The 118,234-nt window shown below is 31.0% G+C and overlaps 16 protein-coding genes across 23 annotated transcripts; 10 read left to right on the forward strand and 6 right to left on the reverse strand.

Annotated features, from left to right (window-relative positions):
* Positions 1 to 1,534: 1,534 nt before the first annotated feature.
* Positions 1,535 to 4,824, forward strand: LOC101218380 (RNA exonuclease 4). The gene is made up of 7 exons (XM_011657969.2): positions 1,535 to 1,602; positions 1,699 to 1,850; positions 2,307 to 2,437; positions 2,886 to 3,091; positions 3,411 to 3,620; positions 3,792 to 3,872; positions 4,556 to 4,824. Exons 1-7 carry the CDS (start codon positions 1,577 to 1,579, stop codon positions 4,797 to 4,799), a joined length of 1,050 nt encoding a protein of 349 aa, XP_011656271.2. The 5' UTR covers positions 1,535 to 1,576; the 3' UTR covers positions 4,800 to 4,824.
* A 732-nt stretch (positions 4,825 to 5,556) lies between these two features.
* On the reverse strand, positions 5,557 to 7,321 carry LOC101210358 (quinone oxidoreductase-like protein At1g23740, chloroplastic-like). The gene is made up of 4 exons (NM_001288598.1): positions 7,065 to 7,321; positions 6,390 to 6,713; positions 5,972 to 6,131; positions 5,557 to 5,881 (listed from the first exon to the last, which is right to left on the reverse strand). The coding sequence occupies exons 1-4, from the start codon at positions 7,272 to 7,274 to the stop codon at positions 5,613 to 5,615; spliced, it is 963 nt and encodes a 320-aa protein (NP_001275527.1). The 5' UTR covers positions 7,275 to 7,321; the 3' UTR covers positions 5,557 to 5,612.
* A 2,105-nt stretch (positions 7,322 to 9,426) lies between these two features.
* Positions 9,427 to 12,772, reverse strand: LOC101210604 (CASP-like protein 4A3). Its single transcript, XM_004142310.3, has 3 exons — positions 11,965 to 12,772; positions 11,738 to 11,873; positions 9,427 to 9,989 (listed from the first exon to the last, which is right to left on the reverse strand). The coding sequence occupies exons 1-3, from the start codon at positions 12,651 to 12,653 to the stop codon at positions 9,801 to 9,803; spliced, it is 1,014 nt and encodes a 337-aa protein (XP_004142358.1). The 5' UTR covers positions 12,654 to 12,772; the 3' UTR covers positions 9,427 to 9,800.
* Positions 12,773 to 24,815: 12,043 nt separating this feature from the next.
* LOC101210106 (homeobox-leucine zipper protein HAT5) lies at positions 24,816 to 27,560 on the forward strand. The gene is made up of 5 exons (XM_004142308.3): positions 24,816 to 24,937; positions 25,031 to 25,413; positions 25,504 to 25,637; positions 26,146 to 26,385; positions 26,890 to 27,560. Exons 2-5 carry the CDS (start codon positions 25,329 to 25,331, stop codon positions 27,265 to 27,267), a joined length of 837 nt encoding a protein of 278 aa, XP_004142356.2. The 5' UTR covers positions 24,816 to 24,937; positions 25,031 to 25,328; the 3' UTR covers positions 27,268 to 27,560.
* A 10,691-nt stretch (positions 27,561 to 38,251) lies between these two features.
* Positions 38,252 to 42,135, forward strand: LOC101218141 (potassium transporter 6). Its single transcript, XM_011657664.2, has 8 exons — positions 38,252 to 38,558; positions 38,626 to 39,121; positions 39,266 to 39,319; positions 39,889 to 40,149; positions 40,233 to 40,285; positions 40,399 to 40,522; positions 40,609 to 40,863; positions 40,943 to 42,135. The coding sequence occupies exons 1-8, from the start codon at positions 38,523 to 38,525 to the stop codon at positions 41,986 to 41,988; spliced, it is 2,325 nt and encodes a 774-aa protein (XP_011655966.1). The 5' UTR covers positions 38,252 to 38,522; the 3' UTR covers positions 41,989 to 42,135.
* A 2,750-nt stretch (positions 42,136 to 44,885) lies between these two features.
* LOC101209861 (hypothetical protein) lies at positions 44,886 to 48,861 on the forward strand. 2 transcript variants are annotated; one of them, XM_011657665.2, is made up of 7 exons: positions 44,886 to 45,286; positions 45,417 to 45,497; positions 45,602 to 45,778; positions 46,437 to 46,607; positions 46,875 to 47,087; positions 47,205 to 47,293; positions 47,661 to 48,861. In XM_011657665.2, the coding sequence occupies exons 1-7, from the start codon at positions 45,202 to 45,204 to the stop codon at positions 48,393 to 48,395; spliced, it is 1,551 nt and encodes a 516-aa protein (XP_011655967.1). In that variant the 5' UTR covers positions 44,886 to 45,201; the 3' UTR covers positions 48,396 to 48,861. The 2 variants fall into 2 exon arrangements, with proteins under 2 accessions (XP_011655967.1, XP_031741851.1); XM_031885991.1 differs by having other exon boundaries at positions 47,667 to 48,861.
* A 3,469-nt stretch (positions 48,862 to 52,330) lies between these two features.
* Positions 52,331 to 61,202, forward strand: LOC101209617 (folylpolyglutamate synthase). The gene is made up of 19 exons (XM_004142306.3): positions 52,331 to 52,681; positions 52,786 to 52,846; positions 52,930 to 52,978; positions 54,820 to 54,978; positions 55,085 to 55,215; positions 55,292 to 55,357; positions 55,755 to 55,864; positions 56,193 to 56,253; positions 56,416 to 56,499; positions 56,602 to 56,658; positions 56,781 to 56,841; positions 57,671 to 57,717; positions 57,804 to 57,881; positions 58,099 to 58,263; positions 58,356 to 58,649; positions 59,237 to 59,315; positions 59,738 to 59,890; positions 60,039 to 60,202; positions 60,849 to 61,202. Exons 4-19 carry the CDS (start codon positions 54,924 to 54,926, stop codon positions 60,903 to 60,905), a joined length of 1,662 nt encoding a protein of 553 aa, XP_004142354.1. The 5' UTR covers positions 52,331 to 52,681; positions 52,786 to 52,846; positions 52,930 to 52,978; positions 54,820 to 54,923; the 3' UTR covers positions 60,906 to 61,202.
* A 1,902-nt stretch (positions 61,203 to 63,104) lies between these two features.
* LOC116403956 lies at positions 63,105 to 63,563 on the forward strand. The gene has a single exon (XM_031885905.1). The coding sequence runs from the start codon at positions 63,105 to 63,107 to the stop codon at positions 63,561 to 63,563; it is 459 nt and encodes a 152-aa protein (XP_031741765.1).
* A 2,460-nt stretch (positions 63,564 to 66,023) lies between these two features.
* Positions 66,024 to 68,273, reverse strand: LOC101209370 (RING-H2 finger protein ATL46). The gene has a single exon (XM_004142305.3). The coding sequence runs from the start codon at positions 67,565 to 67,567 to the stop codon at positions 66,440 to 66,442; it is 1,128 nt and encodes a 375-aa protein (XP_004142353.1). The 5' UTR covers positions 67,568 to 68,273; the 3' UTR covers positions 66,024 to 66,439.
* Positions 68,274 to 71,387: 3,114 nt separating this feature from the next.
* On the reverse strand, positions 71,388 to 73,803 carry LOC105435710 (probable inactive receptor kinase At2g26730). Its single transcript, XM_011657971.2, has 2 exons — positions 73,000 to 73,803; positions 71,388 to 72,038 (listed from the first exon to the last, which is right to left on the reverse strand). The coding sequence occupies exons 1-2, from the start codon at positions 73,706 to 73,708 to the stop codon at positions 71,503 to 71,505; spliced, it is 1,245 nt and encodes a 414-aa protein (XP_011656273.2). The 5' UTR covers positions 73,709 to 73,803; the 3' UTR covers positions 71,388 to 71,502.
* A 5,621-nt stretch (positions 73,804 to 79,424) lies between these two features.
* LOC101209120 (WAT1-related protein At3g28050) lies at positions 79,425 to 84,329 on the forward strand. 3 transcript variants are annotated; one of them, XM_011657670.2, is made up of 7 exons: positions 79,425 to 79,589; positions 81,057 to 81,122; positions 81,706 to 81,819; positions 81,920 to 82,175; positions 82,577 to 82,738; positions 83,089 to 83,240; positions 83,973 to 84,329. In XM_011657670.2, the coding sequence occupies exons 1-7, from the start codon at positions 79,567 to 79,569 to the stop codon at positions 84,091 to 84,093; spliced, it is 894 nt and encodes a 297-aa protein (XP_011655972.1). In that variant the 5' UTR covers positions 79,425 to 79,566; the 3' UTR covers positions 84,094 to 84,329. The 3 variants fall into 3 exon arrangements, with proteins under 3 accessions (XP_011655972.1, XP_011655971.1, XP_011655969.1); XM_011657669.2 differs by lacking the exon at positions 79,425 to 79,589 and adding an exon at positions 80,380 to 80,613 and having other exon boundaries at positions 82,577 to 82,720; XM_011657667.2 differs by lacking the exon at positions 79,425 to 79,589 and adding an exon at positions 80,381 to 80,613.
* Positions 84,330 to 85,014: 685 nt separating this feature from the next.
* On the forward strand, positions 85,015 to 90,084 carry LOC101217661 (WAT1-related protein At5g40210). 2 transcript variants are annotated; one of them, XM_004142422.3, is made up of 8 exons: positions 85,015 to 85,327; positions 85,958 to 86,187; positions 86,752 to 86,817; positions 87,115 to 87,228; positions 87,340 to 87,601; positions 88,508 to 88,669; positions 89,350 to 89,498; positions 89,616 to 90,084. In XM_004142422.3, the coding sequence occupies exons 2-8, from the start codon at positions 86,012 to 86,014 to the stop codon at positions 89,770 to 89,772; spliced, it is 1,086 nt and encodes a 361-aa protein (XP_004142470.3). In that variant the 5' UTR covers positions 85,015 to 85,327; positions 85,958 to 86,011; the 3' UTR covers positions 89,773 to 90,084. The 2 variants fall into 2 exon arrangements, with proteins under 2 accessions (XP_004142470.3, XP_031741104.1); XM_031885244.1 differs by lacking the exon at positions 85,015 to 85,327 and having other exon boundaries at positions 85,899 to 86,187; positions 87,340 to 87,565.
* Positions 90,085 to 94,177: 4,093 nt separating this feature from the next.
* Positions 94,178 to 100,488, forward strand: LOC101208880 (WAT1-related protein At3g28050). Of its 2 annotated transcripts, XM_004142303.3 has the most exons (6): positions 94,179 to 94,591; positions 94,758 to 94,871; positions 98,071 to 98,320; positions 99,349 to 99,507; positions 99,602 to 99,753; positions 99,887 to 100,488. In XM_004142303.3, exons 1-6 carry the CDS (start codon positions 94,329 to 94,331, stop codon positions 100,080 to 100,082), a joined length of 1,134 nt encoding a protein of 377 aa, XP_004142351.1. In that variant the 5' UTR covers positions 94,179 to 94,328; the 3' UTR covers positions 100,083 to 100,488. The 2 variants fall into 2 exon arrangements, with proteins under 2 accessions (XP_031741939.1, XP_004142351.1); XM_031886079.1 differs by lacking the exon at positions 99,349 to 99,507 and having other exon boundaries at positions 94,178 to 94,591.
* A 1,249-nt stretch (positions 100,489 to 101,737) lies between these two features.
* LOC101208638 lies at positions 101,738 to 103,242 on the forward strand. The gene has a single exon (XM_004142302.3). The coding sequence runs from the start codon at positions 102,304 to 102,306 to the stop codon at positions 102,853 to 102,855; it is 552 nt and encodes a 183-aa protein (XP_004142350.1). The 5' UTR covers positions 101,738 to 102,303; the 3' UTR covers positions 102,856 to 103,242.
* A 1,546-nt stretch (positions 103,243 to 104,788) lies between these two features.
* Positions 104,789 to 110,174, reverse strand: LOC101208395 (ankyrin repeat domain-containing protein EMB506, chloroplastic). Of its 3 annotated transcripts, none has more exons than XR_004216833.1 (10): positions 109,816 to 110,174; positions 109,081 to 109,485; positions 108,295 to 108,374; positions 107,798 to 107,896; positions 107,568 to 107,666; positions 107,375 to 107,473; positions 106,876 to 106,974; positions 106,658 to 106,735; positions 105,781 to 105,921; positions 104,789 to 105,116 (listed from the first exon to the last, which is right to left on the reverse strand). XR_004216833.1 is itself a non-coding variant. In XM_004142301.3 (9 exons), exons 2-9 carry the CDS (start codon positions 109,457 to 109,459, stop codon positions 105,856 to 105,858), a joined length of 999 nt encoding a protein of 332 aa, XP_004142349.2. In that variant the 5' UTR covers positions 109,460 to 109,485; positions 109,816 to 110,174; the 3' UTR covers positions 104,789 to 105,855. The 3 variants fall into 3 exon arrangements, 1 of the variants encoding a protein (XP_004142349.2); XR_004216832.1 differs by having other exon boundaries at positions 104,789 to 105,423; XM_004142301.3 differs by having other exon boundaries at positions 104,789 to 105,921.
* Positions 110,175 to 111,495: 1,321 nt separating this feature from the next.
* LOC101208151 (xyloglucan glycosyltransferase 4) lies at positions 111,496 to 114,393 on the reverse strand. Its single transcript, XM_004142300.3, has 4 exons — positions 113,450 to 114,393; positions 113,044 to 113,352; positions 112,553 to 112,957; positions 111,496 to 112,454 (listed from the first exon to the last, which is right to left on the reverse strand). The coding sequence occupies exons 1-4, from the start codon at positions 114,092 to 114,094 to the stop codon at positions 111,807 to 111,809; spliced, it is 2,007 nt and encodes a 668-aa protein (XP_004142348.1). The 5' UTR covers positions 114,095 to 114,393; the 3' UTR covers positions 111,496 to 111,806.
* Positions 114,394 to 118,234: the final 3,841 nt, after the last annotated feature.

Here is a 118,234-nt window from a genome sequence, read left to right on the forward strand (position 1 = left end):
ATAGTAATAAAACACAATGACGAGGGTGTTAAGAGGTGTCTATTAAAAATATTTTAGTATACTTACTCATACTCATCAAATCTTTTTTTTTTTTACAAAAGTACAATAGTAATAATAATAAGAATACTAACAATAGTAATAGTAAGAATAATACTAACAATAAGAATAAGAAGAATAAGAATACTATTACTATTAATAGTAATAATAATACAAAAAATAAGAATAATAATAATACTAACAAGAAGAAGAAGAAGACTACTAACAATAAGAATAATAATAATGCTAACAATAAGAACAAGAAGAAGAAGAATACTAGCTTTCCAAAAGAAAATAAAGTTATCAAATAGACTAAATAACTAAAATTAGGATTTAGTATATCCATATGAGATATTTGAATAACTTTTGTGAATAACTTTTAGACCAAAGCATGTGTTCTCATTCCGGACCAAAATTTACATATACTCCTTTGAATAAAACTTTTGACGAGCGACAAAATCGTTCGATTTCCATCAGGTAGTAGCACATTTTTGCATCATTAAATCTACGAGAGATCAAAAACTATTATAAGTACTTCAATATAATTAGTTATTATATTACGAGTCAAGTAGATTTAGCAATTATTATAAAGTATAAACCATACTGGCATGTCTCTGTGACAACTCTTGTGGAACAATTTTTTTCTCACGTGTAAAGTAATAACTTAGGAGTTAATTCACACAACCCCACATTTCATTTTATTTCATTTTTGCTCAAAAAAATTCTAAAGAAAAAAAATAACCCTGACAAAGAGTTAAGAGAACCAAACATACTTGTAACCCTAGCTATGGTTGCAATCATACCGTGAGTTTTCTGGTGGGTTTCTAAACAGTTTCAATTCTATACCATACAATATCTTTTGGTGAAAAGAGAATACGAATGATGATGTTAAAGTGATTTTTTTATACATCTTGTGTGAGTGTTAGAGGTCACTTATAAACTACTATTTGACTTAATCTCACACATTAGAATATCTCTGGAGTATTCTACAATATTTGGGTATTTAACCAACTCATAGGATATATTTAATGCATGTTTCGACGGTAGTTTTAATCCACTCCATTCTAATCCTTCATTAACTTACGACTAAACTAATGGTGATTCAAAAGTTGGTCAAAATGAAGAAAAGCAGCTCCCATTCATATCTTTGGCTATTATTTTTCTTATAGTGGAAGCCATATATGATATATATCCTCACCGTGTGTATTCATATATAGCTGATGAGATTTTCACATACACATACACACACACATATATATTCTTGTTTCCTTTATTATGGGGCCCAAATCCTTTCTAGATCAGTCCAAAGAATGTTCCCTCTTTACAACTTAGAACAAAAAAAAAAAAAAAAAAATTAAGGTTTTAACATTCACCTCTCAAACTCCATTTTCTCCCTCTTCAAAATCAAGTGGCATTTGCGGCTCGAGAACGTAACCCCGAGCTACCATTATAAATATCCTTCTCTTTTACCACTATTGAACAGTATAGTAGGAATGTAAGTAATTCGGTTTGACTTGATTTAAAGTGTGTAGCATATAATATGGATCATCCATGTGAAACTTTAAGGTGTGGTCTCTCTCTATTTGTGAGATATGTTTTTTGAAATATTAGTAATGAGTAACAAAGTTTTGTTGACATTATGAACTCATTGGAATTGGGCAGGCACAAATGTGAAGGTTGCTTCAAGCAATTCAACAAAATAGAGCACTTAGTAGAGCATATGAGAATCTCATTTCACTCAATTCATGAACCAATTTGCTCCTTTTGCCACAAACACTTCAGATACTTTGAATCTCTTAGAGAACATCTTATTGGTAATACCTCAAACTTTCATGTTTCAAATTCATGAATTTTCAAGTTTTTCTTATTAATTTTATTTTTGTTTTAAATGAAAAAATAGAAAGGTGTGTGGTAAGCAATTGATCTTTGTTTCTTATTCTCTATAATTTTTTTAAATCAATGTGAAAAAAAAATGTATAGATTATATATATATATATATATATATATATATTTGATATCCATTGATTTATATTATATTTGTTACATCCTTTTTAACAGGGAGAATGTTTCCATTTTGGTTATGGTTTTATGTAATATACAAACTTAATTATATTATTTAATATGACAACATTTAATTTATATAGTCTTTTTTGCTAAATTGAGCACATAAGTCGATTAACATATAAATGTGTTTATAACTATGTGTTATTGAAAAAAAATATTCTATTTCCTAATGTTTTCGGTTCTGCGTATAAATTTCATATTTTCAGGGCCATTGCCAAAGCAAGAATGCAAAAACATATTCAATGCAAGAGGATGCAAAATCTGCTTAGCCATGTTTGAGAGTCCACTCCAGCTCAACCTTCACCAAGAAAGTTGCCAACTTAGGCCTATAAATTTTGTAAGGGTTCGTCGTGTTTTACGCATTTTTTATATCTCCATGTCTTTTACTCGATTTATGTATTTGAAAGTATATGAACTAAATGTGTTTCCAATTAAAGTTTAATGATCAAATTATAACTTTTATGAAAGTTTAAGAATTGTCGGTATTTTTTTAACATGAAAAACTAACTTTTTAGAAAAATCTAAAAATAGGTTGCAACAAGTAACAAATTATTATCAAATAATTGATTGAGATGCATGAAAAATTTATATTAATCAAAGTAAGCATTATATCTGATACTTGTTATATCAATTTTAAATTTAGACGTTCACAATTTTCTAAACTATATGTATGAAAAGGAGAAATAAAACTTCACATTAATGTTAAAAGAATTTTACCCCTATTAAAAGAAAAAGAGTTTATTATACTCTCATGGTGCTAGAAATCTTATTTCGACTGATTGCAGAGTCATGAAAATAGGGCACGTTTGGGGAAGACAGAAAGTGGTGGAACAAAAGGCAATAACGAAGCAGTGGCATTGAGTTGCACCATGGTGGGCGCTGGCATCGACGGCTCCCTAAATATTTGCGTTAGGGTTTGTGTTGTTGACCAAAACGAGTCCCTCATCTTTTCTACTTATGTCAACCCAACCCTTCCCATCACAAACTATAGGTATATATTCAATTTCTCCTTCTTCTTTTTTACAGTAATAACTATTGTTGTAATTTCTTCTGCTTTTTTGTTTTTGTTTTTTTTCCATTTTAATAAAGAAACACAGTAATAAGATTATATTTAGACCCCGTCTGATAAATTTTTAGTTTTTGAAAATCCAAAGTCCTTCAAGAATTGTTTTTGCATCTTGAAGACTACTATCTATTTATCACGAATAGTTAGAGAGTGTGATATTTTATTATATTTGTAAATAATTTGAAAAGATTTGTGATTTAAAACAAAATTAGGTTTTGATATTAATTAGATTGTGTGGGTGTAGGTATGAATTCACAGGTGTTCGTCCAGAACACTTGAGAGATGCAATGCCATTGAAGCAAGTCCAGAAGAAAATTCAAGAGTTTCTATGCAATGGAGAACAAATGTGGAAGATTCGTCCTGGATCTACTGGAAGAGCAAGAATTCTTGTGGGTCATGGCCTTCAAGAATACCTTACATCTTTGCAAATTGACTACCCTCCCATTATGATCAGGTAAAATGTTTTATCCTTATTAAATATTTGACTGCATCTCAAGCTACATGCATATCCATTTTTAGGCCGTTTCTTAACAAGGAAAATATTTTTTAACATATTTTCTCTACATTCTTAACAAGGAAAATAAAAGTCGAATTTCTAATGAATAGTAATTTATTTAAACTGCAGGGATACTGCTAAATATCCACCATTGATGAAGACAAGCAAGCTAAGCAATTCTCTCCACTGTTTGACACAAACATATCTTGGGTAAAGTTTTCCACATGCATAACCCCTGCCTCCCCCAATAATATTGTTATTTTTTTCTTCCTTCACTAGCTAGATACCTCAAAAGTAGTAGTAAAAATATATATATTTGGTAACAATTTTGTTTTAGATATGAAAAATAGATATCAATCCATAAAAAAAATATATGTTAAGATGAAAGTAGGGTTTACAAGAGTAAGTTTTTAAAATGAAAAAATAAATAGGACAGCTTAGATGATTTATTGTTAAATCAATTTAATTAAAGCTTAAGCTGGTGGTCAACTGGGATAAGCACTTTAACAGTCCTCTCACTTTTTCTTTTTTTTTTTATTTCATGGTCATGATACAGAGCAGAAAATCAAATTGCTAATCTTCCACGATGGTAGATTTAGATAGAAAATTATATTAAATAAAAATTTAATTTTTAATATATCATGTCAAATCATCAATCAACTCGAATAATTAAATTAGTTAATGGATTTTGAGTAATTTAATTATATATACAATACTCTAACATTTATAAACAAATTAAAGGTAACTAAACAAAATATTTTAGAATGTTAATCAATAAATGTATTAGAATAGATTTGTTGGAATGAATTAAAAAATTTAATAAGTTTATAAACTTTAAACATTTTACGTCTAATTATATGGTATTGTATATTTTTTGGAATTTTGTTATTCAGATACAGTATGGAAAATGGGAAGAGATTAGAAGGTTATGAGGAGTGTGTTGCAACAATGAGATTGTACATGAGAATGAAATCTCAAGTTCACAAAAGAGAGGAATATCCATTGGCTTCTGATCCACAAAATAAGTTTAATTTTGCAAATTGGAAGCAACTTGAGCTTGAGAAGATGACACCCCAACAGTTGTTGCAAATTTCAAGATCTGATTACTATTGTTGGTGTTTGGATTCCACCCTTTAATAATTCCATTCATTACAAACCTTAATCAAACATTAATTTCCTAAATGTCATAATGACAAATATATATATATATATATATATAATATATATATATATATATATCAATATTGGTATTACAACACAATTTTAAATATTTTGAAGTATTGCACGTTTTTTATTTTCATGTATGAGAAAATCTAAAATGCTTGTTATATATGGTTGCTTTTACATGTTATGAATAAATTAAACTCAATTTTTTGTTAGTGTTCATCTTTTCTTAATGAATTCTTTGTTCAATTAATGTTTTCTGTTTGCTTAGTCTCCGTCTCTAACTCATTTAGTCCCTTTTCATTAACTATCATTGATGATGTTTAGGTTGAAAATATGAAAGAATTTAACTTAGCAACAATTCACATACAACTCCTAGAATTCCTTTAATTTAGCTTATAATAATTCACATACATTCTCTTAATTTTGAGATTGAGTTAATTAAAAAAATAATAAAGAAGTTTGTTAATAAGAAAATAATCAAATTGAAAAAATTGAAAAGGTGATGTTAATTTAATAAGAAAAGATATCATTGGAATTCGAAAGTTGAGATATTTAATATATGTATTAAATACTTAAAAATCATCCTAAAATTTATATTTAACCATTTTTGCAACCTTGAACTTTGTTTCACATATTTTAAAGCAATACCACAATAACGTTACATTATGTAAAACAGAGGCAGTGCTAAAAGGAACAACCATTGTGTGCATATTTTGCACAACTTATTCTCAAACACAAGGGACTTTCCAGTACACATCACATAAAACTACTATCAACTTCCCTCTATGGGATGGGATAAATCACAATTTTTCCAGTAGCTCTGGAGGTTTCGAGATACGCGAATGCGTCGAGGGTATCAGAGAATGGGAATGGAGATTTGGGGTCGATAAGCGGTTTCACCTTCCCACTTTCCAGATAAGGATTTAGTTTCTCCAACATGACAGCATCTGAAGTGAGGAGGAAGAAAGCATCCGGGAACCCTGGAACTGGTGCAGCGATGCTCACAAGACTTCCGCCTTCTTTCAACGCCTTAACCGCTTTATCAGGCTGACCTGCAGTTTTTAATCAAGACTTCACTTGTAAACATTTTCACATTCACACTTCAGATGCAGAAATCTGAAGAAAATGACTGATTTTCTTACCAACTGCGTCGTAGACTACATCGAATTTTTCATCAAGGTCCTCAAAGTTTTCCTTTGTGTAATCAATAGGTTGATCAGCTCCTAAGCTTCTCAAGAGATCCTGTTTTGTTGTGCTTGCAGTAGCAACTACTTTTGATGCACCAAACACATGCTTTGCAAGCTGCCTCATACAGAAAAACAAATACCAAGATCACATTAGCCAATAATGAAAAGAAAAAAAAAATATCTCAGAAGACAACATTCTCAGTGCAACGGTAAGGATGGGAGATCGAACCTCTGATCTCAAGGGAGGAAGGTTATACAATTATAGTTGAGCTAAGACACTCAAAAGACAACTTTTGTACATCAATATGGGAGTCAACAAAAACAACAGATCCAACTTCCAAATAATGAATGTAATAGCATAGCCATTGTTTACCTGTATAATAAAAGCTCCGACTCCCCCTGCACCTCCCAAAACAATAATCGATTTTCCAGGGGAAAGCCCGGCCCGTTCAAGACCTTCATAGGCAGTTTCCATGGCAAGGGGAAGGCTAGCAGCCTCTAAGAAACTCAGATTCTTAGGCTTCAGTGCCAAAACGTTCTCTTCTGTGACAGTGTACTCAGCCAAAGTGCCTACATTTTTTGGCTTATCCAATGCTTTATGGTTTATATCTCCATAAACTTCATCTCCTACCTTGAATTTTTTCACCTCACTTCCCACCTTCGCCACCACACCAGCAACATCATAGCCAGGTATTGACTGTAAGAACAAATCAAGTAAAGAAAGAAACAGAAAAATCAGTATCAGGAAGCCAATCTTCCCCCAACCACATGAGATTATTTGCAATTACACAAACAAAATCATCTCAAAAAGCCACCCTGATTTTGCATCTGTGAAATAGTTAATCACCCACCATGAACTCCTGTAACTAACATTCCTGTTTTAGATTTGTCCAAATTCTTGAAAATGTTGTTAAGAAATTGACAAATAGTAATAAACAGATGATTTCATTTCATATATGCAAAATAAAAAAACAGACCCAGAAAAGTTCAGATCAAAAGAATGATACCCAAGTAAAAATGAAATGAAAAAAAGAGAGAGAGAGCTGACCGGAGGGAAGTAGTTAAAAGCTTTCAAAGCTCCATGGATTCTCTTGTAATCAATGGGATTCAAAGATGCAGCAACAACCTTGATGAGCAACTGGTTTTCATTGATTTGAGGAACTGGGTAATTGGAATCCAGTTTAAGAACATCTGGGGTGTTGCCAAAGTCATGGTAAACCCAGGCCTTCATGTGGGTGGGAATAGGAACGGCAGCCATGGATGGAAAGGGAGAGAAGATCCAAAATTGTTGAAGCCGAGAGCGAGGTTTTGGGGGTTTGATTAGAAAACTTCACTGCTTAATCGAATCAATCAAATTGAATTGAATATGCATATCATAGATTTATTTAATAATTGGATATTTAGAAATCTCGGGGAGGTGAATATGAAATGGGTCCATTTGAGGAATCATTTTCAACGTTAACCACAACTTTATTTTGTTAATAAATCAGACCATCGGCTGTTTAAAGTTTGTGTAAATCGAGTTACACGTGGGGGACTAATGCACCCAAAAATATCTTCTCATTATCTTTCTCTCTATTACTAAATTATGTAATCATACCTTTTCTTATATCACAAATTTTGCTTTCTTATAAATGTGAGAAAGGAGGTACGGACGTGAATAATATTTGGAATGTATCTCACTATTACTATATATTTTGTATCAACTTCCTTACCTAAGTTGCGAGTGTTAATTATATTGGTTGATTTCAAGGACCACAATTATTAATTTCAATCAATTTTATAAACTTACAAAAATAGCTATCCATATCAATATACTTTTCAATACATATGTCAAATTTAACTCTTGATTTTGACATCAACATCAATATTTTAATTCTTGTATGAAGTCAAAAGGAGCATTTTGGTCCAAAAGCAATTTTTTTTATCTGATCTAGTAACGATGAACAAAAGCAAAAACAAACTAAAATCTTATATCTTGAAGAGGGCATGATAAGAATCTCATATTGAAAAAATAAATGTTCATAAAATACATGAGTTCTTCGTCTCATTGTCAACTAGTTTTGAAATATGAAACTTTGGATTATGTTTGAATGGTATTAAAGTCAAATGGTTTTGAGATGAGTCTCGTATTATGAACTAGGATCGATCCATGTGAACTAATAGATAGAGTATTAAATTAAATTAGAAGAGAATGTGGCATCATCACCGCCATTACTTGTACTTTTAGCGTAGAGAAACAAACCCTAAAGAGGTGAAGCAAAAAGTCTGTGGGAAAACTTTTATCTGATATCTCCAAGTTGATCTAACATCATTACAAACATATATCAATCAGGATATCAACACAAAAGACAATAACAACCCATCATGAAAAAGAAGAAACATTCTCCCAATTTATACTTTTGTTTTCATGTCTGGACTTCTTTGAAAATTTTGTAAAGGATTGTAGACTCTTCTAATGTGGACTTGACACTTTATTTTGGGCCTTTTTCTTGTAAAAACTTGACCTCACCAATGTTTTGAGTTGTCTTCTTTAGTTACAAGCAGTAAGGAATAAGGGTGTTTGGTGATGGGTAATGAGATGTGTTTGTATTCTAATCTAATTTGTAATCTATACTTCCATTGATTGATTGTTTTAGGTTTGATTGGTAGTATAAAACTAAACTTCATTTTTCAATCTAACCTTCATTTTTTTTTACTGCTTTCATTTTTTTTTACTGTTTTCATGTTTTACAATCTCATTTTCATTTCATATTTAATTACTCACTTTTTTCAACACGTCTCTAATTTTCACTAACTTTGATTACATTCAAACTTTTCAAACAATCCTAAATGAAACAATCCTAAATGGTTCAAGGCAGTTTTGAAACAAAATCTGAAAGTAAAAATTTAAAAATAATGGAATTCAATAAAATTGGAGAAAATCTATATTTTTATATGTACTTGGTAGCATATTCATAAATTAAATTATAATTTGATTCGCACTATATTTATAAATTGTAAACCAGTACCCACTAAATATTAATTGACAATAAAATTATATTATTATAATTTTTTCAAATACAAATAGGTGTAGAAGGATTTAAACCACAAATCTTTTGGTTTTCAACGCATACGTATGTTAATTAAACGAAGCTCTCGTTCACTTGTAATAATTTTTGTTTAAAAAACATTTTGTAATATCATTTAATTTATTAGACATTACATTATATATATTTTAATTTTTTAAAAAATGAACTTAATTTATAACATGTTTTTATGTTTATTTAATGTAATTCCACACTTTAAAAGTTGAAATTCAAAATCTTTGACGCAAGGAAAAAATATAATTACCATTCTCATAATTTGCAATTCTTTAGATAATAGAATCTTGAACTCGGTAAATTTTAGAACCTAAACTAAAATTTGGATTGTCAACCAAAAACGTCTTTATTATTATTAACTTACCCTTGTTTTGGATACTTGTAAATCATGTAACTGAGTCATGGCTTTCTCCATTTTAGCAATTTATGAAAACATTGAATAACTTTCTCTAACTTTTCCCTATTCACTCTTTCCTTTTCACCTTGTAATGATTCAAAGTGCACAACAAGTGTTCTTCATCTTATTTACAAAGAATTAAGTAAACTCACAAATATATTTTTCAAGTGAAAGCATACCTGATTCACAGCACAATGTTGAAACTAATCTTCTTGTATATCCTCATCACCATTGTGTTTGTTTGTTTGTTGGTATCATCATCATTGAATAAAGTTCGCCAATAAGCAAGTCCAGCAAAAGTTACCTAAGCAGATTTACATAGAGTATAACCAGAGATTATACAACTCAAGGCAAAAGCTACAAACGCAACAATGGAAAATCCCAACGACCCGGTAGCCATATCTGGAAACTTGTCCTTTCCCCAATTGGATTGCCAATCATCGATTCGGGTGGCAGCCGAAGACGAAGCTGATAGAAGAAGATATGCTATTATCTGTAGCAGAACAACGCTGTCATCAATTTCTTTATGATTATCGCACCAAGTGTAGTGAACCTCGAACACTAACGAAATGTTTATTAGTAAGTTCATGTGAAATTGAATGTTTGAATCATGACTCAGTTCTATCCATAAAGTTAATGGTTAGTCTATGAAAAAAAATGCAAAAACTACCTTTGACTACAAGAGTTATTACAATTGTATCTTAGCTTTTTCACTTTAAACAATCATTCAACTTACTCATCCTAACTCCATATAGTTGCAACTTGAAAAATGTGCAGCCCTGCCTCTAACCACAAGGTTTAAGGTCGTTACACTTCAATTCCAAACCTTAAATCATTCTTAAATTACAAGGACTGTTTTGCACTAACACCATTGAACTTTTTAACTCAGATGACTATTAAAACTCAAGCACTTATAGCACAAGTGTAATAAGAATTAATTGCAACGATTTTACAACTTCATAGGAAATTTTCTTTTTTTTTCAAGTGCATAACAAGGGTAGATGACTCGAACTCAAAACCTCTTGGTGGCTAAGACATATGTCTACGAGTTAGCATGATAGACCAAATTCGAAAAACAAAGGTGGTTGATCGGAGATAAGGAGGGGCTCGATTAGCATCGGTTTGGGGAAGTCCACAACGACATTTTTTAAAAAGAAAACTAAAGGATAATACCGACCGACAACTGATTTGCACTCCCCAATGATCAAGGTCAATTTGAACATTTGCTAAATCGATAATAGTCAGTTTGGTGGCAGTTAGATCTGAAAATTGATGCACACCCCTACATATCTCACTTGAGATATGCTCACTTTTATCGGTTTAGAATACAAGGTTTGGCCGGAAGTTAATTTTTCTTTAATTTTTTACAGCCAAGTGATTATTAATGTCCATACTAGATTCTTTGCTGCAAATTAAAGCTAGTTTCCTTACGAACTTTAAGAATAAAAAGGAAAAATAAGAAAATGCGAGGGAAAGGCGGCAGTAGCAGAGAAAAGGTAATAAAAAGGATGCCCAAAAGCTAAGGCAAATAAAATGGAAAGAATATAAGGAAAGTTACTCAACCAAACCAAATCAATCCAAGTTTTTCCAACCACTACTCTGTTATTAATATAAAAATTGAGTGACTTTATGGTAAAAGTATTAGTAAGCTCTTCATGGAGAGCGCTTGCAGATTATATCTATTTTTCTTTCTCGGATAACCCATCTAACACTATGACATTTGGGTGTTAAAGACGTCAGTAAGATGTTAAATATTGGGTGTTAAAGACGTCAGTAAGATGTTAAATATTGGGTGTTAAAGACGTCAGTAAGATGTTAAATATTGGGTGTTAAAGACGTCAGTAAGATGTTAAATATTGGGTGTTAAAGACGTCAGTAAGATGTTAAATATTGGGTGTTAAAGACGGCAGGAAGATGTTAAATATTGAAGAACTTGCAGATTCTTCTGTATGAAAAAGGTAAGAAAAAGCTTCATGATGAATGGAAAAATTTTCAGTAAAGGAATACAGAAAGAGAACCATCTATCTAATGACTGTTGGGAATTATGCATAACTTTTCTATCTTCAGTGGGTCCTATAAGCTATCATAATCGATACACAATAATGTCATCTAAATTAAGGACTAAACTATTGGCTTAATCTTAGCCATCCATTTTTGGGTTAGGTAATGAGATTATAGCAGAGTTAATAATGAACAGATTGAAATTCAGAAACCCAATTTCAAGCCAAAACAGAAACTTGCCTGATCAATGAAGAAATCAAAGTATTGCTTGAAGTGATTACGGATCACGTGTTTTCCAGTAGAGAGAAAATAGACAAGATCATAGGATTGAAGTGCAGAGTAAACAAATCCAATAACATTGACTGCCATACAGTACCTACAAATTTAATGAAATTTCCAAATTGAATAACTCCATAAAATTTGATATTTTACTAGTAAGAAACGATTTCATTGAACAAACTAATTACCTGAATTCCTTATAGCGATAGAATGAATCCAAAGCCCAGCCCTGATCCTTATCAGAAGCCATAACCGAAACCGATACCAAACAGAAGGCAAATCCACAAATTCTAAACCCTAACAAGATCTTCTTCCTCAATTCCTCCCTCTTAATTTTCTTAATCGACAAAGTCTCCATCAATTTCCGTCCTCGCCCAACCTTACCACCATCTCCATCATCTCCATCGCCACTCTCAACATCGCCATCACTATCAATAACCTCTTCCACTTTCCGTATTCCCTGTATTTCAGTATCTACCTTGGTCACAACAATCGGCTCAGACGGCTGCGCGCGGTTGGCTGCTACAGGTCTTGGAGATGGAGAATTAGCAGAGGGAGGTAAGTGTAAGTCCTGAAGGGGTGTAATGGAGAGGGCGTGGTCGATGGAGGAGTTTCCAGGAGAGTGACAAGTGTGATCGGAGAAATCGGAGGAGATGGAGGGAGAGTGGAGAGGCGGCGAGGGATCTTTGTTGGTGGAGAGGGAATGAGGAGGTGAAGAGCAGGCAGAGAGATGGAGATGGGATTCGTTGTCGTCTTCGCCTTCATCTGATTGGTTATGGTGGGGATGTTCTTGTTCTGGTGGTTCTTCCATGGATTTTGGTAGTTCTTCCTTTTTCATTTCTGCTTCAGAGTTCGATGCTGATGCTGATGCTGCCATGGAAGCTGCACTTTGGTGAGTGGACTCTCTAACTAGAAGAAAAAGAACGAACAACAATATTTTTACACCAATCTCTTCCAATTTTCTCCTTGGAACCTATATGCTTCTTTTTGTATATTTTTCTAAAGAAAAAAAAAAGTATTTACATATTCCCTTAATTTTAGGAAAAATATTTACATAACACCAAAATTAAAAATGTCCATATTTAGGGATATAACAAGGTATTAGTGTGGAAATATTCATAAAACCTCCGTTTGGATGGATATTTAAGAAACCAACTCCGAAAAAACAAAAATAGATTTAAATATATAAATAAATATTTTACAACTTTTAAACGGGTTAAGATATCAATAATTATCTATCAAATTGAAAATATAATAAAGTTCATTAATACTATACTCTATCGTTCGTCAATGAACTTTACTCTATACTAAATTTTATCATATTATCAATAAACTTAAGTAATGTTATCAATGAAAATATAAACTTTTTAAGTTTGGTTGTGATGTTTAGAGTTTAAGATTATTGTTAATACATGAATTGACTAAGATATTATACTTCCAATCACAAGTCTAGAAATTTGCATTATTAATTTCCTCGTGTTTAACCTAAAAATCACCTTGCAAAAGTCCACTACCACATCCTAGAGTCTGTCATATGGATGGATTCCAACCTATGCATACTAAAAAGAAAACATACATTAATTAAGCACATCCACTCTTCTACATCCTATACTATAAAAGACTTAGAATTCAGCCCAATTTTTTTAAAAGAATTAATACGTGACATATATTATATTGCACACATATATTTGTTGTTATGAGAAAATTATTTATCTAAATTTTCTCATAAAAGATACTTATTTAAAAAATAAAAAACCAATAAGAAAGTGCCACGTTTTCATATTGGACGGTGAATGGTTGGAAGGCTAAATTCAATTTTGGCTCTTTCCCTTTTGTCGTCATCCTGTGGGTCCAGTTAGGATGCCACTCCCTAAAGCACAAGTGGCCGCCCGTTATTGGTTGTAAAGACTTTGCAAATTTGCTCTTTGGTTTTTTTTAGAAATTATAAATTTAGCCCACACTTACTATTTTTACAAAAGTAACTCACTATTTCTCGCGGTCTTCATTTCGGATGGAAAATTATCAATTTAAACTTTTAAACTTAAATTGTGTCCGTCTAAAGTCTAGAGTTTAAGCAGAATATTATATCAATTTACACGTTGTACTATGTTTTTAGAGTAATTATGATTGGTGGTAAATTATGAAGAATAATTAAGTTTATAACAATATTTTAAAAAATTACAAATATAGCAAACGATAATAAGGTGAAAAAAGGAAAATTATATTTATTGTCCCTAAGTTTTAAGTTAGTTTTCATTTTCTTCTTAAAGAAAAAACATTACATTAAGTCCTTTTATAGACATGTCTACACATTTTCTTGATGATGGCTCAATTGCTTTTTGCAAACAGGTTTGGGTCTCAATGTGGGCTGTCACGATTTAGAATGACTTTTTCTTTATACGATCAAATGCCGATGTGTTTCAATCAACCTATATAAACTCTATACGAAATTTGAAAGGTAAAATCTTAAGATTGAGTGTAATATTATGTTTTCATTTTAAATAATTAATAATATTTGACCCTATTTTACAAAGCAAAGAAAGAAATAGAAATTTGAATCGTCTATATGTTGTTTTAAATAGTTGTTACTTGAAAAATTTATGAATCAATAGAATTTTCATTTTAACAAGAAGAGAAGAATAAGTTTAGAGAGTACTATCCATATTGATGAATGAATGGAAAAGTAAATGGATCCAAAGAATTTCTCTCTCAAACAATGGAGGAAACAACTGATTGAGTATTGCTACAAATCTCTTATATAACAAATTGTTAAAATCTCAACTTCAGTTTCAGTTCTTCTAATTGTTTATCTGTTTCACTAATTTTCACTGTTCTTTACGTTTTTTTGTTCCTCGTCGCCTCCTCTTGCACAACTCATCTTTTCTACTCCAATGGGTAGATCACTTTCATATCTAGGGAGGCCAACCTCTCGAAATTACAGAAAAGCAATTCATAATGCATAAACAAAAATTAAAGGAAAAAAATTGAGTACCACTTCAATCCATCCAAACGAATGATTAAATGTTCAAGCAGTTCGTTCTGTCATGGTTTAAATAGACATCTTTAAAATGATTGTTTTTACGTGTGTTGATCAATTTTTTTTTTATAATATACAAATCTCAACATGTAGGGATAACTATATCATCTCAAAAAGTTGTCTATTGACACAATTAGAGACAAATAAGTAGCGGTGTTAAAAAAACGGTAATCCAATCAATCCGATTACCCAACTAATTAAGAGTTCATTAAATTTTGTCAAACCATGGGGTTTGGTTGACCCGATCTAGTTATAATATATATATATATTATTATATCATTATATCTATAAACCTAAAAGCTAAAAGTAACCCTCCATGGTAGACTTGTGTGTTGAAAAAACACCTTGTGTGTTGAAAAAACCATATGAAAATAATTTGTCTAAATTATGGAGAGATGAAAAAAAAAACCAATTCTCCAACTCAAATCAACCCAACCTGAATTTTTTGGATTGGGTTGATCCTTGCCTATTGAACCGATATCATTTTTTTGTCAACTCGAATTGGATTGGTCCATAATTTCTTCTCCAACTCGACTTATGCATTGTGAGACCCGTTTTTAATTTGAGTATAAGAAGTAAAATCTAGCTAAGTGTTTTGGAATTGGCGTTTTGGATAAGAAGATGTGTTTTAAAATAAGACTTTGCGATAAGAAATTTGCGTTTCAATCAATCTGCGGAAAGGATTAAGTGATAAAATTTTATATGGTTAAGTATAAGTTTTGTTATTTGGAAGTTAGTTCGCGAGAAAGTTTTGAGAAAAGAAGGATTTGTGATAGGACCTATAAGGCTAAACGCTCACAAGAGAAAGAGTCTTTGCAAAAAAAGGTTGGGTAGTCCGTATGAGTTATTGCGTTAAGATTTTCAAAAGTTATGTTAAGCTAGCGCAGTTAAAGCTATTCGCAGAATGAAATTAGGCAAGAAGAAAGGTTTGGCGAGAAAATGTCAAATCTGATTTGACAAAGTTAACGTGTAAGATTAAGGATTTAAACATAATCAAGATAAATATTAATTTTACACGGGTGAGGTTTTAAGTAGGAGATGACAATCAGACAAAGAACTAATTAAGGATGACTAATCCGGGTTAAAGAGTAGTATAAATAAAAGATTTGGGTCACTAAGTAAGAGAGATTTCTAGAAATTTTGAAGTGTTGAAATGGTGTCATTTTATTTCCGTGAGAATGCTACACGAGAAAGAAAGAAAAAAAAAGAGATTTTCAATTGTAGGATTAAGTATTTGTGAGTGCTTTTCTTACCAAAGTGTTTATGCATGTATTTCTTAAATACGTTTATGGTAAATGAGATCAAGTCATAAAAAGTTTTGTTTTTTTTTAGTTTTAAAATTTTTACTTGATCCAAGAGTAAATAAAAAGATAAATATATAAATGGTTAACAAATAATAACATAACCTAAATGATTTTCAAATGAATGACGAAAACTACTTACAACTATTTGAATTCATGGTCATAGCAAGTTTATATACGTACCAAAATTCTTCTTGTCCCACGTTATATTTAAAATTTAAAGTTGAAAAGTGTAAAACTCCCTAAGAAGCTTGCAAAAGTGGATAGAGTGGTTATTGAATCTTTCCCCTTCCTACATACTATTGTTTATTTGGATGTGTAGATGTGCGTTTTTAGATATTAGACAAAGTTTAGGTGCTATGTTAATGTTCACAAAGAATCAATATGAACCGATACCATTTCGGTTTTTATATTACTTCTAGGACCATCACACATTCAGGTTCAGTCAAGAAGCTATGGTTATAATTGATTCAAAGCAACAACAAATGAATCAAATTAAACACACTAATTTTGCATGCATGAAAAAGACAAAGTTTATGAAAAACTTACCCTTGAAGCTTCAAATTAAAGTTTGATTCTTCAACGATCTGCTATTCTATATCATTAGCGTTAGAATGGATTGGTGAAACTCTTTGATAGAATGACTTTTGTTTAGAGAAAATAGAGAGATGTTTTACTAAACTTCTCATAACTTCGTTAATTAACCTCAAATCTCAAACTCAATTGAAGAAGAGATTGACACTTAATCTCTACCAAAATTAGTGAGAATTGTGGAATTATTTGAAGATCAAGACACTAAGATGAAGCTAGCACCTTTATTCATTCTTCCACTGAAAGTAGGAAAAACCTAGATTTGCGATGATAATATAGGGGAAAGAAGGAGACATAGTACCGTTAATTGAAATTTCAGGATTTTTTAAAGACTTTTGGTAAATATAATAACAATTACATCATCACGTTGCAAGTCAATGTTGCACGTCAAAAACATTTGATGTAAGCCTAATAACTTACTTGTGAAGTGTTCGAATTAGATCAAGTGAGAAACTAGTTCTCTTTATCTCTTGATTATTGGTCAAAAGATAATCGTCTAATTCTTTTCTTAGATTGATGTCAATTGATTTAGATATCTCAAAATCTATTGTTAGAGATCAAACGAAAGGATTTATAATTTATATTTTTAAATTTCTTGGATTTTTATATAGTGCCTGAATTAATCAAAGTTGTTTCTATTTTTTTTTTGTTTCTTTCAACAAAGGGACAATAAAATCATGGTTCACTTCAATTTAGTTTGTGAGAATGAGCCTTAAAAGGTAAGAAAGGGATAAACTAAGTTTGTTGAACATAACATATAGAAACGAAAGGAAGTCGAGGTTCAAAGTTTTAGAGAATCAAATGTGATATATTATTTTACCAAATTTTCTTATTCCTTATTAAAAATAAAGGAAAAAAAAAAAAAAACCCTTTGATTAGTCTTTTTTTTTTATAGGGATGGATGAAAATTGTAATGCCCATTAAAATTTAGACAAATGTTTGAATGAAATGTTAGAGCCATTTGATCAAATATGATTATGAAATATGGATGGGTTTCCATTCACCAACTCAAAAGAAAAAAAGAATATTTAGATATGTTCTATTTTGTTGAAGATGATGTTTAATTAATTTAACACCAATCTTTGAATTCTTGTTTAATAAGCCAATGGCATGCCTCATCCAAAATATGGAATCTAGGAGACACCCATCAAAATCAATATATGCTTTTTTTCTCTTTATTATATTTTTCTTTTGTTACAAACCATTTTCAAGTCACTGCCAAATCAACATTCAACAAATGTCTAATAACAAATGCATATTGTAAAATAGATTATACTTTTTTTCTATGATATGTAAGAATCAAAATTCTTAAGTGAAGATTATGCGCATAACACTCTCTCCCACCACTCTCTCTTATCTATATTCTATGTTTAGATATATACATACAAAAAAACGAATGAAAATGATAAAACTGTAAAATTTTAAATTCTATCAATGATAGATGTTGATAGACATTGATATAGTCAACGCATATATAGACGCAGATAAAAGTCTATCAATATTTATCACATATAGAATCTACAAGTTTACTGTATTTTATAAATATTTTAGTTGAGTATGCTATATTTGAAAACGTATTTAAAAATAATGATAAAATAAATAAATAAATAAAAGTTTCTCCCTCAATTCTCATGAAGAGCACATTCTCCACTATTTCATTGCTCAAATCCATAAACTTTTTGTATAAATTTGGATGGACATTCATGGAAGGAAAATAAAGAAAGGAAAAAGGTTCTTCCATTGAAATAAAGATTAAATCATTCTAAAATTCTTTTCATATTTGACATTTTTATTAAGTAATCTTCTCCTTTTTATGTTTCCTTTTTTTTTTCTTTATGAACTATTTAGTAACCATATCAATTCTTTTGAAAAGAAATTTGAAAATTTTGTATTTTTAGTTTTGTATGTTTGGACTCCATTCTAACAAAAAATATTTCAAAGAATAAGTATAGATGTATATTTGTTAAGTTATATATTCTCAATTAACAATTATAATAATGAAAGTGTAGCAATTTTGAATGAAGTACTCCATGAAAATATAATAATGCCTCAAAATGCCTAAAACAAACATAGTTTACAAAGTTTGTAAGCATAAATATATTGAATGAACTTTTGCCATCTTTTAAGAGCCAAATAAGTTTTAAATTAGTCCCCATGTAGTTGGATGGTGACTCACCTATGCACTTCATCAATGTGCATTTGTTTCAATATATGAAAAAGAAAAACACACTTTTCTTAACAAAAAAAAAACCCCACTCCCATTTCTTAAATCTATGTAAAAACAAAATAAATGCAATCACAATTCACAACATAGATTATTATTTTAAATTCAAATGTTAATTATTCTTTTTTTCTTTTTTTCTTTTTGTCTATTCTTTAGTTAACCTTAAACCCCTATGAATGGTTGTATATATGTTGATACCCAATTTTCCTAATTTAATTCATCATAAAGTTCATACCAACTTTGCAACACAAATAAATAAATACCAAATTGCATTATTTAAAAGGATGATATTAAGATTCAAAAATGATTTCATTATCTTTGCAATGAGTTCATGAAATATTTGTATAATTAAGGCTGGCGTTTTTAAAATATTAAATCTATAAATATTAATTTCACCTTAAATTTCTTATTAATGTTGTGAAATCCGTTTTGAAAACTAAAAGAAAAGTTTAAAAAAAATTAGTTTTTTTAAAATTAAGTCTATAATTAAATTAATTCCTCTAGCTTACATCTCTAAATTTCTTGTTTTTATATCTAAATTTTATCCATGTTTTGAAAAATCAAATCAAAATTTAAAAAGTAAAAAATTATAGTAACATTGTTTTTGTTTTTGGAACTCGGCTAAGGATGCAACATTTAATTTATACTTAAAAAATTAATACAACCAATGGTAAGAAAATATGATTAATTTTATAAAATTAAAAACAAAAAATGAAATGGTTATCAAACAAGTTTTAAGTTATCAAATAGAGTCTAAATTGTTTGTAGTTGATCAACTTCTTAATTTTACGTTTGGATTTTTGGTTAACATAACATAACTCATGCGTCAAAAATCATACACCTTTATTGGTTGCTAGGGATGATTTTAGACCAAAAATTGTATCAACTAACAATTAGAAATGACAAAATTAAGAAGAAACATGGCACAAGTCGAAGTCAGTAGTAAGAATTAAAGTGGCTTTTAGGAAAAGGGGTTAACTTAGGTCAGGTTCAAGCCAACAACGTCAATCGAGGTCAACCTTTGTCAAATTGCAACGACATAAGTTTTTTGCATGTCCCAACCCAAAGTAACATTGTAGGTTTAAATATTGCCTAAGGAAGATGTTTGCCAAGGCCGACTCTAGCCAAACCCAAAATTGGGTACGCTCTTTGATTTGGTTTGTCATCTAATAATTCTAAGAACGATTCAAAAACATCTTGTAGAACATACCGTGATCAACTTTTTCAATAAATATATAATTATAGTTTCATACGAGGTAACTTGAATCTTTTTCTCAAAATCTCTAGTATCAGAGTGTACGGTACTTGGAGAGTACTGACAAGCAAACACGATGTGTGAATTTTTTCATTCTTTACCTTTTGAAACAAATTCACTTGAATGATGGATGCATTTTCCTTTGTTAAAAATTTGACATCAACGGTCAAAGTTCGAAATCCTTCTCCTCTTAAATGTTGTATGAAAAGAAGTTTAAATTTATTAGTGATTAACATTGCAATGAAAGGTAGGGATAAAAGAAAGGAGGACAACATATGAGAAAAAAGAAAAAGAAAAAGAAAAAACAGTTTACATAGGGTATGGAGAAAAATCAAATTGTATATTGAGTTGGATGTTGCAAAGATGATTGTGATAAAAGGAATTGATTCTTGAATTAATATATCATATACTGTATATGTTCCTTTTCTGACATGGTTTGACTAGAAAAAAGAAAGAAAACAATTCACTTTCTATTTGCTATAGTCTTTTTTACACCATTTCTTTTCAATAAAAACACACACAATCTTACAAAATAAGAGTGAGAATTTCAAAATCTTGCTTAATTTCTACGCCAACTATATATAACTTCTGTCAACAATTACACTATTTTTCTACCTGAGATTTCTTCTTTAGACTGTGTTTTTCCAAGTGAAGATTGTTGCATGTCACTACCTTCACACCAAATGTGACCAAACTCAAACTCTCATATGCACTTGTTGGACAATGGATTGGAAATGTTCCAAGAATTTAGCTTAGAAACAGCAGCTCAAAAAATGATAAGGATAGGAAGATTGAAAAGCTACCATTTCCTTTCTATATGTTAGGAAGAAGAATTTTATTTTACTACTTGAAAGGGTCATACACTTCCACCACACTTTGTAAGCATGCATGTGTACACACATCCACTTGCCAAGCTTAAATCTTCCAATATGGTACAACTTCAAACTATCTTTTTTTCTCTCAAAATTACTTTTTCCTTTGGTCCGACGGTTGTCTAAGGTAAGACCAAAAGTCCATTGGTAGGCTAAGTCCAATGGATATCAAGAGGAAGCATAGGAAGTCGGGTAAATACATACATAGTACTTGTGAAGATAATGTTAAATACATACATACACACATCAGTAATAATTGTGAAGACTATCTTCACATTCACAAACCAATATGAAGATGGATGTTGACAAGCTCATCCTTAGGTTAGCTTAAGCTCAACATCAACATAGCTTGCTTGGAAAACTAGGACTTAGACACATGTACTTTGGTGGTTGGATTTGTATCCCTAACACACACTATACACAAATTTAATTATGCTTTTATTCTTGTTCGTTCTTTTTCTTTTCCACCAATTTTTTAAAAATCAATATCTATTTAATTATATAGCGTAAGGCCTCAAAAATGTAAAAATATATATATATATATATCCAATGGCCAATATTAGAAAGATGCTTTTGAAGCTTCTCTTCTTTATTTAGTTTCTTTTAATATGAGATAATGTTATATTATGGTGTGTGTGTTTGTATTCACTATGAAAGTGACTCCACAATTTCTTTTTCTTCCTTTCATTTGTATTCCTTATTACCACATGAATAATCAATTAGAGGTATTACACAAAACAGTAGTTTGAATATTATTATATTCAACAGAAAGTAAACAAAATGCATAATATTGTATAACAAAGTTAAGAAGACAAATATTATTGTATAACAAAGTGAAGTCTCAGAAATAATAATATTTGTAAGATGAGTTGAGTTAAAGACAAATATTTTTTTACATTTAAAATGTTTAAAATTTAAAAGAAAATATAATTTAAGATTTAAAGTATAGAGTAGGTGGTTGATTCATAATATAAACCAAAAAGTGATCTTCCACTTCATTGATTATTCAATTATTTGATTGTTCTACAACAAATAAGATGTATAACGTACTTCAAATGTGAGCATATAATATATTTTAATTTTACAATTCTATTGATGCATGAACCCTATGACATGGAGTACTGTTTCTTTGGTGAAAAAGCAGCTACCCTCCTTTTGCTTTTAGCTTCAAAATAATGGAAAACGATTATATATAATCCAATTCAACGTTTCGAACAATCACGTACGAGGTCTCGTTGCTAGGGCTTCGAGATTAACGTCCCTCAAAACCTAAGTAACTTAGGTATTTAACATATTTATATTGTCGACGAATTTAACACTAAAGTTTATAAAAAAGAAAAGTGTTATATATAAATTAAACTCTCTAACCTTTTAGATTGTCGCTGATTCTATATTCTAAATATTTTTATCCATAAAATTGTTCTTCACCTATTTCATGGAGATCAGATATCCCTGTTTATGTAAATATATATATGGTGGGTTTTCGTAACCATTAATAATGATTTTTTAAAAAAAGAAATTATTACGTGTGAATGGTATATTTAAAATGGCAATCATGTAAAAGAATATGTACCTAAATGAATGTGGACGAACAAATTAAATGTAATACATCTTCTATACGAAATCCAAATTTGACTAACAAAATTTTTCTTTACCTACTCTATTTGACTTAGGGAATTCATTTGAATGTTATATTGAACCTATTTTATAATATTTTAAAGAAAATATTTAATTAAACCTAAAATTTTTGAAGAAGAAGTACGATCATTTAAACATTTGATTTTCATAAATGTATTAATTTACACTACTTGATTTGAAAATATATAGTGTAAAGTTATATAGGGTATGTTTGGAATGACTTAAGGAGAAAATCGTTTTTTAATATAAAAAAATGTTTTTATTTAAACACTTTGGATACAAATTTCTTTAAAAAAATTTATGTAAAACTCTGTTTGACTTGTTACGTACTAAAAGTGTTTTACTAACTTAAAATTACTTTAAAAGAATTGATTGACAGCATAAGTCGAGAATAGTGGTTGGGAGATTGACTGATGATCACAATCATTAGAAGTGGTGATTGATGACGATCATCAAAAGTGGTAAATTTTTCTCATAACAACCCAATTCATAGTAAGTCACCTTACCTAAGTATTAATTCCTTATGATTTTTCTTGACATTTAAAAATATTTTAAAGTCAGACGAGTTATTCTGTAAAATTAGTCTGATAACAGTCACGGATGTTAAAAAAAAAAAAAGAGTAGGAAAAGAAATTGAGCGGGTATCATTTATTTTTTGAAGATTAAGAAGAAGACTAATTTGGTGAATCCAAAACTTAAGATAGCCTCCAAGAATCATATTCAATAAAAAGAAGAGATTCGATTATGGAGATATGAATTTGGTTGTTGGATCCCTCATTTCAAGCAAGTAATTATAAATGTCAAAATGCCCAATCATCAACTTACATCCTATTGATAATATATTGTCATAATGGTCCCTTACACACCCAACTAAATTCTCTTGTGTTGTCAATACCTCTAACCAAACCCATATATAGAGTACATTACCTTTAAATCTTGTTTTAGTTTCTAAGTTTGGTATATTATTCTATTTTACTTCTAAAACGTTTAAAATTGTTTGTTTTAGTCTAGAATAACTTAGAAACTTATTTTTCGTTTAACAATTAGATTTTGGTTGTTCAATATTTTGACGCAATTTACTTATCTTCATCTTATTCAACAAATTTAGAGTCCAAAAGTACACATCCCCTCAAATTTTTTAACAAAATTTTCACATGTACTAATAAATACTTTTAAAACTAAAACAAACTTTAAAAAAAAAAAAGTTTAAGAACTAAAATTGAATAAGAATAATGATGAAACAAATGAGAATTTAAACTATAAAAGTGAGTGTTTTTAACTAGAATAGCCTAAATAGGAATCTATACTTAGATGTTGGACACAATATTGTCCTAATTATCACGAAATTCATATTGATCGAGCTACAAATTTACAAAAATACTAAACTCAAATGACAAAACTGTCCACATTTAATGTTAATAGTAGAAAGAAATATAAAAACTACAAAAGGTTGAGAATCCTTATTTCGAAAATATATAATCTATTATTGTAAATATTTTATTTCGTATTTATTATTTATATTAAAACTTACCTATTTAGTCTATTAATTATTTAACAAATGATAATCTTAAAATTAAATGAAAATAAATATATTGTAAAGTTTAATAGGTGAACATGAATAAATCGATATCACATCCGAATCAGATGGACTTTAAGAATAAGAAAAAATAGCTAAGAAAGACTTTAAAAAATTAAAAGTTATTACCTATAGCAATAAAATACACATCATTTTTATCATGACTCGATCATAAAAACTCTAAAATTAAGCGTGATTAGCAGATGTCTTTAAAAATATTATTAAGTTGGAGGAGTAAATTAAAAAAAAAAAAAAAAAAAAGAGTACGTATATATAATATTTGTTCGTTTGTTTGTATGGAAGCCCATTTTCAGATCCAGCGGCTCAACTTGGATGAGAAAAAGAGACAATTCTGATTAGACGGTTGAGATCTAAGCACATCGAAAGTGGACCCCACCACAAAGAAACTCTAAATAATTTAATATATATATATATATATTATGGAAATATTCGAAAAAGTCCAAAAAGACAAGTGGATGGAGGACGAATCATAAGGGTAATTTAGTATTTTGAGGACCTTGAGTAGTATAAAAGATGGGCGACCCCCCACTTTCAATTTTACCCGCTGATAACAACCTTCACAGGGTTTCATTTCAAGCAATCATTCTATTCTTTCTGCCGGGGACTCTGTTTTCCCGGTCGCCCCTGTTTCTGTTTTCGATCAACCGTCTGTATTCTCTCCTTTTCTCTTTTACTTCTTCATTTTCTTCCTTCATTCTTTACCTCTCATTCCAGCTTTTTCTTCTTTTTTCTCACACAGGTTTTCGAGACTGACGAAGAGCTGGGTAATAACAGAGCTGGTGGTGTGATGGGGTTTTGTATTTCTCCATTGGGAACACCGGCTAGGTTACTTTGGAGCACCAGTTTCTTCCGTCACAAGCTTATGATTTTCTAATTTCAGCCCTACAAGCTGAAAATACCAAACTCCATCTATTTCCTTTCTCGTTTTAATAAAGATCTACCCCGATTACGTCTCGGCTGTGACCAATCCCCCGCCCCCGTAAATCGCCGGTGATCCCTTCTTAACGATTTCCGTTTCAGATTTTCAAGAATAATTAATGATGTCGGACGCTTTGATCTTCAACCGGTCTCCAGGTCATGCCAACATGTTGTTTTTCGGAAGTAGTGATTCCATTCCTCGTGGTAATTTTTATGCTTTTTTCATTTCAATGATCATCTTTAACTACTATTTCCATTCCATCCATCTTCTAACTGTGTTTCTGCTAATGGTAGGACCAAGTTTCATGATGGGGATGGAGGAAACTTCAAAGAGGCGCTCATTTTTCAGCTCTCCGGATGACTTGTTTGATGATGATTACTATGATGACCAGCCACCTGAGAAGAAGCGCCGGCTGACTCAAGAGCAGGTATTTGAGTAATCCTATTTTGATAATACCCTGCATTTGTTTTCACTTGGTGGGTGTGGAATCTAAACCCTGAACTCGATGCATTTTACTTGTGGGCATATTTCTTATATTCAATCTATGTTGTTGCTTTTAATGTTATTACCTTTGAATCAATGCTGGTCTCCTTGCTTATCTCTCTTGGTGAAAAGAAAAAGAATGGCATAATTCTCAGATTCTGTAAGATAAATACTAAAGGAAAATTCCCATGGGGGAATTATTTACATGACTGATATGGATTCTGTTTATAATGACTTTCTAAGTGCAAAGAAATTTCAAACCTACCCATGACTGGGTGCAATTCATCAAGTTCACCCTGGAATTATATTTTGTTTTTCATTTCTTTTATTGTACTTATTGTTCATCCTCCAATGTTCTCATTTCTTGATAATAAATAAGGTTGAAGAAAAAAAAAATGATTTGACAATCTACGCTGCTGAATGACCCTTATTAATTCATGGCCAATGATTAGGTGCATCTGCTGGAGATTAGCTTTGAGTCAGAGAACAAACTGGAGCCAGAGCGCAAGACTGAGCTAGCAAAGAAGCTGGGTCTGCAGCCAAGGCAAGTGGCTGTGTGGTTTCAGAACCGCCGAGCTAGATGGAAGACAAAGCAGCTTGAAAGGGACTATGATCTTCTCAAATCTTCATATGATTCTTTTCGTTCTAGCTACGACTTTATTGCTAAGGAGAATGAAAGGCTAAAAGCCGAGGTATCTATGCCCACTGAAAGCTATATAGTTTGCACTTTAGCAATTTGGTTTTATAGTGAAGATTCTCCCTTTGCTCAAAATCTTTCATTATTATTTTCATTAGCCTTTTGATATGCTATGCTAAGTCTTATAGATGCAGAAAGCTCAAATATTTCCTGATATTTGCTTGCTTGGCTGTCTTTGATGTGACATATCTTCTGGGAATAAATTCAAGTAGAAACAGATTTCTTTGTAAATCTTTAGGATGGCGGTCGGTGGACCATTTATCTTAGTTTCCTAAGGCGACTCAAGTAATTTCTAGTTAATCTAGTTACAAGTTTCATCGTCACATTTAGTCTAACGACGTCTTGTAAACTCGTGGCCCTACAATCAAATTGGATATAGATTAGTTTTCCAGATATGATTGGAATCTTAGGAAAAAGAATGGTGAAATTAGTTAAAAAAGGGACTTGGTATTGTTACTGATCCAGAGGTCTCTTGTGCCTTCTCAATTACTGAACTCAGGTAGCTTCTTTAACTGAGAAACTTCAAGCTAAAGAAGTGGTTGAATCATCGTTTCACGCTAAGAATCCTGATCCGTTTCTGGAGGATCAACTCCTTGTTCCTGTTGTGCAACAGAGCATTAAGATTGAAGACCACCATAGTTGCAGGAGCAATGGAAGCGCTGTGCTGGACGAGGACGGTCCTCATCTCCTGGACAGTGGGGATTCATACATCTTGAGCAATGACTATGATGGCTGTGTTTTGCCAACTTTTGGCGTGAACTCGGAGGAGGAAGATGTGAGTGACGACGGTCAGGGTTACTTCTCGGACGTTTATACGACAGTCGATCAGCAGACTCACGAGGGAGAGCCTCTGACCTGGTGGGACTGGACGTCGTAAATGTGCATTTGAAGCATCTCAATATTTAGTAGGATGGAAGTATAATATAAAGTTGACTGTATGATACAAATGAATAAACGTAGTGTGAACATTACTTAGTTTGGAATGAATGTATGTGTATGGATGAAACTTAGGACCTTGAACTGTTACATTGTTATTTTGTTGTTTACGTGAATTTACCCTTGAAAAGTTGGGGGCACTCTACCACTCGCAAACTTGTAAGAATCATTCTAATTTTGAAAATAATGTTTGGGATCGGAATGTTTTCAGACATCCGCAACTAATTTCTATGACTTTGTATCATTCATACAATCTATTAAACTTGTAATTAATTCTGTATGATTCGAGACCGAACAGAAAAACCTTTGTTTTAGTCCAACGCATTGATCATCTTCTTTGTCTCGTTGCTCTTCTCATGTCAAGTCAGTTTGTTAAACCTAACATTTCAAATAATTTTTTTAGTACAACAAAAGAGAGTTGAAAATTTCATATCTAAGATAGAAAATCATATCAATTATGATTGAGTTAAAACTATGGAAGAGATTGATTTGTCATTCAAACAAACTAAAGTACCTCATAGTAGTCTCTAACAACTCCATTATCAAATTATTTTTAACCCCATAATTATAGATCATAATATATACTTTTATACCCACTCCAATCAACAAAAAATAAGCTACTCAAATTGTTGGTCCATACAATTTCGATCTCATCGAGTTTGCTCTAAACTTTTTTAATCATCTTATCATCTTTTAAGATAAATTAAAAAATAGAAAAAAAAAAGAAGATATCATGTGTGTTCATTCAATTATGAGATCATTGATAGAATATTTAGAGAAAACTACCTTAGATTTTTTTTAAACAAAGTGTATGATTCTTTTGCCAAATTTATTCAATGATTTATTTGAAAATTGATCCAACTTATTTTTGTGCAAACCCTCATTCATGAAACTATATTAGTTTATGATTGTTAAAAGGGTTCTTTTTCTTAAAATTAGCGCATAAAATCAACAAATTAATTAAATAAAGAAAAACGGTAAAAAAATAGAAAACTTAACCAAACATTTAACGTCTATCCATTTTTATATTAATGAAATACAAAATTTTATTATAGCTTATAAATATTTTAATTATTTTATTATTTTTAATAGTATCTCTAAGATAACAGCATTTGTTTTGATTGGATTTCTAAATGTTTTCATGTGTCAGAATAGAATAAAAGAAAAATGTTTATAGTCACTTAAACTTTTTAAATCAATCTAAAATAATCTCAAAATTGTAATACTATTAAAGTTTGGATTAAAATGATATCATAGAGCTAATAAATTTAAAGTCAAAATTATTTTTGTGAAAAATTTGTAATATTTTTATTTCTAAACAATATTTGGAAGTAGCCAATGAAGATCTATGCATATGAGGATTGGGAATGGGTTCGGGTTCGGTAAAGATATAGGAAGCTATATCATCACTTCTTGGTCTCAACTTTATTTTGGCTTTTCAAATTAACAAAAAATTTTAATTAACTTTTAAAATTGCAAAATTTCAACGGTAGCTTTTTATTAAATTTCAAAATAACAAAATTATTATTTTTCAATTAATTATTATTTTTCAATTATGGAAGAATTTCAAGAATAAAAATTTTGAAAAAAATAACATTAATTGAATTTCAAATTAATTTTTCAAAAGGGGAGAATCTAACTTATCTCAAAATAAGGTTAATGGTTTGAAAATCAAAATAACCAAATTATTAATTATTTTAAAATTGGAAGAATTTCAACTATTAATTTTATTTTAAAATAAAATTAATTGAATTTCAAATTTTCAAAATTATTACTTTTCGATTCGAAAATCTCAACAATTCATTTTAAAATGTAATACCTTTAATTGTTACCATTTCGAAATAATCAAATTATTATTTTGAATTTGGTAGAATATCAACAGTTGATTTTTTTTTAAAAAATAGTGTTTTAATTTTTAACCCTTAAATAATGTTGATTTTTATTATGTTGATTATATATATACTTTAAATTTTATTTCCTTATACATTTGCAATAATAGTTATACTGTATTTTTTGTGAAATAATGTTTCGATGTGTTTTGAAGTAATTTTCTTGGTGGTTGTCACCAATCTCTTCCCTTTCTTTTTGTTCTCTCTTTTGTATTATCTTCATGGCCGTTTGGGAGAAGGAAAGAAAAAGAATCTTTCCTTGTTTGGCCATGGATCAAGGGGAGGGAAAGAAATACTCTTGATTCTTTTTATTCCTTTTCTTTCTTCGTTTATTACCCCACTTTCTTCACTTAATCCTTTCATTTCTCAATATATACATTATCTTTCTTCTCCTTTCTCATTTATTTCTTCTCTTTACTCGTTTATTTATTATTCTCTCCAAATTAATCTTCTTATTTCTTCTCTTTCCCAAACAAATTAATCCACCTCTCTTCTTCTTCATTCTTTTTGTGTCAAACGAATTAGTCATCCGTTTTCATGAAGAAAAAATATTAAATGAAAGAAAAAATAAAAACAACATAATACAATTTTTATTGTATAGGACTGATGATTCAAACTTAAAATACAAATTTCTTTTTGTATTCTATTTACGATACAATTTGAAAAAACATATTTTACCTAAATGAAAAAAATAATATAATTTGTTTGTATTATGTATTATGGGTACGATCCAATTTTTTTTATACAAAATAAATTTAAAAATTAATACATATTTGTTGTGCGTTGGGGTTACAGTAGAAATTAAGTATAAACATTGTTTTAATACAAATTTTCGTCGTTTTGGAAAACAATACGAACAAAATAAATAAGTTTAGACAAACGCAAAAAAAAAAAAAAAAAAATTAATACAACTTTTGTTTGTATTTGGTTTACAGAAAACATTCCATAAGCATTTCTTACACATTCGAAAAAAATGTAATTCAATTTCTTTCTTATATGGGGTTGGGTAGAAAAACAAATATTTGCCATAAATTAAAAAAAAAACATATTCTTTTAATGTATTGGATTTACGGATCAAATTGAATTACAAATGAAAAATTAAATAATACAATTTCTGTGTGAATTGAATTTACGGTATAAATTTCATAAACATATTTTATCCAACCAAAAAAATTAATACACTTTATTTTGTGCACTTGATTTAATGTTAAAAAAACTCTACTTTTGAAAAGGTGTACGTTACAAGTAAAAAAAATATTTATACAAAATCAGCAAAAGAAAATCAATACAATTTTTTTGTGAATGCTTGGATTACGGTTCAACCTAACTAAAAAAATGAATTTGAATATAATTTTTTGTTGTAGAGGTTTTATGGTACAAACAATTTACACAAATGCAAAAATTATTAGCACATTTTTCATTTTGTATTGGCTTCGCGAAAAAAAAACAAAAAAAAACAATAATTTCATTTAAAAAAAAAATAGTTATGTATTTTTCTCGTATTGGAATTAATGTACAAATAAAAAAAGTTACACAAATAAAAAAAAAATACAAATTTTTTTGTCATAATCTTTCTCCCATAATCCTTCCACCAAAAAACATAATTCTTCCTCCAAATAATCATTCTCCCAAACAAGGATTATAATAATCTTTCATAATCTTTTCGCTTAATCCTTCTCTCAAACAATAATTATAAATAATACTTTCATACTTCTTTCACTTAATTCTTCCCCAAACAAGGATTATAATAACCATTTCCTCCACTTAATTCAACATTTTTCTTATTCTTTTTTCCCCTTATTCCTTTCCTTCCCCCAAAAGGTCCCTCAGTGTTCACCAATCTCTTCGCTTTCTTTTTGTTCTCTCTTTTGTATTATCTTCAGTACATTCTACCTCGTAACTATGATCCTGCGTTTTAAATAATTGCATGTAAATTATATTATGCTGAAAAAATATAGATTTTTTGGTCCAAAGTGCTCAAGGTATAATTACAACGTAATAATAAATTTTAGTACTTGAACTTCTTTTTCCTTTCGTTGCTTAATATTCTGTAAAACAATGTATATATATTATACTATATAGTGTATTATTTTCTGTGTGATAAATGTGGTTTGATTTTTTTGTTGTTGTTACGGTCATTACACCTACTACTTCATGTCTTTCTCTCTTCTTCATCTTTCTCTCCTTCTGCTTCCATTTGGAAGTTTATTTGTGTATGAAAGAAAAGAAATCAATTTAAAAAGGAAATATTTTCTATTTGATTTTTTTCAAGAAAGTTGGCTAAATTACATTATTATTTGTTAGATGGAATATCCCATAAATTTAGTTCATTTTAGTTATTAAATAATACAAATTATTTTGGGACTAAATTCTTGTTCAACAAAATAGGCTAAATTAAATTATTATTTTTCAAATGATATATTCCATCAATTTTTTATTAAAATACAAATTATTAAAAAGAAAAAAAATCTTTTTCCAAGAAAATATACTAAATTAAATTATTACTTTTAAATGGAAATCTAATTCATTTAATTGGTATTAAAATTGAAATTATTAAAAAAAACAAACAAAATCTTTTTCAATAAAATAGGCTAAATTAAATTATTATTTTTAAATAGAAATATATTATAAATATTGTGCATTGCTTGTCATTTATTGGTTCATATTAATGGAGAATGTGAACGGAGAGAAGATGAGGAATGTGAAAAGCATAGGAGATGAGGAATCTGAGGCTGAAGAAGTCAGTGGTCGATGGTTGTTAACCATCAGAGTAGTTTATCGGATGGATTGTCTTCACCGCCCCGCCCCGCCCAATGGCCATCGATGATAATTCAAACGTTGATGGATTATCTTCCTCCTTAGATCCATCTGCTATTCCATCTGCATTTTATTTAGACACGAATATGAAAAAAGAAAAAGGAGATAGAGAGAAAAAGAAGGAAGACGAAATAAGCTTCTCTAAAATTAAATAAGAAAGTGTAGTTGAAATTGGAAGAAGAAAGGGTTATGAAAGTGTAATTTTTTAAAATTTTAGTTTGAAATAGTAGGCTGTAATTGATGTATGCCGGATATTATCGGTGTTTCCATATTCTTATTTTTTTTCGATTCGCCAATTTTGAAGAAATTTTTTTTTGCTATTCTTCTAGTTGACCCGTTTTAAAATTGCACCTAAGTAAAATTTAAAAAAATTACACTTTCCTAACATTTTCTTCTTCCAATTTCAACAACATTTTTCTTTAATTTTAGAAAAGTTTCTTCGGTCTTTTTTTTTTTTTTTTTGTCTGTCTACCTCCTTCAGAGATAGAATAGCACGGGCAGTCTAACAAGGAGGATAACTCATCAACTCTGTAGGTTTGGATCATCATCAATTCAAGTATTTAATTTAAGAACATAAGTTATTTTGAAAAAAAAATCTAAAATCTTTGAAAAACATTGTAATTTAAACAATAATTTTTAGGAAAATGAGTTTCTTCAAAAACATTTTTGTTGTTAATCTAATCTAATTAAACGAACCCTCACTATTAATGGACGGATTGAAATATACCTAAAGTTCAACTTGTTAATCAATATCATTTGCTAATTAAAAATTGTGAGTTTGATCAAATTATTGAACTGATGTTGTACAATGTCATGCGTGTATTGAATTGAATATCAAATTATTTAAAGCAAACATCTCATGATTTTGATCTATATCCTCAACTCATATCAAACCCTAAACCCTTTTAAAGCATCACATTCACATGTTAAGTTAATATATCCAACCCACATTCCTAGAGGTGTGCAACAAGTTGAATCAATACAAGGTATGGTTTTTGTTATAATAATTTGAACTTTGTTTAACTTTTTGTATATGAACTTTTTCAAATGTGTGTCCAATTTCAATGGCATCTCATAAGAAACCATTCAACAGTTTAAAACAATATTCTGTAAGTCCGAACAATGATGAAAATAGTCGTGATTTGAAACTAGCTAGGTGAACATATGAACATGATCATCAACTTTTCTAATTTTCAAAGGATCAAATTAAAAATTCAATGTATTCCACACAATTTTACGAAAATGAGTTAAATAGTAATAAAAACAATAATTTTCATACAAGAAAAGTTTCATTTACTACCTTCACTTGAACACAAATGTCTTCCAATATGCCTCATTTTATTTAGCCATATGAATATCCAAACCCCTATAGGTTAATTTAATTTTCTCATACATTAATGATCTTTCACTTTAATAATTTTTTAAAAAAGATTAGTTTCTGTGTCACACCACCATTCTATTATATATATTCTTTTTGAGAAGAAAAAGGGAAGAACACACACGTGATATGTTGTAGGAATTAATAGTTATAGTTACTGATAATTAATTAAAAACCTTGAAATACAAGAAATCTGAAAGAACAACATAATTGAATTCATTGTATTTGAATATTCATCATCAATAATCCCCCTCTTTAAGTTTATATGATTGTTTTTGTTTAATGAACCTTTTTTTCTTGGAACAAAAACAAAAGACAAATGCTAATTTGTTCCTCTCCCCCACCTCAAAAATCAAACAGCAAAAGCATTAAATAAAAGGGTTATATATATATATATATTTGGATGCAAATTAAATGAGGGTTTCTGGCATAGAAAGATGACAAAATAAGAAGTCACTCTTGGCCATGGCTGGATTCCAAACCCTGTACTCATCACCTTCATCATCATAGTACTCCCTCCCCACTTTAATTTTAGGTTGAAATATCGTTTTAGTTGTTTCTTTTATAAATATTCAATACTAAAATTTTGTTATATTTTTCTTTTTTTTGGGTCGATATTTAAAAATTAAATCAACTAATTTAAAAATAGATTCCCAATAATAACTCCAAAGCCAAAGAAATAGTCCAAGAAAGTATTGAATGGACAAACAGTGAATAGTGGTTTTGGTAGTGGAAGGGTGACAGAGTGCCACCTCCTTAACTCTTCTTCTCTCACTTAATTTCTTTTTCAACATTTTCCATCTTTCCTCTTTTCTAATTTTCTATATATATTCACACCAAAAAGAGAAAAATGTTCTGAAAAATAAAAATAAACATGATGTTGTCATTTTGGAGGCATGGTTATGGTGTTATTGGAAATCAATCACTAATGTTTCTTTCACTCAAAATTAATTTTGTAAGGATATACTCAGAGATTAAAAAAAAAATTCTTGCACCCTCTATGGCTTCATGCACAACACAATGCGTTAGAACGTTCAAGCAACGACAAACATAAAAAAAATGAGATAATTCCTATCTTTCTGTCTTTATCTTTAGTCTGAACTCCTCAATATAGAAGAAAATTCAAACAAACCGACGATAATATCATGTTTTTCAGTAGATTGATGAGCTTCAAATAATTAGACTCTCTGTAACATTTGATGCTCCGATGGAAGATCAAGACTCTAGCCTAAAGCAAATTCTCATCGTTTCAAGGAGCTTCAACTCCTTATATGTCAATCGTACAAGATCTTGGTAGTCATGTTTACTTAGCTTCCAATATGATGATTAAGGAGATTGATACTTGATATGAGCTAGAACTTGGAAAGAAAAGTGACTTAAGTAGTCGATATTATCGCTTTCACTTTTAATATACATGATGGTAATGAGTGTCTTTTTGAAACTAATCAACCAACCATCAGAAATTACTTTATAGAGTTATCACACACATGTTAAAATTCTTTTAATTAAAGAATGTTAATTAATATATGGTAGCTATATAAATTCTTATGTTAAGTTCATTTTTTCGTTCTTAGTTAATCATACCATTCTTGAGCCTCTCAACTTTTTTTGAATTTAATATATATAACAAAATTGACAAACTTTGAGTAAAATATCTCTTAACAATTGTTTGTTATTTCAATTATTAATTTAGTAATAATTTAAGTTCGATATATATCCATTTTATTTTTAGTTTTTAGTTTTTAAAAATCAAATCTATATACACCTATTCAATTCTAAATTTATTGCATTGTTATTTATTTCTTACCCATATTTTAAAAAATTACGAAAAAGTAATTTTTAAAATCATTTTTATTTTTAAATTTTTACTAAGAATTTAATCATTTACTCTATCAAAGATTTAATCATTCTAAAAAATTGAAAAAAGAGTTTAATTTTCGAAAATTAAAAATCCAATGACTACCCAACACAACCCTTCAATTTTCTTTTATTCGAAAATTAGATAATTTTTTCCACAATTTCTAGCCATATGTCCCTAAACAGATAAACCTTCAAAATATCTTTGTTATATATATATATATAAATATACAAAAAAATCTACAATTAAAAATTAGATAAAAATAGTTAAAAAGTTGTAAGTAATTAACTTAAAGAAATGCTGGTTTTTTATTGATTCAATGTGCTTTTATGCATTAACATATATATATATATGTTCAAAGTGAAAGATTACCTTGAAGATATATAAAAGAAAAAATAATAATAATCTTATCAATTGTGGAATAATTGACCTAATTTTAACATCACTTCATATTAAAAGTGCTATTTGGAGGATCCAATTGTTGAATTTTTGACCACATAGCAATTTAATATCATTATTTTAGTGCATATAATTATATTGCTTTTTACTGTTATATGAATAAGATTTGCATTAATGGGTATATGAATCATTACCAAATATATATATATATATAGAATTAGGTGTGGAAATGAAACATTATTTATTCTATACTATTTGAGAGAAAACATAATATATACATAACAAAATTAAACGAATAATTTGTAAGTTTTTTTGTTTTTGTTAGATTGAAAATATAGAATATCTGATGCAAATTTTTTTTAGATATGGTAGCAGAAAATTGTAAAAACGGATAAAATTGGTGAAATATTTATAAAATATAATAAAATTTTATGATATCATTGATGGACGCGAATAGAAATCTATCCATATTTATTAGTGACTACGATCAATAAAATTTAAAATTTTGTTATATTTTATAAATAGTATTAATATGGACTAAAATAAACATAACTCAACTTGATCAAATTTATAGAAAAAATAATGGGTTGATTCTTAGGTTTGAGTTTAGTTTTCATTTAATTATAGATTTCAAAATGTTATCTTAAAATTTTCATTTTGATTTCATTTTAGTTTATAAATTTTAATTTTTTTAATTTTACTTTTGACGTTTAAAATTTATTTCAATTTTTAGTTTCTAGGTTTGTAGATCAATAATCACTTTTAACCATAATTAATTTTTTTTTTTTGTTAACGACTCGATTTTCAAATTTAATGTTAACGTCTATAACTTAATTTAAAAGAATTACAATTGATTAGTTGCCACTATTTTTTTCATCCCTATATTAAACTAATTAATATAAATTAATGTGCGATTATTTCGTGAAAGTTAGATGTATAAATTTTGAAACTTGAACCAAACAGAAATAAAACTCAAACTTAAAGAGATTTTTTTAATATTTTTTCAAAAAGAAAAAACATAAAGTGAAAGCAAAAACAAAACTTAAGAACTAAAAAGGTAAAACTAGACTCAAAAGTTCAGATCTAAAAATGTATTTTCTCATGTACTTATGCTATCGACCTTGAAGTCGAAAGATTCAATTTCTACCCTACTAGATATAAAATAGGAGAAATGACGATAAAAACACCCTTGAAGTACAGTGATAATTGCAATTACATATTTAAACTTTTAGTTTTACAAATTGATTGTTCAAACTTATGACAAATATTAAAATTATGTCACATTTAACTTCCAAACTTACGTGATTTGTACAAATTCTCTCTTTATTATAATTTGAAGATGTAATTGTAACTATAAATTAACACTTTCTAGATCACTCTTCTCCAATGGGGCAATGTGCAATGCCACATAGTACCCATAGAAAATGTGTATCGTGGGGCCTTGTTTCCACCCTCATAATTTATTAAACGTCACATGTGCTTCTCATAATTTTCCATGACACTCCAATAGTGTTTTGACACTTCACCCTTTTTCTTTTTTCTTTTAAATAATATTCGAGAGTGCTCGAGTCAGACCACACGATTTGACTAATACCAATAATCAACTTATTAACTTTACAACATTTTGATGGTTATTCCTTTTCTTTTTTTATTCTTATAGATGACCATATGATCATTTGGAGATGTGAGATGTAACCATGGTTATTGAGAATCAAATTAGAGTTATGAAACGTGAGTAATAGAGACAATGAAAGAAAAAAAAAAGATTTTAAAGTGTAAAAACAGTGAGAATTGAAAGAGAGTTAAAATTAAAAACTATTTGAACGGAATTTGTTTTGTATTACAAATCGGGCTCAAAACATCCAATTAATCTAAACATGAGTTTTGAATTACATTACAATACAAACTCATCCTATTACGAATCATTAAACACCTTATTTTTGTTCGACTCCTATCATTTCTTTACTACTCTACTTTTAGTATGCATTCATCAATTTTTTAAAATTATTAAAATTTGCTATTCATTCTCTTTTTCTCTTAAATAGTCAATTAGTCTTTTTTCTTATGTTTGAAAAGGAAATAAACTACGTGTATTTTTGTTCTTGTCGATAATAACTTTATTTATTTTCATTTGGATAAGATGTTTTGTTAAATTCCATTAAATCAAAATCAAATGACAATTAGACAAAAGGAATTATGACATTTTAAGTCCAAACGAACAAATTTTACATGTTTTATTTTATTTTGTCCAACGATTCAAAAAGTGACCTTACATTGCTAAACAATAAAAACTCATAAACTCAAACTAACTAAATCTAAATTATTCTTTGAAAAAAAGTAAAGAACTAGTTTTAGAAGAATAGAAAATAAGAAAACAATAAACAAAGAGCACATGACCATTTGTTTTACAATTTATAGAACCAATTTGTTGTCTTACAAAATAAAAATTCCACCATGTTTTTAGAAAAATCCTAAAAAGCCACCATTTTATTTATGCAAAGAAAGTGTTGCTTTCTTTTCGTTGTTCCATTGCTTTCATTGCAAAGGGAATTTTAAAATTTCAATCACATTTCATGTTATTTGACACAACCACCCATGTTTCTCTCTTTAATCAATCTTTAAAATCATTCCTTTATTCTCTCTATATATATATCTTTTCGTGAAACATGAACAATTAACAAATTATGTCCCATTCTAAGAAGAATTTGCCACCAAAAACCCTTTTCTAAAAATATATTTCATTGTTCTTTGCTTTGCATTTTCTCTTGTAATATATATAGTATACCTCCATGCAAACTGAAAAAAAAGCTTCCCTTCCTTCAAATTTATACCTTTTCTCTTTCTGATTTGCCTCAATGGATACAACCTTGTTCTGGGGTCGTCCTGAAAAGGTAAATTGTTTCTTATTTCATCAAATGGGGTTCTAAAAATCTTAACTTTTTTGGGTTGTTGTTGCAGAGAGATTCATGGAGAACAATCTTCACTTTAGCTTATCAGAGCTTAGGGGTTGTTTATGGGGATTTAAGCACTTCTCCTCTGTATGTTTACAAAAGCACTTTTGCTGAGAATCTTCAACACTCTGAGACTAATGAGGAGGTTTATGGAGTTCTTTGCTTTGTGTTTTGGACTTTGACACTTATTCCTTTACTTAAATATGTGTTTATAGTTCTTAGAGCTGATGATAATGGTGAAGGGGGGACTTTTGCTCTGTATTCATTGCTTTGTCGCCATGCTCGATTGAGCTCTCTCCCAAATCATCAACTAGCTGATGAGGAACTTTCTGCATATACAATTGATAGGCCTCAAACTGAAAACACTAGTAATTTTAGTTTTAGTTCTTGTTTGAAATCAACTTTGGAGAAATGTAAAGTTCTGCAAAAAATGTTGCTTGTTCTTGCTTTGATTGGGACTTGCATGGTTATTGGAGACGGTGTTCTCACACCAGCAATCTCAGGTGACTCTTCTTTTCTTTTGTTTTTGTTTTGTTTTTTTTTTTTTTTTTTTTGTTGGTTTTGATTTTTTCTTTTCTTGGGTTTAAGAATATTTAGAGTTTTTGTTTTGACTGATTTGGGGTTATTTGTTTGTTCATACGTTGCAGTTTTCTCAGCTGTTTCTGGGCTTGAGTTATCTATGGCTAAGGAACATCACCAGTGTATGTGTACATTTTATTTTCGGTCATCCTTGAGTTTTAGAACTCTTCATCTACTTTATGTAAATTGTGAACCTACATACACATTACTATGTGAAATAATATGTTTATACAAGGTCTGTGGGATGTAGGGGGTAGAATCGGTTTTGTTTGGCTTGGTTTGGGTTTCCAACTGAAACATGGGTGGACTGGGCTGGGCCTTGGGAACAATGAAACAGAGGGTGTTGTTGGGTTGCGAAGTGCTCGACACAATTGTTCTTTTAGTAGGATGGGGGATCGAACTTTTTCTGCCATACCAATTATCATTGAGCTAAGTTCGATTATCCAACCTCTAGATTAGAAGGTCATGTCATGCTAGTTACCAACATTATCTTTGTTTAGCGACATCTACACCAACCTTGAATTTTAACAAGTCTCCAAAATTTTAATATCTATTCTTTATTTTGGGGTTCAGTTTTTATGTTTTCATTTGTGTTTCAAAACCAAACCCAACCGAGCATAATTGGGTTTAATATTTTCAAACCAGAACCAGTACCTGAACCAACAAACGCTTTCATTATACTCTCTTGCAGATATCGAAGTCCCTCTAGCGTGTGGTATATTGGTATTCTTATTCGCATTGCAACATTACGGAACACATCAAGTCGGGTTCTTGTTTGCTCCTGTTGTAATTGTATGGCTTCTATGCATCAGTGCTATTGGTTTGTATAATATCTTCTATTGGAATCCCCTGGTTTACAAAGCACTCTCCCCATACTACATGTATAAGTTCTTGAAAAAAACCAAAAAGCAGGGTTGGATGGCATTGGGCGGAATCCTCTTGTGTATAACAGGTGCAAAAACTAATTAGATCCGACTGCGATCAATTCCTTGCACTTGTTTTCTTTGTTTCTGATATGCCTTTTTTTGCTTTTAGGTTCAGAAGCTATGTTTGCTGATCTTGGGCACTTCTCACAGTTTTCTATCAAGGTATTAAACTGAAGCAAAACAAAGCACAAATTTTAGTGAATGTGATATGAATGTAAAAACAATGTTTACCGTTTTCTCGAATGTTTTCGTAACAGTAAGTCACAATGCTGCAGCTTGCTTTCACTTTTGCGGTTTATCCATCCTTGGTTCTTGCATATATGGGACAAGCTGCATATCTTTCTAAGCATCACAATCTCGACAATGAATATAGAATCGGATTCTATGTTTCTGTTCCTGGTAGTTTGGCCCATTACTAACTTTTTCTTTTGGAGAATCAAATTAGGCCTTTATGAAGTTATGTTAAGTGTTACCTTTTGTTGCAGAGAAGGTAAGATGGCCAGTTCTTGCAATAGCAATACTTGCAGCAGTTGTGGGTAGTCAAGCCATCATCACTGGCACATTTTCGATCATCAAACAATGTTCTGCGTTGGGTTGTTTTCCAAGGGTGAAGATCATCCATACGTCTTCGAAAATACATGGCCAGATTTACATTCCCTTGATCAATTGGATACTAATGATATTATGTTTGGCTGTTACTATTGGATTTAGAGACACAAAACGACTTGGCAATGCAGCAGGTATTTGTTCATAAATGTTTTTCTACCTATCCATTTTTCAAAATTAACAACACAACTGATCAATTTGTTTATCATATAGGGTTGGCAGTTATTACTGTTATGCTCGTTTCGACGTGTCTGATGTCGCTTGTCATTGTATTATGTTGGCATAAAAGTGTGTTGCTTGCCATAGCTTTCATACTCTTCTTTGGCTCCATAGAAGCTCTCTATTTCTCTGCTTCTCTTATTAAGTTCTTTGAAGGGGCTTGGGTTCCTATTGCTCTTTCAATGACATTCCTTGTGGTTATGTATGTTTGGCACTATGGAACTGTGAAGAAATATGAGGCTGATGTTGAAAACAAAGTCCCTATCAATTGGCTCCTCGGTATAGGACCCAAAATCGGGATCGTTCGAGTCCGTGGGATCGGCCTTGTACATACCGAACTCGTCTCGGGGATCCCTGCCATTTTCTCCCATTTCGTCACCAACCTTCCAGCCTTCCACCAAATTCTAGTCTTCCTTTGCATCAAATCTGTCACAGTGCCTCATGTGAGGCCTGAGGAAAGGTTTTTAGTTGGAAGAGTTGGACCAAAGGAGTATCGACTCTACCGTTGCATCGCACGGTATGGCTACCGTGACATGCACAAGGACGACTTGGAGTTTGAGAGAGATCTTGCTTGCAGCATTGCAGAATTCATACGGTCCGAGAGAACAGAAAGCAACAATTTTAGACACGAAGACTTGGACGACAGTGAAAGAATGACAGTGATTGGTACTTCATCAACCCAACTAGACGGAATACAAATGTGTGAAAACGAAACATATGCTTCGCCAATCATTGGGACTTCAGATATAATAAAGTCAGAGGCGTTGAGGAAAAGAGTAAGGTTTGTTCTTCCAGAGAGTCCGAAAATGGACATCGGTACTAGGGGAGAGCTGGAAGAGTTGATGGAGGCGAGGGAGGCAGGAATAGCATTCATAATGGGACATTCATATGTGAAGGCAAAGAAAGGATCAGGTTGGATGAAGAAGCTTGTGATTAACTATGGATATGATTTCTTGAGAAAAAATTCAAGAGGGCCATCTTATGCTTTGAGCATTCCCTATGCTTCTACTCTTGAGGTTGGTATGGTTTATTATGTTTAGAAAATTCTTGAGTTCCCTGTGTGATTTTGTATACACTAATTTGTGCAATTTACAATAATCTTAATTAAACTACGTGTTGGCCTTAGGGTTCGATGCCAAACACAATGACTAAGTTATAGTTTAGTCATAGTTTTGAATGTTTTGAAATTATGGTTTGAGGTTGATAGTATAAATACGACAAAATATCTAATATTAAATAATAATAAATAACGAAAAAGTTATAAGTTTTCTTTTTTATAATTTGAACATCATTTCATATTAAAAGTGATAGCTGCATTTGTTGAATTTTTTACCACATAACAATTTAATATTTAATATGATTAGTTTAATGCATATAAATTATATTGCTTTTCACTCTTATATGAATAAGATTTGCACTAACATATGATTGAATGATTACCAAAGATATATAATTTAGCTTAGGAAAGGAAAGATTATTTATTTTATATCTCAGAGAAGAAAAATAATATATAGTTTTTTTTTTTTTTGGAAAAAGGTTTTTAGTTGGATTAAACATATATGGTGTCTAATTTAATTTCTTAGATATAGTAATAGATATTTTATTTGTTAAAGAAAAGAATATTTTATTATAAATACGAAAAACGATTCAATAACGACGTTATAATTTAGTCACATCTTCTTCTTTTTTCAATACAATAACTCATTTTGCTCTTACAATTCCGAACGCAACTTTGTTTCTCATCCTTTTAACCGTTCTCAATTTCATTTGTGTTATGTCCTAAGGTTTTATTCAAATTCTCGATACCTTCCGAATAAATCTATACGGTTTAAGGACAAAATTGTAAAAATGTTAGTTGCATTATATTTTTGAAAGTTGATAATTGTTTAAAAAGAAATATGTATGATGAAGTTTGAGAGGAATGGGCCATGTATTCACTATTCACCAAACCCAATAAGCAAATGGAAGGGCCTTGAGGAATATTTATATTAAAATTGCATATACTTTGTCTTAAACAAACTTAATATTGAAACTTTATAATAAAGATTAATTAAGAGATTCATACAAAACATTCCTAAGAGAGAGAAAGATCATAGCCTTATTATTATTCCACACATAATAATTGAGATCTGAACTATGAAATAATAATAATAAGAAAAAAAAAAAACATGTGATTTGCTGAGGATGATCAAACCAAATGGTCACCAATCAAATAAAATAATATTTGTCAATACACACTACATCTTTCTTACTACAATTTTTTTCATATAACTCAACCTCATCTAATAATAAAATATTTTTGTCGTTTTTGAATATTATTTATTTTGTTAAAAATGAGAGTTAGGAATTTTAATAAAACCAAAGTAAACATAATTAAATGTAAGACTTCGACTAGATTTATTGTTACAAACTCGTATGGGTTATTATTTAAAATGATGCTTTTCAAAATCTCTTATAATTTTGAGGTGAATTGCATAGTTGAACCTTTTCTTAATAAATAAGTGAAGATTTAAAATCTATAGTGTTGTAAATTTTATTCTTCTTTTCTTTTCTAAAAAAAGAAAGAAATAAAGAAAGAAAGAAATCAAAGCTTTCTCCTTTGAAATAAGAGAAAAGAAATTCGGACATTTGTTTTTTATAATTTCAATCACATGATAATGGTAATTTGTTTGTTTATTCTTTACCTTTTTCTTATCATTATTATTGTAAATTGAAATTAACACTAGTAGCTCCATTCCAATTTTTGCATATTTTCATTTATTAACTATTTTAATTTTTTTTCTTTTAATAAATAAAATCGACCTAGTTTGGTAATTAATTTCTATTTCGTATTCAACAAATTTAGAGTTCAACCCAATACAGTTTCATATCGTCAATCCTATTTAATTTGAATAAGTTTGGTTGGATTGTTTGAAGTAGATGTTGAAATCTTGTAATTTTGAATACTTTGGTAATAAAGAGTAGATTAAAGCTTGAAATGAATGGTCAATTGAAGGTTTGATGTTGTTTTTCTTTCTTCACAAACTTGGCTTTGAAGTTTTGGAACAAAAGCATAGGGAATTTGATTCCCTTATTTACCACCAAAACATGTCTCTTTATGTAGTCTTCTACCCTCTTTTCCCTTTGGCTAAAAGAGTAATTTCATATCATTTCTTCTCTTTTTATAAATTATTAATTCTTTTTCATTAAAAAAAAAACATATATTTTTTGTATTTTTAACTCAAGTACATATGAATCGATGTTACGTTTGTTTGAATATAAATCAATTTTCTTTTCCAAAAACAGATGACTCGATATTTTATGAACTAAATACAAAATCAAAATGATGAAAATCTTCCAAATTTACTTAGTGAGAATAAAAAGTTATTATATTATTTTTAAAGTAAACAAAGATAACAAGTTTTTACGTTTACTTATAAATTACTTTTTTTTGTTGTTATAATTTACTTGAAACAAAATAAATAAATAAAAACTAAATAGATTATTAATTTAACTAATACTATACTTTTGTTAAAATTATATTCACGTTTATTAAATTTAAAAGCAACCATGATGGAAATAAAAGTTAAACGTTACACTCAAAATAAGCTATATATATAGTATGTGAGGTGGGGATCGAATGTCAGACGTAAAGATTGGTATCATTAGAGTTTAATTTTCAATTTTACATATTATAAAAGAATATTGAGTTATTTTTAAATATAGTAAAATGAACGGAAGTATTTATAAATATATTAAAAATATAATAATAATAATAATAGTAATGGTAAGAACTCAGAATTATTTAAAATGAGAAAATGGATTAGTAATTATTAAACAAAGTCCAAAATCTTAAAATTGTAATAAATGAAGTTATTTTGATGAAGTTTAGAGTAAAGGAGGCGGAGGGAATGAGATTCGCTTCTTTTCGCATCTCATTACTGCCAATATCATAGCAATTAGCGACATCCCATTGCATTGCCTTCTTCCTCTGCCTTCTTTCGGCTTTGGTTTTGGCTTTACTTTACTCTTTTTTACTCTTTGGACACCTCTCTCTCCTCAATTGCATCTTCTAAAACCACTCAACCTTCTTTGTCTCTTTCACTGTCATTCCTTCTGAGAAAAAGGGTACCACATGCTTGCTATGTAGAGGTGAAAAGTAGTCAACTTTTTTTTTGGGGGGGTGTCTCTACTCAAGTGCTTCCTCAAAATGTGTAGCTTCAATCCCTTTAGTTTTTGAGGGTTTTGTTCCTCAATCTTCTTCATTTTCGACAATGGCGAGGATTTGGGTTGCTTTTGCTCTTGTTTTTCTTCTTCTTTTTGGTGGGGTTTCTTCCGTTTCAGCCACGCCTCCTGCAAGTAAGTAATATAGGATAATGATGATGATTATGAAGAAAAGGAATCAAAATGAGAAGGACCCATGTTCTTAATCTTATCATTTTTGCGATTTCCCCTCATTTTGATACGCCATTTCCACTTTTTTGAGCAGAAATTGTACGAGGGGTTCTCTCGAATGTGGTTTCTTCTCTTGTGAAGAAGTTATGGTCGATGAAATCCAGCGCCAAAACTGGTATGGATCTTCTTTAGCTGCTTTGCATTCTTCCATTTTTGCTCAGGGAAATGAACTTGTGTTGTGTGTATTTCTTAACTGGGTTTTCTGTTCAATTTTCTCAGCTGTTTCCAGCCGTTCGATGATGAAATTTGAGAGTGGATATTCGGTTGAGACGGTGTTTGATGGTAGTAAGCTGGGAATCGATCCATATTCAGTTGAGATGTCGCCTAGTGGGGAGCTTCTGATCTTAGATGCTGAAAACAGTAATATTCATAAGATCTCAATGCCGTTGTCTCGATGTAAGCAGCTTTATGGCTTAGCATTACATTTTCATGCATTTTTCTTTGCCACAAGATGAAGATTGAGCTCTTTAGTTTCTTGTTCTTTCTATTCCTGATTGCAAGTTTTAAATTGAAGTTTGGTTTCATTGTTAAGTTTCTGCAGGAGTGCTAATTTTCCTCTCTTTCTTGAGCTCTTGATTAACTTTACTTACAGGGCATGTTATTTTTGTTTTGAAGAAGGTTCCACTTTTTGGAGTATAATGTACTTTTGTTAGTTCTCTCTCTTCTTGCCACTTTTAAGTTGGAACTAGCAGTTTTGGACGTTTATTACTTTCATTGCTGTATTTCTGTGCCAAATCCCATGAGTTTATTATGTACTTCTGTTGTTAAAGTTTGTGTACCTAAATGAGATGCTTTTGAGCTTCCTTAGGAACACTCGTTTCAATTTTTGTTTGGTTAAAAGGTGCTTCTTCCTTAATCTTTTATGCATAAATAAACCATTTACTTCTTCCTGAAAAAGAAAGCATACCTACTTCGGTAAAGCCATTTGCCAAGAGATGTGGCGTTCGACATTCACTGTCTGAATGAAAATTTTTGTTTTATGAAAGTGTCTGTGTATGCTATGCATGTGCTTTCTAGCAAAGTTGCTGTTATTTTACTTCTTCGATATTTGTAGTTAGCAGGCCTAAGCTGGTTTCCGGATCAGCAGAAGGATACTCTGGACATGTTGATGGCCATTCAAGAGAAGCGAGAATGAACCATCCGAAAGGTCTTACTTTAGATGAAAGGGGAAATATATACATTGCAGATACAATGAATATGGCTATCAGAAAGATTAGTGACACAGGTAAATTGACTAATATTTCAGAAATTCCCTTTCCAAGCACCCAAAATTCAATTTTCAGTTCAATTTTTGTGGCAGGATCCAAATTGGTAACTACTTGTACTTGTCTTTATTTACTCATATTTTCTGCTCTAAATTCAGCACATCTCGATTACAAATGTTCTTAAATCTAGTGCTTTTGAAGTCCAAGACTCTAAGCAAATGGTGGCTGAGTTGATTATCTAAGGGTAAAAACTCTCGTATGTGCGAGCTAATCTTTATTAACTACAGGGGTTACAACGATTGCTGGTGGAAGATGGAACCAAGGGAGTGGTCATATTGATGGTCCAAGTGAAGATGCAAAGTTCTCAAATGATTTCGATGTCGTTTATGTGGGAAGTAGCTGCTCTCTTTTGGTTATAGACAGAGGAAACAAGGCAATTCGAGAGATTGAACTCAACTACGACGACTGCAATACCCAATATGCCGATAGTCTCAACTTGGGTAGAATGAAAAGCCCATCATCCCTGCCATTTTCATTTATCACTCTTAGTAAATAAACCATTCATTTCTGCTATTTATTCTTATTGGTGACATGAAATGTTCAATCTCTCTCTGCAGGGGTAGTATTGCTGGTTGCTGCCGGTCTATTTGGTTACCTTCTTGCTTTGCTCCAACGTAGGGTGCAAGCTATGTTTTCTTCACAGAAGGTAGCTCTTTCCCAAAATGTTCTTTTTCCAAACAAATGATTATGTTGCCTCAAATATACCTACATTGCTATGAACATCTCGGTTCTACCAACGAAATGTGTGTAGGCTTTGATTGGACTCTGTTTTCCATTATCTTACAATTGGTGCCTTTTCATCTGCCTTTGCCATCTCTTGTATCCTAGGAGAATTGTGCGTTTATATTTTTTGTATTAAAGAAAAGCCGTTTGTGATGAAAATGAACTATTAGATTGTGTTAACAAAATGAAGATCTTATTTGGGGATCTTCAGTTGGCTGAAAAAGAAATGGACTCTTAAAGCCTCATGTCATATTGAAAACTTATTCTTCTTTTTCTTTTTTGTGTGGTAGGATCAGGAAATAAGAAGTCAGCAAATGATGAAAGCTACACCAGTTGCCCCATACCAAAGACCTCCTCTGAAGTCAGTGAGGCCCTCCTTGATTCCAAGTGAAGATGAACCAGAGAAACTGGAGGAAGGCTTCTTTGGTTCTCTCGGGAGACTTTTTGTCAACAGCGGCTCATCTATGGCTGATATCTTTGGGGGATTGCTGTCTGGATTTCGAAGGAAGCCTCTTAATCACCAGATTCATCAGCAGTTTCAACCAGTTAATAGACATCCAAATGCTTGGCCCTTGCAAGAAAGCTTTGTGATTCCAGATGAAGACGAGCCACCATCCATCGAAACAAAAACTCCCACAATAAAGAAAACCTATCCGTTCATGACTCAAGATCTCGATCGATCTCACCAGTTCAAGCCAAACAGGAGCTACTTTAGTGGGTGGGATGGTGAATTCCATCAACAGCAACAACAACAGCAAATACAGCATCATCATCAACAGCAGCATATACAACATCATCACCATCAACAGCAGCAGCAATATCACCATCGACAATATTCAGCAGGTCCAACGACCTACTACGAGAAGAGTTGCGAAACAAATGAAATTGTGTTCGGTGCAGTTCAAGAGCAAGATGGACGTCGTGAAGCTATGGTCATCAAAGCTGTTGATTATGGAGATCCGAGATATAACCATCACAACATTCGAGCTCGATACAACTATACTGGTAACCCCAACTCTTATTGACAAGAAATAGAACATATATCAATGCTTTCAGTTAGTATATTGGGGAATATGTGGGAGTAGAGTTAGGAGTCAAGATATGTTTGTTTTTGTTTAATTCGAAAGTCCTCACCATGTTTTTATGGGGAGAAATGCTAGTTTTCTTAGAGTTCATGCATAATGATATATGTTGTTTGCACATCATTGGTCAAAATCAAGGAGATACTCATACTTGTTAATGTTGTATGCATATCGTTTGTTGATATCGTGAGTACTTATGCGCTCGTTAGCATCCCATTCCCAACCTATCATAGACAGTAAAACCAATATGAAGAAAGGAATTAGTTGCAAGACTTCATTTCTGGAAAAGAAAAATGTCTTAATGTTCATTAGCTGCAAAAGGAAGAGATCTCCTAGATGTCAAATGTTCAGATCTACAAGCTTTGTAATTTGTATTGATAGTTGTTACGAAGTAAAGGCTAGTTGTCAAGTTTGTTGGCTTGTTATTAAATATGATTAATGATTCCTTCTGCTTTAACTGAAAAGTCAGTGAATCTAAAACAATTTTTTAACGATCTCAAAATATGATGAAATTAGTAGTTTTAGTGTATAGGTAAAATCTGTAGCTTTCTTTAACTTATTATATTAATTAAATGTGATAACTATCAATGTCTAATATCAATAGTTTCATGATTCTAAGTGCTATTAATGATTTGAAGCAAGACAAGTTAAAAAAGGTTTGATAGAGTTCTCAATATGAAAGTGGAAAAAGCAAAAAGGTAATAAACAATGATGCTCTTTAAAGCCTTATAAATGGAATAAAGTTTTGCAAACTATAGGGACTAGGGGTAGGATGGTAATATTGAAAAGTTGTGCATAATTTCTTCAATAATAAGAACAAAGGCTTAAATTTGTAGGCCAAACTTGAAAATGAAGTATGCAATGATGCAAACAAGTCTTATTATATAGGGCATGTAGCTCAAAAATGGACTTGATAATGAAATCTATATATATATATATATATATTTTTTGCATGTATGCCTCTCAGCCTCATTATTGAGCACCCTTTGGCTCCAAGTTCTCTAATCTATATATTAAAAAAAAATCCAATTAAGGGGACCACGGAGAATAAAGATCTAAAAAAATCACCGATTGTTTGAGTTGTACAAGATGAAACATATACGGTTCTTAGAGGGGGTCATCTTGATTTATCTATCTCAATTGTATGATCGGTTTGAAAAATATCTTGAATTTCGAGCAATTGCATATGATATAATATGCTACATAATGAGAAAGAGTTAATTTTCAAACATAATGATCTCATCAATTGCATTTTTACCTATAAGGTTTAGAGGACGTGGATGATAATTAACTTGATTGACGAGTCTTGACTCTTGAACAATTTTGGAATCCAACACAAATTGAGATTCAAGGGAGTCATGCACCACCCATGTTGCATTATCTCATCGCTTGGCAGAGTTCCAAGAAACACCTTATTAGTTTAGTCTTTTAACCTTTTTTCCCCTATTTTGATCCCTACTTTAAGTCTGATTTAAATAAATTAGCCCCCGTAGATTTGGATATGTGTAAAGTGTGTTAATACGAGCAAGGAATGAATGGATACCAAATAAACAAAGGACAAACATTATATTGACAAACTATATAATCATGCAAAAACTGCATGGTAGCAACAATCAACACAATTGTTTTTAATCTGAGAAATTAAAAACAAGTATTCCTTCAAAAGTTTAAGAACTATAATAGAACATCACAGATAGTGGATTAGAGAGATGATGAACGGGTATTACAATTTTAGGACATTGGGCAATGAAAAGCAAATATTTTTCTTTTATTGTATAGTGATTATAAGAGAGAGAATCAATGGCCGTCGCCGGAGGGACTTGGACCGGAGTGCTTCATTTCCCAAAGCTCAACAAACGGATCAATGAAGTAATGTTGGCGCTGCAATGGACGCCCTTGCCCTTGTGCGCAATAAACCACCAAAATTATGATCAAAACTAACACAACCATTCCACTTTTGGCTTCCAATTTCAATTTCATTTTCTTTCTTGCAATCACTTGGTGTGCAGTGACGATTACTAGTAATCCTGAAAGTAATATTCAAACGTGAACTTGTCAAAACAAGAAATAGAAATGCAACAAATTGACGAGGATGAACACAAAGATAGAAAGGAAGAAGAGAAATTCAACAAGCATAACTTAATAACAAAACCAAAAATTAATCACAAAAACGTTTTAGATCTTTAAAGGTTAACGCATTAAATCAAGCATAACTTAATAATAAAACCAAAAACTAATCACAAAACGTTAAATTTTTAAAGGTTAACGTATTAAAACATAACATTATCACCATAAAATCGTTACCATCAAAATAATAATAATTGTTAACATCATTATCATATTTTCTTCACCTGATTTGTCACTATTTTTGTGTTTGATATCTGCTTGTATGATGATCTTTTATTGCTCATTTTGTCTTCTATTTATACTTTTTTTTTTCTTTGTTGTCCCTTCTTCTCTTTTGACTATTGGCAAATTTGGGTTGGTAGGATATGTGCTACTCTTAGAGAGAACGTACAATAAGATTTTTTATATTTAATCATTTAGTCATTTAAATGTATTACATAAATATGAGGGTGGATATGGATTTATATTGATAAACTTTGAGAGTTGTATCAACTAAAACCTTAATAAGTGTATTGATTTATTACTTTGAAGATGATTCAATACGTAGAAGATTTTCAAAAGAAATTTTGCCTGAATATGTGCAATTTTGTTCACAAATTTTTTTGGGGTTAGTGTGCCACAACTATAAGTTTCATTCGGTATTTTTTCAAAAGGAACGTAATAATTGAAGTTGTAAATTGATATTTTCGTATAAAAAGAGTTCAAAATCTAAATTGATACGACAAATATAAGTTGATATTTTTTTAAAAAGAATTAAAATTAAAGGTTAAAAAATATTGGTAAAAAGAGTAATGATGTGATTTGTGTATGCGTTGGAGGAAGCAGAGAGGGAAAATGATGAAGAGGGAAAGGAATATAGGATGTTGGAAAATAAATTAAGTGTTGGAAATTTACTTGAATGGTAGATGGGATGGAAAATACTTCCTTTCATTTGAATTCCAAACTTTGATTTTGTGAATATATATCTTTTCTATTCTGCCTAATTCTTTCATTTTTTTTCTTTTCCTTTTAATAAAAGGATAAAAAAATTATACATTATAATAAAATTTGGGGCATTTTTAAATACAACACCATGGATTAAAATGAAATTTTACATATAATTTTTGTAAATATTTTGAACACTTTTACTATTTAAAAAAAATGATTTAGTATTGTATTTGAATTCATCCCTAATTGTCTTTCAAACTGTTTATATAGTTGTGTATTAAATAAATAGAAAAAAAGAACAATAATCAAACAATATTTTATAGTAAATAAAAAGTGTAGGAAATCCAATGAATTTAAATATAATATTGGAGTGATTTGGTGAAGACTTGGACTCTTTTTGTTTTGTTGTATTACCAACCAAAACCAAGAGGGAATTCAAAGAGAGAATAAAGAAGTGAATACCTACCTAAATTATATTGCATTGGTAAAGAAGTTTCGACCACAATATTAGTTTTCCTTACTAGAAAAAAATATTAAACTTTGGTTGTTGAAGAACTTAATAAAAAGAGAAAAAGAGAGAGAATATTTTTATGGGATGTTTAGGGGAAGGAAAGAACAAGTACGAAGACTACGATAGATTATCATAATCCTTGTTTGGAGAAATAATTAAATCTAAATTGACGTTGTTAGTGTAATATTGAGAACGAGTGAAGATAAATTAGATATTTTTATGTATGTAGTTATCTTTCATATTTTAAATTTTACAAAATTTAAAATGTAAAAATGTATTTATTCAGTTATTAAAAAAACTGCCTCTTCTTTCCTCCTCAAACTTTGATATACATTATCCAACCATATCTCATCTCTCTATTCTTTTAATTCTTTTTTTCTTTCCTCTCATTTTCGCATGTCCGCACCGGTAGCCCGTCCCAGTCGTCTCTGTCTCCGTTGAAGCCAAACCCAGTCGAGCCCGCGTTTCGTTCGTGTGTAGCTCCACCGGCGCCTGTCGTTCAGATACCAGCCGTGTAGCGTCCAACAGCTACGCATCCGTGAAGTCCTCATCTGCCGCGCAACTCTCCGTTTTCCAGTCGCGGGTCCGACGTCCATCCTTATTGTATTGTATATCTGTTTTGAACGCATCCATTTCATTTGTTCGCCGCTGCCGCTGTCTTGTTGTAAGTTGGTTGGTAATGAGAAATTGTGGGTTTTGTGATGTTGTTTCTTGGCTACTGTAAGCATTAAGGTAGGACTAATTGATTGGGTTTTGTTTGATTTTAAGGTGATTTTTGGAGAAATTGTGCTTCAATTCTTGAGATTTACAACAAGCTTCATTGACTTAAGTAAGTTGTTGAATTTTACATTGGGTTGAATTAATTGGACGTTATTGTTGGAGAAAATATTGAGTTCTTATTGTGGTGTTTAGGTTTTTTTCGTGGAATTCAGCTCGATCAGGAAGCTTAGGTAACGTTAAGGTAAGAGACTTTCTACTAGACCCATACGTGGATTTCAATGATTAAAACGATTTGCCAATTATGCATGGACTTGAATGACTTAAAGGATATGACTGTAGGTTGAAATGGTTAAAGAGACTTAATTGCTTTAAGTAGTTTTAAGTATGTTGATGGATTGACTAAATTAAAAATGTTTGTTGACTGAACTGTATTATGGTTGACTGTTATGTTTAAAAATGGATGGTGTACGTTTGACTGGATTGACTGAACTGAGATGAGTGACACTTATGTATGAGTATATCTATTTGCGAAATCGTTACACAAGGTCGGATTATGTATTAGTAAGAGTTTTTCTACTACTGGACTCACCTATAGAGTATAGTATGTTGACTGTATGTTATCCCTAAACTGAGAATGAATGTCAGTTATGTTTTATATAATTTGAAGTAGACTTGAGATTGAATGTATGTTAGTGTTTGACTGGAACTATATATAGTTCCAGCCAAACACTAACATATATATATATATATATAATATGTGGATGTGAACTTGTTGGCTATCGTGTGGACCGGGTGTAAATTATTCCAAGTATGGCTGTGTGCTGGTGAACTGAGGGGTGTTATGACTTTATAGTTTAGTTGACTGATGTATTAGAATGTTACCGACGGTCATTGGGATAAAGTGAGATAGGTTGACTGTTAGAGTGTTAAGTGAAAGGATTGTATGTTGAGGTAGCTGGACTGTGCTATAAATGACTGTTAAGATGTTTAGAATGGACTGAGGGGAAAATTGTTAGCTTTCTATTGGGATGTGTGTCTTGTAGGTGTCCTACGGGATCACCACTTATTGTGTATCCTTCGGGAACATTAGACTGATATGTGTTTCTGCAGAACACTAGACTGATATGTACGTCCCTCGAGGTGTTAGACTGATTATATGTATCCTACGGGATCACAAAACTGTGACTGATAATGTGTATCCTACGGGATCACAAGACTGTGACTGTGCAGGATACCCCAATAGGAAGTTAACAGTTTATTTTTCCCCTAACAGGACCAGTAGTGGGTCTCTTACTGGGTATGTTTATACTCACCCATTTTATGTTTAACATTTTCAAGCAAAGGTAACAAGGGTGGCAAACCGGCAAGGAGCAGGAAGGAAGCGTGATTGCCATAGGGAATATTTTCATTTGCTTCAGCTTAATGTTCCGTTTTCTTTAGTACTTGAGACTGTTCAGAAAACTTTGTGGTTTAACTGAAGTCACAAACTGATGATTTGTAAGCATTTCTTTGAAAGTTTTGGTTATTTGAAATAGGACCCGAACTTAAGTTTGTTTTCTTTGAGAGTTTGATTTTATTTGAATTTGGTATTTTGTGTAAACTCAGGTTTTGTTTGAAATTAATGACTTCGACTTAGTTAGAAAAGTTGGGTCGTTACACAAATAGCCGTACATTTCGGGTCGGTTCGGATTTGAAGAAAACTGACCCGACTCAGCCCAATTACACCCCTACTTGGTATATCTAGATAATTGGTAGGAGCATAAACCAAAACATTCTGGAACTACCAAGATAGTAATTAAATCATTAACAACATGCACACCAAATAAAAACATTCTTCCTAGATTAGCTGTTAATACAAATAACAGAAACTCTGTTGTAGTCATTTTTGTATATTCAATGTGTTCTGCCGATTGAGGAATACATAGAGTTGAACATAACAAAATAAGAAATTGGAAGAATTCGTTGTGATTGTTCATTTGGAAATTTTCTGAAAAGTTAATTGTAGGTTCTTAGAGAAGGGATTGGTATTTCTGGAATATTATATGCTTTTCTTGCCTTTGAAATTCATAAGCTGTTTTGCAGATTGAAGAATAACAAGTGTTGGGGGAGACAACATGAAGATGGTGCTCTCTGGTGCCCAGTCCATTCAATCTTTTAGACGGGTGGATGTGTAATTCTAAGTTAGCATGAATCCTCAAGATGCTAGAGAACTTAGAGGTCATCTGGTAACCATGGTAGAAGGTATAGATCTATCTTAATCCGAAAATAATGTTTGAAAGGAATTTCCTAAGCATTTCTGTCATGTAAAACTAAAAATGTTTGTGGGTTGTGATTGGTGCTTTTGAAGGTAATGAGACATTGAAAGACTCACAGATGGCTTATGAAGAGGCATTGGATGCACTATCCTCATTGATTGTCAACCGTAGACGCTGTGATAAATCTGGAGATCAATTTGAGTTGATGTTTGAATATGTAAAGGTATTACTTAAACTTAACACTTCATTGTTGCTGGTTTACTGGGGCTGATGCTCATTGAGTTGATTTAATACAATAGATGCTTGATTTGGAGGAGTCCATGTCACAAATGAAGGTCATTCATGTAGCTGGCACCAAAGGCAAGGTATCATTATTATTTATGCAAGAACTGTGAAATTAGAAACCCTGCGCCCTGCTACAATATTTCCTTTACATCTCATGTTAATTATTCAAGAATTCATGCAAGGGGATCTTATGTTGATATCTAAGGTAGATCATGGGGAGGAGTTTTGGACATATATTAAAAGGATTAACTCTCCTTCATCTAGCCATCTAAATTTTTGAACTAACTGTAACTTAACAATTATCAATTTGTCTTTAATCAACTTTAATGTTGCTTCATCGAAGTCCCTTTTCTTGCAGAGGATTTTCCTCACCCTACTAGCTTCTCTATCTTACTTTTTAAAAATTTGCTTATAAATTTATTATTGAAGATGATGTTGTGTTAACTGAACTTTTTCTTTCTATTGGGACTTGCCTAGGGATCTACATGCACCTTTACTGAATCCATATTGCGTAATTGTGGCTTCCGCACTGGCCTTTTCACTTCTCCTCACCTTATTGATATCCGAGAAAGATTTCGCTTGGATGGGTAACTACTTTGCATACTACATAGTTTTGTTGTTCTTAAGGGGAGAAGTTGTTCTCTTAGGTAGCTTCGTCTGCAAAGAGCTACCTTTTTTATTTGAGATGAGACAGATGATTGTCTTCATTGTACAGCCATCGATTTTCCATTGCTGCAACAGCTTGCCTCACATTGTCTTATTTTATTTCTGTATCAAGTAGTGCCTTTACATGCAAAGCTTAAGCTCCTTTTCCATTTTGAAGTTGCAGACTCTTGAATACCTTCTTGATAATAGAATCATTGATTATAGATATTATTTTACTCTATTAATTTTTGCTCCAATTTTTTGTTGCAGAATTGATATTAGTGAAGAGAAATTTTTGACCTATTTCTGGTGCTGTTATAATAGGTTAAAGGTATTTTACTAATCAATCTAATTCAATTGTATTATATTTCTCAGACTACTATAAAGTTGCAAGCTGTAATGCTACACTGATAGTGAAGTGGTTTCATTTTAGATTTCATGGATTACTATTTTCCTAACTTTTTCTGATTCTATACAATTTTAATTTCTTCAGGAAAGAACTAGCGAGGACATACCGATGCCTCACTTGTTTCGCTTTCTTGCACTACTTGCATTCAAAATATTTTCAGATGAGCAGGTTTGATGCCTAATTTTATTTTAATCTTTTTTCTGGACAAGCCTTCTTTGGTCAATTTATTATGGGGATTAGAAGGATAATGTTTTATTGCCATCAATGAAGGTGGATGTAGCTATATTGGAGGTTGGCTTAGGTGGAACTTTTGATGCAACCAATGTGGTATGATCATTCTCTTTTGGTTTAAATAATAAACTATTTCAAGTAATTTGTTCTTCATGTATTTTAGGAAGTAGAAATCTCATATCAAGTTATAGCCATTTCATAGATTCTATTGTTTTCAGGTCCAGGCACCCATTGTGTGTGGTATAGCTTCTCTGGGTTACGACCACATGGAACTTCTTGGTTAGCCTCTCTTAACTTTGAGAATTCCTTTTCATGGAAAAGAAATGATACTGTTTGTGTTTACTTTGGCTTATGCATGAGCATAAATGGTTTGCATCCTGTTTGATACGGTTAGATATGCAATCAGAAAATCTCAACAAGAACTAGAAATTCGGGAGTGCCGAAATACTCTCCTAAACTTCCTCCAACCAAAATTTCCACCCACAAAATAGAGCCTTCAAACCCTACAAAAATCCTTGCAAGTTCTCCTTCCTACCCCTTCTCTCGTATAAATGGATGATAGGGGGGCCTCACAGATAAGTGCTCAGATCCATGCTTTATCTTCATTCAAACCTTTTTCCACTTTCTATATTGTGCTTTGTGATTACTTCTAGTTGGAAAATGGACAAGAGCTACTTGAACTTGGAAACGTTTGTATCAGTTATAGCTGAGTTACAAGTAGACTCTAGCATGCGTATCAGTTATAATGGTTTTTCATTACTTTGAAGAGGTTGCTAATCATCCTAGACCACTCGCCTGAAGGGAAAAAATAAGTACATCAATTTCAAGGCTTTATTAGTTCTCAACACTTTCAAGCCTTGTGTTGTATGTGTAAGCTAACTATCAGTGGTTCAAATAATGATCCTGATTATGGAATGCTGTGTGCGTAGGATGGGAGGTAACTCAGTGGGATTTTGGGATACTAGGAAAGAAATGAGAGTACACACTAGCTGTTTAAGTTCAATAGCAAGCAGTTATTTTGTCAAACTTCGAACGAACTTGATTCTAAGGGTAATATATTAAGGCAATGAGTTCTTTGATTTCATTGTGCTTTGAATTGTCTAAATAGGGAACACTCTCGGTGAGATAGCTTCAGAGAAAGCTGGTATCTTTAAGGTTAGCTTCAAATAACTTTTCTTAAAGTATGAGTGACTAGGACTAATCAATTTAATGTTTGTTGTTGTCCTTTCACTTTGGTACAGCGTGGGGCTCCAGCTTTTACTGTATTTCAACCTGATGAAGCCATGCGTGTGCTTAAAGATAAGGCTTCACAGTTGGATGTATGTGAGAGATCTTCATTCGTATAATCACCATAAGACCTGATCCTTACTGTAATGTTTGAATTTTATTTTACTACCCTTCATGAATATGCATTGTTCATACTAGGGCACTTGAAACAATGCCACGTTAAATTCATACAATCTGATTGGTACTATACCAGCTAGGAAATGTTTTCAACCTTCCCTCAAAATGAATTGCAACAATTTTGCATCACAGGTGCAACTTACAGTAGTGCCATCATTGGATCCCGAGCTACTTCACGGTCGTAAACTTGGGCTTGAAGGCGAGCACCAGTATCTAAATGCTGGTCTTGCTGTTGCCCTATCCTCCACTTGGCTTCACAGGTCTGGCCATTCCGAACTGTCATATGTAGAGCAAAGTGTAAGTTCTACATGGAGATTTATCTTCAGTCTTCCATAAATTATCTTCTGTTTTCTGATTCTTTTTCTTTTTTAAAAAATATATGTTATCAGAGGTCTTTGCCTGAGCAGTTTATAGAAGGGCTTACAACTGCCAGCTTTGAAGGACGAGCACAGATTGTTCCTGATAGATATACTGATGTTGAATGCCCAGATGAACTTGTATTTTATTTGGATGGAGCCCATAGTCCTGAGAGCATGGAGGCTTGTGGTAGATGGTTTTCTGCTGCAGTAAGACATAACCAGCTAGGGAATTTAAATCATCAGTCGGAGGATAATGGTAGTGGTACATCTTCAAATAAGCTTCAAGGATATGATAACGATGAAGCAAGGAAGAAATCAGTACAGGTAGACATCTACCTAAGTTCAACTTTTCCAAGCTCATTTTATTGTTTGTTAAGAAAAAGTAGACCATAAGTAACTAAATTAGATAGTTTCATTTTGGAAACCTATACAAATGGCCTTATTGGGTTTGAATCAATATATCAAAAGGTGGGAGATGAGGAACAATGAAATTTTCCTTTGCTAACATCAACAAAACATACTCTGGCATGGTCTCCCCTCGCCTTCAAAGTGTTATGGTGGTCTATCGCTCACAGTACAAGGGATTCAGACTATGATTGAAAATTAAGAGTCGATAGGAATAATTGTTGTCTTCCTTTGCGGAAGTGTGAAGTTCCAGGACCATGACCTCTCATAGTGGAGAAGTAGCTTAACAAGCCGATCGACTCTTTTTGATATTTCCTTCAGTAAAAGTACAAGGGACAAAATTTCCCTTCACTTTAGCAGCTATATTCTAAGTACATCCATGAAATGTTTAAGCACTCCTTTCAAGTTCTACCTTCCATAAAGATAAGCATTTAACTCATAATTCATTTGTATGGCGCTTCAACTTCTATAGGTGCTTTTTAACCTAGTATTGTTGGACACTGTAGGTGCTACTGTTCAATTGTATGGCCGTACGAGACCCTCAATTGCTTCTTCCACCTCTGATCAAAACTTGTGCAAACAATGGTATGTATTTGTCGAACTCTTGGAACTGAATAGTCAGGTGGTCAGAAGGGATTTATACATAATAATTTCTACATCTATGTGTGTGTGCTTTTCTTAAGATATAAAGCCAATATAAAGAAGGCTCAACTCATATGTTGGTTTTTATCTCAATTCTCATTCTTGTTGCTCAAGGTGTTCTTGTCTTCAAACGTCTCATTTATTGCAAGATGATTCTTTTCTCCAATGTGATCGTCCATCTTAAACTTTTTCTTTAGTTGTTAATGGTAAAGAGAAACTTGAACAGATTTTGTTGGTATGCTACAATAAAATGGACCCAAGGATATGGATGGATATCTCAGGATTCTAAATGAGAGTGAGTATACTTTAGGTACTAAATATAACATTACTCAGAGTAATAAAATAAGTTTTCTTATATAACTCAGGTGTCAACTTCAAGAAAGCACTCTTTGTTCCAAATACATCAGTCTTTAACAAGGTTGGAACCCATGGTTTACCAGAAACAGATGAGCAAGTTGATCTTTCTTGGCAGTTTCATGTTCGAAGGATATGGGAGGACACCAAGCAATGTGACAAAGGTATTATTGGCTTATGCCAATAACTTTCCATGTAACCAAACTAGTCTTTTCGAAGTGTTTGGGTTCCTCTTTTTTTAAGAACCTTTTTTGAACTGTTGGAACCATTCTTTATCCTTACCCAAACAGCTTACATACTTTGACATATCAGGAAGTGATTCTAAAGGGACTGGTGCTGTACTTGAAGAAGAAAGTGAAAAATCAGAAGTGGGTGGTAAGAATTGTGGGAATAGCACAGTGTTTTCTTCTCTTCCACTGGCTATTAAATGGCTCCGGGATAGTGTCTTGCAGCAGAATCGGTCCGTTCGACTTCAGGTAATGCCTTTTGAAGAAAATGAGTTTTTTTTTTTTCCTTTTTCTGTTTTTGAAAATGATCCAATTGTTTTTTTAGTGACAATAGTTATTTGGGACAAGTCAAAGTACTTAAGTTGGTTTTTGTACCATATGTTCATATATTATAGATCATTACCCCCTAAGATTTTTTAGGCTTAAGTTGGTTTTTGGACCGCTGTAAGATTTTTTAGGCTATAGGCACACTTTTACTAGCTAAACCCTAAACCCAACTAAGAAAAAGAATGAAAGTAAGCTTTCATTTCTCCGGGAAGATTTCAAGCATGTTTAAAATGACTTTTTATATACTTAAAAACACTTCTTTTAAGCACTACCAATTGGATTGTACATCCAAAATAGCGATAAAAAGACGTGATCCCAAGGCCCAAGCAGATACTTGACATGTGTAACCTCTCTTATGGGTCCATCACAAGGAAAACGAAAACCAAGATTTTCTTTTTTGGGTATCTAATGCAAGCTACGAGAAAATAGAACACCTTTCAAAAGTATCAACATCACCGTTACATGAAAATGCATGAATATGATGTACCAAGAGAGTCATTCCAAACCGACTCTTCTTTATCATTGAACTTGGACTAATGAGGAATATTTTGTGCTTTCTATTTTTCAGGTTCTTGTAACTGGATCCTTGCATCTTGTAGGAGATGTACTGAAATTAATCAAGTGAAGTATGGGAACAGTTTGGAGTTCATTGTGATAGGACTAAGCTTGGCATGGGGGACAAGAACCTGGTGCTAGATTTCTGATTAACATTCATCTTCTCAGATTTTGGGCCGCAACACCATTTTTGTTTAATAATTAGACCACAAGAATTTAGGCAATATTGGTCATATCAGGGTTACATTTGTTCTCTATTTCATTAATTATTCTTATGCTTCAGAACCGAACAATAATGAAAATTGGAAATATAGAAACTATTCTTAATATATCACATTTCCAGGGTTGGTTCACTGTTTCTGCCTAATAATATTCTCAGATATTATATTATCATCAATAGTGATTAATAAGTTTATCGAACAAAAGGTTATAATATTTTTATAACCCACTACAGCACAAGATCTAAATCTGACATCAACTTGAGTTTTTTAACATCATCAAGAATTTAGCATCTTGTCAGTTGAATGACTGTATTGCCTAGGTAGTTGTGTCAGTTATTATTTTATTTTATTATTTGTTTTTTGAGTTTAGGGTTAGGGATTCCAGTACGAGGTGTTCGCCCTAACCAATTACCTAATCTTTAGCTTCACAATGAATGATTGATATAAAAAATTTGAACACATGACTATTTCGATATCATCATTAAGTTGGTGAACGGAGATAAATTTAATATAATATTATCCAACAATAAGAAATAGTTTAACTATTGTATTTAAACTTTAATTGTCATTAACAGTGTGGTTATGACAGATTTTCATCTAAAACTAAGAGTAAGACATAGTCCATGTAGGTTAAATTGTAAATTTCAAATTGGTTGATGCGTTTGACTCAAATTTGCAAATAATAATAAAAGGAAACATTATTTGTATCTAAAAACTATAATGCAGTGCACAAAAACAAGAAAATGGAGAAGCATTATGAAACAGCCCAAATTAAGCTAATGATGCAGGCTACACAGCTGGAAACTAACAAAACAATTCAATCTGTTGGCAGTTGGCAACTTATAAACCAAATATATTTAAAATACTAAGCTGGGACTATTTTCTTGACACTTACTAAGTTAGTATTATTTCTCAAATTTTTAAATGTTTATAGCTATTTTTTACACAAAAAAACCATCTAAAACTTCTTGTGTATATAGATATTTTCTTTAACTCGTTTCTCAATTTTGGGGTATTTTTTGATACTTTGAAAATTTTAGGAACATTTTTGAGACAAGGAAGCTTGTAGGCATTTAAACATCAACAGATTCTTGGCAATAAAAAAATTATCCTTTTCCCTCTCTCTTACAACTTTTATTCCAAACTACATGATTTGATATCTAATTTAATATTTTTATGATAATAAAGTATTGAGTTATAATAAATAAAAATGTGAGATGCCAAAATCACAATTGAGTCATTTGACATTAAATGCTTATTCTAAAATTTAATTTAAAATATGAATAGAATTATTATCACAATTTCTCATTTTAGGAAAAAAGATTGTTGTAAACCAATCCTCGTTAATCAACGGTAATGCAAACTAAAAAGAATGGCAATGATAAATTCTTAATGGAACTCTTTACAAGCAATTTTTTTTTAAAAAAAAATTAGATCAATAAATTTGGTTATAATTTGAAAATAATTTTAATTTTTTTGTTATATTTAAAAATGTCTCACATTATATAAATTAATTCAAATAACACAACCAACAAATTTCTATAATTTCCATAGTTTCAGCATAATGTATGATAATTTATTTTTAATATTATATACAAGAAATTGAATGAACCATCAACAAATTCATGTTAAATAAAACAATAATAATGGTATAACATAATTTTTCTTAAAAAAATTAACTAAAACAACAGAATTAAATTTCTTATGAGTTAGCTAGACACTAAAAAACTATAAAAGGCCAATTTGTTTGCGATTAATCTTTAAATAGAGAGAAAATGACCTAAAACAATCTGGCTAGTGGCATATTTGGTAATAAAGATTTAATTTTCCACCGTATTTTCCGTTTCTATTTTCCCTTAATTCTTCCATTTCTATCACATGATTATATAATTAATTACTTTCTTCCCCAAAAAACAAAACAAAAAAACAAAAAACCTCTCCGTTTTAGATTCATAGAGAATAGAGAAGAATCTCTGTGCAAATTGATTTGCAGAAATTGGATTCAATTTCTGCAAATCAATTCCAACAGATCGAATTACCTTCCTTTGATGTCTCTAGCTCATTCTCCCGACCTCTCTTCCGACGAAAATGGCTTCCTGCATAACGATGACCTTCACGACGCTGTTTTCGCTACCCGTGGTTGTTGTTTATGGATCCCTTGCTTGAGGTCCAATTCCTCACAGTCATGGTGGGAGCGAATTAGGGCTGCCGATAACGACGATGAATGGTGGCTTAAAGGCTGGAAGAGATTTCGCGAATGGTCTGAAATCGTCGCTGGCCCCAAATGGAAAACCTTCATTCGTCAATTTCATAAGAATCGTAACCGTCAGTCTACTTTCCGTTACGATCCCCTCAGTTATTCTCTTAATTTTGATGAAGGTCCGGCTCATGACGATCCTTTCACCGATGATTTTGTACGACGTGATTTCTCTACTCGATTCGCCGCCATTCCCGCTTCCGCTAAATCGTCTATGGACCTTGGTAAGGACAGTCCGTCCTTCATTTGAGTCCGGAGTTGCGGCGGAATAGACGGCATTGCCTTTTGGAATCTCGGTCTTCTCGGTTGGGTCTTGCCGGAGCCCCCGTACGCGGTGGCCTTCGGAGCAGCGGTGGAGAGATTAGCGTTTTTGGGGACGATGGAAACTATGAATCTGAATTCGGTTAATTTCTCGCCATCGTAAAAATTTAAAAAGTCGGTTTTTTCTTTTTATCTTTTTTTTCAGGTAATTTTATTTTCCTTTATATAATATAATATATATATATATATTTCAAAAAAAAAAAAAAAAAAAAAGAAGAATGTAATGATTTTGTAAAATGTGAGATTGTAATTTGTATATGATTATATTGTGTCTTTGTGAATCCTATGATGATAGAAAGTTTAATAGAGCCCAAAATTTACAATTAATTCCAAATTTTAAGTTCAATTACTTTTCACTAATATGATTGACATAATGGAATTTATGTTGGTGAGTGATTCTTTTAATATAACATTGTAAATAAAGTAAAAAAAAATATTGAAAAGAGATAGATTTGTAAGTGTGTAGTTTAAAAGACTAATTTTGTTAGTCATAGTTATTTTAAGGCCAACATATAGTTTTGGGAGATATCTTTTAAGATAGAAAGTTTAAGACCTCAAGTTGGAAATATAACATCATAAAACCTTAGACCCCACAAAATTAAACACATAACACTTTTGAGGCTTATGATGAAGCAAACAAATGTGCCTATTTGATTAATACTAACCAACTTCTTTTTAGAAAGTTTCTTTATAAAGAAATTATTTCTCATTTCCAACATATGCCGTTAAAAATGAGTTTGATTGAGGATGAAATATTTTAAAAGAAAAAGTACTTGTTAGAAATGAACTCATTTACTGCTCTACTCCTTCTCTTACCTTTAATAATGTTATCCAACAAGAAGAAATCTACTTTTCCAACATCTATCAATCATACTAATTTTATTTTCAATTTTCTTTTCCCCCACAATCTTTATTAACTTAATTGCTAAGAACCCCAAAGGTCTTTTCTAAAACTATTGTCAAATTCTTTAATGCATAATAATGGTGAATGGAAAAGAAGGGTGTCAAGATTAAAAACAAAAGGACAAATTCAAACTAAACTGACTTTTTCTTCATTTAGTGTAAACAAAATTAGACACCTCAAACTATAGCTCAACTAATCACATTTAAGACAAAAGAGAGAAAGAAAGGGAAAGAGGGAATGTGTTGGCAATTCAATTAATTATATCAATATGTATTTAGTTAGATCAACATCTTCACATGGGAAACATACAAAAAGAAATAGAAATAGGACCCCCATTTACCCCTAATACTAATAAACACTCACTTTTTTTAATAACAAAATCTTCCTTCATTATTAGCTAACTCACTCGACCAACTTCCAAACAAGACAAAAATGCTCTATTAGTTTAGACATATTCCTTAACTTCAATTAACAAGAGAAAAATGCCCAACTAGTTTAAGAGTAAGCATGGTAGTCCGAAAAACTGAGCCAACCAACCAAACTGAAGTTGGTCGGTCAAAAAACGAGAGAAGTCAAAGGCAGTCAATTTGAAAAAATTTCAAATCGAGAATTTTCAAACAGTATTTCCAAGTGTTAAATTAACCCCACCCGACATAAACTATGATCAATTCAGTGGTAGCTTCATAAAAAAACCAACTCCTATCAACCGATGATCACCCCTAGCTACAACGGTTAGTCAAAGTCCATTTTCCAACAAAATTGCCACCAAACCATCTATGTTTGATTTAATAAATGTTCAAACCAATTTTGATTGTCAAGAAGTGTCAACGAACATTTGAAATGTTAGTTCTATCTTTTTTTTAAAAAATTAACGTTAGTTTGAATTTTGTTTACAAGCCAGTAAGCAGCCCCTCCTTACGTGTGATGGGCGATCAACTCCTCAACCTCTTACATTTAAAAGAGTGATGCAAAATCATTGTATGAAACCTCAAACCTTTGATGGATCCCACCATCACTCTTTCTATCCCCTTCAAAACCACATTATTTTCAAAGCAAGAGGGGCCTCATAAAAGAAAAGCTTCTTCCAATTGACATAAAAGAAGAATGAAAGAGAAAGAGGGAAAGGGAAAGTGGTTCAAAAGCTATGGAAAAAAAAAAGTAAAAGGACATGGTCCACTCATTGGCACATCTTAGGCAGGTGATAATGTTAGGGCAAGGCAGTGAGAGACAGAATGCTTTTGGAGCCTTCTCCTCCTCTGCTTTGGAAGATTTTAACAAACTAAAATATGCAAAATGTTACAAGAAAGTTCTTTGGAGATTTGAAATAACCCAAAATAAAGAAAAAGGAAAACCCAATATGTACAAATTTCAGAATCTGAAACTTCAAAAGTGATTGAATGATGAGATGTGTCTGTACAATCAATTATAGAGACAGTAAAATATCAACAAAAAAATGAAACGTACCCAAGAAAAAGAAAAGGAACAGGTATTATGACCTTTGTAGGCCTTCAAAATACAAACATCAAAATGAATCAAGAGATCTACCACACTTGCGGAGTTCATATCTATTGCTCCAAACTTTCTTCGGATCATGTCTATCGTATTAACGTTCGAGACATCGTTGCTCTTCCTATTCTATAAATCCTATATTCACATCATCAGAAAGTCGAGAACAGTTGAGAAGAAAAGGATATGATTTCTGGTTTCAGTAGTAGGAGGAAAGACTATTGGATTGCGGATACTAACACTTTTGTAATAGTAAATAACTCACAAGTTAGCACCAAGGTAATTTCATAGACAAAAATCTAAATAGATACAACAAACATTGATAAGGATCATTTTCGACTACAAAAAAAGAAAAGAGGGAAAAAAAAAAAAAAACAGTTTTGAGGCCATTTTTATCATGGCCCTTGTGTTTGCCTCAACCATGGCGGCAAGTCTGTATTTAGAGAAGAAGGCATACCAATATGGGGTTCAGTGGAACCTGAGTACTTCCCCTTTTTCGACCAAAGCCAGATCTTCGAAACAGAGTAACTCTCTCCTTTAGCTACACTACTAAGCTTCTTTCCATCCAAATCTGCTTGGACTGGAGAGATGCTGTTTGATTCCGCCTCTTTCGAGGGCTGTGTATTATCACCCTCTCCTCGAGCTTTAGATAACGCAATTCTGAGGTCAGCGTCTATAACAACGTATTGATACGATCCCATCGAATAACATCTCCTAGCATCCAAATTACTACTACTGGTCTCACCAACTTCAGTCTCTACCACCTCCGCTGCATCCATCCTTCGGAATTTCCCTAGTCTCACTGGGAAAACCCCCTTCTCATTCACTACCTCTTGAATTTCCATTGTTTTCTGACAATTAGGTAACCTGTGGTCTGCATTACCAGCGCATTCATCTTCTTCACCCAGATCGTCAAAATCGTACATTGGATTTTCAATCGAAAAACCAGGATTAAAGAGAGTTCCACGACAAAGAGGACACGTCGAATTCGACAAGAGCCAAGTGTCTATACAATTGACATGGAAGGCATGGCTACACATAGGAAGTAATCTGAGTTGGTCCTTATCAGAAAACTCACACAAACAAACAGCACAATCAAATGGCTCCTTGAGACCCACAATTTCTTTATACTGAAATACAGGAAGTGCATCTATAAAAGCTTGATCTAAACCGGAATCATGAAGATGAAAGAGCTGCTGCAGCTGTCTCTGAAGTGCATCAGAAGGAGAAAGTTCAGGGTTTCTATTAGATTGAGAAGAAGCTGAAGAAGATGGGTGTTTTATAAGGAATCTAACAAGAAGATGAAGGAGACCAGAAATGAAAAACAAAACAGCCAAAATAACTATGATAAAAAGAACTGCTGGACTTATCCTGGTGCCAGACGAGGTTGGAGATGGAACTGCAGGTGGGTTTGGTTCCTTATTGTAAATTCCATCAAAAGGGGTTGAAGAAGAAGCCGCTAAAGGAGGAGGGTAGCTAAAAAACCCATCATTTTGAAAGATTTGATGTCGAATCCGAGCCATTTTTCAAATGGGGTTTCTCCAAAAACCACTTTTGACATTCCACAGATCAAAACAACTAAAACTTAAACCACACCCTTCAGAATTCCAAAATCAGTGCAACTCCAACAATGCAAAAACAAACAAACCCCCAAAACTCTTGACCCCAGATTTGGAAAAAGTAGAAGCAGCAGCAACCAGAAGTGTCACAAACAACAGAACCGACGTCTTTAATCGAGAATAAAATGACAATACCTCCAAGTAAAAGCCAAAGGAATGCTAGAAAAATAATGAGAAGGAGAAAAGAATAATAAATAAAATATTGAGAACTCACCAAACTGCCTCACCGCTAATGTAAATTTAAAATTTGAAGCCCTTATGTGACACCCAAAAGAAAGGATTTGGAAATAGGAGGACGAAGTTGAGTGGAAGAAGAGAAAGAAACCCTAAAACAGAGGAGTTTGGAGAAGAGAGAAGATGGGTTTTTAGGGGGATGGACCCTTTTTCTCTCTGAAGTCAAATTTGGAGAGAAATGGGAGAACCCCGTAAGAGTAACACTGAGACAAAGAGCTGAGAAGGGAAAAGGAAAAGAGGAGGTGGAGTGAGATACACGCGCAAGGAGAGTGTGGGAGAGAAGAGATTGGTCAACCATAAGAGACAAAGTGGTGTATGAAAAGAGTTGGGAGAGAGGAGAGGTGTGAAGTAGATTGAAGTTCAACCATCTTCTTCCTTTCTAATGTGGACTCATTTGCTTTTCCCTAAATTCTACAAATATGCTCTTCAATTTTACCCTTTCCCTCAAAAATCTCTCCAAAGTTTCCAAAATATTCTCAAACTTTCAAATTAAAAAAAGAAAAAACACCTCTCAACCTTCTAAATTTTAAAAAATTACTTTTCCATTTTTTTTTAATTTTTCGAGACATCCTTGAGACGATAAGGAAGTTTTAGGTAGTCGTAGAGTACTTTATGAACTAATTTTCATTCATTTTATAGGATTTAGTCATTCTAAACTAACGTTGTTGGCTTTGGATCATCCAAACAAAGATCTCTCGATTAACTTTAACCAAATCTTAATGGCTCAACTTAAAATGTCATATTGACAAAATCATCAAAATCTTTCACTTTACAAAAATACGATATAAAAACTTAATGAAATGTTCAATAAAAAAGATGTTTCTAACGTTAATAATTTTATTAGACACAAAATTTAAATTTAGATCTAATAGATTAACTAATTATTCTAAAAGCTAAAGGGAAGGACGTAACAACTTAAAGAAAAAAAAAAAGAAGAGAAATATATATTAAACAGATTTGAAGAAAATTGAGGGAAAGTTAGAAGATTGTAATTTAACCTAATTGTAAAGGTTGGATTTGGGACGAATTGATGAAGAAGAGGAAGTAAAATAGAATATGATAATATAATGATATTCCTTTGGTTGTGGCATTTATTTGAAGTAATTTATTACCTAAAATTATTGTCTATTGCTTTGGTTGTTCAACACATGACTTGAAGTTTGGGTTACTAGTTGTTTCTTTCAAGGATGTAACATGTGAATGCTTCTTTTTCTATATATAAAAATAATAATAGTAAGATTAAATATATTTTACCAAACTATATTTAAGAAAATTACAAACTAAGAATATTATATTTCAAGTTTGTTAAACACTCGGAGATTCGACATGTTTTAGTTTAGTATATGAAATGTAAGAGTGTATTAAGTGTGTATATCAAATGAGTATAGAGGGTATCAAGAGTGTATAAGATGTATTTGTACCTTTTTAACATTTCATGCGTGTTTCATGTAAGTCTAAGTCGTGAGCCTTATTTTTTTAACTTTTGTAAAATTTGCACGAAGCTATATTTCAGAAGTGTCGTCTAATAAATCTACCAACTTTTAATTTGGTGTATAATTAATTATTTAATTTTTTTGACATTTATTTAAAAAATTATCATGTCTTTTTAGTGGAACAAATGAGATTGTATACAAATTTGAACCTCCAATCTCGAAAGATAAATGTAAATACTCACTCAAGTAAGCTCGTTGTTGAAATTTTTTCAAGTACATTAGATATACTAAAAGGCACAAGTTTTACTCCGTTTTCATTGCAACTTTACAAAATCTTCTAGGCCGGAGTTCCACAATTTGAAAAGTCTCGCATTCAATGTTTCTTTGATGGTAGCATTTTGAATTTGAGAAAGAGCGACATACATTCTCTATTTAACATATGTTAAACAATATTTATACATTCTCTATTTAACATATGTTAAACAATATTTAGGACGATGATTGGTTGTTATTATTACTAGTTAACTATATAGTTTGTGAGTTATATAATAATCTTTGTTTGAGATGCATATTAGTTTATCGTGAGTTTGTGTTATAGACGTAGACTATTTTAGTTTGGATATAAAATAATAAAGAAAATTGCAATCAATAACCATTTCAACAATAATAATTAAGGATATAACAAAATTTTTAAAAAATTGTAAATATAACAAAACTATCACTAATAGACTTGTATCACTGATAGACTTCGTATGGTCTATTAGTGATAGACCAATATTTGCAACATGGTCTATCAATGATAGACTTATATCATTGATAGAATTTGACAAATTTTGCTATATTTACAAATTTTTTAAAATGTTGTTATATACTTAATTATTTTAAATCTAATTGCTAAATTTGCAACTATCCCGTTTTAAGTTTTATAGGTCAATATCAATTTCTATTGCGAACTCCATTCTATGATTAAAAATTTTCAAACATACATCCACTTATCTTTTCTCAATCTTTTACAAGTGAACTCTTTTTTCTTCTTCTTCTTTTTTAAATTTGAAAGCTTGAGTTTGTCTTGTTTTTTTTTAAAATATTTAATTTGAATGATAATTAATACCTTAGTTTGGTGGAATTTGAATGTCATCCTCCACAAGCAATCATTTGCTTTTCTTCATTTTTGTTGGCAATTAGGCACTAAAGTTGATAATATTTGTAACAATTAATGCATTATGGTTTTCCTTTTTGTATGAGTTGGATTGGATGGTTACCCTTTTATGTAATTGCCTTATTGAAAGTAAGTGGGAGGGAAAGTTAAATGAATAATGAATCATAATTTCATTACAACTTTGATTTCTTTGCTTTCTTTTAATTCAATTTTGCAATTTCTGTCCTTCAAATCCTGTCATTAAAAGTTCAAAGCCAAAATCTTTACTTTTTCCTCTCTTTTTTTTTTTTTTGTTTGTTTTAACAAAAAGTTGTCAACTTTTTTTTTTCATCAACATCCTCCAATTATAATTTTGCAAATTATTGTTTAATGGGGTAAAATGACATCAATAAATAATAATAATAATAATCATCCTAATTTGAAACACTCTCAAATTCAATATATTACCTCAATTTTATGAATGGTATAGTAATTTAACAGAGTTGTTCTTGCAACTGAGGTCGACAAGAGATTTGTATGTGATTGTAACTTTTTCTACTATTTTATAAGTTGTAATAGTGTGAGTTTTTTTTTTCAACACAAATGTGCGTGTGTATATTATATATCTATGCATAATAAATTAATTAAATCAAGTTAAATTTTATTTGTTTCCACTATAAATTTTAGAAAAATATTGTACCTAAGGACGTATTCGAGAAGAGATTCAATGAATGTTTAATGCTATATATTTATAAATCGAACACTAAAATTACCTATCTACTAAAATTTAGTTAATAACAAAGTAATATTAGTTTATTTAGGAATATAATTGATGTTAAATGTTTTATAAGATGATATTCATTCAATTCATAAAATCAACAACATAAAGTTATTAGATGATACAGAATTTAAGGGCGTATTAAAATGATACTATTAAAATTATAGAAGCTAAATAGAGTTGTAATGATAAAAGTATTAGAGACTAATTAGTGTTATTTGTCTCAAGAACTTCTTCAAATAAAAAAGAAAAGAAATTAGTGAACAGAATTGATAGAACTTTCCTCTTCATCTTCCTTGATGGAATCAATCATAGCAACAACTTGGATCATGTTGGGCCTTGCATTAGGAGAATTCTCAACACATTTAACACCAACAACCAACAAATTCACCATTCTCTCTTCACTTGCAGCTTCAGCCATTAAAGACCTATCCAAAACTTCAGCAGTCCATTCTTCTCTAAGAACAGTTTTAACCCAATCTGCTAAACAAATCCCTTTTTCATCTATCACAACTTTCCCTGTTAGAAGCTCAAGAAGGATGAGTCCAAATCCATAAACATCTGATTTGAAGGAGTTGGCCGTTTTATTATGGCTTTGGATTTGCATTAGCCCATACTCACTTATGCATGGCTCCATGTTACCATTGATGAGTATGTTTGAAGATTTTAAGTTTCCATGAGGTATCTCATCTTGTTCTAAGGCTTCGTGCATGTGTGCTAATGCTTTGGCTGTTCTGCTTGCTACCTCTAGCCTGTTGATCCATGGAAATGGTTTGTTGTTGTGGCTTGATTCTGAGATTTCAAATGAGAAAAATTAGTGCTTTTTGGATTTGTAATTTGTATCGGATAGTTTTGGATCACAACAGTAATGAAAAACGAAAACTGATGGACCGAGACCATGACAAGATCATAATTTTTTTATTGAATCACCTCTATTTTTTTTTTTTTTGGCTCGACACAAATTATAAGCTAGATATCCTTCTGTTTATACGAATTGACACCCTTAAATTTATGACTAGAATTTTGTAACTCATTCGTGATCAAGTGGTTGGAAATAACTTTCAAGACTATTCTTTCAAACTACACCTTTTTCTGATCTATTATAGAGAGTTCTAAAAGATATATTCTAAGCATTTTCTATGAGTAATTTCTCTAGAAAATTCTAATCTTGGTATTTCTATAAATTGGAATATCATTAGGCCTAAATACTTCTAACCCAAAGATCAAACTTGTATTTTAAGGCAGTCACCACACGAGGTGTGAGTCATGACCTTTGGGTTATACATCCTTCGACTCATTCCCCCCTTTGAGCTGGTTGACATCAACCTTCAAGGCCGAAGAGACCAATCATCATATGGGGCATTTCCAGAATGACCCAATTCAATGAAATGACAAATTTTCTTATCAGATTGTAAAATAACCAGATTTTGAAAGGGAACAGAAGAAGAGCTACGTCAACTTCCTCTATAAATATATCGTTATTGTTCCGTATCAGACAACTTAAATCTTACTCTCAAACTTTCTATTTTTTACCCTTTTCGGCTAACTTAAGTACTAGAGTGGGAGTGACAAGCACCACATTAGTCTGCAAGTTTTTTCCTTTTTATTCTCCATTCTTCTCCCTTACGAACAAATTCATAAACGGATGGATCATCAAACCCAAATGGAGATTGATTTAAACAAGAAAAAACAAAGAAACCAGTTAGTTTAAAGTGAAACATGACCATATAAAAAAGCTTCAAATCTTAATTACCATGGAGAAGGTTGAATAAGCTTCCATTAGGCTGAAATTCATAGACCAAAAGCTTCTCATGATCAGAACTATAAAAGGCAAGTGGTGGAAGCACATTAGGATGCTTCACTCTATCAATATTCCACATTCTTTTCATAAACTCATCTGTTGAAATTCCCCAATCCTTAAACCTCTTAACAGCAAACACCATTCCATAATCAAACATAACCTTATAAAGACTCCCATGGTTTCCTTTCCCAATCAACTCAGCAGGAGCCTTAAGCAAATCCTCAAACTTCAAACCATTCACCACTGAAGTTGTTATCAATGAAGATGACAAACCTCCACTGTCATTTGAAATCATTGAAAACTCTGGCTTGCTAGTTTTATATTCACTTGACAAAGAAACAGTACTAAACTTGTTGTCAAGTCCATCATCACTCACTGCTACAATTCTGTTGCTTGAAAGCCTCGAGTCCCCTTTGCTTTCTTTTCTCCTCCTTTTACATATCATGAAAGTTACAATAATTATTACGGCCAAAACGCCAATCATTATGTATCCCGAGTATATCAAGATATTATCTTTACTATTGTGATTTGATTCATAAACTTCTTGTAGCTTGAGTGAGTGCCATTTTGAGCTCTTCATAGAATCATCCACAGCATTAGAATTGGGAAAGAGGAGAAGAAATGAACAAACAAGGAACACCCAGATGGAAACTTGTTTCATTTTTTTCAACTTTTTTTGGGGAAAATGAAAGTGGACAAGTTAACAAGAGAATGGCTAATAAGAAGCAGAGAGGATAAAAGTTAAAGGGCATATAATGTAAAGATATTGTTGGAATTCTCTAAGATTGGCTAAGGATTTGTATTTTATTGGAAAATTTTGGAATCTTTTTTTTATGATTTGCAATATAAAGATGGAGAAAATGCCACTTTTATCTTATTGACAGCATTTTGAAATATACAAGCCGGCAGCTCCAAAGAAGTTAGTTGTTGTTTTGTTATATACATCAGTAAATGGAAACTCAGAAGAATGTTTCTGCTATAATGTCAAGTCAAAACTCATTCATTTTGTTTACTATTTGAAGAAGTCTCTTAATCAGCTCTTGATCAGTGATTGACATTGATCCACACTATTTTGATCAAGGAGAAAAATCCCTTATTGACCTGTTGGACTCATTCTCGAGCTTATTGATAAAATACCTTCGCTACACGAACATTAACCCATATCTCTTATAAAAAGAAGGCAAAGCAGGGGTCTATTAAGAGTGACGTTCTAAAAGTTCTCCAAACACTTGAAAAGTCATTTCAAAGATGTTTTAAATTTATTTAGGATTCTGGCTCAAAGTTAGTATTATCTTAACACATGATGAACTTCTCGAAAGAATTTGTGGTCCTTATTATAACCTCTTGCTCTCAGGGTCCTTACAACAAATATGATACCATAGCCCATGTCTGTAAAGGACCTATCCGAAATGACTTTTCAAGAGTTCTAAAACCATTTTAAACACTTGAAAAATCATTCCAAAGACGTCTTAATAAATCTACTTAGGATTTAGGCTTAAAGTCGGTATTATCTTAACACATGATTAACTTCTCGAAAGAATTTGAGGTCACTTCAACCTCTTGGGAGGTGCTAAACTGCAAAAATGGAAAAAGGAAAGTTGGACCACTTTTGGATGTTCTAAAAGCTTGTTTCTATGTGTTGTTGAGTAATAAAAACAAAAGGGCTTCGGTATGTGATGTGATGTAATTGTAGCTATGTTTCTGTTGCCTTTTTATAATCTTTGAAATATTCAAGCCTGCTGATAATATGCCAATAAATTTGACTCAGAATCTGATGTCTTGCAAGGATTAAGCTGTGGAAGAATGAAGCATATGTGACAGAGAGAGGTCCCCAAAACAATTGGAATTGTTCCTTTGTTAATTACCAAATCTCGCATTGACATATGTCAAGATCTTAGAGATTTTCTAGGTATTTTTATTCAACTGATTTCCTTTTGTTTAATCGTTTTGGACATCACAATGTGGCCTACCATTTCACACCTTAATTTTTTTTTTATTATGAAATAAAGGTTATTGACTACACAATACAGCAAAGTCACACACGATAGTGTCAACAATTGCAATAACAACCAGAATAACATAGATGCAAACTTACAAAGACAACACACAAACTTCGGTAACCTTGTTCGACTAAATACTACTATGCTTGGGAGTTGTGCGTTTAAGAAAGATATTTTTACTAACATAAAAGTCAAGCAATTACAATATTGTACGTATCTATAATATAATTATTCAACAAATATATGGTGAAGTTTCGTGGATGTTCACTTAGTCCAATAAAGTGTGAGACTCTCTTCCAACGAAATGTGTTTGGAATACATTTTTAATTTAAAAGTTGTCATTTTGAAGAAAGTTAGAGTTTAATAACCATTATATGTGTATTTTAAACTATAGTAGGATTTAAAGAGTTGAGATGAAAACGAGTTTCTTTAAAAACAATTAAGAAACTCTAAGTATGAGTATATCAGTAATGAATTACTTAGACTCCCCTAATTTTTCCACCTACTTATGAATACACACACCTTCAAAAGAACTAATTAGGCTCCCCTAAGATCGATAAAGAAACACATTTCTCAAGTAAGAATGTCTTATGCTCCTCTAATACCAAATGAAGACACCCTTCTTGTGAAGAAAGCTTCAACGATGATTTAGAGCAACAACTTGAAGATCAGTGACAATCGGAGTTGCAACATTCAGCTACCATGGAAAACACAAAAGGCTTCAACAAAAACTATTCAAAAGCAGCAACCCTAGCAAGAAAACAACTTCTTGCACATTTAAATAGGCACAACGGAAATAGGAAAGACTTCCACATTCCAATACTGCAAAGCATAAACCACAAAAAAATCCAGAAAAATAAATCTACACATCCCAAGAAACAACAAGCAATCTTAAATCTGTATATACATATGTATGTATGTACGTATTGAACTCAGCAACATTATTGCTGGTGTGGAAATTTCAATTCAGATGATCCTTTTTTTTTTCTTATTAATTTAAAACTATGGCAATAACTTCAAATAAACCCATTGAATCTTAAGATGTAGTGAGCAACGAGGACAAATCTACTGAAGAGCCACTAGGGGACATATCAGCCTTATTACATACTTTACTTGCTAAAGTCTTGCTTTTTCAGCAAAGCTAATAATTCCCTATTGTTTTAGGTTCAAGATTCATTTACTTTCCAGCATAATCCAAAGATCTAAAGCCTATTTCAGATGTAAGCAACCATTTGAGCTAATTAGGTCCTAACCACGTTCAACTAGTAAAAGTTAAAGCAACGCATTATTCAATCCATGACCCGAACTCGAGAAAGTTCTTCTTTTTCAGAGTTCAATATATAGAGGAGGATTCAATCAAGAGTACATATTTTATGTCAGACTTGAGTTGTATCTATATTTACACTGCTAAATAACAATATTTATATCATTTCAATAAAATTATTATAGAAAATTTATAAATATCAAGTTTGTAAAATTTTAATTTAGTCTCTTACCCGTGATTTTGGATCGAAGAATATAATCACCAATTAGTGCAAATAGGAAGGAAGAATTTAAGAAGAAGCATGGTACGAATCAAAAGTGGAAATTGAGAGCCAAAATGGGTGAAGGAAAAGAGGGATGGTTAGACCCAAGGTCAGCATGCTTGGTCTCGACCAATGTCGAAGCTGACCTTAGCCAAATATAAAATTGGACTCACATCACTACAAGAATTTTCACTTTTACTCACGAAAAAAAATTCAACGTCCTAAAAATTTAGAGATAATTTATGCTGATTTTTTTACGTCAATTAAACGGTGAATGGTATCTAGGTTGGGAGAAGTTGAGTTTGATTAAGAGACTAATTTATTGATCCAATGGGATTGATTTTAATCAATATATCATTCATATCTAACCTAAAAACACACAGCTATCTTGTTTTAGAACATTGGGCCGATTGATCTGCTCTGTTTGGTGAACGTTTTTAGAGATGTGGATGAATACGAAGGTTTAAAATCAAGATCTCAAGATGAGAGCTTAAGCAGCTAGTTGAACAACGAGGATGCAAACAAGAACAGTCAAACTGAAGTACGATTGCTTTCCCAAAATCAAAACTAGAGGATCTTATTTTAAAAAAATCAATCAAAACTCCCAAAACGCCGTATATGGCATCTGGAGTTGTGTAATCTCCCAACGCCCATATGGCGTTCGGAATTGTGTCATCTCCTGACGTTGCATTTCACTACATCGGGCCTCCTCCAACATCGGTCCTGACGCTCATTTATGTGTTGGGAGATCATTTTTTATATATATTGTCCGGCGATTTTGTATGTCGGGAGATTCCCTTTTTTGTAATGTTGATTATCTCTCTCTAAGTTATCATTCTCAACCAAAGGGTTCAGTCCAAGTCTATTTTCTTCTTTTAAGTAAAGTGATCTTACCTCAATAAACAGACATGACCCTAAAAGCACCGAAAATATGTTATCTAGACCTCTTATAATCTCGTATCGTTCTATGATTTGATGTTCTTATTTGACCATTTTGTAGGTTATGAGATAATCAATAGTAGAATAGGGTGTGTTGATGCCAAATTAAAGCTTAATTGGGTGTAGATAAAGTTAATATGCATCAACCGGAGTCAAGGAGTGCAAAAGAGGTTTAAATAGCCCCTGCCTTGCAATACCACGGTGCGGCCTCATGGAAGAACACTAGTAAGGCAGTAGCTGCCTTTGGGGTATGAAAGGAGCACATGTCTTGACACCGTTACGATTTTATAAAAAAATTGTCCACCTGCCTAGATCAAGCTCTCTCCAATTTTAGCTGGCCATAACTCACTCTCTTCAACTTTCTTAGTCTTTTTTTTTTTTTTGTTTGTTCATGCTCCTTACCTTTTCCACATTGCTCGACATGTCGAGAATGAGCTAAGGTACTTAGTTTCTAGTTTGGATTGTTAAAGATTTTTCCTATCTATTTTATGTATTTGTGAGTTTGGAATTGAATTATCTTTTAGTTGTGGATTCAATTATGTTGGAATATGTATCAACGACTTGTATGACTTGGGCATTGTGTGTTTTATTCACTTGAAGCAGCAATATGTTAGGATTGCTTGCAATCAATCCAACCATAGAATTGAATTGCATGAATATTTAGTTAGGTGTTCTTGAAAACTAAATAACTATTCAACCTAACTCGTACTAGATCCAATTGATATGAAATTGAATTTGCATGCGTCTTAATGATTCAATTCGTTTCCATATAAGTTAATTAAGTCAAGCAAATTGGCTTGTTTTTTTTTTTTTTTTGGTGAAATCACTTCACGATTTGGTAATGGTGAACACGTGATTGACTATATCGAATATGATATTTGGTCGTTTAATCCAAGTTAGGCTCTTTTTTATTATCAAATTCACTCAATTTTACTTTGTTAGGTGCAATTTACATTATTTGAAATAAAACCATCTCAAACCCTTCCTCCATCGATTACCCTTGGATTGAAAACTATTTACTCGAGAGATTATTCATGTTTCTTGTGTTCAACCTAGACTTGCTATACTAAGAACTCGTTCTTGGTGTGTGATTTTCGATTTAAATTATCTAGTTCAAATTTAGACAACAAAATTTGTTCCATTGTGACATTTGAGGGCCATCTTTTTAACTATTTAAAAAGGCTACCTAGATCGTGACCTTTAAAATTTTTCGGGCGAATTTTTTTTCTTCTCATTTTAATTTCACTTGTTCAAGCGAAAGAACAAGTTTGGAAAATTGTTGTTTCAAACCTAAAATGTTTTTATGTTTCAAAATCAACTTAGTGGGGAGCAAAAAGAGAAAAAAAGAAAAGAAAAACTTGGACTAATCAAATGACAATAAAACAATACTTATGTGAAACTATTTAGTATCAAATGGTAAAAATGACAAATCACACTACTTTGTAATGGCTTGGATTTTGAAATGTGGTTGATTATCATAAATTGAAGATTAAGTTTTGGATTAACTCTGCATGCATATAGTAACACTGTACTCACAGTCTATTTTTCTTCTCGTGATCATCTTCGACAATAAACATATGAAAGTTCAACTTCTCTCTGCACATTGATTTTGTTTATTTTTTGTCGTTCGATGATCTGTTTCTTGTCTTTGCCAAACGAGCCCCAATAATTTTCTGTTTCTATACTCCTGTTTGTTTATGGAATTGATTTTTGTATTCTTCTATTTTTTGTTTATGTGAAGACTCAATTGGGTGACGATGTGAAATATAATTCCCTCAACTTTAATGCAATTCCGAATGTTTCATTTCCTTTTTATCCTTTATTCCTCTTTTTCTCAATCACTTTAATATATGTACGTACATATGCACTACCTTCTTCTTTTTAAAAGTTGATTTGCCTTTGGAAAGAGAAGAAGAGACAAACAAAAGAAAAAGGCATCTCACAAGGTGGTAGGCTTCGAGTATGATGGTTGGTGCTAAATTAAGTGTCATGAGCATGCTTGTTCAACAATGGAACTCAAACTGTAGTGATTTTCATTTTGAAGGGTTTGGAACATGTCAAATATTGCTGAAATCAAGTGAGTTTCTGTAGCGATGTTCCTTTTTTTTTTTCAAAACAAAGAAGCTACTATGGGATGAAATCTTGTTTGTAATTTTGTGTATCTGAACCAAAAATGGATTAGTTCACTGTAATCGTTGCTTATTTGATTACCAATCATAAGTTAGACTTGAAAGAGCTATGCATTTTGAAGCCTTTTTACCCAACTAATTTGTACTTCTGACCTTCCACTGCCATTTTCTTAGGTATTACGCTTGGATGTTTCTAAAATAGAAAAAAACTTCATTGTATTAATCTATTGTGCAACTCTTCTTGAATAAGAAATTTAGGACCAATTTTGATGTCATCATGGACAAATTAATTTCTCATAGATTAAATCCATGATCCGGCCAAACCATGATATTTTAATTGCTAAACATTAGAAAAAGCAATTTTAATATATCAATTATCTCTACAACTACAACATGTAGTTCATCATCATCTTCTTATTGTAATTTTAAGAGGAAAAAAAAACTCAGAATAGTGACAAATAATACATAATTGCTTTGGTGTTAGGCGTATTCCTAAAATTTGATGAAAACTTGTTTATTCAAAATTAACCATTACAAAATATTTATATAAAAGATGACATCACCCAACTTTATTTTAGAAAAAGGAAAGAAACCTCAATTATTATTGTAATACAAGTAATTATTTCTAATTTTATAATTCTTATTAGCTCTTCTATCACTATCTAAAGCCCCACCAAATTAATTAATATACTATGCTTTTGAAAACATGAATCAGTAATTAATTAATAAACGACACCCTTCCCCTTGTTGATATTTGAGTTCATGAGAGAAATTTTAGAAGAGAAGAAGAGAAGAAATGGAGGGTGTGATGACCTTTAGTGCAATGATAATGGTGGAAATTATGGGTGTGATTTCATCAACACTAATCAAAGCAGCCATGTCCAAAGGAATGAATAACTTGGTTTTTGTTGTCTATTCTAATGCTCTTGCCACTTTTCTTCTTCTTCCCTTTCTCCTACTTTCTCTATCCAGGTTCCTCCTTTTCTTCTCCTCCTTTTCTTCTTCTTCTTCTTCTTCTTCTTCTTCTTCATCTTTTAGTGCAATGATAATGGTGGAAATATTTCTTTTCTGTTTTTTATATTTATATGTTTTTTTTTTTCCAATTATGGTTTTCATATTTCTATAATGAAAAAGCTGAGTTTTCAAGTCAAATTCTCAAGATCACAATAACAAAAATTTTGGAAACTACAATTTTGGTGGATGACATAGTTTGGTTTTTTAAGCTGAAGTTTATAAACACACACTACTTTAATTAATCTCTTATTAGTTTGAATTTTGAGTGTTTTTTTAAAGCAAAATATGAAAACCTTAAATAAAAAATTGAAGAAAGCAAGCATAACCTTTAAAAATAAAAACAAATGGTTACCAAATTGAAGATTATGTAACCTCTTTGTATGAATTTGTAATTTGTGCAGAGATAGACAAGCTGCCCCTCTATCTTTCTCTATGATCACTGTCTTCTTTCTCCTTGGCCTTATTGGGTAACAATAAACCTACAATCTTTTTTAATGTTTCTCTTCTTTCTTCTTATAATCATCAATCAATTTAAAAATACTTAAAGCAAATAGTTGAAAGTTGTAAATTAAGAATAAATTGGATTGAGTATATTGACAGACTTCTTCTTGTTATATGATAAGTCTATTATTCGTGATAGAGTCTACTGTTGATGCACTCCTCCCTACACTGTAGATTTAGTAAACTAGATATGTAAATTATTTTTGTTATTGTATTATATTTATAAATATGTATTGAACCTGATTTCTATATTTATCACTGCAACTATATGAATACTTGAACATGTGATAGAAGACTCAACGATTGGAATTTAATTTTAATTTTGGAGAAAATGACACTGCAACAGTTTAAAAACGACACCAAACATAAGCATAAGATTTTACGTACTAATTAATTTCCATTAAACAGAGTTTGAGCAATTTAAAAGCTTAAGTTGATAGTTAAGTTGATAGGTGAGGATAAGAATATAGTTGTAATAGTTTATAATAATAATATTATTACTAATTTTGAATTTATGGTAATAATTAATATTGTTATGATGATGACTAGGAGTGTGGGGCAGATAATGGCATATACAGGAATAAAGTATAGCTCGCTAGTTCTTTTATCAGCACTCTCAAATCTCATTCCCATTTTCACCTTTCTTCTTGCTCTTCTTTTCAGGTAACATATGATCTAAACAATGTTTCATTATAAAATAAATTTGAATTAATCTTGATAACTACGATTTGTGGGTTTAATTGTGTATATTGTTAATTATTAGAATGGAGAAGGTTGATTTGAGGAGAAGCAGTGGAAAAGCTAAATGTGTGGGAACCATTTTAGCTGTTTTAGGAGGTTCATTAATAACTTTATACAAAGGTCCATTGTTAATCAATAACTCTTCTTCAAATTCCTTTGTAAAAAATGAAGATGATGATGAACATGTATTACAACTCTCTCACAATTCAAATTGGGTCTTGGGAGGTTTTCTCTTTCTAATTACTTGTTTTCTATCAGCAAGTTGGCACATTGCTCAGGTAATTATTTAAATATTCAAAACCATGTGTTTTAATTTGAAGTGATCTTGAAATAGTTAAATCGGGAAGAGTGTATCAGTTCTTACACTAAAATTAATAGTTTAACTTAATTCTTCAAATATAATGTTGGAGTAAAAATATGGATGATTTGAACTGATATCCATCAATGATTTTTAAGAAATTAAGGGTATAAATTAAAATGCACTCACAGAAGTTTATAGTCTAACTTAATACAGTTTATGTCCATATATAGAATTGTGAATCTTAATTTGATACAAACCCAAAACTTAAAAGATATATAAACTTTTTTTTTTACAATTTCTAGTTTAACAGAGATGCATATAAAAATAGGTATGGTGTAAGATGCAGTTAAATATTTTTGTTATAATATTGTTGTGCAGACATGGTTCGTTGGGAAGTACCCAAGCAAAAAAATGACAAATGTGTTCTTCTTCACATTATCAGTGACGGTCCAAACTGCAGCCTTCACCGCCATCATCGAAAGAAACCCAATTGTTTGGCAACTCCAACCTGACATTGGAATGGTCAGCATCATATTCTCGGTAAGAAAAACAAAACTAATACACAAAAGTGAAGTATAAGTAGTTCGAATATCTTAAAGAGATCAGTGAAGTTTTTCATTTTCTAAGATGAAATCATATCAACATAGATATAATCATCAAGCAGTTCATCAGGTTTATCATCATCATCTAAAAAATTATTGACAATCAAAATAGTTGCTCGTGTGTATAAATTAAACCATTTATTTATCAAATTCATGCTTGAGTTTTAGGTTTCATCTCAAAATTAATTGCACCTAGAAAAAGTAATTAATTTATTTTATATAGAATACAAAGCTTCATCGTATTTTTAATTTATAAATGTGTTATCTATTACAATTACTCTTTGAAAGGCTATATTTGGGAGTGTGGTTCATATCGGAGTCCACATATGGTGCTTGGAAAGGAAGGGCCCAGTTTACGTTGCAATGTTCAAACCCCTCGGCATGGTCACCGCCATCCCCTTGGTCGTCATCTTTCTTCACGAATCGCTTCATCTTGGCAGGTCTTAAACTACTCTCTAATCTCTCCATCACTTTTGTTTTACCATTCATTTTTTCCCTACTTTTAATTTTGTGGTTTTCTAAAAAAAATATAACAATCCAGCCAAATATTTACGTATAAAGAAAATTTTTTGAAACAAAAAATTTAAGAAGCCCACGATGAGAAATACAAAAAATGTCGAGAAATAACGATTAATTGGCCACTGGTGCGTAATATATTTGGTATACATTTAGCTTTCGATACACTAAAGACACTCAAATCTAAACGATTTTTTTCATAACTTTTTATACACGATTGTTTAGATTTGGCTATACGATCGTATTTAAATTTGATTATCCAAATCTACTAATATGACTATTTTTTTTAAGAGCTTTTCTATATACCAAGTAACAACCTGAAAAAAATATAAAATTTACGATTGATTGAAAAAACAAATATCATGATTTCAAAAACAAAAATTTAAGATGAAGAGAAAGAAAGAAGATGGAAAGGAAAAAAAATTGCAAAACCAAGAATAGAAAAAAGAATATGAAAAGGAATGTCAAACATGAAATAATTTTAAAAAATTGATCGGATCGTAAATATTTTAGTGTTTTGCTATATTTATTGAAAATTAATCTTTAGTTTTTATTTGGTTTTTAAATTTTTAAATTTTAATTTAATGTTTAGGTTTTGAGATTTGTGATTTGAAAAGGAAGGGTTGAAGTTATTTTGTTGTTGGTAATTTTGGCAGTGTGATGGGGTCGATTGTGATTGGTTGTGGGTTTTATAGTGTGATATGGGGTCAGATCAAACAACTCGACTTAGTCTTGCCTTCTTCTTCTCGCTCGTTTTTGCTTGACCACAACTCTTGAATCAACAAACATTTGATTATCGAGCTAAGAGTGATCAATTCAATTGTATATATTTAAAACTTACATGGAACATATACTAGCTTTTTTCATTTACTAAATATTGTTTCACTTTTTGCTCTTAGATGTAGTTATTGTAATTCAATTGCCATCGTTATATACATTTGTACAATTGAGTAATGCACTTTGATTGATATTAACGGAAATAATAACTATCACACTAATATTAACCTAACTCATTTTTCATCTTCTTTCTTTTACAATTTTTCTTTTTCTAGCTTTTCACTGTCTTTTTCTCTTATTCTTCTACAATTTTTCTTTTTTTCTTTTGAAATGTTATTTGTCGTTTAGAATCATATGTCAAATATAAAAGATTTTTTTAAAAAATCATTGAATACTCGATAGTCAAATATAAACAATCGTATACCAAAAATAGCCCTAAACGATCATATACCAAAAATAGCTATAAACGATCATGTACAAAGAATCCTAAAAAAAATCGATAAGAATCTGACAAATTTATACCAAAAAAGTTTTGAAAAAAATGGTACATTCAATTCTAAACGAACGATGGTGTACTTTTATCAAATATATATGAATGCTAATTAATCATGACTAATGTTTTTTGTATTTTTGATTGTGGGTTGTGGACATTTTCAAATTTCGAAATTGTATGAAAATATTTTGTCGAGTTTGTTAAAAAAAATCATTTAAATTATTATTATAAATTTAACATGAAGTAAATAAAATAATATTAATGTCTTCATTAGATTCTAATAGAGTACTTAAATGGATGTTTAAATTTGGAGTGGCTTCTGATTTCATTTTTATATATCTTCGAAATTTGGTAAAAGAAAAATCGGCATTTTACTCTTCTCTCGTCTTTGACTCTCTTCTTCCACTCGCCTCCGCATCTCTCCACTTTCTGCCGCTCCACCTAATTAAGCAGCTTCTACACTATATATGTTTTTCTTTTCTTTTTTGGATTTGGTATTGTTATTATTATGTACATTTTATCAAACTTCTTCAACACGTGGAGTGATGCATCAAAAAGCACTTGTGTCTACATGCTTCAACTAAAGGCTAATTATTCAACAAACACTTTCAATTTTGGCTCAAGATATCAGAAACCCTTCCATCCACACTCTGAGAGGAATATCAGCCATTGATGGTCGTCTTTTATATTCAAGATTCAGAATAATAGCTATACGCAAATGCATGATGTGTCTTCAAAGAGGTAATTAATGTGTGCCTTTAAGTTTAGGAAAGAAAGGTTATGGTGTGTTTCTTTTTTCCAAGTTTTTGTTTTTAAAAGTTGCATAAGAACAGTAATTAAAGAGGGATATCAGGAAGGGAATTGGACTGGGAATGGGAAAAAAAAAGGAAGGGAGATGGAAGTACTTACAACTCTTAAACTCTTCAAAAAAAGAAAACTAAACTTAAATTTTATTGTAATATTATTTTGTATTTTTAAATATAATTTTTATAATTGATTTTGAATAATTAAAAAACTAAACTTAAAAATATGATAAATAACACAATAAGTATTTTGTTAGGTTATTATATTTGATCCAAAAATTGTTTATCCAAACCACTACTAAATATAGCATCACCAATTTTATTATGGAAAAAAGAATCCCCATTATATATATTGTTATTCTACAAGTAATTTCTTGTTTTGTTATTCTTTTAATTTCTTGGATTTCTCACTAAACTTTTATAGTGCGTCGTAGCTCTTTTGTCACCATCTAAACCCCCAAAAATTAAAATATTAATATATAAGTGTTTGAAACATGATTAATAGAGTATTAAATCAATCAATTAATTGACAATACCCCCTCCTTTTTGCTCATTCTTTATGGTATAGAATAATGAGTTCATGAGAGAAATTTGAGAAGAAGAAGAAGAAGAAGAAGAAGAAATGGAGGGTTTTATGATCTTTAGTGCAATGATAATGGTGGAGATTATGGATGTGATCACATCAACACTGAGCAAAGCTGCCATGTCCAAAGGAATGAACAACTTGGTTTTTGCTGTCTATTCTAATTCTCTTTCCACTTTCATCTTTCTTCCTTTTCTCCTCTTTTCTGGATTCAGGTTCCTCCTCCTCCTCTTCTTCAACTTCCTCTTCCTCTTCCTCTTCCTCTTCCTCCTCCCATCTCTTTTTGAACCATAAAGGTTTTTGTAATCTCTTCATTTTGGGGTTTTTTCCTTTTGTTTAATTTCATATCGAAATTGTTCTTTTTTTAAAAAAATGATTGAAAATTACTGCCTTAATTATTTGGTAATTATTTTGATTTTGAAAATTACAATTGTAAATACTATTATTCCACTTAATTAGTTTCCAAAACCTAACATGGTATTTTAAAATATTTATAAAAAGTTTAAAACAAATCATCAAAACTTATAAATTGTGTTCATATATATTTATACACTCAATCTTTTAAAATATAAAAATCCAAAAACTTATCATCAAACCCATACCTAATCATATTAGTTTTTCCCATTAAAACTTTGGATTCATTTTCAAATATAGCAAACAAAAATTAAAACTATTTACAAAATATAATAAACTCTCAAATACCTTTTTTTTTTTCTCTACAGGTGAAAAGTAGTTTCAATTATTTTTATTTATGACACTTTGTTAATTAACTCTTGCAGAGATAAACAGGTCGCACCTCTGTCTTTCTATATGATCCTTGGCTTCTCTCTCCTTGGCCTTAATGGGTAACAATAGTGCTATGTTTTTGTCCTCTTCCTCTATATCATTGTTTTTCCCCCTTTTCTTCTGCAACAGTTATAATTTCTACTATTATGGTAGTTTCAGCCTTCAAACTTATATCAATCATAAAATTGGATCTTCAAACTACAAAAACTAAACTTCATGAACTTATACACAATCGATCATTATAATTTCTACTTTATGTAGGTCCAACTTTAGCTGTTATATAAGTTTGAGGTTACCCTAATTTTTTATTTTATTTTGAGCTCTAACTAAAAGTTATTTAATTTTGTTGTGAATAGGAGTGTGGGGCAGATGATGGCATATACAGGAATAAAGTATAGCTCACCAGTTCTTTTATCAGCACTCTCAAATCTCATTCCCATTTTCACCTTTCTTCTTGCTCTTCTTTTCAGGTAACAAATAATAATCAATCCCCATATGATCTAAACAATGTTTCGTTATAAAATAAATTTGAATTAATCTTGATAATTATGATTTGGGTTTAATTGTATATTAATTATTAGAATGGAGAAGGTTGATTTGAGGAGAAGCAGTGGGAAAGCCATATGTGTTGGAACTATTTTGGCTGTTTCAGGAGCTTCCTTAATAACTTTATTCAAAGGCCCATTGTTACTCAATCATATCTCTTCTTCTAATTCCTTTGAGAAACAAGAAGAAGATGATGATCATCATCATATACTACTCTCGCACCATTCAAGTTGGGTCCTGGGAGGTTTTCTCTTTCTAATGGTGAGTTTACTCTCAGCAAATTGGCACATTGTTCAGGTAAGAATTAAGAACGTACATGGTTTTGAAACAGTTAAGGCTACTATAAAACATGGGTTAAAATATTTAGGCGTATTTTATAGTGGTTTTAAACATGAACAAAATGGGTTACTTTTACTATTTTGAAATCACTCCCAAACACGGATTAGTTCTTTTAAATATATCAAGTTTTCGTTCTTATTAAAATTTTAGGATTGCTTACACAATGTTTTCAATATAATGGTTTTGTTGATTTTTGTTTCTCTGTTTTTAAATACACGTTCTTAGGTGTGCTCATATTAGTGTTGAGCATTTCAACTTCTGACAATTTATGTGAGATTCCCTCTCGTACAGCAATATCTTCCCTCTTCTTAGTGAACTCCTTTCACTAATGTATCTTAGGTACACCCCCTAAGATGAAGAACTCCCTCTCAAGTAGCAAAGTTTTAAGCTCCCCTAAGACAGAAGTGTTTTTGCATATTATGGTGAGTAAAGATATACAATCAATGCATATCACAATGAAGCACAATTTGGCCTTGACACAAACACAGAACCAATAATCAAGATAATCAAAAGCAACAATATAGAGCCAACTAATAAAGCTGGTTTACAAAAGTTTAAAGGTTAAGTTGTTAAAATGATATGTCGTCACACACAATGTTTATCTAAATGAAACAAAATGTGAGTAACAAATGATGCAATTACAATAGTTCAATAAATACATTTGATGTAGAGGATTTTGGAAATTTTATTACAAATTTTAAAAATTTCTCTATACTATAGAAAGGTAATTAAGTGGAAAACAAACATTTACCTTTGATATTTAAAAATATTAAATGAAACCTAAATAGTTATGAATGAGAGCTTTACATTGATTGTTTTACAATTACAATGATTGTAATTAATGGTAATATTGTTGTTGTGTAGACATGGTTTGTTAAGAAGTACCCAACCAAAAAAATTACAAATCTATTCTTCTTCACATTATCCATGGCAGTCCAAACTGCAGTTTTCGCCATCGTCGTCGAGAAAAACACAACTGCTTGGAAACTCCAACCCGACATCGAAATGGTCACTATCGCAACCTTGGTAAGAAAAGTGACACAAACACGTCTATATTTTTTTTAATTTTCAATTTTCAATTGTATGTTTAATAAAGTAAAATGTAATAAAACTATTCAATATTCCTATTAAAAAGTTGTAACCACCTAATTTTGTAGGGCTTTAATTCGGCTAATTTTTAATGATGTGATTAACACCTTTTCTTAAAAAAAATGTTATTTAACTACTCTTAAAGCTGGGTGGGCAGTAGAGTAACTAAATCAACTAGTTGCTAAATATGTAAACACACACCTATAGAAATTTCTAAATGGCTAAATTATATATGTATATATATATAAAACAGCCTTGAACTTTTATAATCCTTCAATTGAAATTTATTGGAACTTAGACGAAAAATGAGATACGAGTGGTATAAATTTGAGTTACACGAAATCATTTTATTTGAGTTGTTTGAACAACAATTTTAAGTGCTAGTCTTTGTTTGAAATTCTAAAAATTGATATTACAAGTGAGACGGAGGATAGCTTTGAAACACTGATGAAAGTTGAGGGTTAACAGCACCTAATTGATTGAAAGTATTTAAGATAATTTTGAAGGAAAAGAATAGAAAAGTTAAGAGCATGCAGTTTTAAGAAAGATCGATACGAGGTTTCTCTGCCACTTTTTCGATGTGAAGGGGTAAGGACTAATGAATTTAAGTATGGCAGGGTATAGGGGGTGTGGTTCGTATTGGAGTCCACATATGGTGCTTGCAAAGGAAGGGCCCTCTTTATGTTGTAATGTTCAAACCCCTTGGCATGGTGGTTGCCATCCCCTTGGTAGTCACATTTCTTCATGAACCACTCTATCTTGGAAGGTACTTATTCTCCAAACGATCTTGATATGGATAAGTTTCTAAATTTTGAATAGTGTCTAACACAAACTATTAACTTTCCAAAGACTAAAATACTCTTTTTTGTTTGGGATTTGTCAGTGTGATTGGTTCCATTGTGATTGGGTGTGGGTTCTATTGTGTGATTTGGGGTCAGATCAAACGATTGGATTTGACCTTACTGTCTTCTGCTTCTCACTCACAATCGGGCTTTGAAGAATCACCCTCGGCCCCTCTTTTGTCTCACCAACACTCTTAAAGTGCATGTGTCACGACGAGTAACAAAATGTTAAAACTACTGCAGTTTTCTATATATTGAAAAAGTTGAAGATTGTAATGGGCTAATTAAATCTCTACTGCCATCCGATTATCTAACATCCTCTTCAACTTCTGCTACCAATCGAACTAATGAAAGCAATGATAACCTTTCCTACTCTGTATACATAGAAAAAAGTTTGTGCATGCTTTCAGTTTTCAAATTGTCCTGCTTAAATGTACTTTAAAGCTTTGATGAGCTACCTCTCTAATTAAATTTCTTTTTATATTCTCTAGTTTGAGAATTGAAGTAAAAGAGTGAGTTATACAAAAGCTGAATTAGATGAGAGAATATTTTGTATGATTGTAGCATTTGTAGTTAATTGTTTTCATTCATTCAATGCCTAATTGGTTTGAAATTTAGGAGTATAATTAGTTTAAATTATAATTTAACACCATATTAGTCCTACAAAATTTGAAAATAGAGAGTAAATCATGTACAATTCAAGGGAAATTCGGGGTTTAAATTAACGCAAATTTGGATAGATAATTAGGAACCCGCACAAAAGAGGAGAGGGAGTAAAGGAAACGTGAAAGAAGAGGGTTTTGTTTATTTTACTTTAAAAATGCAAAATGCAAACATGGATTTGGTTGGCCATAAATGCTATTTTGGTATGAGAATTGAGATAGAAAGAAAAGCAAGTTATCCACAATAATTATTTGAACCCAATTATATATATGCCATTTGAGTCAAAATCATAGCAATCAATTTCTTTGAGTTGGGAATCTAAAGCCATTGATGTATATGGGTTGCGTTTGAGTTTGGGATAGCACTTTTGATCAATCACTTAGATAAATCATGGCCATATTTTTCATTTTTACTTTTTACTTTTTTGAGTTATTAAAAATACAAAACAATCTGTACATATTTTGCAAAATTAATATCCAAATATCAAATTTAATATAATAATTTAAAATTTTATGGAAAATAAAGGATTTAATTTTCAAAATAAAGCGAAAAAACGTTATAGTAGTCTACGTTTTTAGATTTTAAAAAAGAAACTTATAATAAAAGTATTATTTATATGCTTATATTTCACGAAAACAAAAAAATAAAAAATCGGATCATTATCAAACATGGCTAAGAAATAAAAGAGTATTATTTCTCAAAATAGTGTTTATAAATAAACAAATTTTTAAAATCCAAAAATTTACGTCCAACTGAACCCTAAATTAATGTTTATTTTTCACGTAAATGTAGCAAAATAAAATAGAGGTTGTTTAAATAACCAAATCGAACAATTTGGATTACCCAATCTAAATTGTAAAGATTAGATTGGGTTGAATTGAGTTGAATTTTTTAACATTTTTTTATGGTTGAATTCATATTGCATCTTCTAAATTTTTAATATTATTAAAATATATATTACAACTTATAAACATTATAATTCATACATATTATTATTAACTTTTTTCAAGTTTGTAATAGATTAAGTTGAATTTTGATATTTAACGTTAAAGAACGTAACAACCCAACCTAATACATTTATCCCTATAAAAGCAAGTGGTAAAAAAGTGCTAATGTCTCCCACCTATGGAAGATTCAGTCAAAAGAAATAAATGAATCTTTACTCAAAGTTCCAAATATTTTCTTCTTAAAAATGGTCAAAACGAACATGACAGCAGCCTTAATAATACAACTCAAAATCAAACCCTCAATCATATACAATAGAATAAGAAATTAAGTTAGCACAAAAATCGATATTATATTTTGATAATTTTGAGCTAATCGATATTATATTTTGATAATTTTGAGCTCTTGATATGGGAATAATTCTCAGTCTCGACCCACTTACAACTTACAAGAGCATTCTCTCAAACAAGAGAATTTGACTATAGTTACCACACCTAAGTTTAAAAGGTTTTTAATTAGAACGATTTGAAACTGAGCACATGATTTTCTTGCACTTTTTCGTTGTAAAACAACTTCACTCTTAATGAATGTACCAAAACTCAACACATCTCACCTTAATAAAATAAATATACCATCTCTATATCTATTAGAAAATCTACCTATGATTTACATTCTTGTTGACACTTATATCCTAACCTTTAGTATACTAGTATCAATGTAAGAATCACGAAATGACTTTATACCGTACTAGTGGATGAAAATAGAAATAGTATGTCTTTTTTTTTTTAATTTTAGTAAAGTTTGAGTGTTTAGTAATTTGGTATGAAAAGCAAAAGCAAAAGGGGAAATGGAAAAGAAGCAAAGAATCCAATGGCTTATTTGAATAACCCAAATATATGAAAACAAAACCAATTGGGTCCCTTTGTTGATGCACTTGTTTAAAAACAAATCATCAATATAAAGAGAGGTTTGTTTATGTATGGCTAATTATTTTACTATTAGCATCTTTTTCACATCACTTTCTTCCTTTGAGTGAATAAGAAAAACCACTACACATATAATACTCTTATAATTGGCTCTCTCATAACTATTCTTTGGATGTGGCACAAAGAGACCCCTTATTGTATATCTAATTATACATTGAGATGTCTTATTTAATAATTTCACTCCTTCTTCATTATCTCTCCCTTTTCTTTTTTGTTTATCATTTATGGTATGGAAAGTAAATAGGTTAAATTTTGGTGTTTGGAGTGCTATATCCTTCTCTTTGATCAATTTATATTTCTCTGGTCCCAAAGGGTCATCTTTTATGTTTGTTTAAGATTGTAGATAAGTTTTGCTTTTAGAATAACAAGACTAGAAGGAGTGTGAGGACAAAATAGAGGTACAAATAAAGTTATATTATTGTTGCCTATTTTATTAAATTTTTTTTATAAAAGAAATTGGGTGCAACTCCAAGTTATATATATTCATTTATAATGCAAAGAAACATGGTTATAACAAGGAATTGGACTAATGAAAAAGAAAAGAATGAAGACTTTTTTAAAAAGTGATTTTGAATGGATTTATTAACAATTAACACTAAAAATTTAAAATGAATATGAGAAACTTTGGAGACAAATGTGTTCTGAAGTTGGATCATTGATTGGGTAATTGAATTTGATATGTCGCAAAAAGATTAAAAAGGGGAGAGGATATATGGTGTCCTAATAATTATGCAATGCAACAAACCGTCACACTTTGTATTCTTTTGGCAACCATCTATATCTCTTTATTACATCATTCCATCAACTTTAATTAACAACTTTATTTATGGTGAATTCTTCCAAATAATCAAAACAATCAACCCACAACGTCAAAAAGTCTATGGACAAACCTAAGTTCAAGAGAAATTGAGGAGAACGATATGGGGGAAAACGTCGTCTTGAAAGGAAAAAAATAGAGTTTTAGTAGGATCGAAAACAAAATTAACTTATATTATAAATAATATTTTTTTAAAAGAAAAAAAACTAAGCTAATATTGGTTTGAAATACTTACCACACCTCACCCAACTCATATGTAATTCAAATTTAAAAGAGACACACATGTGTGTGAGCATATTAAACACAAACCAAAATGAAGATAATGACTAAAATGATTGGTTTTTATTTCAACGGTCTAATTTTAAAACTTCATTATTAAAATAAATTCTTAAAAATTTTAAATTGAGTTTTGATCGCAACAAAAAAAAAAATGTACATTTGAATTTTCACCCTATCTTGTATACAAATATTTCAAACTTAGACTCACATTTCAATAATTAAATTACAAATTTTCTTTGGTTTTTTTTTAGTAAAAAGTACTATTTATAAATATCAAAGTATAGGTATACTATTTATAAGGATTTGTCCAACCATAAAAATTGAATTAATTTTAACTTCTTCTTTTTTTCAAATTAGAAAAACTAAATTTGTAATTTAATCTATTTTACTAAGCAAATATATATTTTTTATCATATATATAACTTAAGTCATGTGAAAGATAAATAAATAATAAAAAAAGTAAATCTCATTTGATTACTTTTTGTTTACGTTGTGTTATGTATTTGTATTGACATGTGTGGTTCACCTTCAAATTTGTAATAAAAACATGCAAACTAATTAACGAGGCTCAATCCAATTATACCAAAAAATTAGATTTTATCATTACTTATCTTTACTATTATTGCTACTATTCTAGAGAAATAATTATAAAGTTTGACATGCTTACTGTTATTGTTATCTTTTGATTCTCACCACGGTAAAGATAACAGTATATGTAACAAAATTCATAATTCTAAACCAATATGATAGAAAAAAAAACAATCAAATTGCATTTGTGATTCAAACTCATTACAGTTTGATCTATCGATAAAATTTGGTTAGAATTATATCAATTTGATAGAGACCTAATCTATTTTAATAAACACATACATTACAAATAGCTGATTTTATTTATTTTATGAATTTAAAATAAAGATAAAGTCGGAATTCCAACCTCTAATTAAAAATATCAATAATTAGTGGATTTGCACAATCATCTTTTATAAATAGATTTATACATAAAACCCATTGAAGTTCAAAAGAGAAGACTCTGTTTCTTCTCTAAACAAACAGAACAAGTTTTCATGGCGTTAACTGGAAGAAGCTTAATGGAAGGAGTTCTTCCATTTCCGGCGATGATGGCGATGGAGTGTATAAACGTCGGTCTCAACACACTTTTTAAAGCCGCCACTGCCGCCGGGATGAGCCACCACGTCTTCGTCGTTTACTCTTACTCTTTCGCCGCCCTTCTGCTCCTCCCTTCTCCTTTCATCTCTCGAACATCCACTCGCCTTCCACCTCTCAATTTCTCCATAACTTCAAAGATTGCTCTGCTTGGACTAATCGGGTACAGAGTAATTTCAATTGGGTTTTTGTTTGTTTGGATTTTTGAATTATTTAATTTCTGACTGTTTGAATGATCGGAAACAGAGGAATTTGAATTGGGGTTTCCGTTTGTTTGGATATGTGAATTGATGATTTGAATTTTGGTTTTTTTTTTCTTGTATTGGTAGTTCTTGTTCGCAGATCATGGGATACACAGGAATCAATTATAGTTCTCCAACACTTGCTTCCGCCATCAGCAACCTTGTTCCTGCTTTCACTTTCATTCTCGCCATCATTTTCAGGTTCTATTATTTAGTTACCAAAATACCCTTCTTCTTCTTCTTCTTCTTCTTCTTCCTCACCTCTTCATCTCTCCTTTTTCTCAAGGGTCATTTTTCTTTCTAGGGGTCACCTTGTTTTAATTACTTTATTTTTTGAAAAAAAAAAGTTAAACTATTCTTTTAAAAGATAATTAATATAGAAAAATTATTTAAAATCACAAACCTAACAAATTTTACATTTATACTAACTTTACATTTAGCATAAATGTAACTAGTAGGACTAATTTGAAATTGTACTATATTATGTAAATATTTTAGTTTATCAAATAATATTTTAAGTTGTTTTTCATTCATAAATTTTTAAAAGGAAGTTAAGTTGAATTAGGTTTTTGTTTTCATTGAATTTTTGTGAATTTTGTTTTCTTTTCATTTTTAAAGGTAATTTTGAAAGAAAAAAAAAAGAAGAGAAAATGGTATTCTTTTGAAATTCAACTTGTTTTTTAGTTTCAAAATGTGGTTGGTTAACTAAGAATAAAGCATTTTGAAAAAAAAAATTGATGTGTTTGAAAAGGCATTCAAATATTTTTCAAAATACTTTCAAATTTATTATATAATTTTTATCTAAGAGTTTAAATATGCTGTTTTTTCTTTTTTCTTTTTTTTTTTTTTTGGAAAAAGATGATTTTTTATTTATAAATCAAAATATGTTCTTAATCCTTTTTTAAAAAAATATTTTAAATCTTACCAATCTCAAAACTAAAATGTCAAATTTTACTTTAAAATTTTTATAAATATATATTTTACTAATATTCAATTTTGATGAGTTGTTTTGACGTTTACTTCATTTGCACAAAAACTTATTATTTTTTTTAAAAAAATGGAATTAGTTTCTCTTTACTTTTTCTCTATAATATATATAGTGAATGAGTGGATCATAAGATTAGTGGAATAAAATAATGGCTTTAATTTCCATATTTCCAAAGTCAAGGTAGATTTATAACTTCAAGAGATTGATTTGATTGGCAATTCCCTCAAGTTTTCTTCAACTATTTTATTATTTATTATATTTTTTAGCCTACATTTTTTAAAATAGAATAGAAAATATTTAGGAGAATTTTAAAAAACGGTAGACTTTACAAAATACATACCACTTATAGCAAATTCTATCACTTATAGTCATTGATATGTTATAGTGATAAAAGACTATTAGTGCTATAGTTCAAAATTTTAAAAATTTTCATATATTTACTAACTGAAATTTTGTTATATTTTATAAATATTTTAAAAGGTTTTCTCATTTACTAAAATTTCAATTTTTCTACTCGTAACTCCAATATGTATTAATTCATGTTTCTTCACCGAGATAAATTTTTGTGGTGTTTATCTATTAAAAAAACATTAATTCTCATATCAAATTTCCATCCGATATCAATATTTTCACATTTTCATATATTCAATATTGATAGTAGTATATTCACATCTTCGTTGTTATATCGTAAAAAAATTTATAAATCACAATTACTAATTTAAATAATTTTTTAAAATTTAAAATTTATAATTCTAAGATATTACGAACACCCAAACTTTTTTTTTTTATACTCTATCAAAAATTTCTTAAAATTGAGACATTAACATATATAACTATACTTGTAAATTTTTATCTTAAACTTATTCCACATTAATATTATTTTCACAAAAAGAAAATTACTAAAATTAGTAAATGATTTTTTGTTAAAACTTCTTGTGTATATTATTTAATGATAAGAATGACTTTTTTTTTTCTTTGTCTTGTTGGGTGGGCTATGTATAATGTAAGTGTGACAAAAGCAAATGTCTTTTTCCTTAGGCTTACAATTATTTACACATCCATTTTTAGAGCACCACAAAATTAAAGTAATTCATATTAAATAAAAGGCTTACTTTTAAATTCATCTCACTTTATTAAAACAACCTAACATCTTCTTAAAAAAAAATCAAAATGTAGCAAGAGACATTCCAACACAAACTAGTTTCACAATTTTTTGTTTCATTATTTCTTTTTATTAAACATGCTTATTTGCTTAAAAATGATTTTTTTAAAAATATATATCACAATCAAATTGAATAAATATTTTGATTTATTTGGCTATATTTTTAAATAATTTAATATTTGTTTTAGTTATAAAAAGCTTTCTTTTATTATTTTTTTGGGTTGATCATACATGCAAGTGTGTATCATTGTTTTTATTGAATGATACGATGCATTGATCAAAATTTTCACAAGAATTCTCATAGTGAATGCGATTGTGACAAGATTCTTGCTTCTTTTATTGTCAAATTATCTTTTTCCTTTTGAAAATAAAATGTCAAAATCAAACTTTAAAAAATCCATTTAAATTTGGTGTCCTTTTCTTTTGTAATTAAGTGTAGAAGGAGCATGTGTAACACACGTCTCCTCATAACTATAAAAGCTTAGGTTTAACCCTTATTTCTCACTTCATAAATAAGAAAAAAAATGAGAGACTTCACCTTTCACCTTTATCATTGGATTCACTCAACCCAACTCCAAACTACAAAAGCTTACATTTAAGTTTAACAAAATTTGGGTCAAGTTTGTATTGTGGTTAGCTTGGCTCGTACAATACAAATTATTCAATAATTTTTTTTAAAAAATAGTTGCAAATATAACAATTAAATTCAAAATAATTAAATATATTACAACATTTATTGATTAATTACTGATAGACCATAAGAATCTATCCGTATAGTTGATAAATTTTGTTATATTTATAATTTTGTAAAACATTATTATATATTTAATTATTATTCCTAAAATTGTCATAAATTATAATTACTCTTTCGAATATATATATATATATAATTGAATCTCAAATAAAAAAGGTATTTTCTTCCATCCATAATATATGTGATAGTGAAGGAAGACATAGAATATCTAAATCAAAGAGTTCAAATTACATTAATATTAAATAATCATGGACGATAACTTTGCTATCTTTTATAAATGTTCGTAAAACATATCCATATCTTATTAGTTTGATTGTAAAAGCAAGTAAGTGGTTGTTAACCTAAACAAATATCCTAAATGTTTTAAGTTACATAAATATGTGTGGATATATCATAATTTAAAATTGTGATATTGTGTGATGTTACTTTGTTATCCTTGAAGTTGATGAATGCAATTTAGTGAGAAATGTGTGTATGTTGATATTATTAAAATTAGGATGGAGAAAGTGGTATTGAAAAGCAATAGCAGTCAAGCAAAAGTGATGGGCACAATAATATCAATATCAGGGGCATTTGTGGTAACATTTTACAAGGGTCCAAGAATCATATTCTCATCTTCACCAACCATTTCTCTTTCACTTCATCACAATTCACAACAACTATCCTCTTCTGATTCTAATTGGGTTATTGGTAGCCTTCTCTTGACTGCTGAATATATCCTTGTTCCACTTTGGTACATTGTTCAGGTAATCAAATCTCATTTTCTAATCCCTATTATACACTCTAATCTTTTACTATTCCTCTTCTTTTCCTTTTAGGTCTAATTATCACTAATGCCCTCTTCCCATGAACCCAACATTTACTTTACTCTCACAAAACTGCCTCCAAGTGTGAGGGGTTTATTATGTTTCTTTGCTGTCCTAATAGGTAAAACCTATATTTGGTTTGGCTCCCACATGCAAATCTACTCATCTTTCTAGTTCCTCGTGATAAGGAATATCGACCTCCTCCATATATCGCCACAATGGTGTGATATTGTCCACTTAGAGGTGTTTGAGACATTGAGTTGAGTTTTGAAGTATGGAATTTGGAAGTTTGTGTTTAGGGTGTAGAGTTGTTTTGGCTGAAGTTAGGATACATTGGAGAGGGAGAAAGAAAGAGGGGAAGATGAAGTTTCTTCCTCTTTTTTTTTTTGGGTAAATGTGTGACTTCAATGGTAAACATTGTTGAAGTTGGTGAAGTTTGATTTATGTGACAAAGTTGAACCCGCTAATTTCTCTACTTTTGAAACTACTCAAAAAGCTTGCTTATGAATGTATAAAAACTGTTAGCACTTATATACCACGAAGCTCTCTCCTTGAGCATACAATTAGGTTTAGAAAGTTCGTGTTTGGAGTGCAGAGTTATTTAGTTGGAAGTTATGTCACATTAGAGGGAGAGAGAAAGGAAGGAGAATGATGAAATTTCTCGATAAATATCCAAACTTCAATAGTGGAGTTGGTGGAACTTATGAAGTTCGTTAAACCAAACACTCCATAATTGCTTTACTTTTGAAACGACCCAAAAGGCTTACGTACCAATAATTGTTAGTACTTAAATACCATGAATCTCCCTCTTTCTTACTCGATGTGGGACTTTGTTTGTACTCCTAACACGTGCCAACTAATAGAGCTTTAAATTGATGATTGTTACACTAGAGAGCATGTTCAACTTGTGTTTTATTTGAAGAAGCTTAGTTTGAACATAACCTTGGAAGTGTGGAACATTTTGACAGACAAAAATAATGAAGGAATACCCAGAAGAGGCAACAGTGGTCTTCTTCTACAACTTAACTGTGGCCATCATAGCTGCATTTGTAGGTTTGATTTTAGAGAAAGATCCAAGTGCTTGGATTTTGAGGCAAAATACAGCATTAGCCTCTATTTTATGCTCTGTAAGAACCAACAAAAAGTTACTTAATAAATGTCACTGTCCTCTTATAGTCTATCATCTAACCAAAACCTTTTTTTCTTTCCTATATTTTACAGGGACTTTTTGGATCATGTTTAAACAATACAGTTCATACATGGGCCCTCCGATTGAAAGGGCCGGTGTTCGTAGCAATGTTCAAGCCGTTGTCGATTGTTGTTGCTATAGTAATGGGTGTTCTGTTTCTTGGTGATTCTCTATATCTTGGAAGGTATGACCACAAAGAAAAAGAGAGAGTTTCATGAGTTGGGTTTTTTTATTTTGACCTATATGGCTGATATATAACTCTATAACCACAAGTTTCTTGCATCAGTTAAACTAACAGGAAGAAATTTTCCTTACAGTCTTATTGGAGCATCCATAATATCCATAGGGTTTTATACTGTAATGTGGGGAAAAGCAAAAGAAGAAATGGGTGTTGGAGAAGAAAAACAAGAAGGCCATAGCCATAATAATCTTGATGGTAACAAGGAATCAAATGAAGATCAGAGAGTACCTCTTCTTGGAAGCTACAACAGATACAGTGAAGATCATGTATGAAAAAAGTCAAGAAATTGATTGATGATTCAACTTTTATTTACCTTCAAGCTATGGCAATGGCTTTGGCCAACTGGTGGAAATTGTACAATTAGTTTGTGGTCATCAAAACATGTCATGGGGTAGTAAAGATTTTTAACACTTTTCACCATACCAATGGAAAGGTTAATTTATATGTACTCTACAATTTCAAATGATTTTGAAATTGTGGCTATGAAAAAGGTACAAGTTTTATTTTGCCTTCAAGCTATGGCTATGGCCAAGCATGGGAGGATGAATTGTAAAATTTGTCTGTGGTTAGAGAATGTGTTAGGGTTGTAAACATTTTTTACACTTTCGACCATGTGACAATGAAACATTTTAGTTTAAGATGTACACACTACAATTCAAATGATTTTGATTCTACTAATTTTATCTTCTCTTTTTTCTCTACATCCCTCCACTGTTTCACTTGATACTATCGATATCCTACTCCAGTGACGATCATTGTTGATAGCCACCTTTTCCACGACTACTTCTTTGTTGCTCAACTATGACAATAAACACCATTTGTTCGATTATTGCCAACTCACTCCTGATATATACTTTAACAATCACGTGTGACTACTAAACTTCAACAATCATCTCTAGTGACCACCTCAATTGTCCAATCCACAGACTACCACCTTCAATGGACAACTATGAATAAATACCACCATGAATGCATTTTGTAGGACTTTCCACTTCTTTGTTTGACACTTGGGGATTCCACCAATATTGCTAAGTTAGGATCTACTAATGCTTTAATATTGTTTGTTAGGAACAATAACAGGCCTCAAGATATCATTGTGATTGTTTGATACTATCCACCTTGAAACCCTCGTAGTCTTACTTTTAGTTTTGTCTAAAAATTCTCATATCATTGGCTATAGTTGTCCTCCATTACATATTAACCATAGTTTCTACATCTAATCAATGTAGAGCTTTGGTCGCATTTCCAACACCAACTTGTAATCTAATCTACAAATTGATGTAAGGTACTATAAAAAGCCATAGACTCCTTGATGACCTACTTTTTTGTCAACATATATTAAACTCGTACATTTTACTAATCTAAAAGAGTGTTGTAATTTTATTATTTATATGGAATAATCTATCCCAAATACAATGGTAATATAAAAGGTTGTAACATATATATACACAAAAGTTTCAAGGTTGGCATCTCAACTAGTGCTAAAAATTTGGAGAACTATGCATGCAATTGGAGAGTTAAAAAAAATTAAGCAAACAAAAATAACCCCAAAAAGTTCATAATTTTTTAAAATATAAAAGACTATGCTAGATACCTCTAGCTTAATAGCTAACTATACACCACAAAATTTCACATAAACATATTAATGGTACAAGTATACAAAATTTAGACTTCAAAGTTCAACTCGATGTTTACTCCTTTATAGTTTCTTTACTTATAAAAAGTTTGTATTATCAAAATCGATATTATTCTATCATATATTACAAATTGATAACTAATTATACTAATCATTTGGGCTTCAAGTAAGATAACGTTTAGATTGATTTTTTAAGTATTTATAAATACATTTTTTTTTCACTTATGAAAGTGAATGGAAACACTAGTTGTTAGGAGTATTAAGATATAGTAAAGCGTTGAGTAAATGTTGGTAAAGCATAATTCAAAATTTGGTGTACCAAAGGGATTTGGAGTTCAACGCTGGTTGGCTCGGTGGTTTAAGCGGGCCGGCCGATGCCCCCTTCTCTCTCTCTCTCTCCCGTTGTCTTCCTCGTTTCGATCCACTCCGAAACACACCCAATCTGGTTCGGCTCTTACCAAGTGGCTTTGCAGTTCCAACTCTCTCGTATAGCCTTTCCTTTCATCCCTCTCTTTCCCACTTTTAACTTCACTTCACCGCTTTAGGTCTCTATTCGTCCATTTCTTAATCACCCCATCTTCTTAAAACTCTCCACTTTCTTCAAATTTCTGTTTTTTGTTTCTCTTTTACCTCTTTCTCGCATTTTTATAGCTTCTTAATCATCTGGGTCCTTTGGATTTCTTCTGGGTATTATTGTTTTCTTCTGTTTTCTTTGTCTTCTATTTCTAGGGTTTTGAATTTCCCCTTTCGTACACCTCTGATCTTCTCTTGTAATTGGAAATTGGAAATTGGAAATTTTGGTTTCTGGGTTTTGTTTGTTTCTCTAATTTACTTTCAGGATTTTGAGTTCTAAGGCGATGTCACAAGGGTTTGCGATCGAGCTTTATTTCGATCCAGCACTTGAAAATCAAGTTCTCAAGGCTTGGAATGTACTAGCTCGCCGTCAAATTAGTACCCAGCTCATCGAAATTGAGTCACGTCCTCACATTACCCTTTTCTCTACCCCGTTTCTCGAACCCACAAAAGTTGAATCGATCGTTAAAAATTTCGCTTCTAAACAGGAACCTTTGGCTTTGTCTTTATCGTCAATTGGTAGCCTTCCCAGCGACAACAACATTCTCTTTCTCGGTCCAGCGCCTTCGATTTCACTTCTTCAATTTCAGTCCCAATTGTGTGAAGCAATGAGGAAAGAAGGAATTGAAATTGGTGAGGAATATCGCCTTGGTTCGTGGATTCCCCATTGCGCTGTTGCTCAGGAGGTGCCTAAGGCTCGAATGGCTGAGGCATTTTGTGTTCTAAGGGATTTGAAGCTACCAGTTTCCGGGTATGCAATTGATATTGGGTTGGTGGAATTTTCCCCTGTTCGGGAGCTGTTCTCTTTTGTTCTTGGTAACACTGTCGAAGCTTGAAGCTTTGACGCCATTGTTGTGCTTTAATCTCATAGTTCTTCTCTATGAACTTGTATAACCTTCAATTTATTGTAGCTGTTTTAGAGGTCCTATTTAGACGCTAGAGCATTACAAATAAGGATACATTTTGTATTTTGTGTTATGAATTTGATATTTTCTATATTGTCTTCATATTACATTTGAATCTTACGTGCTAGTGCATTTAATAAACACAGTTGATTTGATTATTAGTGAAGAGGAAAAACCTTATAGGTTCATTCACTTGCTAAGGCTCTGAACTTGTTGGGTTCTTTGAGATGATTCCTGTATTCACAATTCATACTGTAGATTGTAACCTTTCATTGGATTCTGTTGAAATTGATGTTAAAGGCTTAGGCCTTTCAATTATAATTGCTCTTGGATAAACACTTTTACTTGCAAGTTGCTGTATCATGAACCTTTTTATGGGTTGAGTTGTAAACTGATAAGCAAAGTCCTATTAATTTAGACTTTCTGCTGTTGATGTGACTCAAAAAGTAGCTGAATTTGGTAAATTTCAATCTCATCCGTGGCTTGTTATGAACATTTGATTCACGGATGTCTTCATGGCCTACCTTCTTGAGTTCCTCTGTTATTAGTTGATATTGATCTCCTCTCTGTACATTTCCACATTTTCAATTTCATAAAAGCATTTGCTTTAGCTGTCCTCGAGTTCAATATGTTCTTCAGGGTGGCTGGACTTGGTTCGTGTTAGTGTTTAACTTCTTTGATCTGATTCCTATAGTAATTTGTTTCCTTACTTCTCTATGATCATTCATATGGAGACACTTAAGAGGGATGAGTGCATGTCAAATCCCTTACTTGTTGTGGATTGTGTATGAATTCATTGATCACTTACCCCTTAAATGTTGAGGTGCCTTAGGCGAAACTCATAACTAACCCCAAATTTTTTTATCTTGAGTTGAGAGACTTGTGTCAAAGAACACGTGGAGGCTACGCAGCTGTATGCCTCGTGACATAGCTACAAAAGTGATATCAATTTCCCGTGCTCTTCAAAAATATAGAAGCTCATGACTCTACCCTTGTAACCTTACCCAATTTCTATGATTATGAGTGAGTTAAGGAAAATATAGTGACTAAAGTTGAAGAATAAGTTCATACTACTAGTGATAATAATTTTACGATGTTGAAAATAATGGGATTATTGGTAGACATAATCTTTTTCCTTTTTTTTTTTTTTGTACTTTATATGATTATTTTGTTGATGATACTCTATTTACAACATAATCATCTGTTAATGTTTTTCTTTTAACTTAATCAAGTATTATGCTTCATATCATCTTGATGTGACTTTAATATTCAATGCTATGTTTTTCTCTTTTTTCTTAGTTTCGCATGAAGGGGTTGAGATATGGACCCCTTACATTTTGATAAGGAAGGATATAATCCTTAACAAGTCGACATCGCTTGAGTTGGATATGTAAAATAGGGCATGCTGTTATAATCAATCACATGCAAGCTCAAGTTTCTTGGCCTTTTGGTTTCTTTTCTTGCTCTCAAGAAAATCTTGTCCATCCAGCTTCCTTTTCCCTTTAAAAACCTTCTCATTCTTCATCCCTTCTAATACTAAGTTCTAGTTCCATACAACTTGGCATTTGTGTGTCATTACACTACAATAGTGTTCGCAAAGTTTAGTGAAATAGTTTTTACTTCAACAGATGTCTTATTGAACTTGTAATGAGAGGGAGATTTTTGTTATGTTAGATAATGGTAGATTCGAGGTTGTCCAAATTAGAACAACAAGTTGATCCATATAGCACGAGGATGCAACTAGCTCAGTCTGTGAGCCTAATGATTGGCCCAAGCTCAACCCAAGAGAGAATAGCGAGATACTAAAGTACCTCAGGGATGAAATTTGATTTGAGGGATTATGAAGAGAGTAAACATCCATACATACTATGCACTGCATATTTTAAGATTCAATCTCAACCCAACACAGTAAAACATATGGAAATAACTTCAATATCATCAGCTGATTCAAACACTGTCAATACAACAACTCTCATGATGAAACAGGAACTTCAAAGACAGACAAAGTAGAAACAACAAGAAATTCAACATTGCAGTACAGAATGACAGGCAGATCATTATCCATCAGAGAACTCAAACAATCTCTTTGAGGACAAGAAAAGAAACAAGAAGACCAAGAAACTTGAAGAGCATTGAGTGGGAATGTAAGGCCTCAGGTGCATCAGAGCTGCCATAGCTCTGAGCTTCTGCTTCTGTAGCCATGGAAACAAGCAAGCAAGCAACCCAAATGAGAACCATACCCAAACATTTCCGAAGATCCATGTTCCTTTCTTTCTTTCTTCTTCTTCTTTATGTTCAGACTGAGGAAAGGATGTTCTAATGGTGGGAAATTTATAGAGAGAAAAAAAGGATAATTTGGGAGAGAACTTTTTCATTGGAAGTGTCAAAATATGAAGCAAAAATTGTTTGTTACTTTTTCAGATGGATATGAATTTTGGTGTAGAGAACGGCATATAGGAGACAATTGGAGGCTGATTCAGCTTTCTTCATGGCTTCATGCTTTGCAGGCCAGGTGATAATAACAATGAGTTTTCAGGCCATAGGTTCCTCTAGTTATATGCTTACAAATAAATGTGTGAATATACTTTAAAATGTTCTTATAGCTCTAACACGTCTCAACTAGCTACGTAATTATGTTATTAACAAAAATGATGGAGATTTAAATATTTGTCCCAAATTTTTGAACGATTTTATATATTTTTTTAGATTGACTATACTTGATTCTAGATATTTCAAAGTGGAAACTTTGCTTGTAATTTGAAAAACAACCCGGAAGGGTTCTTAACTTTAATTCATCGTTAATTGCCTTAATGGATGTCGTAACAACTTTACTAATTAAATAATTGACATGGTTACCTTCTCTCTCTTTATTCTTTCTTCTAATCTCTCCCTTTCTTTAGCCGGCACATCGTTGTTGTTTGAAGAACCATATTAGAACAATAGGAACCCTTTGTTCCAAATCAGACTCATTTGAATTCGAGGAATGAATGATATGATCTGCAGCAACATACAGACAATAGTGAAGAGGGAGATTTTCAAGTATTATTATACTTCATACTACTTTCATTCAACATTTGATACAATAATAGACAATAATAGACTATATATCATTATTCTACAGAGTCTACACTTTTTAAATGTTTTCTTCATGTCAAGCAATGAATGAGAGATAGTATCCACGGAATTTTCCAAAGCTTAGATCTCTTTTGGCCTCACAATGACCTAACAAATACTTTATCAAAAGAAAAAAAAAAACCAAATAAGTATCAACTTCAAACCTCAGTAACCTAATCAAATTCTACCTTGAGCCTTCTAGAAACTATATTTTAAATCCTGGGGATTAATTAGAAATCACATTTGGACTTTAAGGACCATACACATGACTTATAAAACAATCTCAAGAACCAAAAATGTTGGTTCAAAAGTTCACAAAACTAAGTCCAAATTTCATATATATTTTATTCTGTGATGTTTGTAAGATATCAGATGAATTTTAAAATTAAATCTCCACATCTAATGTTATCATTTTTTACTCTTTACTTTGAAAATAAGATACCCTTCTTAGAATGAATTATAATAGCTTTGCATGGGGCATTTCAGCAAACGAAAGAAAGTTATGCACTTTATACAAAAGACTTAAATACAAAGTTTCAATACAAAAAAAAAAGAAGGAAAAACTGGAAGCATAATGTTTCAAATTAACACATCAAAAGGCTCCATAAAGAGGCACTACTTTAAGCAACTTGGAAAGATCGTACGACTTGAAGTTTTTCCCATAACACAAGCTCAAATCCAAGGCTGTCTTTCCATCCTGAAATACAATAATTGTATCAATTCTACTGATCCAGAACTATTTAAAATAGGAACCTTTTAATAGTGAACTACAAGAAACATGTCGTGTATGGTTATGGTTTCAAACCATGCATTAACGAATCGATTACGAAAACTTACCTTGTTTCTTCTGTTCCTATCTGCTCCATTCACCAACAAAATTTTTGTTATATCTCGATTTCTACCTTGGATGGCGATGTGCAATGCCGTCCATCCATCCTATATAAGTGTTAAAAGGCAATTTAGTTATTAACACTTTGTACCAAGAAAAGTAAACTAAATGTGTTGATCTGTTTGGTAATCATTTTGTTCTTTGTTTTTTCAATTTTTGAAAATTAAGTCGTTTTCTCTAATTTTCTCACAATGATTTGCATCTTTCTTAAGTACAATAGATTTTATCTTTAGTCAAATTCCAAAAATAAAAACTATTTTTTTTTCATTTTCAAATTTTGGTTTGTTTTCTTAAAGCATAGTAAATAATATATAACAAGAAATTTAGGGGTGGAAGTAAAGGTTTATAGGTTTATTTTCAAACACTAAAAAACAAAAACCAAATGGTTACCAAACAGACTTTTTTGTTTTTCTTCTTGTAGTTTTCTAAAGGAAATCAAAAGCTTACAGAATCTGCAACATTGACATCAACTTTGTATTTAATTAGCAGCTTCACGATTTGTTTTGCACCAACTTGAACAGCATAATGAAGTGGGGTAGCACCATTCTATCAAGAAGACAATTACTTAGAATCATGAATTTTCTGAAAGCAGTCGTAGGAAATAAACAGAAGCAACAGTATAACTGAATAAACTACTAACTTTGTCTTTGATATGAGGACTTGCACCTTTTCTGAGAAGATGACCAATGACAGCATCCTTTCTTCCTATAATTGCTTTATGTAGAGCAGAAAAACCATCCTGATTCACCACATGAAGCCTTGGCTTATAAAGTTCATGTAAAGAAACTATGGTTTCAAACAATGAAAATTGGATATTAACAATCAGCCAATGATTAGGTGCATCCTAGTTTTTTTCTTAACAATATTCACCTCGTCAACAGAGTCAATGTCGAATCCACTGTCAAGTAGTTTGTCCATTGGAATAATCTGTCCTGATAATGCGAAAGTGTGAAGTGGATTCCATTTCGGCTGAATATGAAAGGAACCAGAATTAATTTTTTGGTCAAGCAGATTTTGAGCATTAGATAGAAGTGTAGAGGAAATTCAATACACAAAAGATAGGTTAAGAAGAGTAAAAAACGTATCTTAAGGCCATTTTGATAACCATTTAATTTCACTTTCACTCGTAAGCTATTTTTTTATCCATTTTCTACCGATATATTTAAAAACTAAGCAAAGTTTTGAAAATTGAAAAGAAAAAATAGTTTTCAAAAATTTGTTTTTATTTTTGGTCTTTTGACTAAGAACTCAAATGCCTTTTTTTAAGCAATGCAAAATTTATAGTAAAAATTTGAGGAAAACAAACATAAATTTTTTTTAAAAAATGGAATCATTATCAAACAAAGATTAAATATTTCCAGCATTACAGTTGACAGTTTTTCCACATTCAGAGTAGCATTCTGTTCCAGAATTGCTCGTTCTTCTGGTTCCAAAAGTTGTTCAACCTCTGCAATAATTAAGCATCCTTCGATAATTAGAAGGTTCTAGCAAAGGGAAATATATTAGATAAGTGTATTTAAAAGACAACAAATAAGGATCATTGGGCACCCCACCCATAATGGAAAATTAGCTAACATCAGAATGACACGGTCCAATCCAAGAGAAGAGAGGTGAAAGTCAATTGACAAACTGGTAGTAGCATGCACTTTTATTCTAGAATCAAACTTCTTCGGTTGTTCCTTCGCAAAATAATGTATATTTTCAGCAAGTAAAATGGACATAGGACAAGAACAAGCAATCCACAGATGTCTTTACAAGATAAACAAAAAGAAAGAAAGCACGTGACCAACAAATGTTTTGAAATATTCTCTGGATGCACATATTGTTATGCAATTTATGGTATCTTTCACAATATGTACTTTAGATTTTATTTACTCTGTGCTGAGCTTCTACTCAATCTCTTTACAAAATCATAACTAGAGATGGCCTGACACTCTCACAATAGGCCCAAATCTTTCTTGTCGTGACCAAGAGCCTCACATACAGATTTTAAATAGAAGTAAAAACCTCAAAACTTAAAGATTAATTTAGAATTGTCCTCAACTATCAAAGACTATGTACGTATTATATGTATTTTTCTTTTTCAATATTCTTAGCGAAAAAGATTGAAAGAATGAAACAGAAACATATATCCAATGGAAGCGAGTAAAAACCTTTCTGAAGATCCTCCTCATACTTGTTTGCAGCAGGCTGATCAATAATCGAGACAGCCTGAACATTTTCTTCTCCTTCCCAATCACTTTCAAAATCCAGATCATAATCATCTTCTTCATCAGACTCACTGCCGCTTCCATCATCAGGATCTTCCCAAGTTTCTTGACGTGATTGCGAAAAAGACACTTGGTTTGACTTTGTGACAAAAGTTCTCACCCTTAACCACTTTTTTGAAAGAGATAACTGGAGTTCTGTTCTTCTAGGACCAACTACATCTAAGCAGTTGATGGTGCAACCCAACAATGGACTAGAAGCAGTAGCAACAACATAAACAGGAGGAGCTTCAAAGGGAACTAAAGTTGACATAGCCCACGACATTATCCGTTTCTTTTATATGGTATCAACTGAAAAAAAACATTTACCACCAAAAGAAAAAAACATGGGTAGTTAAACAAAGCTCAAGAGGCTTGAGAAGCAATAAATAGTTCACTTAGACATATCAGCAAACATCTTATGGGCAATGAACTCCGCATCGTAATTCAACCACTCATTGGGTGTTTCAGCAATGAATAAAGAAACCAAGTTGTGTCGCACAACTCGAGTAAGAGAGTACTACATGCAGACCCAGAATTCCATTCGATAAAGAATACAAATTTTTGCTGTCTTAGTGCTTGTCAGATACCAACATAAGAAGAAATCCCGCAATTACATAGAAATGGTAGGAAGTCACGAACCTAAATCAGGGAGAGAGAGGAAAGTTGAAGCCTTATGAAAAATCTGCAACTAACAAGAACAAATTTTGGCGCTTATACAGAATAATCGAAAACCCAAAGCCGAGTAAGCGCCAAATTGCATCTTCCTTCCCAATAAGATATTGATAACGGAAAGAGCGCTGGATTACCGGCTCCCTTTTCTTTTTTCAATTTTTGTCCTAATCACCTATATTCAAGCACGATTAATGATCCACCCCTCACAAAATTTGACTACAAAAATGAAATTCATCATTGAAATTGCCATCTACTTGAACATATAGCCATTCCTAACACACAACAAGGTTGTGGTTATGATAGACATAAGTCAATTATTCACTCAATATGTCATAAAATGTATATATTTTTTTTTGTTTTTGGTGGAATTTGAAAACTTCTATTAAGTAAGATTAACTCGGTTAACCCGAGCATTGTTGAACTTGGCTCACTTTAGTTTATATTACTTTTTAAATTTTTTTAATCAATCATTTGTTTATGTTTAGATTAATAAGTGTATTAGTTTATGTAAGTTAAATTTTTATTTACTCTATAACATATTCACAAGCCATGAGGGAGACCTTAGAACTATTCTCACATTTTATTTAGAACAAAATGATTCAATCTCCCTCTCAAACTTTTGTCAAAAGTAGCAAGAAAGAAGAAAAAAAGGTGTTACTAAATAAGTAGATAAAAAAATGGAATAAAAATGAAAATTTATACCACACATTTTGTTCCAACATTTCCTCTTTTAATTGTTTTTCTTAAAAAAAAAATTATCAAAAATAAAAATTTTGGCAAAATATTTACCATACATATAGCAAAGTTTCATATTTTATCCCTAATAAACATTGATATATACACCGATATACTTCTATAAGTAGTATTGATAGACAGTGATAAAAATTTATCAGTTTGTATCATTGATAAAATCCAAAATTTTGTTATAGGTTGTAAATATTTTAATTTATTTTGCTAATTTTAAAAATGTTCCAAACCAACGTTATTGTTTAATTTTATATTAATTTGAGTTATTATAGGCATGATAGAACCATGCATTCAATGTTTCAAAAAGAAAAAACGAATAAAAGAGTTTAAATTTAAATATCAAAGTTTAGAATTTTAATTGATACAATTGTTAGTTTGAAATTATAATTGAGATATCACTGGTATAAATTTTTTTAGAAAAAAAAAATAATGATAAAAAAGTGTATAATACATTCATTTAACAAATTTTGATAATAGATGTAACGAATAATATGAAATTTAGTTTAATTTTTACATTCGAATCAAATGGGTCTACAAGCATAGTTTCATTTTAAGAGAAGTAAATGCAAATTAAAGATTTTGCAATTTTATTTGTGATTAATTGACTTAAAAATAATAACTAATTCATATAGATTAGAATAACTAGATGTCAACATTAACGATCGTATATCTGTTCGTTACAATGTTATTATTTCCTATTCTCATCAACTCGTCTAGAGTAGTTTGCATCTAGAAAAACTATTTTAACCTAGGGATTATAAATATTTTAACTATTTTAACTATTTTAACTCATAGAAATAGAGGAAGGAATTGGAATTTGGAAAGAGACCAAAAGTATATTCTTCTTCTCTTTTTTTCTTTTTCCAAAATAAAATAAAAAAAGAAACAAAAACAGCAATATTAAAATAACTTATCTCTTATACTCAGAATTGCCATTATTTTGTGTTTGAAGAAACTCATATACTAACAATACTATAATTTATCATTGTACAAATTTACTGAAGAAGAACAAAAATAAAAAATCTAAAAATCTTTATCTACCAATTTTCAAACACCAAATACCCTTTTTTTTCTTTTTCTTTTTTTATCTCTTTTCAAAATCTATCATTTTTAATCCATTTTGTGCCCAATCTTTGAAGGGCCTAAAAAACACCAAAAAAAGAGAAAAGAAAAGAAAAAAGAACTTATGAAATCCACTCTCCAAAACATTTTCAGTTCATTTGTTCACCAATCAAGTCCAAACCCACCACCAGGAATGACAAACCTTGAAAAAGCAAGAAATAGAAATGAACTCCATGTTCTGACAGCAAGCTTCTAGCTGATGCAGTGAGCAATAGAAAAGCAAGAGCAAGTTCTTTTCTATACACCTTGTTTCTCTTCTTCTTTGAAGCCACTTTTTGCTTTATCTCTTCTTGGTTCATTTTACTCAACAACTCAAGCCCCGACTCTGAATGTCTCCTTAAAATCTTCTCATCGTTTGATGTTTTCGACTCTCGTTCTGCCAATGCTAAGAAGTCGGATTCCGATGATCGTCCTGTCTTTTTCGTCACTACCCATTCGTATGAACTTCCAAGCTGGAATAGCCCCGAAACCATGGCATTGAACTTTGTGACGGACATCGTGTTTTCAAACAAGAGATATGGGATCAAGAAGGGGAAGGATTTTGGGGATGGAAGAATGTTTAGGAAGGACATGAAAACTGGGATGTAGCAGATTACCCAAAGAGGCAATTCTGCTTCTGGAATAAACATTGTTAATGGAAGTATGATGCAAAACAAAGTGAATGAGTAAAATGGAAGTATGAGTTTTCTCAACAGAAAGAACAGAAATATCAAGTTGGTCTTCTTCCATATTGATATCTGCATGTAAAACATTCATTCAAATCCAAATGATTAATCGGAATTTTAACCTCGACGTGTGAGTCGGTTGTATGAAATAGTAATGTTTGAAAGTATACCTTTGAAGTAATGATAGAAGGAAGGCATAATCTGAAGAGCTGCATTGGACCAGAATGCCAACGGTGTTGCTGTTTCTTATAAGCTTCATATGATTCAGGCAATTCACAAAGCACTTTAACATCATTGAGGAAGATGAATTTCCATCCCTTCAAGTGAGCTCGAACAGCAATATCCATATCTTCCACGGTTGTTCGCTCGAGCCAGCCACCGGATTCTTCAAGTGCTTTCGTTCTCCAAACGCCTGCGGTTCCATTGAATCCAAAGAAATTCAGGAAAACTCCATTAACTTGCTGCTCCACTTCAAAGTGGAAGCACAAGTTGATGTTTTGGAGTCTTGTTAGTAAGTTTTCTTCCTTGTTAACAAACGCCCAACGAGCTTGAACAAGACCCAGCTCAGGATTTCCCTGTAGAAATGTTTAAAAAAACAGTAAATTTCCATTTCTGGTTGTTGAAAATAAAAACTTCCATTGATTAAAAACTTCATCAGTACCTTGAAATGAGGGATACATAGTTTAAGGAAATCTGGATTGGGCTGGAAATCTGCATCTAAAATAGCTACAAACTCATAATCTTTAACATAATCACAAGCCATGGCGGACTTGAGATTCCCAGCTTTGTATCCAGTTCGAATCAATCTATGTCTATAAACAATGTTAACACCCTTTTCATTCCATGACAGAACTTCTTCTTTGATCAAACGCTGGAGATTTCCATCGTCTGAATCATCAAGAACTTGAATCAAAATCCGATTCCTTGGCCAATCAAGCTCACAAGCAGCAGCGATTGATTGTGCATAGACCTATTCAATGGTGTTAACAAATGAAAATAGATCAGATCAAGTTGGAGACTGATTGAGGAATAAAATAAAACACCTGAAGGAAATTCTAAGACCTTACCTCTCTCTCATTACACATTGGGATTTGAACAAGAACCATAGGAAAAGTTGAAGCATCTTCCAAATCATAAGCATCATCTTGAATCATGGGTTTGATTTTCTTGTACTTAATCCAAAAGCACCCAAAACAGAGAACAAGACGATCGAGAGATTGAATCAAGAACAAAACAACGCAGAATTTCGAAAGCATTAATACCAATGGAGCAATGTAATCAATACGAAACGCAAGCCAAGAAACATAAAACCACTGAAGAATCCCATGAACTTCAGCCTCCAATGGCTGAATCATTCCTAGATTCCACTTCTTGAAATGCGCAACAACTTCAAAAATCAAACCCACAATAGAAAAAACAAGAAACCCCTTGATGAATCTATACAACTTCCCACGGTTTTTAGAATCATTTTCATTAAGACCCGCATGTGCAATGCGTTTCTTAACAGAAGCAAAAACAGCCTTCACAGTCATAGCTAACCATGAGAAGAAAAACAGAGCTCTATGAGCTTTAAGAAGAAGAACCCATGTGAGTTGCTTAGGACTAGCAGCCTTTTGCTTTTCAGGAAGTAACAAAGATTCAGAGCCATTGATTTCCACTAAAGGGAAGCTATTATGCTTCTCAATTGTGACAACAACAGAGCTGGGAGCCATCTGGGTATGAAATGGAAGGGAAAACAGAGAAGAAAAGGAAGAACACCCAGATGAGAAAAAGGGAAATATTTTCAGTTGGAAGAAGATATAGCCATTAAAAGAGAAGAAAAGAGTGAATATGTAGTATTGGGAAGAGAGATCTGTGAAATGGGGGGGGGGGTTTAAATTATTAAAGGGAAACTGAATCCAGAAGTTGAGGGGGACTTTCCCATGAAAGTTGACAGAACAAATTTGAGGTCAAAGGGTGTTTAGACAGACAAGAAATAGATCTCAAATTTGCTGAAGTGAGCTACTAATAAAGGAAGAAGAAAGGCTGTTATGTATATATATATATATATATATATTTAAAATTATTTGATTTTGGGGATTGAAGAAATAATTTGGAAAGACAGGTCTTTGTTTTCTCCATAATACTCTGTTTCAGTTGAGTAGGGCCATTAGAGTGAGACCTACTTCAATAGAAGAGAACAATTTTAGAACAAAATTTGAACACTTTTTTTTAATGAAAATGGAAAGCTTTTTTCTTTTTTCTTTTTTTTTTTTAAATTCTAAAAAGTTTTCTAATTTATTAGGAAAATAAATGGAAAAACAAGAAATAGGAAAGAAAATGAAAAAAAAAAATTTTTAAAAAAAGCTCACTAATTTATGAGGAAAATAGATGAAAAAACAATAGAAATGAAAGAAAATGAAACTTTTAGAGAAAACCCCACTAATTTATGAAGAAAATAGATGGAAAAACTTTTAGAGAAAACCCCATTATAAACTTTTTTAAAAAGGCCACTGATTTATTAGGAAAATACATGGAAATTAAAACAAAGAGAAAGGTGAAAAAATGAAACTCTTTTTCTATTTTGAAATTTAAAGAAAAAAAAATCAAAACCCTTTTTACTTGCCAGTAATTTATGAGCTTTTTACTTTCATTTTTTAAAAAAAGGCAGTAATTTATGAGGAAAAGAAATGAACAAACAAGAAAAAGGAAAGAAAATGAAACCCCTTTTATTATCTTGATATTTTAAAAGAAGCCAACTAATTTATGATGAAAAAAAAGAAAAAAAAAACCTTTATTTTGTATTTTAAAAAGCCCACAAATTCATTACAGAAAAAAGTGGAAACACAAGAAAGAAATTAAAAACAAACAAAAGAGAACCCATCTTTTATTGTTTTTATTTGTTGGAAATTCAAAAAAAGGACACTAATTTATTTATGGAAATAATAATAATAATAATAATAAGTAAACAAATTTTTTTAAAAAAAAGGTCAGTATCTAATGTATGGTTGGATCCTTGCTAGCAAAGATGATATCTAGTATCTTAACTTTAATGGGTATCTCATTTCATTAACTAATATTATTATTTTTTCATTGCTTCCTTTTTTAATATAATATTTTTTATTTTTATTATTTCATTGCTCATCTTTGGCTGTGTGATTATGTAATTATTAAGACAGCTATGTCAGTTTTTTTGCCTTTTAATTATTGTTCTTTTCTCTCTCTCTCTCTCTATTTCTCTCATATGACTATTAATAATAAGCATCTAAATCATACTCTCATGTGCTCTAAATTCAACTTCTTCTTCCTTCCTTCACTCTCAATTTCCATTTAACACCTTTACTTATACTCTTTTTTTCTAATGTCATCTCATTCATTTACATCTAATTTCTTTAATCATCAATTTAGATGCTAAGATTTGGGTTTCATATAATTCTCATTAAAACATACTAAAAAGTTAGATGACTAAGATTTCAAGTTCTATCATATATTTGATCTCACAACACTTCTTGAATCATATTTAAAGAAGAATTTTTCATTAATTTGTTTCCATATTATTATGCATTTATTCTTCTGATTTTTGCTATTTCCACAGAATATATCTAAAAAGTTGCACATTATTTAAAGCCCATTAAAAATAACTTTATAAAATTAATTATTCAAACGTATTTTTGTATATTATAAGACGAAATTCTATTCTTTAAAATCAAAATGAATATTTTTGGATTAATTAGTTTTGTGAATAAGAGAGTTTGATGATAAGGAAGCGAGACAATTGCATAGATTGATTGGCGGTGGAGGAAGGCCAATATTGGTATTTTGTGGGGTACATTTTAGATATTACTTTTCAAATTAAGTGGGTCATCAAACAAGCCCCTATATAATAAAAATAATTATAATTAATTTTATTTTTAAAATATATAAAAATTTAAGACTAGTAGACTCTAATAGAGCGATATTGTTCCGACAAACTTTAGAAGGAATGTACGTATTGTTAAGTCTTTCTTACTTTTACTTTCATCTTCTCAAATCTCTCTCATTCAGATGTGATATCCATTTATTTATGTTTCCTTCTAAACTTACAATGTCACATAGAATTTTGAAGTCTGAAACATGGTTTGAATCCTATGTCTAAGCTATTATAGTGTCATTGTTAGATTTTTTTACTATATTTGTAAATATTCTCTACCAATTTTACCATTTATAACCATTTATCTTTATTTTATGTAATGTTTTTATTTTAAATATATTTTATGAATTTTAATAAAAAATTAAGCAATGAGGTAATTTCACATTTATCAATTTTTGGAAGGATATGTATACTTTTGGTCAAAGTTTTAAAAGTGTACTATTTTAGTTTTCAAATATAAATAATTGTTCGAATAATTTTTTTAAAAGAGTAATTTGAAGTTTTAAGTTAACTTTTAAAAAATCATATAATTTAACATTTTAAAAAATTAAAATACTCTGAGATAATTTCTAAAACTTATTTTTTAATCTATAATAAACTAATGAATTGACCTTTCCAATCGTATTTTCGAAAATTCGAATACACTTCAAAGTTATATTTTAAAAATTTAAAGATCAAACCGTGTACATTCTAAAAAGATTGAAAACTAAAAAAATTCATTTAAAATCCTCGAAAGATACATTTATTCTTCAGACTAAGAAGATAATTATCTAAGAATAAATTAAATAATTTAAAATTATAAAATCAAGCCTACATAGTAAGAAAATTTTGTTCTGATAATATTATTTACAAAGTATCTCTAACCAATCATAATTATTTTTTAAATATTCGAGAACCAAAAGTTCCGATTGGTTCGAGTACGAAAGTTATACGTACGTTTACCTGAGTGCAGAACGAAGGTTATATGTTTATTTAAGTGCAATAGCAATGAATTAATAGTAATTTTAAAATGCGAATCTCATATAATTATTGTTTACTTGTACTGTTTGCATGCATGCTAACTAATGTAGAGAATAATCAATTTGATTGTGTCTGAAAATTGCATTTTACCATTACCGTTATTGTTTTGGGTTTAGAATTTTGACACCGTTATCATTATAGTTTGGTTTAACCCTAAACTACAACGAAAATAATGGTAAATTAGACAAAATTCGAAATTTTAGGTCAACACAATAAAACGTACGTAATTCAGTTACAGTTGTGATTATAGTTTATTATGATCGATTATCTAGCAATGAAATTTCATTTCGGTTACACCCATTTTTATTATGAATTGATAAACAGAGTCTAATTACTACCTTAACTACACATGTAGGTTTGACTAATGAGCTACATTAAATATGATAAAGGGAGAATTAAATTCACACTATTATTTAATCTAAGCTTTTTAGCATTTAATATAGTCCATATTCATCTTAGGTCTCTCAAGATTTAACTTTATCCCATCTAAAGTAAGGTCAAAGTAAAGCATTTTATTATACAAAAGGGTACTCTCTAAATATATTTTATATGCTTCCAAATAAAATACTATATTTAACATTTTTTTAATATCATAAATCTGACAATCAATTTTATAATAGCTATATTCTATTTTAGAAAAAAACTTAATTATTGCATGCACATTATAATATGATTACCATAATTACAAGATTAACAATCCCATCACAATCAATTTGCCATGCATAAGCATATGATAATTATCATGCATGCCCATGTTTAATCAAATCAGATCATATCAAACAGATGGGCATTTGTCTTGGAATCTTCAATTCAATTGGGTTAGTTCTTCTCTTAAAAAGAAATAGGAGAGATCCAAAAGCTAATAAACTTAATAAAATTGGTAATGTGAGTTTGATTTCAAGTGTACTCAATAATTTTGGGATCTTAATTAGATTTAATCATC

This window comes from Cucumis sativus, chromosome 5, assembly GCF_000004075.3.
Source record: "Cucumis sativus cultivar 9930 chromosome 5, Cucumber_9930_V3, whole genome shotgun sequence".
NCBI lineage: Eukaryota > Viridiplantae > Streptophyta > Magnoliopsida > Cucurbitales > Cucurbitaceae > Cucumis > Cucumis sativus.

Bases quoted from the DNA above. Each gene is read 5' to 3' on its own strand.
- LOC101218380 (XM_011657969.2), top strand. From the start codon at position 1,577: ATGGATCATCCATGTGAAACTTTAAG. The intron at 1,603-1,698 runs GTGTGGTCTCTC...GGAATTGGGCAG, and splicing joins CATCCATGTGAAACTTTAAG to GCACAAATGTGAAGGTTGCT. The intron at 3,092-3,410 runs GTATATATTCAA...GTGTGGGTGTAG, and splicing joins CTTCCCATCACAAACTATAG to GTATGAATTCACAGGTGTTC.
- LOC101210358 (NM_001288598.1), bottom strand. From the start codon at position 7,274: ATGGCTGCCGTTCCTATTCCCACCCACATGAAGGCCTGGGTTTACCAT. The intron at 6,714-7,064 runs GTCAGCTCTCTC...TTGTTCTTACAG, and splicing joins CTTTTAACTACTTCCCTCCG to TCAATACCTGGCTATGATGT. The intron at 5,882-5,971 runs GTAAGAAAATCA...TAAAAACTGCAG, and splicing joins TGTAGTCTACGACGCAGTTG to GTCAGCCTGATAAAGCGGTT.
- LOC101210604 (XM_004142310.3), bottom strand. From the start codon at position 12,653: ATGGCAGCATCAGCATCAGCATCGAACTCTGAAGCAGAAATGAAAAAG. The intron at 11,874-11,964 runs GTAATTAGTTTG...TTAAATTTGTAG, and splicing joins TATCGCTATAAGGAATTCAG to GTACTGTATGGCAGTCAATG. The intron at 9,990-11,737 runs GCAAGTTTCTGT...GTTCTGCTACAG, and splicing joins TTGATTTCTTCATTGATCAG to ATAATAGCATATCTTCTTCT.
- LOC101210106 (XM_004142308.3), top strand. From the start codon at position 25,329: ATGATGTCGGACGCTTTGATCTTCAACCGGTCTCCAGGTCATGCCAAC. The intron at 25,638-26,145 runs GTATTTGAGTAA...GCCAATGATTAG, and splicing joins GCCGGCTGACTCAAGAGCAG to GTGCATCTGCTGGAGATTAG. The intron at 26,386-26,889 runs GTATCTATGCCC...TACTGAACTCAG, and splicing joins ATGAAAGGCTAAAAGCCGAG to GTAGCTTCTTTAACTGAGAA.
- LOC101218141 (XM_011657664.2), top strand. From the start codon at position 38,523: ATGGATACAACCTTGTTCTGGGGTCGTCCTGAAAAG. The intron at 38,559-38,625 runs GTAAATTGTTTC...TTGTTGTTGCAG, and splicing joins TCTGGGGTCGTCCTGAAAAG to AGAGATTCATGGAGAACAAT. The intron at 40,864-40,942 runs GTATTTGTTCAT...TTTATCATATAG, and splicing joins ACGACTTGGCAATGCAGCAG to GGTTGGCAGTTATTACTGTT.
- LOC101209861 (XM_011657665.2), top strand. From the start codon at position 45,202: ATGGCGAGGATTTGGGTTGCTTTTGCTCTTGTTTTTCTTCTTCTTTTT. The intron at 45,287-45,416 runs GTAAGTAATATA...TTTTTTGAGCAG, and splicing joins TTCAGCCACGCCTCCTGCAA to AAATTGTACGAGGGGTTCTC. The intron at 47,088-47,204 runs GTAGAATGAAAA...CTCTCTCTGCAG, and splicing joins TGCCGATAGTCTCAACTTGG to GGGTAGTATTGCTGGTTGCT.
- LOC101209617 (XM_004142306.3), top strand. From the start codon at position 54,924: ATGAATCCTCAAGATGCTAGAGAACTTAGAGGTCATCTGGTAACCATG. The intron at 57,718-57,803 runs GTTAGCTTCAAA...ACTTTGGTACAG, and splicing joins AGAAAGCTGGTATCTTTAAG to CGTGGGGCTCCAGCTTTTAC. The intron at 59,316-59,737 runs GTATGTATTTGT...TATATAACTCAG, and splicing joins CAAAACTTGTGCAAACAATG to GTGTCAACTTCAAGAAAGCA.
- LOC116403956 (XM_031885905.1), top strand. From the start codon at position 63,105: ATGTCTCTAGCTCATTCTCCCGACCTCTCTTCCGACGAAAATGGCTTC.
- LOC101209370 (XM_004142305.3), bottom strand. From the start codon at position 67,567: ATGGCTCGGATTCGACATCAAATCTTTCAAAATGATGGGTTTTTTAGC.
- LOC105435710 (XM_011657971.2), bottom strand. From the start codon at position 73,708: ATGAAACAAGTTTCCATCTGGGTGTTCCTTGTTTGTTCATTTCTTCTC. The intron at 72,039-72,999 runs GTAATTAAGATT...TTGAAATCTCAG, and splicing joins CTTATTCAACCTTCTCCATG to AATCAAGCCACAACAACAAA.
- LOC101209120 (XM_011657667.2), top strand. From the start codon at position 80,438: ATGGAGGGTGTGATGACCTTTAGTGCAATGATAATGGTGGAAATTATG. The intron at 81,820-81,919 runs GTAACATATGAT...GTTAATTATTAG, and splicing joins CTTCTTGCTCTTCTTTTCAG to AATGGAGAAGGTTGATTTGA. The intron at 83,241-83,972 runs GTCTTAAACTAC...TAATTTTGGCAG, and splicing joins GAATCGCTTCATCTTGGCAG to TGTGATGGGGTCGATTGTGA.
- LOC101217661 (XM_004142422.3), top strand. From the start codon at position 86,012: ATGGAGGGTTTTATGATCTTTAGTGCAATGATAATGGTGGAGATTATG. The intron at 86,818-87,114 runs GTAACAATAGTG...TGTTGTGAATAG, and splicing joins TCTCTCCTTGGCCTTAATGG to GAGTGTGGGGCAGATGATGG. The intron at 87,602-88,507 runs GTAAGAATTAAG...GTTGTTGTGTAG, and splicing joins CAAATTGGCACATTGTTCAG to ACATGGTTTGTTAAGAAGTA.
- LOC101208880 (XM_004142303.3), top strand. From the start codon at position 94,329: ATGGCGTTAACTGGAAGAAGCTTAATGGAAGGAGTTCTTCCATTTCCG. The intron at 94,872-98,070 runs GTTCTATTATTT...TATTAAAATTAG, and splicing joins ATTCTCGCCATCATTTTCAG to GATGGAGAAAGTGGTATTGA. The intron at 99,754-99,886 runs GTATGACCACAA...TTTTCCTTACAG, and splicing joins GATTCTCTATATCTTGGAAG to TCTTATTGGAGCATCCATAA.
- LOC101208638 (XM_004142302.3), top strand. From the start codon at position 102,304: ATGTCACAAGGGTTTGCGATCGAGCTTTATTTCGATCCAGCACTTGAA.
- LOC101208395 (XM_004142301.3), bottom strand. From the start codon at position 109,459: ATGTCGTGGGCTATGTCAACTTTAGTTCCCTTTGAAGCTCCTCCTGTT. The intron at 108,375-109,080 runs GTTTTTACTCGC...TAATTATTGCAG, and splicing joins TGAGGAGGATCTTCAGAAAG to AGGTTGAACAACTTTTGGAA. The intron at 105,922-106,657 runs GTAGTGCCTCTT...ATGTTGCTGCAG, and splicing joins ATCTTTCCAAGTTGCTTAAA to ATCATATCATTCATTCCTCG.
- LOC101208151 (XM_004142300.3), bottom strand. From the start codon at position 114,094: ATGGCTCCCAGCTCTGTTGTTGTCACAATTGAGAAGCATAATAGCTTC. The intron at 113,353-113,449 runs GTAAGGTCTTAG...ACCATTGAATAG, and splicing joins CAATGTGTAATGAGAGAGAG to GTCTATGCACAATCAATCGC. The intron at 112,958-113,043 runs GTACTGATGAAG...ACATTTCTACAG, and splicing joins TATGTATCCCTCATTTCAAG to GGAAATCCTGAGCTGGGTCT.